Source organism: Macaca thibetana, chromosome 10, assembly GCF_024542745.1.
Source record: "Macaca thibetana thibetana isolate TM-01 chromosome 10, ASM2454274v1, whole genome shotgun sequence".
Lineage (NCBI taxonomy): Eukaryota > Metazoa > Chordata > Mammalia > Primates > Cercopithecidae > Macaca > Macaca thibetana.
The window spans coordinates 50188131-50332309 of NC_065587.1; the positions used below are offsets into that span (position 1 = coordinate 50188131).

Below are 144179 nucleotides of genomic sequence, written 5' to 3' on the forward strand. Positions count from 1 at the left end.
AAGATGAAACACACAGCGTTAGCAAGCATGGCTCGTTCAGCGACTCAAAGGAAACCAGTGTGGTGGTGTTCCTAAGAAAGAAACTGAGTGGCCGGGCGCGGTGGCTCAAGCCTGTAATCCCAGCACTTTGGGAGGCCGAGACGGGCGGATCACGAGGTCAGGAGATCAAGACCATCCTGGCTAACACGGTGAAACCCCGTCTCTACTAAAAATACAAAAAAAACTAGCCGGGCGTGGTGGCGGGCGCCTGTAGTCCCAGCTACTCGGAGGCTGAGGCGGGAGAATGGCGTGAACCCGGGAGGCGGAGCTTGCAGTGAGCCGAGATCGCGCCACTGCACTCCAGCCTGGGAGACACAGCGAGACTCCGTCTCAAAAAAAAAGAAAGAAACTGAGTGGAAAATGGCAGAGGAGGAGTGGGAGAGGTGGGAAGACCCGCTTTATGCAGGGGCTGGGAGGCATGTCAGGCCGTTTGGATTTTTTCCTGAGGGCAATGGGGCGCTATGGAAGAGATTATTTGCTTTTCATGTTTTTTAATTTTAATTTTTTAAATTTTTTGTACAGACAGGGTCTTGCTACGTTGCCTATGATAGTCTTGAATTTCTAGCCTCAAGCGATCCTCCGGCCTCGGCCTCTCAAAGTGCTGGGATTATAGGTGGGAGCCACCACATCTGGCTGGAAGGATTTTGAACAAAGAAAGAACATGTTTGGGGCTGGGCGTGGTGGCTCATGCCTGTAATCCCAGCACCTTGGGAGGCCAAGGCAGGCAGATCACTTGAGCCCAGGAGTTTAGGACCAGCCTGGGCAACATAGTGAAACTGTGTTACTACAAAAAATACAAAAATTAGCCAGGCGTGTTGGTGTGCACCCATAGTCCCAGCTACTCAGGAGGCTGAGGTGAGAGGATCATTTGAGTGTGGGAGGCTGAGGTTGCAGTGAGCTGAGATCATGCCACTGCACTCCAGCCTGGGCCATAGAGTGAAACTCTGAAGAGAGAGAGAGAGACAGAGAGAGAGACAGGGAGACAGGGAGAGAGGGAGGGAAGGAAAGAACAAAGGGAGGGAGGGAGGGAGAAAAGAGCTGTAGTGAGAACCCCGATCTTCTCAAAGAAGACCTAAGTGGTCATAAATAGAATGTTGGTGGAAATATGGATAAGAAAGGTCATTTTGATGAGGTCTCAGAGAGAATATGTTACTGGAAATGGGAGGAAAGGCAATTCTTGTTATAAAGTGGCAAAGAACTTGCCTGAATTGTGCTTATGATCCAAAAAAAAAAAAAAGACTCTGTGTCTATAATTTTTAAAAATAAATAAATAATAAATTTTAAAAAGATCTAATACAGGGATATAGGTGCTTACAAAATCATCAGGAGTTCTGGAAGAGTAGAAGTCAGGGGCCATTTCAGGCTTTTGATTTCAAGGTTCCTCCAGCAAGTCCTTGCTCCCAAGGTTACCAAACTGCTGCTGTCCCTGCCACCAGCATGGCCTCCATCCTACTGCCTCACACCCTCCTAAGTGGGGACTGCACAGTGGACTCCACTGTACACGCTCCTCCCACCTGCCAGAACTGCTCCCTTAGCTGACACAGCTCCAGGAAGATGACCCCTCCCTCTCTCCCACCCTCCAGATCTCAGGCAAATGAATCTAACTGACAGAACTTAACTTCCCACTGTCCTAGCTGCAAGAGAGCCTGCAGAATGCTGTTTTAAGCTTTTGAGCCTCTTCCAACAGAAGGAGAGTAAATGGAGATTAAGGACATCCATCCAGGCTGGGCGTGGTGGCTAAGGCCTTTCTAATCCCAGCACTTTGGGAGGCCAAGGTGGGAGGATCCCCTGAGGTCAGAAGTTCGAGACCAGCCTAGCCAACATGGCAAAATCCTGTATCTAGTAAAAATGCAAAAAATTAGCTGGACGTGGTGGTGGGTGCCTGTAATCCCAGCTACTCGGGAGGCTGAGGCAGGAGAATCGCTTGACCCCGGGAGGCGGAGCTTGCAGTGAGCTGGTGCCACTGCACTTTAGCCTGGGCAACAGAGCAAGACTCCGTCTTAAAAAAAAAAAAAGAACACCCATCCAGAATCAAGTCCAAAACTTCTGGGAGGTTTCAGGATGGGAAAGGTATTTAAGCTGGGTCTTAGAGGATGAGGAGAAAGAAAACAAGTATTTCCTCATAGCAGAAACAGAGCACCTAAAGGCATGAAGGCATTGAAAAAAACTTGGTGTGGTCCATAAATATCTGTTGTTTTTGCCTGCCCAGCAACAATTCCACTTGAATAATTGCACTTTGATTTCCCCTCCGGGAACCACCCCTCCCCACATCAGCCATGTGGTTCACAGGAAGCTGATCTTGCTTCCTGGCTCCAGGGTTCAGACGGGTTGGGGAGTGGACATGTGACCACTTCTGTCCAATCAGCACGCTCCATCCCTTTAGTCACAGGGATCGGTTCAGGGAGGAACATGTGAATGAAGCCAGACCAATGAGACTTTATTATAAAATTTCTTTTTTTGGCTAAGTGACTTGGTTGGGGAATGGACGCCTGGAGCAGCTGGGAATGAGCTGGTCAGGAGGAACACGTGAATCTGATGAAAGCAACTCAGAGGGAAGCAGAACTAAGACATTGAGAGAAACTAAGGCTGCTGATATCATGTGAGCCCCCAGCTATGTCTGACTAATACACTACATCAAGAGAGTATTTCACAAGCCTGAGAGCCACTGTCCCAGGGAACTTATAGCACTTTATTCCTAGTATCCTCTAACTAGAAACTATCCAAATGCCAGATGACAGCAGTTAACTGGAAAGTAAGCTATGGTGTATCACACAGCGGGATACTATTCAGCAATTAAAATGAACGGTTTTACAATCTCACTCATCGGTATTCATGAATCTCACAAACACGGTGAGCAAAAGAAACCAGACATAACAGCACAGATGCTCCTCAACATACAGAGGGGCGACCTCCTGCTAAACCCACTGTGAGCTGAAAATACCGTAAATTGAGAAGGCATTTAATCCATCTAACCTACCAAACATCTTAGTTTAGACTGGTCCACCTTAAATGTGCTCGGAACACTTATATTAGCCTAAAGTTGGGTAAAATTAACAGAATGCCTATTTTATAATGAAGTGTTGAATATCTCATGTCATTTATTGAATACTGTACTGAAACTGAAAAACAGAATGGTTGTATAGGTACTTGAAGTCCAGTTTCTTTTTTCTCCCTTCCTTCCTTCCTTCCTTCCTTCCTTCCTTCCTTCCTTCCTTCCTTCCTTCCTTCCTTCCTTCCTCCCTCCCTCCCTTCCTCCCTCCCTCCCTCCCTCCCTCCCTCTCTCTCTTTCCTTCTTTCTCCTTCCTTCCTTCCTTCCTTCCTTCCTTCCTTCCTTCCTTCCTTCCTTCCTTCCTTCCTTCCTTCCTTCCTTCCTTCCTTTCTTTCTTTCTTTCTTTCTTTCTTTCTTTCTTTCTTTCTTTCTTTCTTTCTTTCTTTCTTTCTTTCTTTCTTTCTTTCTTTTCTTGGAGTCTTGTTCTGTCACCCAGGCTGGGGTACAGTGCTGCAATCTTGGCTCACAGCTACCTCCGCCTCCTGGGTTCAAGCTATTCTCCTGCCTCAGCCTCCCAAGTAGCTAGGATTACAGGTGCACACCACCATGCCTAGCACATTTTTTGTATTTTCAGTAGAGATGGGGCTTCACCATGTTGACCAGGCTGGTCTTGAACTCCTGACCTCAAGTGATCCACCTGCCTCGGCCTGCAAAAATACTGAGATTACAGGCATGAGCCACTGTGCCCAGCCTTCTTGAAGTCCAGTTTCTACTGAACATGTATCACTTTCTCACCACCATGAAATAAAAAAATCGGTATGTCAAACTATCATAAATTGGAGACCGTGTACATCATACACATACACATATCATATACATATACACACATATACATATATGATGTACATGTATACATCATATAATGTCCTTATTTCTTGATGTGAGTGTTGGTTAAATGGTATATTCCATTTGTAAAAATTTAGCAAACTATACTTTTGTTACAATGTGTATTTTTCTGTATGTGTGCTATGATTCAATTAAAATCAAAACAAAACACACTTCTTTTTTTTTTTTTTTTTTTTTTTTTGAGGTGGAGTCTCACTCTGTCACCCAGGCTGGAGTGCAGTGGCCAGATCTCTGCTCACTGCAAGCTCCGCCTCCCAGATTTACGCCATTCTCCTGCCTCAGCCTCCCGAGTAGCTGGGACTACAGGCGCCCGCCACCTCGCCCGGCTAGTTTTTTGTATTTTTTTTTGGTAGAGACGGGGTTTCACTGTGTTAGCCAGGATGGTCTCGATCTCCTGACCTCGTGATCCGCCCGTCTCGGCCTCCCAAAGTGCTGGGATTACAGGCTTGAGCCACCGCGCCCGGCCAACAAAACACACTTCTAAAAACCTCAGAAGATACAAAGCTGGGGAAGGAAAGAAAGGCAGGTCAAGGCTAGGTGAATTCAAGACTCAAACTATATAATTAGTACTCAATTTCTCTTTGCTGTTTGTATCAGAGTCTGTTCATATGCTCATTTCATTCTCAGGTTCCACATGTTGATAAAACAGTTGCCATTGCTGTGGCCTCACAACCTGTCATGTCTATGTCTAGCACAAAAGAGAAAGTTGGCTTCTCCAAAGGCACAAAGAAAGCTGGACATTTAGTATCATTGGCTCTGGCTGGTCTGTTCAGCCCTGAACCAATCATTGTTGCAAAAGGAATATAATATTCTGATCGGCCAGGCTGGTTCATATCATGTCTGGAGATGGAAATGGAGTTAACAACCTCAGAGAACCACAGAGACTGAAAACAAGGAGAGAAAGAAATCTGGCTGTTTCAGAAGTCAGGTGAATGGATGTTGGGTGACTAAAAAGTTCAATAAATACCTGGTCCCTAGATGGCGGTGATATCATCATCATCATCACAATTTTCTCTTAGCATCTAGAAAAATGTCTGGTATCTAGCTCGGTACTTGATAAACATTATTATTATTTTCTTTTTTTGAGACAGAGTTTCACTCTATCGCTCAGGCTGGAGTGCAATGGGGCGATCTCGGCTCAGTGCAACCTCTACCTCCTAGGTTCAAGCGATTTCCGTGCCTCAGCCTCCCGAGTACCTGGAATTACAGGCACCCGCCACTACACCTGGCTAATTTTTTTTTTTTTTTCAGTAGAGATGAGATTTCACCACGTAGGCCAGGCTGGTCTCAAACTCCTGACCTCAAGTGATCCACCTGCCTTGGCCTCCCGAAGTGCTGGGATTACAGGTGTGAGCCACCATGCCTGGCCTATTTTATTTTAATTTTTAAATTATTTTAGAGGCAGGGCCAGTACTTGATAAATACTAATATCTGTTGAATGAGAGAATGAGTTATATCAGGCAATACTAGGAGTAATCTTGTCATGCCTTAGGCCTTCCTCTCCAGGATGGGAAAGACTGAGGAGAATTTAGAAAAGGGATATGACAGTTTTATTATTATTATTATTATTATTATTATTATTAGAGATAGAGTTTCACTCTTGTCGCCCAGGCTAGAGTACAATGGTGTGATCTCGGCTCATTGCAACCTCTGCCTCAGCCTCCCAAGTAGCTGGAATTACAGGCGCCGGCCACCATGCCCGGCTAATTTTTGAATTTTTAATGGAGACAGGGTTTCACCATGTTGGCCAAGCTGGTGTTGAACTCCTGGCCTCAGGTGATCTGCCCACCTTGGCCTCCCAAAGTGCTGGGATTACAAGTGTGAGCCACCATGCCTGGCCTATTTTATTTTAATGTTTTAATTATTTTAGAGGCAGGGTCTCATATGTTGCCCAGGCTGGAGTGCAGTGGCTATTCACAGGCGCGATCCTACTACTAATCAACACCGGAGTTTTGACCTGCTCCATTTCCAGCCTGGCCTGGTTCATCCCTCCTTAGACAACCTGGTGGTCCCCCAGTCCTGGGAGGTCGCTGTATTGATGCTGAACTTAGTGCAGACACCCAATTGACATAGTGCACTACAACACAGAACTCTTGGACTCAAGCCATCCTCCTGTCTCAGCCTCCCAAGTAGGTGGGACTAGAGGCTCATGCCACCACACCTGGCTATGAGTCAGTTTTTTTTTGACAGCAAAGACATAGTCCTGTACAGAATCAAAGCTCTTGGAGGCCTTTGCTAACTCTTATCTTACTCTGTCTCTTCAGAGGGGATTGGTGGCAGAAGGACCAAACCCTGGAAAATTCTGATCACAGTAACGGTGGGTGAAGCAGGAAATAAAGGAAGCCCTCCTTCACTGCTGCTGGGAGTATAAATTGCTACAACCATTTTGGAGAACAATTTGGAAAATAGTAAAGCAGAAGATCTGCATACCTCACCTGTTCACCAAATCCTCTCTTGAAAACCATGTACCCTGGAGACATTTTTGCCCCATGCACAAATTACATATAGATGCATGTTGCAGCCGATTGTGGTGGCTCACACCTGTAATTCCAGCACTTTGGGAGGCTGAGGCAGAGGGGTGGGGGAATCAGTTGAGGTCAGGAGTTCGAGACCAGCCTGGATGACATGATGAAACCCTGTCTCTACTAAAAATACAAAAATTAGCTGGGCATTGTGGTGTGCACTTGTAATCCCAGCTACTTGGGAGGCTGAGGCAGGAGAATCGCTTGAACTCAAGAGGCAGAGGTTGCAGTGAGCCAAGGTCGCGCCACTGCACTTCAGCCTGGGTAACAAAGAGAGACTCCTTCTCAAAAAAAAAAAAGAGTGTATTGCTCCAGTTACTACTGCTGCTGCATAACAAATCATCCCAAATTTAGTGGTGTAAAACAATAACCATTTTATCATGCTCATCGTTTTGGAAAGGGCACAGTGGGACAGCTTGTCTGGGGCTTTAGACAGGAAGATTTAAAGGGTGAGGATGACTTTACAGCTGGGAGTTGGGACAGCTAAAGCCTTGTTCTCTGACATGCTTGGTGGCTGATGCTGGCTGTCATCTGGAAACTCTGCCGTGACCATAGCATCTGTATGTGGCCTCTCCACTTGGCCTGGGCTTCTTCACAGCATGGGGGTTCCAGGCTCCAAAGGTGAGTGTCCCAGTGATCAAGAAAGAAGCTGCATTACCTCATAAATTGTGCAGCATCATTTCCGTCTTTTTTTTTTTTTTTTTTTTGAGACAGAGTCTCACTCGCTCTGTCGCCCAGGCTGGAGTGCAGTGGGGCAATCTCAGAATCTCGGCTCACTGCAACCTCCACCTGCCAGCTTCAAGTTATTATCTCACCTCAGCCTTCCAAGTAGCTGGGATTACAGGCATGCACCACCACGCTTGGGCTAATTTTTGTATTTTTAGTAGAGATGGGGTTTCGCCATGCCAGCCAGGCTGGTCTTGAACTCCTGACTTCAAATGATCCGCCTGCCTCAGCCTCCCAAAGTGCTGGGATTACAGACATGAGCCATCATGTCTGGCCATTTTCATCTTTTTACTGGTTATGGATGATTCACAGTCCCACCTAGATTCACAGGAAGGGGAATTACAGCAAGTTCTAGAAAAGCATGAGGACAGGAAATATTGTTGAGGACATCTTTGGAAAATACATTCTGCCACACACATACATTGCAGTCATGTTTGTGCCAGTCCACCATCCCTTATCCAATGCCCTTGGAGCTAAACGTGTTTTGAATTTTAGAAATTCTCAGAATTTTGAAAGATAGTACGATGCATTCATGAAATCTCCTATCATACCCCTTGAGAGGACTGGTTCATCCTGTAAGCAAAAATCTAAACTTGGTGTGGTGGCCCATGCCTGTAGTCCCAGCTACTCAGGAGGCTGAGGCAGGAGGATCGATTGAGCCCAGGAGGTTGATGCTGCAGTGAGCTGTGATCGCACCACTGCACCCCAGCCTGGGCGACAGAGGGAGACCCTGACTCAAAAAAAAAAAAAAAATCTAAATATTTCCTCAGTGGAACATATGAATATTCACATTAAGTGGCATAATGATTATAAATAGCTTTCTGTCTATTCAGGTCAGGTTTTGCCACTAAAGAAGTTCAAATCAGGTCAGATCTTGCAGCTAAATAAATTATAAAAAGCCTTCCATTTTTAGGTTTCCTACAATTTGAATTGTGGCTAAGGATTTATGGACCAGTATGAGGAAAAAATTGGAACAAACTTAAATAGACATCATTAGGAAAAAGGATTTTAAAAGGTGAGGCCAAGTTATATGATGAAATATTACACAGCAGTGAAAATGAATAAACTTGAGCTACATGTATCATTATGGAAATATAAAAATAATGTCAGGAGAAAGCAAGTTGCAGAAGAGTATATTTATGATAAGTAAGGATAGGCCAGGTTTTCTGTATTAAAAATAGCCCCTGGCCTGGTGCGGTGGCTTATGCCTGTAATCCCAGCACTTTGGGTGGCCGAGGCAGGCGGATCACTCGAGGTCAGGAGTTGGAGACCAGCATGGTCAAGATGGTGAAACCCTGTCTCTACTAAAAATACAATAATTAGCTGAGCATGGTGGTACACGCCTGTAGTCCCAGCTACTTGGGAGTCTGAGGCAGGAAAATCACTTGAACCCAGGAGGCAGAGGTTGCGATGAGCCGAGATCATGCCACTGTACTCCAGCCTGGGCAACAGAGCAAGATTTGTCTAAAAAAAAAAAAAAAAAAAACCCTATATCTCAGAGGCTTTATTTATTGCTCATGCTACATGTCATTATTGGCCAAATGGAGTTGGGAGCATCTCCTCCTCATTCTAGAACTCAGTTGGTGGGCAGCTGCTCTGAAGAACATTGATGGTTATTTGATAGAAGGAAAAGTAGGGGGAAGGATACCCTGGCTCTTTTTTATTTTTATTTTTTTTCTCAGGATGGAGTTTTGCTCTTTGTTGTCCATGCTGGAGTGCGGTGGCACGATCTCGGCTCACTGCAACCTCTGCCTCCCAGATTCAAGCAATTCTCTGTCTCAGCCTCCTGAGTAGCTGGAATTACAGGTGCCCGCCACCATGCCTGGCTAATTTTTGTATTTTTAGTAGACATGGGGTTTCACCATGTTGGCCAGGCTGGTCTCGAACTCTTGACTTCAGGTGATCTGCCCATCTTGGCCTTCCAAAGTGCTGGGGTTACAGGCTTGAGCCACTACGCCCTGCCGTATTGTTTTCTTTATGTGTTTGATTTCAGCCAGCCTGCAATTGGGTGCTGACAGGCACAAGAGGCCCCACTTATGCTCTCCTGAGATTTCACCAAGGACCTCCCTTTCTTTAGGCCACTCCCCTGTGCTAAAACATTCAAGGGCTCTGTATGGCTCACAGGAAAAAGTTAAGAACAGTTAAGTGCTCCCATGGATTGAGCACTTCCTACATATCAGGCACTTTATAGAGATACTATTTGTAATCTGTGCACAATCCTAGGGGAAGGAACTGTCTGATCTCCATTTTACAGATGCTGAAATGGAGTCTCCGAGAGGCGAAGTGACTTGCCAAGATGACAGAGTGAGGGCAGGGAGGAAGGAAGACTGGTGGCTAGATCTGTCTGATTTCAGGGCCCATGTTGAGCCACAGGATCAGGCCTCACTCCTCCAGCCTCACCCCTCACCTCTTTCTTTTCCTTGGCAGGACTAACTGCTCCAACCAGGCAGGCCTCTTCTCACTGCCCCTTGAGCAAACCTGTCTCAATGTCCCTTCAAAGACCATCTAGAATCTCACAGGACACCTTTCCCTACTGCCAGCCATGCTGAGTCCTGCCCTTATGACAGTGTCCCCCAGTTAGTCACTTTCCTGTCGGTCATATGTCACTAGGCTGCAAGAATGTCTTAGTCATCTTTGCATCTGCCATGCCCAGCACACACTCACTGCACACCTGTCATCCTTCAACGATTATTCAGCGCCCACTGGCTGCTGAGCCCTGCGCTAGGTGCAAGGATACAGCAGAGAGTGAAACCAAATCTCTGCTCTTGTGAAGTTTATGTTCTGATCTGGGAGATGAAAATGAACAAGTAAATCCGTACATGTATAGTAGAATGTCAGGGGGATAAAAAGTGCTATGGAGAAAAATCAGGCTGAGGAAGGATATGGATAGAGAGTGCTGGGATGGGGAGAGGAAAGCTACTTTAGAGGAAAGGTCTTTTTGAGAAGGTAACATTTGGCCGGGCGCGGTGGCTCAAGCCTGTAATCCCAGCACTTTGGGAGGCCGAGACGGGAGGATCACGAGTTCAGGAGATCGAGACCATCCTAGCTAACACGGTGAAACCCCGTCTCTACTAAAATACAAAAAAAAAAATGCGTAAACCCGGGAGGCGGAGCTTGCAGTGAGCTGAGATCTGGCCACTGCACTCCAGCCTGGGCAACAGAGCTAGACTCCGTCTCAAAAAAAAAAAAAAAAAAAAAAGAGAAGGTAACATTTGAGCAGAGATTAGAATACAGTGAGTTTGTCTGAGGAACTGAATAGTTAAATGAATACATAATGAATGCATGCTTTAGTGAGTTGGAAACCTAACTTGGAGATGAAAAAGGGGTGTGGAGGAAGGAGTTTGAGGTAGGGATGCCTAGATCACCTAACATCTTTCTTTTTCTTCCATCTAAAAACATAAACGGCTGGACTTGGTGGCTCACGCCTGTAATCCCAGCACTTTGGGAGGTCAAGACAGGCGGATCACCTGAGGTTGGGAGTTCGAGACCAGCCTGACCAACATGGTGAAACCCTGTCTCTACTAAAAATGCAAAATTAGCTGGGCGTGGTGGTGCTCGCCTGTAATCCCAGCTACTTGGGAGGCTGAGGCAGGAGAATCGCTTGAACCTGGGAGGTGAAGGTTGCTGTGAGTGAAGATTGTGCCATTACACTCCAGCCTGGGCAACAAGAGCGAAACTCTATCTGAAAAACAAAAACAACAAACAAAAAAACCCATAACCAGTTTGTTTATTTATTTATTTTTGAGATGGAGTCTTGCTCTGTTGCCCAGGCTGGAGTGCAGTGGTGTGATCTCAGCTCATTGCAACCTCCACCTCCAGGGTTCAAGCAATTCTTGTGCCTAATTTTTGTGCAAAAGTTTTGTATTTTGCTTTTTTTTTTTTTGAGATGGAGTCTCACTCTGTTGTCCAGGCTGGACAACAGGCTGGTGTGCAATGGCACAATCTCGGCTCACTGCAACCTCTGCCTCTCCCTCCCAGGTTCAAGCAATCCTCCTGCCGCAGCCTCCCGAGTAGCTGGGAATACAGGCACATACCACCACGCCCAGCTAATTTTTGTATTTTTTAGTAGAGATGGGGTTTCATGATGTTGGCCAGGCTGGTCTCAAACTCCTGACCTCAAGTGATCTGCCTGCCTCAGCCTCTCAAAGTGGTGGGATTACAGGTGTGAGCCACTCACTGTACCTGGCCTAAAACATAACCAATTTATTTTGATGCCTTATTATTTTAGATAGGTCAGAAGTAGAGATTGATCATTGGTACACAGTTTAGATGTAGGAAGGTTTCTCTTTCTCTGTCCAGAATAGACTGGGTATTACAGAATGTTATGGTATAATTGTTAATTCTCTTAATATTACTGTGGTTCTGAAGGATAATGTAATTTTCCTTAGGATTTGCTACTGAAGTATTAAGGCATGAAATATCAGTAAGGCAGCAACTTACTTTGTTTATTGTTTTTTGAGTCAGGGTGTCGCTCTGTCTCCCAGGCTGGAGTGTAGTGGCACTATCTTGGCTCACTGCAACCTCCACCTCCTGGATTTAAGAGATCCTCCCACCTCAGCCTCTCAAGTAGCTGGGACTATAGGCACACGCCATCACGCCCAGCTAATTATTTTGTATTTTTTGTGGAAATGGGGTTTTGCCATGTTGGCCAGACTGGTCTCAAACTCCTGAGCTCAAGCAATCTGTCCGCCTTTGCCTCCCAAAGTGCTGGGATTACAGGCATAATTGCCCGGTCTACCTTTAATATTTAGCAAAAAATAAAAATTTTCGACATATGAATATAGATACATACATGTGGAAAAATGATAAGAATGATCAAATCCAGGTGGGGAGTGTGTGGATGATGCTTCCACTATTCTTTCAACTTTTCTATATGTTTGAAAATGTTTCATAGATATGAGGGTTGGGAGGGGCCATTGTGTGGGCCAACAAAGTATTTGTAAGTTAGATGATTCTGGCTAGTCTGGGATTTCTGGTCCAGGGCCTTACCTGCACTATTTCATCTAATCCACATCACATCCCTGTGGGGTGGGCAGCACTGGGTCTGGTTCACAGGTGATGAATAGAGAAGCTCAGAGACGTAAGTGACTTTCCAGAGTCACACAGCCAGGAGAGGCCAAGCCGAGATTTGAACTCACATCTGTCTGAGTCAAAATTCTCTGCTTTCCTTTTTTGTTGTTTAAGCCTCTTCTCTTCCACCATACCATTCCCCAGGGGTATTGAATTAGGTGACAGCTAAGCGCATTTACTATGTGCACTTTGCGTGTATCACTTAAATTCTCACAACAACCTGATGAGGTTGCTAATAACCTCCTCCATTTTACCGAGGCACAGAGAGTTTAACTTGTGTTAACTCTAACACAAGTCACACAGCTAACAATGGAAAAGCCGGGAGTCAGAGAACCTGGGCAGTGTGGCTCTAGACGCCCCACTCAAAGGATCAAAGAAACACTGTAAAAAGTAGAAATCACTTTAGGAATATAAATCAGGATTATTTTTGATTCTCACAGAATCTCTGCAAAGTCCTCTCCCCTCCCTACTGCTTCCAGCATTCCAAGATAGTACTCTAGTTTCAGATATGTCTACACCGGGGACACCAGCCTCTCCAGTCCAGCTCCTTGAAGCTACTGCTTCTTGCCATAAATTTCTAGGACTGTTCATTGCCTTCTGAGGTCCTTTGAGCTGATGCTGATCTGAAAGCATTTTTTTGGATATGGTCCCACACCCAGGTGATGGGGATAGGATACCGATTTGTCTGCAGGATAAGAATTAGAGGCCACACAGACTGCTGAGACAGTTACAACCTAGAGGTCAAGGGCCTGACATGGGAGACAGGCTAGTTTTGATTTGAGCCCTTGATGCAAGGCTTGGGTGAATTGCCTTTCCATCCAGAAACCTCAGTTTCCTCACTTGTACAATAGCAATAATAACAACACACATCTCAAGACTAGTGGGGGAATTTCATTGCATTAGTAAAGTCCATGTTTCTCAGCAGAAGTCTAGAGACATCGACAATTGTTATCACTATGCTATTTCTGATACAGTAGGATGTGGACCCCAACTAGAGCTCCAAGTTCATCCCTACTTCCCCCACTACTTCACTGAATTTTATTCATGTTGGCCTTGGATTCAACTCGGGGGCAGATCAGCCCTTTTCCTACCTCAGGGCCTTTGCACCTGCTGTTCCCCCTGGTATGACTGCTTTTTTTAAAAAGCTGGCGCTTTCTCACCCTTTTATGTCTCAGCTCATGTCACTGCTCAGTGAGGCCTTTCTTGACCACTCCAGCCTGCCTGCAATACATCCTCCTGTTTTATCGTATTCATATGTGTTACCAGTACCTGATATTACTAGTTGATTTGTTTCTTTTACCTCTCACATAATTTAAGTTTCAAGAAGACAGATTTTTATCGTTTTTTCCTCTGTAGCATGCCCAGCGCCAACAACTGTATCTGGCATTCAATAAGTAAATGGTGAATTGAATAAATGAATGAATGAATGAGGGTGTATACCAGGCCGAATCCCCAAGCCTTTCAATCCCCACTCATCTGCTGCAGTGGGCAACGAAACGAGTCAGACTTTGTAGATGGTCCCTTGGCCCCCGAGATGGGGGCGAGCGAGCGCGGAGCACTTGGGAGACGTTCCCCGTAAGCCTGGGCGGTGGCCGCACTGGGAGAGGGGCTGTCGCCATTTGGCGATATTCCATGCAGGCTGCCGTGGGGGCCGGGCGAGGGTCGGCAGCGAGCGCAAGCGCGCGGGTCTTTTGCGACGGTGCCCGGCGGCGCTGGCCCCGCCTCCCGCGCGTGCGCCCCGCCCCGCCCCCGCCGCTGCGCCCGCTCAGGGCCGCTCTGGCCCCCACCCGCTTCATGTGGCCCGGCCCGCGGCGGCCGGCGGCTGGGAGCGGCGAGGCGGCGGCGGCGAGTGGCGGCCCGCGAGGCCCGGGAGGCGGTGGCCGAGGCCCAGGCGGTGGCGGCGGCGGCCCAGGAGGCGGCGGACGGGGAGCGGCGGGAGCAGGCCTAGCCCGGCTCTCGAGCGGCCGCCCGGCTGCAGCATGCGCGCCCGCCGGGGGCTGCTGCGGCTGCCGCGCCGCTCGCTGCTCGCCGCGCTCTTCTTCTTTTCTCTCTCGTCCTCGCTGCTCTACTTCGTCTATGTGGCGCCCGGCATAGGTAGGAAGGGGGTTTGGGACCCCGTCGGCTGCCGCTCTGGCCTTGAGGGACCCGGGGAATCCCCGCCCCTCCTGGGGGCCCCGGCCAGGAGGCGGCCTCCAGCCTGGTCCTCCGGACTCCGGAGTCCTGGCCTGGCTCTCGGGGACCCCAGGACATTCCTGCCCTCCGCACCCCAGCAGGCTCCCGGGACTCCTCTCCCGCGCCAGCCTCCGGCCCACCCCGCCCCTCATAACGCCGCCCTCGCGAACCGGACGGTGCCTTCACGCCCGCCCCTTGCTCCGGGACCCCCTTCCCGCTCTTGCCTCGCTGGAACTCCCACGTCCTGCTCCGCTGCTCGAGAACTCCCGCTTCCCTTTCCCGTCCCCGGGGTCTCCTGGAACCCCCATTCCCGGCATTCCCCGCACCCCAAGCCCCCGCGGCGCGCCCGCTCCTTGCCAAGCCCATGTGCCCGGGTCTCAGGCCGCCCCACCTTCTGGCTCCCATCCGTCCTCCCCCACTCCCCGTGACTCCATCGTTTCCTGCTCCCGTGAGCCCCCTCCCTCCCCTTTTTTCCACCACTTCCCCCATTACATCCACCTCCAGGTCCTCCGTAACTCACGTTCACTTCTTCAGTGGCCTGATCTCTCTGCCTGTCCGGTGGCACCCCCCTTCTCCTTACAGAGGTCCACCCCCATTCAGTCTCCTGCTAACCCCCTGAGCGTCCCATGCCTCTTCCCCATCTCCTCCTGCGCCCACCTCGCGTATCCACAAGGGCACATCCTTGTAACCTTTGCCCCCAGCCCCTCAGCCTTTCAGCCACAGCTGCTTTCTCAACTGAAGACCTGGGGAAGGGGTGCTGTCTGTGTTCTCCTTTCTTCCACTTCTGCCCTCTCCTAGCCTTGCGGGTAGATAGTGGTTCTTCAGTATTGCATAGTGCCTGCTCTGGGGACAAAGGGAAAGTTTAAATTGGCCCTAGAGAAGGGGATATGGCTGGGGCCTTTGGGAAATGGTACCAGGTGAGAAGGGGGAGCATGGAGGAAAGATGTAATGGGTACTCCTTCTTTTCAAAGTCTTATCTTTTAAAGGAAAGGCAGTCTCTGGAGAAACTGACCCTGCCACCCCTCCCCCGCCCGCCCCAAGCATAGTCTTTTATAAGACCACAGGGCACCATTTAGGACAGGAAGAGATCAGAAGGAAAGACGGCATGATGGTTAAGAGTGGAGGACACAGAGGTCAGACTTGCATTCCAATCTCTGCCCTGTATGACCTTGGGCAGGTTACTAAGCCTTAGCTTTTCTCCTCTGTAAAATGGGAATATGCAGCCCAGTCTCATACGGTGTTAAGGATGGAAGTAGATACATGTTCTTTAAAAGCACTCACCACTGTACCTGATGCTTGAAGAGTTTTAAAAATAAGTAAATGCAGCTATTACATGTAACTTCCAGGAAGAAGGGAGTTAGGTGGAAGGCTTAAGGAATGTGTTTGCCTGACTTGGCATCACTATGAGGAAACCTCAGTTTATGGTGAAAAATGATCAGAAGATGCTGTTGGGGCAGGGGCAGGAAGAGTAAATTCTGCTAGAAACATGTTGGATTATATGGATTTTAGGAAAGGGTTGATGGTTTAGTTTAGGGAAATGCCTTTTAGGATTGTAGCAATAACTAGTGCTATTCTCTGTTGACCTGTCAACACAGAACTAGCTGAATAGAGAAATTTCCAGATAGAGCAGGAGATCGTCTCCTGATTATTTTTTAAAGCATATTTTACTTGTGGTTAATGTTGATGTTTTGAACTATCAACTAGATCTGGAAAGATAGAACAGGCAGCATCAGATTGCCCTGTTTACAAAGTGTCATAGGGAAAAGTGTCCCTCTAGGAAGGTATAATATGTGGCCTGATGGATTTGATGAGTAGATTGTAAAAGGGTTGCGATTCTGGCAGAACAGGAGCAGATAACTAATTAGTGGAATTAACTGAGAAAAGAGTTCATTAGCATGTTGGCTATTAGACTTTAATAAAAATGGGTGTGAAAAGATGGGATTTGGACCTAGAGGCAGTCTTAGAGCCGTAAGCCTTTTTTTCTCCTTTTGTGAAAGTGACAGGTACTTCTGGTCTGAGTCCATAAATCAACTATATCTAAATGGAATACTGTATCTACTGGGATGGTAATCAATCACCCTTTTGATAGAAAGGTTAGAAGCCAGATTCTCCAACAGAAATGGAACTTATCAATTTAATTAAGATTCCTCAACAGTAGATTTTTAGGTCAGTGGAACCCCTGTGTAAAGCGATGAGCTACTGCCGTGCCTAGAATCCTGTATCACTGATAGCTGAAAAAGAGGCAGAACAGTTACATTTTCACTAGTGCTGTATCTCTTTGAATGTAAGCCTTCTGAAGGGGAATTCTACTTAGGATGGAAATTTTGTTCGTGGGAAAGGGGAACAATAAAAAAAGGATGTGGAGTAGTTACATTTAGCTGTTTGCCCTTCCTACTAATGATTTTTTTTTTTTTTTGATACAGTGTCTCTCTCTGTTGCCCAGGCTGGAGTGCAGTGATGCTCATAGCTAGCTGCAGCCTTGATCTCCTGGGCACAAGTGATCCTCCTGCCTCAGCCTCCTGAGTAGGTGGGACTACAGGTACATGCCACCCTGCCTGGCTAACTTTTAAAACAGTTTTTTTTGTAGAGACAGGATCTCACTATGATGTACAAGCTCTGTTGAAATTAAATTTTTCGAATGTCTAGCTTTGGACAGTGGGGTGGCACATTTTTTCAAGGTTAAGGCAATCTGGGGAAATAAAAGGTTGGTTTGTGTTCCTTGGGATATGAAGACCTTATTTAAACAGTTATTAAAATGCGCTTAGAAAATAATATTAGGTTGGCTGGGCGCAGTGGCTCACGCCTGTAATCCCAGCACTTTGGGAGGCTGAGGTGGGTGGATCATGAGGTCAGGAGTTCAAGACCAGCCTGTCCAAGATGGTGAAACCCCGTCACTACTAAAAATACAAGAATTAGCTGGGTGTGGTGGCAGGTGCCTGTAATCCCAGCTACTCAGGAGGCTGAGGCAGGAGAATCGCTTGAACCCAGGTGGCAGAGGTTGCTATAAGCCGAGATTGCACCACTGCATTCCTGTCTGGGCAATAGAGTGAGACTCTGTCTCAAAAAATAAAAATAAAAATAACATTAGGTTGAGTCATATGAAATTTCTGTTTTTTGCAGGACAAAAAGAGTTGCCTATCAGCAGTTTCATGTAGTTCACTTTACCCAATGACAATTCTGCTTTCTGGCACAGTGGAAAGTGTTGGACTTGTATTTCCTTCTAAGTTTAACTTTTTCCAGTGCTTGCTTTTGATTTGCTTTGTATACCCTGTGGCTACGTTGTGCTCAAGGGCTAGAGATATCTTCACTCCAAGAATATATTACAATTATATTCAGAAATAGTAGACTTGAATTTGAAATAAGAAAAATCATGTAGCTATAAATGTTTTGAATTGTCCATATATACTGCAACCCAGCCAAAATTTTAGCCTAACCATTAACTTAGTATTTTTGAGATCTCATGCCACTTAATATGGGTGACCCGTATTCTAAGAGCAAAGGAAACTTTTCTTGGACTTGAGAGTCATCTGTGAAATGGGGTACCATCTCACCTAGAAAATTGGATATGAGGAAAATTACTAAACAAGACTATTAATAGTGTGTTTGCAAAAAATATAAAGTGCCCTCAGCCATAATAATCCCATTTGATCCATTTAATGTTTTAAAAGTATGGCTTCGTTGGGATTTTTTTTTTTTCTTTTAAGACGGAGTTTCGCTCTTTTGCCCAGGCTGGAGTGAAGTGGCGTGATTTCGGCTCACTGCAACCTCTGCCCTCCAGGTTCAGGCGATTCTCCTGCTTCAGCCTCCCGAGTAGCTGGGATTATAGGCGCTTGCCACCACCGGCCAATATTTGTATTTTTAGTAGAGATGGGGTTTTACCATGTTGGCCAGGCTTGTCTCAAACTCCTGACCTCAGGTGATTCACCCACCTCAGTCTCCTAAAGTGCAAGGATTACAGGCGTGAGCCACCGTGCCTGGCCGGGAGTTGTGTTTGTATTGTTAATTTTGGAAGTAGTGTTTTGTCGGCAATTTAAAAGAAGGTTGGGACGGAAAGTGAGAGAGTGAAAGAGAGAAAGTGGTAGATTTGATAAAGAGCAAGGTAATAATGTTGCAGAAAAATGTGACGTCCCTTCTCTTCAGCCTTCTACCCCGTAGCCTTTATGATTCTCATTTATTTAATCACTTGTTTTATTTGCAATGTTGAAATATCCCTGTTGCCTTCAGAGTTCTGCAGAAAACTTTTGAACTTATTTATGACTCGCTAACTTAAAAAAAATCTGAGAGCTCAGAGTACTTCCATACTCCAGTTCGATCAGGTCTTTCAAAAGATAACAGAAGCGAGCTATTTATAAATATACATATGAAGTGCTGATTTAAAATCTTAGTAAGTTTATGGTACCATCATATGGCAAGGTTGTGTAGAGATTACTGACCTTAGCAAATTGTTAAAACAGTTACCAGTTTCAAGAGAGGTGCCTCTGCATGGTTAGGGGTAATTGTTTATGCATTGATGACTTTCTTTTTTTTTAGATGGAGTCTCGCTCTGTTGTCCAGGCTAGAGTGCAGTGGCGCAATCTCAGCTCACTGCAACCTCTACCTCCTGGGTTCAAGCAATTCTCCTGCCTCAGCCTCCTGAGTTGCTGGGATTATAGGTGCCCGCCACCACACCTAGCCAATTTTTGTATTTTTAGTAGAGACGGGGTTTCACCATGTTGGTCAGGCTGGACTCGAACTCCTGACCTCGTGATCCGCCCGCCTCGGCCTCCCATAGTGCTCCAATTACAGACGTGAGCCACCGTGCCTGGCCGATGACATTTTATTAATTGAAATTCTGTTCTACATTTAAACTAATTTTTCTCTTTCCTTGATTACTGAAGAAAGAAGATGGGGAATGATTTTGACATTTTTGGCCTACTTAGTTCCAAGAGAAGTTTGATTTATGGCTGGCTTTTGGAAGGCAGGAGCCAGTAATTCTAATCTTACCTCTTTTGACCAAATGACCGTGAGCAAGTCACTTGATTTCAATGACCTGATACTTTCAAAAAAACCCAAAGCCATTTGAAAAGCTAGAACTGCATCTTAGTCAATCTTTTAGTGAATTTTTAAGAAATCATACCTCAATAAAGCTAGTAAGATGCTTTTATATATAAAAAGTTGATAATTCATTTACATTCTATATAAACATTGGTCCTAAGATTTTAATTTATTTTTATTTTTATTTTTTTATTTTTTGAGACAAAGTCTCGCTCTGTCACCCAGACTGGAGTGCAGTGGCGTGATCTTGGCTAACTGCAACCTCCGCCTCCTGCTTCAAGCGATCCTCCTGCCTCAGCCTCCCAAGTAGATGGGATTATAGGCACCCACCACCATGCCCAGCTAATTTTTTTTGTATTTTTAGTAGAGACGGGGTTTTGCCATGTTGACCAGGCAGACTGGTCTCGAACTCCTGACCTCAGATGATATGCCCACCTCGGCCTCCCAAAGTGCTGGGATTACAATTGTGAGCCACCACGCCCAGCCATTCCTAAGATTTTAGACCAAAAAAAAAAAAAAAAAAAAAAAAAAAAGGCTGGACAAGGTGGCTCATGCTTATAATCCCAGCACTCTGGGAAGCCAACATGGGTGGATTCCTTGTGTCCCGGACTTCAAGATGATCCTAGGCAACATAGTGAAATCCCATCTCTACTAAAAATACAAAAAATTAGTTGGATGTGGTACATGCCTGTAATCCCAGCTACTCGGGAGGCTGAGGTGGGAAGATCACCTGAACCTGGGAGGCCGAGGCTGCGATGAGCCATGATTGCACCACTGCATTCAGAGTGAGAACCTGTCTCCAAACAAACAAAAAGGATTTTAGAGAAGATACATGTTTTATATAATCAAATACAACTTTTCCTAATAACCACAGGAAAATTTCAGATTTCCCCCAGTCAAGTATAGTCTGAAAATAACCTTTATTTTTCCTGACATGAAAAAGCCCTCTGAATCCTTCAGCACACTCAGTTTCTGAGATTTTTAGAACAAAATACATATGGGGAAATGTGGGTTACTTCATTTTAGAAAATTGAAGAGCCTTATCCTGTTAAGGACACCTTTTTTCCCCTCCTAAGCCACATGCACTCTTGTGCACATATTAGAGTATAGTGTTGTCCATTCTTCTTAGGAGAAAGCCATATTTGGAGAACAGCTTGATGTTATAGAATTAAACAGCAGCACCACTTTTGACCGGGACTTTGGTGATGTTTTATGTTCTCTTTGTGGAGTTTTTGCTATATTGGAAGCCAGGTCTTGGGTTTTGAGTTGAAATTTTCTTTTTTTTTTTTTTTTTTTTTTTTTTTTTTTTGAGGCGGAGTCTGTGTCGCCCTCTTTGTGGAGCCTCCCGGGTTTTGCTAATTTTTTTGTATTGGAAGTTTCCAGGATGGTCTCGATCTCCTGACCTCGTGATGGGCCTTTGGAGTTGCCACCGCGCCCGGCCGAAATTTTCTTTAGTAGTAGAAATATGTTGGTTTTGGATAGTCTCAGCCATTCAAACAGTATTAATTACTGTTCCAGGATACCTAGAGCCGGCAGATAATTCTGTTCCAGCATCGACTCCCCCCACCCCAGCTGAATAGGCCAGTGGGAACCCTGCATAATCACCAGGAGAGAGGGGCTCTGTGTTGCCATGCCTCTTTAGAGCTCTCTGAGAGAGGAGAAATTCCAAAGCAGCAGAAGGCCGGAATACAGCTGACTTCTTGCTTCCCTAAATTTTGCTGCTTTTTAGATCTTGGAAGTATGTTGGGCACATCTAATCACATAAGGCAAAGAAAGACCTTAGCACATAAGTGAGCAATGTAATGCTGCTAAGGCCTGTCAAAAAAAGAGAGAAAAAGGGAGGTTACCATTGGCCAAGATAACAGATAATCGTAAGCAAGCAGGTTGGGTGTGGGCTGAAGAGAAGAGGCAGGCCTGTGTGCACTGTCGGGAAAAGGGCAGCTGTTCTTCACTTTCTGGTAGTAGTCAATAAAGGTATGCTTGCCTTTACACATGAGCTATGTTTTGTAGAAAATCGTGAGGAAAAATTAATGGGATTTTAGGATCCACTTAAAATCCTGGAGCTACCCAGGTACCCAGCATTTGAGTGTCATGTTATCGGTTATGGGAGATCTTTGAATTCTAAACTTTTGACTACATCTCTCATTTTATTTTATTTATTTATTTATTTATTTTTGAGATGGAGTTTCGCTCTTGTTGCCCAGACTGGAGTGCAATGGCGCGATCTCGGCTCACCGCAACCTCCACCTCCCAGGTTCAAGCGATTCTCCTGCCTCAGCCCCCCTAGTAGCTGGGATTACAGGCATGCACCACCACGCCCGGCTAATTTTATATTTTTAGTAGAGACGGGGTTTCTCCATGTTGGTCAGGCTGGTCTTGAACTCCTGATCTTAGGTGATCTGCCCGCCTCAGCCTCCCAAAGTGCTAGGATTACTGGCATGAGCCACCGCAGCTGGCTACATCTCTCATTTTATAGATGATCATATAAGTCAAGTTGAGTCATTAACTTGCCCAAAATTGAGAATTATTAAGATATTCTTGAAGCACATACAATACGGTTGAAAAGAGGTCTAGGTTCAGATCAGCTCGGAGTGGCAGATTCATTTTGTTTTGAAATAGAGGATACTACCTTTCTCAGGGTACTTGTGAGAATTAAGTAGAACATGCACGTGAAGGGGCTTAGCACAGAGCTTGACACAAAGGTCCTTATGTTTATGATTTTTTTTTTCTTTTGAGATGGAGTTTCACTCGCTCTTGTTGCCAAGGCTAGAGAGTGCAGTGGTGCTCTCTTGGCTCACTGCAACCTCCGCCTCCTGGTTTCAAGCGACTCTCCTGCTTCAGCCTCCCAAGTAGCTGGGATTACAGGCGCCTGCCACCATGCCCAGCTAATTTTTTTTTTTTTTTTTTTGTATTTTTAGTAGAGATGGGGTTTCACCATGTTGGCCAGGTTGGTCTCTTAACTCCTGACCTCAGGTGATCCATCTGCCTTGGCCTTCCAAAGTGCTGGGATCACAGGCGTGAGCCAGTGTGCCCGGCCATATGATTCTTATTTATAACTGTAGGAGGTACTGTCTTGGTCTCATGCTCATATTAAACTGAGAGTTAGGTTTGGGCTCCTGTCTGACTTTACCAATAACTAGGTATGAATTTTTATTCCTGTTTTCTGTGAACTGAGGAGACTGGACTATTGTGCAGATTCTAGGGTCCCTTTCAGATCTAAAGTTTCATGATTCTGAGCATGTGTGAATTGAACCTTTGAAGTAAAGAAGGAATAATTTTGTCAAGTAAAGACTCTGTCTTTTAAAGTTCTGATTTCCCGTTGACTTCATCTCCTCCCCAGAGTGCTGTGGTGAGAATGGTGACATGCTTGTGTGTAATCTTCAGACTTTATAGTTTCAGTCTTTGGGGTGAATGGCAAGGTCCCCGATGTGCAGTGCCATTACTTTTGGACATAAACCTGGGAACTCCAGACTTGGTGTCTCTACACGGAAATCTATCTTTGAAATCATTGTCACTAAGGAAGAGGGGGGAAATTTGTGCTGTCTTGGTCAGAGGAAAGAAAATCAAAAAGAATTTTTGGAAATACCTTTGGGATGTTAAGACCATTTTTTCCTTTTTTTGTACCATTTTTTGTCCTGTGGGCTAATCCTTTTACATTTTGATCTGCTAAGCCAGTCCTTTCCTCTGGCTTCACACTTCAGCTTTTAAGTGTGACATAGAGCCCCAGACTCATTACCTCAATCCTCTAGGTAGTTAGGTGTTAAATGAAAATGAATATTGCGTTTGGATCCCCTAATTCTTTTCTTATGGTGCCTTTTATACTGAGGAGCATTCAGGCCCCTGCTGGTTGCATGAATTCAGTGTCTTCCCAAGCATGGGAATCACGTTAAATAATTTAGAGTGCTGCCCCGTCTCCAATTCCTCCTTTTTTTTCCTCTCCTTTTGTTAGTTTGAGTAAGCAATTATTAGACCCTGGGTATCGTTCCTGTGCCTTTGCAGGTGACGGAGCTATCCAGGTACTTTGCAGCAGCCAGAAGCGAACCTGGTCATTGTTTCTGAGGCACCTTCGTTACTGTCATCAATTATGAACAGTTCTCTTAGGCGGTTAGTGGCCTAATTATGAAGATGAAAAATATTGTGGAGTATTGGATAACGGAAAGAGTAGGTTGTAAGATAGCAGTGTCATGTTTTTACATGTCAGTGGATCCCAGGGTATGCTGGTGAGCACAACTGTTTATTATTTTTCTTAAAAAGTTATAGGATATTTAAATATCAGTAGAGAGGTAACTTTTTCCACCCCTTCCCAAGTAGTCCTAAAAAAAGTAAATGGAGTCTTGCTGTGTCCCCCAGGCTGGAATCGACCTCGGCTCACTGCAAACTCCGCCTCCCGGGTTCACGCCATTCTTTCAAACCGAGTAGCTGGGACTTCTTAACGGGGTTTCACCTCGATCTCCTTTGTGATCCGCCCGCCTCGGCCTCCCAAAGTGCTGGGATTACAGGCGTGAGCCACCGCGCCCGGCCTAAACCTTCTTCTTAATTCTCCTTGTTGAACAATCATAAGCTTGGAAAGATGGAGAGACAGGGTTATTTTTTCCTCACAGAGCTGCTCATTATCCCATTTTAAGTTCTACTTTCAGGAACCAAGCCTAAATTGTATTCATGATCAGGATGTATGTATTTGCTGATTGGTAGACTTGGCTGGTGAAGGTCATAAGATAGTGTTTTCCTAAATACTGTGTTGTGTCTCGCTTATATAATTGAAAAAGGAAAAAAATGTTTTATTCCTGTTCAGAAAAATGACAGAATTGCCAACCTAAGGAAGTCAAACCAGATAGACCAAAAATGATAGTAGACTGGCTTTAGGATTCATGATACAGTTATTTTGAATCTGTATTTTTTTTTTTTTTTCTGAGATGGAGTCTCACTCAGTCACCCAGGCTGGAGTGCAGTGGTGCAATCAGGGCTCACTGCAACCCCTGCTTCCTGAGTTCATGTGATACTCCTGCCTCAGCCTCCTGAGTAGCTGGGATTACAGGCGAGTACCACGACACCTGGCAATTTTTTTTTTTTTTGGTATTTATTTATTTATTTTAGTAGAGATGGGGCTTTGCCATGTTCCCCAGACTGGTCTCGAACTCCTGACCTCAGGTGATGCACCCACCTCGGCCTCCCAAAGTGCTGAGATTATAGGCATGAGCCACTGCGCCTGGCCAGTAATCACTATTTTTTAGGTTTTTTTTGTTTGTTTGTTTGTTTTGTTTTTCGTTTTCTTGAGATGGACTCTCGCTCTGTTGCCCATGCTGGAGTGCCGTGGCACGATCACAGCTCACTGCAACCTCCACCTCCTGGGTTCAAACGATTCTTGTGCCTCAGCCGCCCAAGTAGGTGGGACTACAGGCACACACCACCACGCCCGGCTAATTTTTGTAGTTTTAGTAGAGACGGGGTTTCACCGTGTTGGCCAGAACTGGTCTCAAACTCCGGACCTCAGGTGATCTGCCTGCCTTGGCCTCCCAAAATGCCAGGATTACAGGTGTGAGCCACCGTGCCTGGCTGGGTGTTTAATTTTTAGTTGTTTTTCTTTTTAAAAATGTTATAATGCTTTTTTTTTTCTTCATACTAGAGACAGGGTCTCCCTGTGTTGCCTAGGCTGGTCTCGAACTCCTGAACTCAAGCAATCCTCTTGCCTTGCCCTCCCTCCTTGGCTGGAGTGTAATGGTGTGATCCGGACATCCCAGACTCAAGTGATCCTCCTGCCTCAGCTTCCCAACTAGCTAGGATTATAGGCATGAGACATCATGTCTGGCCTCAGCCTTATTTTTCAACATTTCTTATTTCCAAAATATTTTAGCACCCTAAACAGAAACTGTTCTTGTTAAGCAATAACTCTCACAACATTTGTCATTTTTATGTTTTTTGTTTGTTTGTTTGTTTGTTTTCATAGACACTCCGGCAGTTGTGAAATGGTGTTTCATGAATGTGTGTGTGTGGTTTTTTTTCCTTAAATGAGTCATAATGGTTTTGATGTGCATTTCTTTAATGAGGAATGACCATTTGCATATTTCATTTGGAGAAATGGTGATTCAGGTCCTTTGTTCATTCTTAAATTGGGCGTCTTTTTGTTGTTGAGTTGTTAGGAGTTTTGTTTTTGTTTTTGAGACAGGATCTCTCTGTGGCTCGCACTGGAGTGCAGTGGCTCGACCATGGCTCACTGCAGCCTCAACCTCCCGGGCTGAGCCTCCCAAGCAGCTGAGACCACCAGTGCGTGCCAACAAGCCCAGCTGATTTTTAAATTATTTGTAGAGATGGGATCGCCCTATGTTGCCCAGGCCGGTCTCAAACTCCTGGGCTGAAGCCATCCTCCCACCTCAGCCTCACAGAGTGCTGGGATTACAGGCATGAGCTGCCATGCCTGGCCTGTTAGGAGCTCTTTACGGATTCTGAGTAATATTAAACCTTTATCAGATACATGATTTATAAACATTTTCTATTCTGTGCATTGTCTTTTCACTTTTGATAGTGTCCTTTGATGCACACAAATTTTTAATGAGGCCCAATTTACCTATTTTTTCTTTTGTTTATGCTTTTAAAATGCACTACTTTGTAAATATTACCACTTACCTTTTGCTCCCTACAGTGTGCCCATTCTTTTTTCTGCCCATGAAGGTCTTAATAAGCTACTGATGTGATTTTTGAGAAAGCAGGAGTCATGGTTTTTTTTTTGTTTCTTTTGCCCTAACATGTTTAAGTTTGAGGCTGTTTTCTTTATTTATTATTATTTTTATTTGTATATTTAGATTCAGATTCAGCAGGTGACACAAGATTTATTTTTTGTCATATAGGAATGAAAAGACATGATAATTTCGAAGATAGGGAAAAGTAAATTTTGTTTGGTATTTTCTTTCTCTCGCTCTTTTTTTTTTTTTTTTTTAAGGCAGAATCTTACTGTCACCCAGGCTGTAGTGCAGTGGCGTGATCTCAGCTCACTGTAGCCTCTGCCTCCCAGGTTCAAGTGATTCTCCTGTCTCAGCCTCCTGAATAGCTGGGGTTACAGGTGCATGCAACCACGCCCAGCTAATGTTTTTATTTTTGGTAGAGATAGGGTTTCACCATTTTGGTCAGGCCAGTCTTGAACACCAGATTTCTGGTGATCCACCTGCCTCGGCTTCCCAAAGTGCAGGGATTACAGGCATGAGCCACCACGCCCAGCGTGTTTGGTATTTTCTTAGCCCCAAATTTCCATTAACCAGCATCATTTATGTTTTGGTGTTTAGTATTAAGTAGTTACCATAAAGACCCTGAGGCATGACTTTGAGTTTGGTATTGTGGGTGGTTTTTTTGTTTGTTTGTTTGTGTTTGCCTTCTGATTCTTTGAAAATTAGTAATGCTTTATTCACCAGAACATTCTGTTTCCCCGTGCCTTCCTCGTCCACAACACAGGCACAGGGTAGCAGGTGGTGAAGAGAAACAGGCTGCCAAGATGGTCCCTGGGTGACTAGGAGGGGTGTGATGTGCGCACAGGATTTTTTTTTCTATTATCCTTTATAACATCAGAAAATGATGTCAGATGCTGACAAATGAGGAAATAGAAAAATCTAACATGTAAAAGTTGCTGGACTCCCTCCCACAGCTCTGACTTAGTAAAATTAGGCAATTTGATACATATTTTTTTCTGATATCAGCTGAACTGCAAATGTATTTATCTAAACGTGAGTGATAAAAATGGTGATTAAAGGTGGGGTGGGTACTTAGAAAACTTTTATGTTCTGGTGCCTGTGATAAAAGAGAAAATTTGCCTGATTTTGCTATTGTCTTATAGCTAAATTCATTATTCTCTTTGTAACACCCCTACAGTGTGCTAGACTTGAAGGGTACAGTGATGAACAAAGCAGACAGTGTATCGCTGTTATTTTTTAAGTCTTCTAAGGAGCATGGCTTCACTTTAGTAAATTTTCAGTTTTGGGTAATTTTATATTTCTGGACACATGTGTTTAATTGAGGGCCAATTCATCTGGTGTTCTCAGTTGGAATTAACATTCCTTAATTGCCAGGAATAATAGTGAATACAGTAGTCACCTCCTTATCCAGAGTTTTGCTTTCTGCGGTTTCACTGAGGTCTGAAAATATTAAATGGAAAATTCCAGAAAGAATTCACAAATTTTAAATTGCGCACCATTCTGAGTGGCGTGATGAAATCTTTCACCATCCTGCTCTGTCCCCCTTTGTCTTGCCTGGGATGTGAGTTATTCCTTTGTCCTGCATATCCATGCTGTATACACATTTAGTAGTTGTCTGGATTATCACATCATCATCATGGTGTCACAGTGCTTGTGTTCAAGTGACCCTTATTTTACTTTTATTACTTGTAATAATTTTAAATTTTAATATTATGGCCAGGTGTAGTGGCTTATGCCTGTAATCCCAGCATTTTTGGAGGCCGAGGCTGGAGGATCACTTAAGTCCAGGAGTTTGAGACCAGCGTAGGCAACCTGGGGGGAAACTTGCTTCTACAAAAATACAAATAACAATTAGCCAGGTGTGGTGGTACATGCCTGTAGCCCCAGCTACTTGGGATCGCATGAGCCTGGGAGTTTGAGGCAGCAGTGAGCTGTGATCACTCCAGCCTGGGCAACAGAGTGAGACTCTCTCAGAAAAATTAATTTTACTTAATTACTTTTATTATTGTTATAATTGTTCCATTTTGTTATTGTTGTTGTAAACCAAATTGTAAAACCATTTTATTATTATATTTGTTGCAAACCAAAAAGTATCTGAGACAGGTCTCAATCTATTTAGAAGTTGATTTTACCAAGGTTAAGGGCACGCACCCAGGCCCAAGGTCTGTGCCTTTCTCCAAAGATGATTTTGAGGGCTTCAGTATTTAAAGGGGAAGAAATTTCTAGAAGGTGTGGGTCGATAAGAGGCAAATGGTTGCATTCTTTTGAGTCTTTGTTAGCTGTTCACATGTGGTGGGTGAGGGTGGGGGGTGGCGGAGGAATAGTCCCTTATGCATTCATCTATAGCTCAGAGAATCTGCATTTTTACGTAAGATAAAATATACTTAACAGAGCAGAGGAAGCAATCAGATTATGCATTTGTCTCAGGTGAGCAGAGGAATGACTTTGAGTTCTGTGCTTTGTCCCATATCTGTGAAGATAAGCTGTCAATTTACATTGTCAGGGCGAAATTCAGCAAATCGCTGTAGGGTAAGGATCTTGAGGTCCACAAGGAATTACCTGTTGGGCAGATTGTGAGGGAGGTAGGTTTGCGTGATGCCGTTCCTACCTTGACTTTTCTCTTTGACTTAGTGAGTTTGGGGTCCCCAAGTTTATTTTCCTTTTACATTGTTGTTCATCTTTTACTGTGCCTAATTTATAAGTTAAACTTTACCATAGGTGTGTATGTATAGGAAAACAATGTATTTAGGTTTGGTACTACCTGCAATTTCAAGCACCCACTGGGGAATTCCAGAAAGTATCCCTTGAAGATAAGGGAGGACTACTGTATGATTCATAGCACAGTTTCAGATTAATCATGTCCGATGCAGTCAGATGCTTGATGGTTACATGGGGCCTGGTTTGTGGGCAGATGACTAGTGGGAGGTTTTTTTTGCCCATTTAGGATTCAAAATGGGTTTTAATCTTTTAAGTTACAATTAAGCACTTTGTGTCTTATACAGTATGTATACAATAATGCTCTGAAATGGCTAATCATGAATGTATTAATGGTTTGTCTTGTACTGAAACCTGAAATCTAGATGAAAAAGTTGATAAACATAAGAAGGCAATCAGTACTGATTGTCATTGTCATCTACCCCAGTACATTCTAACTGGGGTAGATATAGTAATTCTTATATGTTGCTATTAGCATCATTTCTGATTTTTGATTAGAAAAATATTTAGGTTAATGGCTTTCTTGTTGGTTTCAAATTTATGAGAAAAGCTATACCTTTATGTCTTGAATCTGCTCACCAGTCTTTGCTTTGAGAGGTGGTTTTTGCTTAGGCTACGATAAATTGTTTCATCTTTTCTAAAGAGGGATGAGGAAGTATTTACTTTGTGAAATTGGAAAACCATGTGGTTAGTGTGGAGAGTAAGCGTGTTATTAATAAACAGCTAGTCTTGCGCTCCATACTGTTGGATGGAAGGTGGAAATAACCTTGCCTCTATTGCTGAGATTTAAAAAATAAAAAGCTAGGCTACTACCCCACATCAATTGGTGTCTGGTTGGGGCAACTAGAATCCTTCATTGTGTGGTTCATGCTTGTGTGTGTCTGAATGTGAGAGTGGGAGGAAGTTCAATGTTTTGGCTTTGGTGTGGGATTAATTTTCTCTTCCGTTGTTAATTTGGCATACCTGACCTTTTCATTCTGGTTTAAAGTATTAGAAATCCTAAGATTTGTGTGAATTAGAAGATTGGGGTTTATTTGCATTTCATTTGGCACTAGGGAAAATTCACTTTAGGTAAGAGCTACTTTTTGGGTTGGCTTGATGTTCAAAACAATTTTTTCCTTAAGAATTGCATTTTATTATGGAAATTTTCTTTTTTTTTCTTTTTTTTTTTGAGATGGAGTTTTGCTTTGTCCCCTAGGCTAGAGTGCAGTGCCATCATCTCAGCTCACTGCAACCTCTACTTCCTGGGTTCAAGCGATTCCCCGCCTCAGCCTCCCGAGTAGCTGGAATTACAGATGTATGCCACCACGCCTGGCTAATTTTTGTAGTTTTTACTAGAGACAGGGTTTCACCATGTTGGCCAGGCTGGTCTCGAACTCCTGACTTCAGGTGATCTGCCCACCTCAGCCTCCTGAGTAGCTGGTATTATAGGCATGAGCCACCGAGCCCGGCTGGAAAATTTCAAACATATAAAAGTAAACTTAATAGTAAAGTATAATGGGACCCCATGAACAAAAGTGATTTTTTAACCTCAAAAGCAGGGTCAGTTTATTTAATCAGGAAAAAACCGAGCCTTAAAAGTCAGACTTTGCTAAAAGAAAACAGTATTTTTTTCACTGTCCTGAATATAACATTAAGGAAATAGGATTTGGTCAGGTCTAGATAACATTTAATAATTTCAACTGTGTTAAAGACAAAAGTAATTTTTGATATGACCGTGGACTTGTCATGAAAAATATAAAGGTGAAAGGGATTCCATTCCCCTTCCTCTAAACAGAATGGAACATAAGCACAGATTTAGGTTAATTCATAACCTGGATTTTTAAAGCTTTTACATAGTTGGGTTTCATATTTGTTCAGATGTCTTACTAAACCAGTTATCTAAATGAGTGTTTTTCTGTTTAAAAACAAAACAAAACAAAACACATGTCCCCTTCCTCTTTGCCATCCCTTAATCACGGGGCTCCACTGGAATCCCTCCCTTAATCACGGGGCTCCACTGGAATAGAGATGGGCGGATAAAGAAGGAAACTTAGTGGTAGCGACTCCAGTGAACTGGTACGTGGTAGAGGAGGGTTGAAGCTGTTGATCGCAGTGATGTTCCTAGAGGATTTAAGCTTTCCCATTGTCCCATCCTTCATTTGAACCCTCAGAATGTAGAGCCAGAAGTCCAAGAACAAGCAGCTCTGTGAAGGGTAAACCTTCCAGGCTGTGCTCCCTCGAAGGCCCCACTGTGCTTGAGGAGCAGGTGCTGTGGCTGCTGAAGTCAGGTGCTCTGGGAGCAGACAACGACTGCCTGGGTGTGTAGCACCTGTGTTCTTTTGGCTCCTCTGGCCTTGTCTTCTGAGACTGTGTGTTGCTAATTTCTTTTTTCTTTTTTTTTTTTTTTTTTTGAGACTGAGTCTGGCTCTGTCGCCCAGGCTGGAGTGCAGTGGCCGGATCTCAGCTCACTGCAAAGCTCCGCCTCCCGGGTTTACGCCATTCTCCTGCCTCAGCCTTTGGAGTAGCTGGGACCGGAGGCGCCCGCCACCTCGCCCGGCTAGTTTTTTGTATTTTTTAGTAGAGATGGGGTTTCACCGTGTTAGCCAGGGTGGTCTCAATCTCCTGACCTCGTGATCCGCCCGTCTCGGCCTCCCAAAGTGCTGGGATTACAGGCTTGAGCCACCGAATTTAGCTATTTATGTCAGCTTTGACCAAAGCCCATTGCAGAGCTTACAAGGGAAAGGAGGCAACAATATCCCTTTGAAGACTTATTTTGGCACAGATTTTGTGATTTGTGAATAGTAACATTCCTCAGTAGCCACAAATTAACATCGATCTAATTTTGGTATTATTAATTAGTTGGATAATTAAAATAGTAAAACCATCTGCTTAGATTGAAGCTATAGTTTCAGGTTAAATTGTATACGTGAAAAACCAACTCTTCATTGTGAATTTTGAGTAGACGTCTCAGTAGATTATTTATGTAAGCTGTGTCATCAGAAACATTCCAGAATGAATCATGTTTAATTAGGATCTAACAAATGTTACCACCTTTGTTCTGTTGAACAATGTTTTTAAACCATTAAATCAACTTGATAAAAGGAAATTACAGTAATTTATTCATAACCCTTTCATCACAAATGTTTTCACTTGCTTCCTCTGATACACGCAGATATTTGAAAATTTTGCACCTCAGGAATTGCTGGGCTGTGACAAAAAGGTTGGCAGCAATTTAATTCTGTGTTTGTGCTAGAATAATCTTTTACAATCTTTTTGCTATAAGATCTTTTCCTGGCTAGTTCTTTTCCCCCCACTATAATGAAACATAGTGTCTTAATATAAGATTATTTCTGGCAAGGGATTCTTGAAAGCTGTAAAGAAAACATACCTGCTGTCTTTACCCAATAATGTGGAAAACTTCATGGGAAATTCTAGCCCATTTGATGTCAAGTCTATTTTATCTCATTCCTTTACTATTAATAAATTTAAATAGACGAATTTCAAATTTCATTAAATGTTACAACAGTGTATCTAATTGGTTTTTCGCTTTCTTTGATTGGATTACACAAAGTAGAAGTAAAGCTCTTCTCAGCAGAAACCCCTTTGGACTTAGTGATTATTTTTCTCCAGATTGTTATTTTGTCTCTAGTTTGTCAAGAGTGAGTAAACTTTCAATGATTGAGAGTCTGTTATGATATAGGTCAAATCAGTTGAGCAGGACCAAAGAGTTGGACTGCCCTGGTCACATTAACCATATACATTTACTGTGATTATTTCCCTTCTTTCTTCATACACAGCTGTGCGACACAGCTTGCCTTTTACATCTGTAAAGGAGTTAAATCTGTAGTTAATTTGTGTGGCATTTTCTAGGCTGAGTCAGGCTTTCCTAGCCCTTTGGAAGCTCCCACAAGCAAGCATTAGACATAATGAAAACTCAGGGTATTTCTTTGCTTCTGAGTTGTTGGAAATGATTAGATTGAAACTCAATGTGTTGTTTTCTTTTCCCACCCCCACCCTTTAGAAAGGTATCTGTATGTACGGAATGGGAATGTCATTGATGTCATACAGTTTATTCTTTTCTACAAAGGTGATTATATTAAATGGTTCTGCTATAACATGGCATAAGCATTTCTAACAATTACCACACTGGCCGGGCCCAGTGGCTCACGCCTGTAATCCTAGCACTTTGGGAGGCCAAGGTGGGCGGATCATCTGAGGTCAGAAGTTCAAGACCAGCCTGGCCAACATGGTGAAACCCCATCTCTGCTAAAAATACAAAATTAGCCAGGCATGGTGGCGCACACCTGTAATCCCAGCTACTCAGGAGGCTGAGGCAGGAGAACTGCTTGAACCCGGGAGGCATAGGTTGTGGTGAGCCGTGATTGCGCCATTGCACTCCAGCCTGGGCAACATGAGCAAAAGTCTGTCTCCAAAAAACAAGAAAAAAAAATTACCACACTATACCAGATTGTTCAATAAAAGCCATAGAGGTTATGAAAAAATTGGAGTTAGGTGTGCAACATTCAAATACTGTATTAGTTACTCATCACCAAAAATAAAAGAACCTAATGCAAACAGCACAGGTGTTCACATATTAAACAGTTAAGGAATACTGTAAATATGGCACTTTGAAAAAGTAAACCTGTGGTTTGCTCACGGCAGTGAGCATCAGCAGGGTTGCAGCTTGAGTTATTGTGAAGAGGTGGAAGGAGGGTTATCTGAAATGGCACTGAGAGTTGTAACATCAGATGTATGTGGCACCCACTTGGTGAACTGAGTGCTGGTAGATGCTTCAGGGGTGTGTGTGTGTGTGTGTCGGTCTGTCCAGCTGGGTGTAGTTTTCCAGGTTTTCCTTGTAGATGAAATTGTGCATATGCAAAGGCAGAGTTCAGGTTATGCTCATATTGTTCGCAGGTATATCAGCTGTGTTAGAGCAAACTTGCCTGCCTTTCCCTTTTCCCTTCTCGGCAGGGCCTCGCTGTGTCACGTGTCACTGAGGCTGGAGTGCAGTGGCATGATCACACCTCTTCTCTGCAGGGCCTCATTGTGTCACCCAGGCTGGAGTGCAGTGGTGTGATCACACCTCATTGCAATGTTTACCTCCTGGACCCAAGTGATCCTCCCACCTCACCCTCCCAAGTAGCTAGGACCAGTAGCTACTTTTTAAAATTTTTTTGTAGGCACAAAGTCTCCCTTTGTTGCTTAGTCTGGTCTCAAATTCCTGGGCTCAAGTGACCTTCCCACCTTGCCCTCCTAAAGTGCTGGGGTTACATGTGTGAGCCCCTGTGCCCAGACTTTGATTTGCTTTTGATTTAGGAAGAGGAAGTTACACTTTTCCCAACTATAACTTTTGAAAGTTAGATGCGCAGAGAGATGGTAGGTAAGTGTGAAACCTAGGTAAACCCATTCTTTTCCCATCTAGACGCATTGTCTCTCTATACAGAAAGGGCACTTTGAAGTATGAGGAACATACTTTTTCTAACTTCTTTCTGGAAATGAATGTGAAAATTAGGGTGTTAATAAGAAGTACATATACAGCTGTCTGCTTTTCAAGGAAGAGTGGCTTAGACTTCTGCTAGCTTAGTTGATCAGGTCATCTCGCTTCTGTTATTTTTTGTAAATCTAATGAGGTGGCTAATTATCAAAAGTGAGGTGTCCATGCTGTCACTTTGAGTTCTTTTCCAGGTGCAGAGATTTTGTTGTGCCTTTGTTCCTCTCATTAACTGTTTGTGGGTAGTCATTTGTGAGGTCGCTTTCTGGGATTGGGGAACCTCCCCTGAGGCTACCCCTCATGCAAAGAGTTGTTCTTTATGCAAAGCTGCCTACCTGCCCTGGAGTCAAACCGGCACCTTAACCTCATTTGCACTGCTCTCTAAACTTCTGGGGCCCAGCTAATCACCTGAGCATAAGCATGCACTGCTGCCAGCAGGCTTTTGGAAAATGTATTAAATATGTACCCTAGAACTTAAGGTGTAATAATAATAACAAAAAAAAAAAAAAAAAAAAGAAAAAAAGTAGTGGTGAAAGTAAGCTTGTTTCTTGAAGATATGTAACCATGAATAGTGAAGGTGTTTATACTCAGAATTCCTAGACTCCTAGAAATCAGATGTAGAGAACTTCTTTAGTCAATTAGCTTAGGGCCTTTAGAAACACTCAGCAAGGTAGAGATACTGTGTTATGTTGTTTAGGACAGAGAATTAGCCTGCACCTTGGAGACAGAAACTGCAGTGAGCTGTGGAGCCTCATAATTCTTAGCTCTTGTCCCCGTGCTGCAACTTACTGGTTTGGTAACTTTGGGCCAGTTACCAGACCATTCTGTTCCAACTTCAGTTTCTTCATGGGAATTGATGCTAGTTTCTACCTGATAATGAAGAACTTAGCAAAGTCCCTGCGGTGGCAAGCATATCCAGTCAATGTTACTGCTACTGTGATTGCTATTCTGCCTATGGGGAGATTATAATCTCAGACGTATTTTCAAGATGAATTCACAAACACGGTCATACGTTGCCTAAGGATGGGTACGTCCTGAGAAATGCGTTGTTAAGCAATTTTGTCATTGTGGGAACATCATGGAGTGAACATACACCAACCTAGATGGTATAGCGTATTACACAACCTGGCGGTCTGGTATAGCCTATTATTTGTAGGCAACAAATCTGTGCAGCATGTTACTGTACTGAGACTGTAGGCAAGTAAGTATTTGTGTAGCTAAATATATCTAAACAAAAGCTATAGTAAAAATACAGTATTATAATCTTAGAGGATCGCTATTGGATATGCAGCTAGTCATTGACTGAAACGTCATTATGCAGCACATGACTGTAAGATATAACAAGATCTGAAGAATCGCAACATTTTGGATAAGTTTTTTTGGTATTGTGTAATTTTTCAAAAACATAATTGAACTAACATATGTACAGTTTTATATACTAACTAAAAATGTTAAATGTAGTCTAAAGGCAAAGTGACAGGTTTCAGTGGAAAGGATATTCAAAATTATTGGGCCTACCTCTGTGTTTTACAGACGGGAGAATAGAATCATGGAAAGATTTAAAGCATATCCTCAGCCTCTTCAGCAATGCCAGCACTAGAATTGAGTCCCAGTCTAGGTGTCACTCCAAGGATTTTCACCAGTTTACATCAGGAATTCTCATAAAGTTGGCATTGGATAATGATATGGTGATACCAAGATATTTTCTATTGTTTTTGTTTTGTTTTGTTTTCTGAGACAGGGTCTCGCTCTGTCACCCAGGCTGGAATGCAGTGATGCGATATCGCATAGCTCGCTGCAGCCTCGACTTCCTGGGCTCAAGAGATCCTCCCACCCCAGCCTCCCAAGTAGTTGAGACTACAGACGCACGCCACCATGCCTGGCTACTTTTTTTTTTTTTTTTTTGTAGAGACAGGCTCTCACTTTGTTGCCCGGGCTGGGATATTTTCTTTTGGATGGGAGTGAAAGGCTTGTGTATAAATAGAAACAGCACACTCAACATACCTATTCTTTTTTATAAGGCACACTATAGTGAATACATTAAAAAAAAAAAAAAAAAGTAGGTGAGAATACTCTGAAGAGAGTAAGAAAGCATAATTGTAAGGGACGTAGTTTTTAAATGGTTGAATTACTGTCTGAGGCCTCTTTACAGACAAGGGGTAAGTGGGATGCCAAGGTGTGTTGTTGCCAGGAGAATCAGGTTATATGTACCTTTGGGTGGCAGCGAGGATAAATCAGGTACAAAGGGCATTCATTTATCGTAGCTTCGTAATCACAGTGTGATAAAATCAGTCATTTGGGGATCATTACAGGTCAGTCACTGCCTAGGGTTTTGTTTTTTCCCCAGTATCTTTAATTTATTTGGGATTATAAAAATAATACATTCGGTGTATAAAATTTGGGAAATACAGCAAAGCATAAGGAAAATAAAGACAATCTAAAATCTCATAACCCAAAGATAACACACTGTTAACATTTTGGTGCTTTTTCTTCTGGCTCTTATTTTGTGGGAGTATGTGTAATTTTTCAAAAACATAATTGAGCTTACATTATATGTACAGATTTATATACTAACTAAAAATGTTAAAGTGTAGTCTAGAGGCGAAGTGACTGTCAGATTTTCAGTCCTGTAAGAAAATGTGGACTCTACCGTATACTGCAGAAGAGCATGCTTTGGTGTGTGGGGTTTTTTTGTTTATTTGTTTTGTGAGACTCTGTCACTCAGGCTGGAGTGCAGTGTGGCAATCGCGGCTCACTGCAGCCTTGATCTCCCAGGTTCAAGCGATCCTCCCACCTTAACCTCCTGAGTAGCTGAGACTACAGTTACGTAGTGCCACCATGCCTGGCTAATTTAAAAATTTTTTTATAGAGATGGGGCCTCACTATGTTGCCCAGGCTGCTCTCAAATTCCTGGACTCAAGCAGTCCTTCCATCTCTGCCTCCCAAAGTGTTGGGATTACAGGCGTGATCCCCTGCTCCTGGCCTGGCATGTACTTGATATCGGAGCAGTGTCTAAAGCTGACTGATTGTCCTGCACTGTCATTTTTATCAGAATGACTCATTTTTCCCATATATAGCTAGTCTCAAAAATTAATAATAGATTAACCCTCCAGGAAGTTTCAACAAACACCCAGTTGATCATTTACCACTCTTATCTGCTATCTTTTAAGTAATATTCTAGGACCAGAGCACAGACATAATCTGCTAATTTACGTTAAATTATCTGGCTGCCAGTTAGAGCCAGGTAACGACAGTTCGCAGCAGAGGCAGCAATCCATTCTTGCCAAGAAAGGATTCCCTTTGGTTATATGCAGAAGGGAAAGCCAGGCATTCAAAGAATATAAATTATAGATAAATTGCAATTCGAGGGTCAGGAGTCTTCCCTAGAATATTTTGTGTCTCCATGAATTCATAAAAATAGAATTTTAGGAAACAAGAATACCTATGCTGAACATATCAATCGGTGTGCCTTCTTTGGGACTAAATATTTCATTGAAAATCGGCTATTAGATTGATCATTTAAATGGCTTATATGCATTTAAGGATGTAACATGAAACTTTTTTCGCAACTTTTTATATATAAGTATTAAATTTAGCTTCAGGAATATGGTTTCATTTACTATTTTATAATTATCCGCCCACCTTTTTTTTTTTTTTTTTTTTTGAGACAGAGTCTCGCTCTGTCACCCAGGCTGGAGTGCAGTGGCCGGATCTCAGCTCACTGCAAGCTCCACCTCCCGGGTTTACGCCATTCTCCTGCCTCAGCCTCCCGAGTAGCTGGGACTACAGGCGCCCGCCACCTCGCCTGGCTAGTTTTTTTGTATTTTTTAGTAGAGACGGGGTTTCACCGTGTTAGCCAGGATGGTCTCGATCTCCTGACCTCGTGATCTGCCCGTCTCAGCTTCCCAAAGTGCTGGGATTACAGGCTTGAGCCACCGTGCCCGGCCCCCCCTTTTTTTTTGAGTTGGAGTTTCACTCTTGTCGCCGAGGCTGGAGTGCAATGGTTCTATCTCAGCTTATAGCAACCTCTGCCTCCCAGGTTCAAGTGATTCTCCTGCCTCAGCCTCCCAAGTAGCTGGGATTACAGGCATGTGCCGCCATGCCCGGCTAATTTTGTATTTATTTAGTAGAGATGGGGTTTCACTATGTTGGTCAGGCTGGTCTCGAACTCCTGACCTCAGGTGATCTGCCCGCCTCGGCCTCCCAAAGTGCTGGGACTACAGCCATGAGCCACCGTGCCTGGCCATTTGTCCCTTTTAAACATTACTTTTCTAAGACTGACTCTTCACACCGGAGACTTGAAGATTAAAGTGCTGTGGGTTAAAAATAACACTTGTGGCCAGGTGTGGTGTCTCATGCCTGTAATCCCAGCACTTTGGGAGGCGGAGGTGGGTGGATCACTTGAGGTCAGGAGTTCAAGACTAGCCTGACCAACATGGCGAAACGCTGTCTCTACTAAAAATACAAAGCAATTAGCCAGATTTAGTGGTGTGTGCTTGTAATCCCAGCTATTTGGGAGGTTGAGGCAGGAGAATTGCCTGAGCCCAGGAGGCAGAGGTTGCAGAAAGCTGAGATCATGCCACTGCACTCCAGCCTGGGTGACAGAGCGAGAGTCTGTCCCAAAAACAAACAAACAACAACAAAAACACTTGTGCTGTGTATGCCTAGAGACCTAGCTCCTCAGAGCCTGAGGCCAGGAGTTCCAGGACAGCCTGGGCAACAAAATGAGACCCTGTCTCTAAACAAACAAACAAACACTTATTCTGAGAGACGGAAATAAGGGTAGGGATTGACTGGAAAGAGGCTTGGGAAACCTTTCAGGAGTGATTGTAATGTTTCATATCTTGATAGGGATTTAGATTACACAGGTGTGTGCATTTGTCAAACTCTGCAAATGCACACCTATTCATTGCATGAAATTTTACACCAAGAAGGGAAAAAAAATCTAATTAATGAGCATGCATGCTGAAGTGTTCAGCGGAAGTATACTGATCTCTGCAGTTTACTTGGAAATGCATCACAAAGTAAGATGGATTAATGAATATATTTGTGATGAGCAAGTTAATAGTGGAATCAAGATTGTGAGTACATGGGAGTTCACCGTGAAGTTCTTTCAACTTTGCTGTATATTTGAAATTTTTCATAATAAAACATTCGTTTAATAATGTTAAAAATTTTCACATTGGTGGCCGGGCGCGGTGGCTCAAGCCTGTAATCCCAGCACTTTGGGAGGCCGAGACGGGCGGATCACGAGGTCAGGAGATCGAGACCATCCTGGCTGACACAGTGAAACCCCGTCTCTACTAAAAAATACAAAAAAACTAGCCGGGCGAGGTGGCGGGCGCCTGTAGTCCCAGCTACTCGGGAGGCTGAGGCAGGAGAATGGCGTGAACCCGGGAGGCGGAGCTTGCAGTGAGCCAAGATCACGCCACTGCACTCCAGCCTGGGCGGCAGAGCGAGACTCTGTCTCTCAAAAAAAAAAAAAAAAAAAAAAAAAAAAAAATTTTTTTCACATTGGTATCAGAAAACATGTTATAAGGCCGGGCGTGGTGGCTCATGCCTGTAATCTCAGCACTTTAGGAGGCCGAGGCAGGCAGATCATGAGGTCAGGAGATCGAGACCATCCTGGCTAACACGGTGAAACCCTGTCCCTACTAATAATACAAAAAAAGCAGCTGGGCGTGGTGGCGGGTGCCTGTAGTCCCGGCTACTCTGGACGTTGAGTCAGGAGAATGGTGTGAACCCGGGAGGTGGAGCTTGCAGTGAGCCAAGATCATGCCACTGCACTCCAGCCTGGGCAACAGAGTGAGACTCCATATCAAAAAAAAAAAAAAAAAAAAAAAAAAAGGTTATAAATTTGTGTCTGTGAAGTTGTAGTTACCATAGGGCAGAAATGGATCCGTTGAATCAGATCACTCCCTTGATCATTTTAACTTTGAGATCCATAGAGAATGAGCTAAGAATTACCAGGTTCTTCATCCTCAGTAGTTAAGAATCTCTCTTGTCTTTCCCATTGAGTCTAAATATTTTTCTGATTATTTTGCTGTCTTTGTTACTTGGAAATCAGGTAACATAAATCCTGTATAATTGTCAAATAGGTGGCATCTGTGTTTATTTCTGCATATATCATCCAATGGATACTTAAACACTGTTTTGCCAAGACACTTTCTCAGGCTAGCACTCAATACAAATCTGTATTTTTCTGTTCTCCTTTCTCCTCCAGCCTTCAGTCTAGATGTTTTCTGATGGCATAGCTTTTGGATCAGTCATTCTCTTTTTTTGCTCTGTCTTGCCCAATGTTAAAATATTACACCCTTTTTTTTTTTTTTTTTTTTTGAGATGGAGTCTTGCACTTGCCGCCCAGGCTGGAGTGCAGTGTTGCTATCTTGACTCACTGTAACTTCCGCCTCCCAGGTACAAGCGATTCTTCTGCTTCAGCCTCTGGAGTAGCTGGGATTACAGGCATGTGCCATTTATACCCAGCTAAGTTTTGTATTTTTAGTAGAGATGGGATTTCACCATGTTGCCTAGGCTGGTCTTGAACTCCTGACCTCAGGTGATCCACCCGCCCCAGCCTCCCAAAGTGCTGGGATTACAGGTGTGAGCCACTGCGCCTGGCCAAGTTCTTAATTCCAGTTACCATATTTCTCAGTGTTCGAACTTTTGATACTTTTTTAATAGATTGCAATCTTCTGGTGAAATTCTCTATTTTTCTAATTTTTTCTCCTTTATTTTCTCCCTCTACTTTTTTGAACAGTTATTAAAACCCATGAATTAATGGTTCTCAATATCTGTATTGTCTATGGATCTCTTCCTGATACCTGATTTTTCTTTTGACACTCTTTTTTTTTTTTTTTTTGAGATGGAGTTTCATTCTTGTTGCCCAGGCTGGAGTGGAATGGCGCAATCTTGGCTCACTGCAACCTCTGCCTCCCGGGTTTAAGCGATTCTCCTGTCTCAGCCTCCGAATAGCTGGGATTGCAGGCATGCGCCACCATGCCCGGCGATTTTGTAGTTTTAGTAGAGACAGGGTTTCTCCTTGTTGGTCAGGCTGGTCTCGAACTCCTGACCTCAGGTGATCTACCTGGCTTGGCCTCCCAAAGTGTTGGGATTACAGGCGTGAGTCGCCGCGCCCAGCCTTGGTGCTCCTTTTGTCCTATCTTTTGGCATGACTGTTAATTTTTATTGAAAAGTGGGCATTGTATATAAAAAAAATTGTAGCGACCCTAGATGATTTTATAATATCTAGAGCGCTCACACCATTTGCTAGGCAAATAGAATGGGGACTGATTCCATTTATCCTGTCTGAGCTTACCATAGCAAGGGTGTGGTTTTGGTCAGGCTCCATCTCTTTTTGGTTTGCTTGTACTCTTTGGAAGTACCCTGCAGGAGTTCTGGCTAAGCACTGGGGCCCTTCCCCCACAGTGTGTCCTGAACTTTAATCTTTTTCTTCCCAGTACATGAGATTGGTGAAAAAACCTGCTGTGCTAGTCAGAGGCTTTCTGCTTGGTTTCAGCCTTCTGACCTGTGCATTTTTGGGATTTTGTAAAATATCTTCAGGGGAAAACACTCAGTTCTTTTCACAGGAATCCTGTGAAAAGATTGTCTCTATTTTTCTTTCTTCAGTCCTGAGATATTACCACGAGCTCTGCTGGTTTCTCTACCTGTGGATAGTGGCTCTGGTCCTGTTCCAAGGCTGCTTGTCTGTTTCCTCAGCCTCCTTCCTGGCACCTAGAATTGGCAAATGTCCTGAGGGGCAAAGCAGTTGTGGTATATTGGCTTGCCCCTACAGGGTTTACCCTTCCGGATTGTGTCTCTTCAAGTCATAGTAGCTTCAACAGCTCTCCAAAGTCTTCAGACTTAAAAAAAATTTTTTTTTAAATTTTTATTTTCTCTGACTGTTGGAGCTGTTTCTCTGAGAGATCTCTGGTCTGCCACAAGTTGCTCAGTCATAGCCAGAAGCAGAGGCTACTTTTTTATGCAGATCTTGCACATGTGCATTGTTCCTTGTGTTGCAGAAAAGGTGATGCTAGTCTGTGCTCTGTTTACTAAGGAAGAAATATTCAGTTTATAGGGAGTCGAGAATAAATGATCTGTTTATTTTATTTTTTATTTTTTCCCGAGACAGAGTCTTGCTCTGTCACCCAGGCTGGAGTGCAGTAACTCAGTCTCAGCTCACTGCAACCTGTGCCTCCCGAGTTCAAGCAATTCTCCTGCCTTAGCTTCCTGAATTGCTGGGATTACAGGCACCTGCCACCACACCCAGCTAATTTTTGTATTTTTAGTAGAGACTGGGTTTCACCATGTTGGCCAGACTGGTCTGGAACTCCTGACCTTGTGATCCGCCCACCTCAACCTCCCAAAGTGCTAGGATTACAGGTGTGAGCCACCACGCCCTGCATGATCTGTTTATTAATCCAATAAATGGGAACCAGCAAATATAAACTTAACATTTATGCATTGCTACTGTACTTTCTGTCTAACAATGTCAGTGGTTAAAAGTCAGTAGAAGGTAAGTGATTTGTCTAAGGCAGAGTTTCTCAACCGTGGCGCTGTTGACGTGCTGCTTTTTTGTTGAGGCTGTCCTGTGCCTTGTAGGATGTTTTGCAGCCTCTCTGGCCTTTACCCAGGAGATGCCAGTAGCACCTTTCTCCCCCAGTGGTGACAATGAAAAATGCCCCCAGATACTGCCAAATGTCCCCTGGGAAGCAAAAGCACCCGTAGTTGAGAACTACTGACCTAAAGGAAGGGATTAGTTTTCCTAATTTGATATAATACCAGAAAAGCAGAAATGGATTTTGAGTTACTCAAGTCATTGTCTCTGACCATTAGACTATATGCCAGCTTCATTCTTTTTTTTTTTTTTTTTTTTTTTTTTGGTAGAGATGAGATCTTGCTGTGTCACCCAGGCTGGAGTATAGTGGCATAATCATAGCTGGTTGCAGCCTTGAACTTGTGGGCTGAAGGGATCCTTCCACCTCAGCCTTGTGGGTCTTTGGGACTACAGGCGTGCGCCACCGCACTTGGCTTTTTTTTTTTTTTTTTTTTTTTTGGCAGAGACAGGGTCTTGCTATGTTGCCCAACTTCATTCTTTACTGACAATTTGATGGTAAATTGTAGGGCCCTAAAATGGTTATAAGAGTAAATTTTTTTTTTTTTTTTTAAACCATTGGCTTGCCATCTGTGAATTGGGAACTTAAGTCACTTGGTCGCTTATTCTATGGTTGAGAAGACAGACTCTTGATTTCTAGGCAGTAGTAAATGTTAACATCCTGTGTGTGGTATCTTTTGGGCTTCTGCAGAACGTTTCTGTTGCAGTCTGTCTTCATTGGATCTAATGCATGTACAGCAGTTCTTTAAAACTGACAGGAGCAAACAGACACAGAGAAATCCACTCAGAATGTAAGTAGTAACCATTTGAAATGTAAGGTAGGAAGAAGGACATAAAGAGATCAGAATTAGGGCTAAAACTAAGGGAGAAAAAGACAGCTTAGAAGAAAAATGACTTAGGGTAGACAATTTTGAATGGCATGACACTGCCAAAAATAATTTAAGCTGTTAGCTCCCCTTTCTTTTATTCTGCGGACATTTTCTGGTTTTCCAAATCATTCGCTTTGATGCCAAATGCCTTGTTAATAATGCATGGCTTTTTTATAGTGCTCCCCTCCCATCATGCCTCTTAGGTGCTGAGTCAGAGGAGACTGTTACAGCAGCAGCTCAGGAGAAAGGAGAAATCCCTCTGCAATGCTCAAATACTACCTTCTTTGCACATTTATCTTGTAGCAAGCTTTTCACTTTACTCTAAAGCTTCAATTCAGAGGATGCATTTTTCTTACTGTTAAATAACAAGACTTTAAAAACTATCCAAAAATGTCTAATAACATGAAGTTTTTGAAAGCTCTTAAAAGCAAATCTAAATGTTAGTGTGAATTGTATTTGATTTCCAGGACAATAGCTGTTATTTTTCTACTTTTTAACCTGTTGTCTGGATATGCCTCTTCTGAGTCCCTAATTTCTATTCTGTAAAATTTAAAATAATATTTTCACATTGCCTTTATGATAGACAGCTATAGGAGACAAACAGATAATTGAGGAAATGCAACAAATGATTGTCCAGTGAGCACAGGGATCCAGGCTTGGATCCAGTGTATTTCTCCACTACTGTTTGCCAGCCCATTGCATTCTGGATGGCTACTCAGAGGCTGACCTCTGAGGCTCAGCAGTTGCTACCCCTGCTGCTTTCAAAGGCTGGGCTGTCTGGGTCACAGAGTTTTTCATTTTCTGTTGGTTAGGAAATACTGTGTTGTGAAAGGCCCTGGTAGAGGGAAAGTAATTTTTGAAGCCCCTGGGTTTGTAATATGAGTTGAGAGGAGGCACCCACTGCACCTGCTGAAGTCCCTGTTAGAGACGGTAACATGGAGAAAGTGTTCCTAGGTCTGTGATATACATGTTAGCCTCTTAGTCATGTCTGCCTTTAAACTGTGTAACACATCTTAACAAGCTTGGGAAATCAGTTCACCTGATGCGGACTGTTTAAGTGCATAAATCAGGAGTTTCCTAGAGTGACAGTATTCTTTGTTGTGGATTTTTAAGGTGTAATTTAGAAATTGTTTACGTCTCTTCACAGTCAGAATAACAATATTGGTGAAAATAAAATAACGGCATGGATACTCTGTACTATATTCACAACTTTTCTATAATTCTAAAATTAAACTGAAAGGCTTTACAAATAATAACTGTGACTTACTGAAGGCCGACTCTATTTCAGTCACTCTGGAATCTACATTTGTTATTTCTAACTCTACTAAGACTGTAAGAAGTTCGGTCACGAGCTCAAGATCACACAGCTAAGCCGAGTCGGGACTCAAACCTCTGTCTCAGCTGAGTGAAACTCTAATCCTACCCCATGCCACCTCTGTTCACTGGGGAATTGGAATGAATTATTTGAACAAGGACGCGGCTCTTCAGTGTGTAATTTAAGTCTGCAAGTATGCCTTGATTTAGTTCTGTTGTGGATCAGTAGTACTGTATGGCACTTGCTGATTTTGCATGCTTGTGTCCTTGGTATGTGGCCTCTTTCAGTTCAGGGACCAACTTTATTTTTTACATTAAAGTAAATTCTGAACTAACACATGAGTGCTCACTGTATACGAGACTCTGTTAGAGCTCTGCATGTGTTGCTTCTCTTTCTGACCCAGTGAGATAGGTACTATTACTTTGCTCTTTTTTCTTTTTTTTTCTTCTTTGAGATGGAATCTTGCTCTGTTGCCCGGGCTGGAAAGCAGTGATGTGATCTCAGCTCACTGCAGCCTCCACCTCCTGGGTTCAAGTGATCCTCCCTCCTCAGCCTTCCAAGTAGCTGAGATTACAAGCATGCACCACCACACCTGGTTTTGTATTTTTAGTAGAGACAGGGTTTTGCTATGTTGGCCAGGCTGGTCTCAAACTCCTGACCTCAAGTGATCCACCCACCTCGGCCTCCCAAAGTGCTGGAATTACAGGCATGAGCTACCGCGCCTGGCCACAGTCTTTATTCTTAAGCGCCTGGCCACAGTCTTTATTCTTAAATGTTTTACCAATATTAACTCATTCAGTACAAATGAGATAGGGATATTATTATCCCCGTTTTATGGATGAGGAAACACAGAATGAATCATTTGCCAAAGGTCATTCAGCTGACTAGAATTTAAACCTGCCTAGGCCGGGTGCAGTGGCTCATGCCTGTAATCCCAGCATTTGGGAGGCTGAGGTGGGCAAATCGTCTGAGGTCGGCAGATCATCTGAGGTCAAGAGTTCAAGACCAGGCTGGCCAACATGGTGAAACTGCATTTCTACAAAAATACAAAAATTAGCTGGGCATGATGGTGGGTGCCTGTAATCCCAGCTACTCAGGAGGCTGAGACATGAGAATCGCTTGAACCCGGGAGGCAGAGGTTGCAGTGAGCCAAGATTGCACCATTGCACTCCAGCTTGGGAAACAGAGTCAGACTCCATCTCAAAAAAAAAAAAAAAAAGAATTTAAACCTGCCTAGCCCTCCTCTAGAATTAATACTTTCAACCATTAAACCATTTACCTGACAATTTATTGAGCTTAAAGATAAAAGGAAAACCAGAAAATACCTGTTAGACTAAACAAAACACATTTATGTGCAGATAGTTTGCGACTTCTAAGGAGAACATTATTTGTGAAATCGAAACAATTTATTTCTAGGATAACTTCTATTATTTAACTTTCAGTTGAGAATTTGTATTTGTTGTGTATAAGCATATGTCGTCCTTCTATGTCACTTTTTTTTTCCCTCCCCAGAAACAGGGTCTCTCACTCCGTCAACCAGGCTGGAGTGCAGTGGTGCAATCACAGTTCACTGCAGCCTTGAACTCCTGGGCTGAAGCAGTCTTCCCACCTCAGCCTCCCAGCTGGCTGGGACTACTGGCACACCACCATGCCTGGCTAATAATATTTTTTTATGTCAGTAGAGAAGGGGCCTTCCTCTGTTGCGCAGGCTGATCTTAAACTCCTGGACTCAAGTGATCCTCCTGCCTTAACCACCCAAAGTGTTAGGATTGCAGACGTGAGCCACTGCGCCTGGCCTAGAATTGGAATCTTGAATTTTTGCCTTAGGCTCACTTCTTTCAACTACATTTAACAAATATTTATTGGGCTGCTGCTATATGGTAGGCACTGGTATACCCGAACAACACAGATGAAAATCCTACTGGCATGGAGCTTATATTCAACTTTTCAACTGCATTTAACATATATTTATTGGGTTACTGCTAATATGCTAGGCACTGGGATACATGAACAAAACAGATGAAAATTCCTGCTTGCATGTGGTGCTTATATTCTAGTGTGCAGGCATGGTCAGACTAAAAACAAACTTGTGTGTCCTTTTAGGTAATTAGTGCTCTGGAGAAGCAGAGAAAGGGGAAAGTGGATTCTTTGGGGGAATGGAGAGAGGAAATTTTGCAGTTTTAAATATATTGTGATTAGGGAAGGTCTCACTGAAGTCAGGTATTCAGGAGGTGTGCGAGCAAGCCATGTGGTTGTCTGGGCAGCCCTGCAAAGAGAACGGCTGGGTCAGTGGCCCGTGGTGAGAGCTTGCATGGGTATCTTCAGGACAGGACAGCGAGAAGGCCTGTGTGGCTGGAACAGAGTGAGTGAGGTGCAGAGCTAGAGAGATGAGGTCAGAGGGATAAGGGAAATCATTTAAGAGCTAGTGTAGACAGACTTGCTCTTCGAAGGGCCAGATGTAAACATTTTTGACTCTGCAGTCCATAGCAACAACTCAACTCTGCCTGCAGTGCCGAAGCAGTAGTAGGCAGTGCACTGAGAGGCACAGGGTGCAGCAGTGCTTTATTCACACTGGCAGGCACTGGGCAGGATTCATCCACCACAGGTTCTGACTCCTGGTTTAGAGCCTCGTAAGCCATTGTCCAGATTTGATGTGTACTCTGAATGAGATGAGAATTCATTGGAGGGCATTTATTTATTTATGTATTTATTTTTAAATTTATTTTTGAGACAGGTTCTGGCTCCTTTGTCCAGGCTGGAGTGCAGTGATGCAATCGCAGCTCACTACAACCTCAACCTCAAAGGCTCAGATGCTCCTCCCACTTTAGCCTCCCAAGTAGCTGGGACTACAGGTGCAAGCCAGCATGCCTGACTAATTTTTGTATTTTTTGTAGAGACAGGGTCTTGCCAGGTTGCCCAAACTGGTCTTAAACTCTTAGCTCAAGCCATCCATCGACCTCAGCCTCCCAAAGTGCTGGGATTACAGGTGTGAGCCACTGCGCCTGGCCTTCCTTGGAGGTTTTCAAATAGAGGAATTAGAAAATTTGACTGCCATCATAAGGGATGCCACCAGTTGTCTAGTTGAGAATGAACTGACAAGGAATGAGGGTAAAAGGGAAGAGTTACCAATAACCAGGATGGGAAGACTGCAGTAGAACAGGTTTGTGGGTGGGAAGGACAGTGATCTGGTTTTGGACAAATCTGAGGTAACTGTTAGGCTTCTGAGTGAAGATGGCAGGGAAGCTGTTGGTCTACAAACCTGGTGCTCAGTGCAGAAGTCAGGGCTCAATGTAAGAATTTGGGAGTGGCCAGCAAACAGGTGGTATTTGAAATCATGTGACTGGATGAGATGGTCAAGGGAGTGAGTGTAGATCGAGAAGTCCAGGGTCTGAACCTGTAGCATTAAAATGAAAGAAACTAGTTTGGGGCTGTTTTGTCACTTTGGGAGTGTGGATTCTTTGATTCTGATTACGGATGCCTGTAGCACTCTGAACTCTTACATGAATTTTAAATATAGAACCTCAGTGTCCTTCTGGCTGGGTTTATTATTTACCACCTATGTTCTTCTTACTTTTTTTTTTTTTTTTTTTTTTTAGAGATGGGGTCTTGCTCTGTTGCCCAGGCTGGAGTCCAGCAGTGTGATCATAGCTCACTGTAACCTAAAACACATGGGCTCAGACAAACCTCCAGCCTCAGCCTCCTGAGTAGCTGGGACAACAGGTGCATGTCACCACACCTGGCTAATTGTTTTTGGTAGAAATAAGGTCTAGCTATGTTGCCCAGGCTGGTCTCAAACTCCTGGCCTCAGGCAATTCTCCCACGTCTGACTCCCAAAGTGCTGGAACTTACTAAATTACAATTCTAGTTTTTACATACAGTTTTTTAAAATTATGGTAAAATATACATAACATAAAATAGGCCATTTTAGGCTGTCCTACCTATGGAGTAGCCATTCTTTTATTTCTTTACTTTCTTAATAGATTTGCTTTCACTTTCTGGAAAAAAAAATGTGTGATTTAAATAATTTGAAGTATACAATTCAGTGGCATTAAGTACATTCTCAGTATTGTGCAACCATTACCACTGTTCTTTTCCAGAACTTGGTTTCTTCATTCCAAACAGAAACTCTGCATCTATTAAAAATTAGTCCCCTTCTCCCCAACCTCTATTATCAGTCCACCTATTATTAGTCCCCTTCTCCCCAACTTCTAATAATCACCACTTTACTTTCCGTCTCTGTGAATTTACCTATTCTAGGTACATCAGATAAATGTAATCATATAATATTTGTACTTTTGTGTTCTGGTGTATTTCACTTAGCATGTTTTCTTTCTTTTTTTTTTTTTTTTTTATTTTTTTTTTTTTTTTTGAGACAGAGTCTCGCTCTGTCACCCAGGCTGGAGTGCAGTGGCCGGATCTCAGCTCACTACAAGCTCTGCCTCCCAGGTTTACGCCATTCTCCTGCCTCAGCCTCCCAAATAGCTGGGACTACAGGCGCCCGCCACCTCGCCCGGCTAGTTTTTTGTATTTTTAGTAGAGACGGGGTTTCACCGTGTTAGCCAGGCTGGTCTCGATCTCCTGACCTCGTGATCCGCCCGTCTCGGCCTCCCAAAGTGCTGGGATTACAGGCTTGAGCCACCGTGCCCGGCCACTTAGCATGTTTTCAAGGTTCATCTATGTTACAGCATGTTTCAGTGCTTTTTAAATTTTTTAAGTTTTAATTTTGCTAAACATCCTAGGATGCACATCAGTGCTTCTATTATTATTATTTTTTAAAACAACCTCTAATATGGAGTCTTATTTCTGACAGGAATTCTTTGCTCCATAGCTCAGCCTTATGTTCCAAAACACTCATGGTCTCTGTGTCCAGAACACTCCAAGAGCTTGTTGAAGTGGCTCTTCAGCCCATGCAGCCCTCTTACTTGTGCTGCTAGTGAAATAATGATAATGCTATTGAATAGCTGGATTGTTGACTCTCTGGCTAATATGATTTGATTGGTTTTATTATATGGCATTTTAATCAGAGGATAACTTGTCTCATTTGAAGTAGATAGAAAACCTGAAAAAGTGACATTTTAAAGGTAGCAGTCAAGTCAAGTAGTTTTCTTCTTCTGGAAATGCGATAAATGTATTTAGTGAGAGGTATCTTGGAGAGCGTGATTTTACCACTTGCTCATTTGACAAATTTACTGAGCTTAGGGGCGAAGTCCTGTAATGTTTCTCTGTTGCTTCAAGGCAGGTATACTGAAAAAAATCAGTTATTAAATATTTTCCATATTTACTAAATAACCTATTAATTCTTTGCCTGATAACAGCAGTTTTTATGGCAGCAATATGTGTTAAAGGAAAACTTGGCTCTCCTTTGGGGTTCAGGAGTCAGGTCTACTGAAAGTTCAGCTGACATGTGAAACAAGGTATATATTTTTTTGAGATGGAGTCTCACTTTGTCGCCCAGGCTGGAGTGCAGTGGTGGGATCTCGGCTCACTGCAACCTCTGCCTCCCGGGTTCAAGTGATTCTCCTGCCTCCTGAGTAGCTGGGACTACAGGCACGTGCCACTATGCCTGGCTAATTTTTTGTATTTTTTTTTGTAGAGACAGGGTTTTACCATGTTAGCCAGGCTGGTCTCTAACTCCTGACCTCATGATCCGCCTGTCTCGGCCTCCCAAAGTGCTGGGAAATAAGGTATTTGTTTAACCAACTTTTGGTATTGTATGAAAGGCTCATTAATGTTCTTGATTTTGGTGCTAGAAAATGACCAAGGATAAAATGAAAATAAATTTTTAGCTTCATTTTAGGACTGGTGATTGCAAAACAACAATAAAACAGCAAAAAACCCTTTTTAGTAAAAAAATTGGGGGAGAAGAAAATTAGAGGCAAGAGGTTATTTTTAAGATGCGGCCACAGTTCAGTCTAGTTTCCAGTAGACCTTTTAGGCCATTTCCCATCATCTATTGAGTCATCCCAGCAGTTCTGCAAACAGTCAGCTATAATGAAAGTTGAAAAGGAAGATCATAGTATCCATTCTTCTCTCCTTTTGTATTGTGGTTAACTTTGGGTCTTGGCTTTAGGATACCCTTCCCACTCCCAGCCACTTTTAATGTAATCATGCGATGGGCAAGGGATTACATTAATGTATTTAGGAGATTGGAGGGAACTTTGCTTTGTGCTCCAGGAACCCTGGGGATTCCCCCAGCCCCCATTACCAGTAACAGCACTAACAATGTTTATGTTGAAGTGGATATGGAAGCCAAGGATCTTCAAGGTCTTAGTAGCAAGCCTAGCGGTGAGCTATTAAGCCAAATCAAAGCAGTGATTGAGTCTCAGCTTATTTTTCTATAAAATGATAGTACTAATACCTACTTCATCCACGTTAAATGAAACCTTTTAACTCTTAATCTTCTTGATTAAGGCTTGTGTTAGGAGGAAGTTTGAGAGAATGTGTCCTTGATACATGTCTGTCCAACTCCCAGAGGCCCAAGAGTACCTGGATGGCTTCCAGGGCTCAGTGATTATGTATCGTATGCATTAGTAGACTTCTTTCAAGATATCTTGGCCAGATAATTATGAGGCGTGTCCTTCAGAGGCAGCATGCACACCACCACGTAGGGACTCATGGCTGGTGCCTGTCTTGCAGCTACAATAGCAAGACATCTTCATTCTTGGAACAGTGAGAGTGAACTCAGGAAAGGGCCTACATTCTTGTCCAGCCAAATTATTGTTCACCTGTCCTGGACTATAAATAATTCCATGACTTGTGTCCAATCCTATGTGAGTTACAGGGTTGGTTTTGCTTTTCTATTTTGATTCCCTTGGACTGTCTCTGCGAAATTAGTAACCAAGTTGACCTTCATCTTTTAATTTAGCCCAGGACTCTAGGCCCTGTGTGCTTGCCATATCAGGAGGGGTGATATCAAAGCCCACTTCCAGTGTCATTTGATTCTCTACCCTGCCATTCTCTCTGTTCTGAAGAAATAGTTTGCTGTTTGTCCTAAGGTGGAACATGTTTTTTAGAGCACATGCTAACATGATTTAAAGGATATTTCAGGCTGGGCGCGATGACTCACTCCTATAATTCCAGCACTTGGGGAGACTGAGGCAGGTGGATCACCTGAGATCAGGGGTTCAAGACCAGCCTGACCAACATGGTGAAACCCCCGTCTCTACTAAAAATACAAAAATTAGCTAGGCATGATGGCGCACACCTGTAATCCCAGCTACTCAGGAGGCTGAGGCAGGAGAATAACTTGAACTTCGGAGGCAGAGATTGCAGTGAGCCGAGATTGCGCCATTGCACTCCAGCCTGGGCGACAGAGTGAGACTCTGTCCCAAAAATAAATAGATAGATAGATAGATAGATAGATAGATAGATAGATAGATAGATAGATAATTTCACCTCTCACAGCCAAATACAGATGTAATTTTGGGGGGTATGATCCTTATTTTATATTGTGTTCTGATTATATGTAATTTTTGTTTTATCCTTTCAGCTGCATAGGAAAAATGCAATTTCCACTCTTTATGCAGACAGTTCTTCAGAAATAGATTGCAGAGTTTTCATGTATTCATTTTACCATTTGTTCTTAAGAAGCCTTTCTTTAACATAATTACCAAGAAATGTTTGCACCTAGCATTTGGGCTCAGAGAATGGTGTGAAAGGGGATAAAAATAGTAAGCCTTAGCCACTGCCGAAGTTATCAGTGGATTAAAGAATAGGGCTATCCTGGAAATGCCGCTTTGGGAGAGCCGGAGGCAGGGGGTCATGCTGGGGGTAGTGTGCAGAGGGTGGTTGGTGCAGGTAGAAAGAGGTTCCAAGCACCTTGTTAGGCTTAGTTTCTGTGCTATTATCTTAGGGCTAGACTTTTGGGAGGGGTTGTACTTGTACTTCAGTTTGTATGTGGGTCATGTTTGCACCATAGGAGGTGTGGTTATTGACAACTGTGGTTCCCTGTGGTTCCCTTTCCAGCCCATGCTCACCAGATGCCATTAGCAAGTTGTACCTTTTCTAATACCCTAAGGTTTTTCTGAAAAGGTTGCAGAAATACCCCAGAGAACAAAGAAGTCATCAAAAACAAAACAAAAACACCACTTAAAGATAAGCACTCAGACATGTACGAATATAAGCACATACATCATAGGTATTGTAATGTCCCAATCCCATAATTTTGGAATGATTACATAGGTGGAATACAGAAGTATCCCTGCTTTTCAGCATGACTGCCCTTCATGACTCACCAAAAAACAGCAGTACCAGTCATCTTAGACACAGAGGATGCGTGCCATTTAGACTTGTTCTTTTAAATAGTGAAAACTATTGCTTTATGGTTTTGTTCTGTGCCCCCCGCCCTCATGCCCCCATGGACCAGAGAGGCAACTCACCAACTTCTCTCCAGTTGTGCCTCCCCTTCCTTACTGTGACTTCAGGGAGTTTGTATGCATCTACACTAGTCCTAGAACCGTGGGGCCTTCATAGCCCCTGCACAGTAGCCAGGAGCAATGGGCCTTCTTAAGGAAGGAGGAGCTCAGTTGGCAAGTATATCCTGAGCTGAGTTGTGAAGGCACACATTCATCCCTCTCTCTATTTTTGATGGGGTTAGCACAGTCTTCAATCAATAGCTTAACTTTATCTCTGCTTTTATTACTGCTCCTAGCATAAATTATTTAGCACAAATGCAGACATAATCTCAGAAAATTACTTAGTATTAGTGTCCTGCTGTGAACATCATTTTCTTGAGTGTGTTGTGTTCTCACCGCAAATTAGCAAAAGACCCTTCAAGAAAGTCTTTCCGTGGATTCATTTAGGGGGAATTTAGAAGGTTGTAGTCAGTGCTGCCTGATCACTTTTCTTTTCAGTGAAGTTTTCTTTTATTCATAGTATAGTTAATAGCTTTCCTATAACTCTCTCTCTCTCTCTCTATATATATATATACACACACACACACACGTATGTTATGTACATTTTAAAAAGTCACTTTTTACCTGATAATATCTTCATCCCTTAAGGATTTGTCAGTTGCCCCATCAGTGGACTGAGTCACTTTATGTGTAGGGATTCCGAAAATGCCAAGCTTTGGCTGGAGGGATTAGGTTGGGGGAGGATGCAGTAATAAAAACTCTAACCTTGAAGATGCCGGGAGGGCCTACCAGACATGTTGGAATTCAACAATTAGGTATATTTTAGTGTAGCCTCATAGTGCAGCGACCCAACTGTAAAGATGAAGTCACTCATTCCTGTAACCATTTGCTAGCTTGTTGAACTAAAGTCTAGAGTTGAAAATTCTGCTCCTTTTGAACAGTGATCTAATTGTGAAACACACAGTTGGCTACTGACAATTTTCAAATATTAGCCAGTTGCTGATTTTAAAAATAACTGTGAGAAAGGAAGACCAAGGTGAGAAGAGACTAAAAATCAAATAGTCACATGAGGTTTTGAATCTTCAGACAGCCAAAGAAACCCGACAATCTACAAAGATACCATATTTGCTTGGGTAGTTGTAGTTCAGGTGTTGTTTCCCTGTGCACTGAGCCCCTAGTGCATTGCTCGTAATAGGTTCTGGGGCAGAGGTACCTGCTGATAGCTCCACAGGGTCATAAGCAACTTTGAACACCCCCAGGAGCCTTGTTGTTGGGTGTGGTGGGAAATGTTAATTGGCCTCTGAGTGAACTAGGAGGTACTGTTAGGATTCTTATCCCTTGATAAACTTACTCCCTCTGGCAGTCTTGTTAATATTTAAAAATAAAGTGTAAATCTATTACAGGACACCATAATTTAATTTTTGTTGCATTTCTGAGCTATGTGGTTGCCAGCATAGGGTCAGTATCCTAAGGCCTTTGAGTTTTCTGAGTTTTAACCCTCAGCTTGACTGTGGGGTGTGCGGGCGTGGGAATTGACTTGTTTGAGAGTTAATAGCAATCTTAGGAATTAGTGATTTTTTTTGGTCCCTGCAAATGTTACTGAACACACGGAACAAGCCAGCCACCGGGCTGCTCATGGAAGGGGAAGTGAGGCACAGCTGGGTTTGGTCCCCATCCCTCCTCTTATCCCATCCCCTCCCTTTTCTTCCTGAGCTCGTGCTTTTGTTGTGATAGATTATTTTTCCCGGGAATTTTTGCTTTTGAAATCTTAGATTTTGTGTCTTTGCACCTAGCCAGTAGGAGCAGCATTGTCTGAGATCTTAGCCGGTTCCAGAGAACGGTCCATTGTGGGTAGAGTTGGGAGTGGCAAGAACTGAAATTCCAGAGGCAGGAGCCAGGTTTTATGGACTTTTCTGAGTCATGCCAAGCATGAGGAATTTGGACCTTGAAAGTGGTGGAAATCCATTGAGAGACAACAGGAGGATATGTTTATCACTTCTTTTAGCTCACCTATGACATTATAGGTAAAGACTAAATGCAATTCTTCTCTCTCTTTTTCTTTTTTTTTTAAATAGGTATGGAGTCTCCCTATGTTGTCCAGGCTGGTCTGTCTAAACTACTGGGCTCAAGTGATCCTCCCACCTTGGTCCCTTGTGCCTCCCTTCCCCTTCCATGAGCAGTCCCGTGGCTGCCTTGTTCAGTAACATTTGCAGACTCACCAAAAAAGTTGCTAATTCCTAGGATTTTGTAATTCCAGAGTGTTGGGATTACAGGCATGAGCCACAACACCCGGCCCTAAGTGCAGTTCTTGATTCCAAAGACTAATAAATAATACTTTATGGGCATAGAAAAACCCTGGAATGCTTTAACTTCTTATGTGAACATTGCCAGGGTCTTTATTCCCTTTGTAGCAATTCGTGGCCCATTTACAGGATTTTTAATATTAGTATACTTTGATTTAGGTTTTGTTGGCAATCTAGATACATCCCAAACCAAACTTTTCCCACATTTTTTTTTGAGATGGAGTCTTGCTCTGTCGCCCAGGCTGGAGTGTAGTGGCGCAGTCTTGGCTCACTGCAAGCTCTGCCTCCCGGGTTCATGCCCTTCCCCTGCCTCAGCCTCCCAAGTAACTAGGACTACAGGCGCCTGAGACCGCGCCTGGAAATTTTGTGTGTGTGTGTGTTTTTAGTAAAGACGGGGTTTCACTGTGTTAGCCAGGATAGTCTTGATCTCCTGACATCATGATCTGCCTTCCTCGGCCTCCCAAAGTGCTGGGATTACAGGCATGAACCACCTCACCCGGCCCCCACAACTTTTTATTATGAAAAAATTCAAACTTACGAAAAAGTTACAAGGATAACACAGTAAAAACATTATCCTCCATCTGGAGTCAACAGTTACTATTTTGCTTTTTTTGTTTGAACTGTGGCTCTGCTTTCTACGCTGAGCCATGTTAAATTGTTTTTTTTTTTTTTTGAGACGGAGTCTCGCTGTGTCACCCAGGCTGGATTGCAGTGGCGCGATCTTGGCTCACTGCAAGCTCCGCCTCCCGGGTTCACGCCATTCTCCTGCCTCAGCCTCCGAGTAGCTGGGACTACAGGCGCCCGCCACCATGCCCGGCTAGTTTTTTTTTTGTATTTTTAGTAGAGACGGGGTTTCACCATGTTAGCCAGGATGATCTCGATCTCCTGACCTCGTGATCTACCCGCCTCGGCCTCCCAAAGTGCTGGGATTACAGGCTTGAGCCACCGCGCCCGGCCTTAAATTGTTGATAATTATCCAGGCAGTTAACCTTTAAATACTTCAGCACACATCTCTTTAAAAAATGATATTCTCCTGTTTAATCAGAGTACTATTATTGCATCTAAGAAAATTAACAGTACTTTCATAATCTTTTCAATACTTGATCTTAGCCAAAAGCCCGATAAGTGATCATAATACTTTCTAATATCCACTCCACATCCAGTGGTCCTCAGAATGTTATTCATAGCTGTCCCCATCCCCAAATTAACATATTACATTTGGTTGTGTCTCTTAGTCTTTAGTAGCTTTCTCACCCCATCCATTGCTCATTGTAGTAACTCTTTGAAAAAGAGTTCAGGCCAGTTTTATTGCATGTCCCACATTCTGGAATTGCCTAGTGTCACTTTGATGTGTTTCCTAGTTTTCTGATTTTTGTATTTTTTGTTTTTTTTTTTTTTTTTTTTTTTTTTTTGAGACGGAGTCTCGCTCTGTCGCCCAGGCTGGAGTGTAGTGGCCGGATCTCAGCTCACTGCAAGCTCCGCCTCCCGGGTTCGGGCCATTCTCCTGTCTCAGCCTCCTGAGTAGCTGGGACTACAGGCGCCCGCCACCTCGCCCGGCTAGTTTTTTGTATTTTTTAGTAGAGACGGGGTTTCACCGTGTTAGCCAGGATGGTCTCGATCTCCTGACCTAGTGATCCACCCGTCTCGGCCTCCCAAAGTGCTGGGATTACAGGCTTGAGCCACCGCGCCCGGCCGCTTTTTTTTTTCTTTGGAGTTGGAGTCTCGCTCTGTCGCCCACACTGGGGTACAGTGGCACAATCTCGGCCCGCTGCAACCTGCGCCTCCCGGGTTCAAGCAATTCTCCTGTCTCAGCCTCCTGAGTAGCTGGGATTACAGGCACCCATTACCACGGCCAGCTAATTTTTGTATTTTTAGTAGAGATGGGGTTTCACCATGTTGGCCAGGCTGGTCTTGAACTCCTGACCTCATGATCTGCCTGCCTCGGCCTCCCAAAGTACTGGGGTTACAGGTGTGAGCCACTGCGCCTGGCCAATCCTCTGTATTTTTACAAACCAGAAGATAAGTCTAAGAGCTTGACTCGATTTAAATTAAAAGTGTTTGGCAAGAATACTCAGAAGCTAATCTTAGTTTGTTCTGGTGTTGGTGATACCCAGTTTGGGCACTTGATTAAGTGGTACCTGTCTGATCTGTCCATTGTGAATGGATGTTTCCCCCTTTGCAGTTATGCGATCTGTGGGAAGAATTTGTTTTTAATTTTCTTTTGAGAGTATAGCCTTGCAAGATTTTGTTGTTTTTTGTTTGTTTTTTTTCTGGTTTGTTTTCTTTTTTAAATCCAAGCCCTTGGGGAGGCCGAGGCCAAGCCACCCACCTTGGCTTCTCAGAGGGCTTGGATTATAGATGTGAGCCACCTTGCCTGACTCCTTAGAGGTTTCCATCAATCATGCTCTTCCAATGTTCCTTTGTAGAGTAGGTTGGCCCTTCTGTTTCTGTGGACTTGGGTCTTGAATTGCTTTAAAATGTGAACATTACTTAGCTAAAGAAAGAAAAGTTTATGTCTGATCAAGTGACAGAGTCTGTCTGTCATAAGAGATGACAGAAAAATAATCCAGCATTCTGCATGGCCCAGAGAACCCGTTTCTAGGACTACAAGTTGATATTTGCAAAAGACAAGCCATCTGGAGGAGAGGAAGAGTTTCATTACCCACAAAGTGTTAAGGAAAGACTTTGTTTTGCTAAGTGTGTGTGCCTTAGAGGCTAGAAATTTTCAAGTGCTTTCTCTGGCATCTTTTGCCTTTTTATGGAAAGCATGGCCCTGATTTCCTGTGTTTGACAGTTTGGGTGTTAATATCAGTTGGAATGGTGCCTTCTTGGAAGCACTTAAATTCCCAATGAGTAGATAACCCCATTAGTCTGTTACAAACTTCCAGGCTAACAATAATGTGATTAAAATACATTATCCCCATAGGACATGAAGAATAATCTTTCCAAAAGAGGATCAGGAGGGAGACCAAAGAACAGTATGTGGAGGAATACATTTGGATGGTAGGCTAGATAGAGGAAACTTGCTTGATGAAGTTAAAGCTAGAAGCACCAAGAGCTTTAGGATCATTATGAATCATTTGGGGTAGGATAATTTGGGGGTAGAATCACAGTTTGAGATTAGGGGAATTATTAGGGCCTGGAGCAATGAGGAGGGGAGGAAACTCTTACTAAGGCAGAAGGTTGTGTTTTTGTGCTCCCCCGCCATACAAAAATGTATTGATTATTGTTTTTAAAAAAATGAAAAAGACCCTGCCCAAAGGCAGCATTCCTAAAGTGTGTTCATAAAGCAGATGCTGTGTGAAAAGGGGGTCTCAGTAACTTTAGAAACTTTGAAATTTTGGGTCAGTTGATTTAAACAGATTTGGTTACTGCGGTTTTTCACTAGAACAGAGAACCTCATTATCTTTTTTTTTTTTTTTTTGAGACGGAGTCTCGCTCTGTCACCCAGGCTGGAGTGCAGTGGCCGGATCTCAGCTCACTGCAAGCTCCGCCTCCCGGGTTCACGCCATTCTCCTGCCTCAGCCTCCTGAGTAGCTGGGACTACAGGCGCCTGCCACCTCGCCCGGCTAAGTTTTTGTATTTTTAGTAGAGACGGGGTTTCACTGTGTTAGCCAGGATGTTCTCGATCTCCTGACCTCGTGATCCGCCCGTCTCGGCCTCCCAAAGTGCTGGGATTACAGGCCTGAGCCACCGCGCCCGGCCAGAACCTCATTATCTTACAGGGTTCTGATGTTCATGGAAATGTTGCATTGTAACAAAGAAAAGACAACGCAGATGGCCTGTAATTCTGCCACACAGAGATAAAACACTGAACATCTTGATAAGTAATTTCTAAAACTGTTCTAGGCATATATTTTCCTTTGTGTCTTTAACACAAATGTGATATACTCTATGTAGTATATATAAATGTATATACAGTCTTCAATCAATAGCTTCATCTCTGCTTTTATTACTGCTCCTAGCGTAAATTATTTATAAGCACAAATGCAGACATAATCTCAGAAAATTTTTTTTTTTTTTTTATACTTTAAGTTCTAGGGTACATGTGGATAACGTGCAGGTTTGTTATATGTATACCTGTGCCACGTTGGCGTGCTGCACCCATCAACTTGTCAGCACCCATCAACTCGTCATTTACATCAGGTATAACTCCCAAAACAATCCCTCCCCCCTCCCCTCTCCCCGTGATAGGCCCCTATGTGTGATGTTCCCCTTCCCGAGTCTAAGTGATCTCATTGTTCAGTTCCCACCTATGAGTGAGAACATGCGGTGTTTGGTTTTCTGTTCTTGCGATAGTTTGCTGAGAATGATGGTTTCCAGCTGCATCCATGTCCTCAGAAAATTATTATTATTTTTTGAGACAGAGTCTGTGTCATCTAGGCTGGAGTGCAGTGGCATGATTTCAACTCACCACAACCTCTGCCTCCGAAGTTCAAGTGATCCTCCTGCCTTAGCCTCCCGAGTAGCTGGGGTTACAGGCATACACCACCACACCCGGTTGATTTTTGTGTTTTTTGTAGATTTGTGTTTTTTGTAGAGATGGGGTTTCGCCATGTTGACCAGGCTGGTCTTGAGCTCCTGACCTCAGGTGATCCGCCCACCTTGGCCTCTCAAAGGGCTGGCCTGCACGGTATGATTTTTAAGTAGTGAGTACTTCTAAAACAATAATCATTATTTCAGTGATTGCTTAGTTTGTCCTGGTCTGATTTTGCCATAATTTTTTTTCTAGACCCTTTTGGTGCGTAGATAGGTTGGAGTTTTGCTTTTATAAATAGCACTGAGATAAATAGCCTTGAACACACTTGTTATTTATCCAATTATTTCTTTATACCTGAAAGTAGGAGCTATTGGGTTAGAGTATGAACATTTCACTTTGATCTGTATTGCCAACCTCTCTAGAGGTTGTATCAATTTGTTTCCATCAACAAGGTATGGGATACCTGTTTCGCCAAAGCCTCTAAATGTTAATGAGGCTTTGGCAGAACAGGTATCAGTCTTTTGACTCATTTAGATGAGCAGTTTGTAGTGTCAACTTAACATTTTATGTTACATGTTTGCAAGGGGTTAGAAGAAACTTAGTTGTAGGCAGATAGCATTTCAGTGTTGAAGAAATTCAACTTTTGCTATAGAATTGAATTCTTTTAAACCCTCATTCAACCAGACACTATGATACATGCTTGTAGTCCCAGCTGCTTGGGAGCTAAGGCATGAAGATCTCTTGAGCTCAGGAATTCGAGACCAGCCTGGGCAACATAGTATAAGACCCTGTCTCAAAAAAAAAAAAAAAAAAAAATACTGTTGTAAAGAACATTGGTAAAACAGAAGGAAAAAAAGTCATCTCACGTCACTGTTAACTCCCTAACAGCGAAGCAGGTTGGTAAATTTGCCTCAAGTCTTTTTTAGCCTGATGCATGTTCTTATTCCTTAGCAAGAGTTGTCATGATATAGCAGAACTTTTTTCATGTTGTTAAAAATGTGATAGTCTATGCTAAATATTATACATAAGGTATATGGTGATAAGGTTGCATAGCTTTCACTTTAAAGATGTGTAAGATTCCATCAAGTTTTGTGTCACAGTTTATGTGCTGTTATTTTAGTAAGTGAAAGCAAGTTTATTAGAGAAGAAAATCAACAATGGCTACTCCATAGGCCGAGCAGCACTGAGGGCTGCTGGTTGGCTTTTATTGTTGATTTTGAGTTGTTTCCCAAGATTTTGCTTTTAGAAATAATGTAATTAAAAACTTTGTGCATAGAATAGCCTCATATTTAGGATACTTTTCCTTGAAATTGCTAGCTCAGAAGGTATGAGCATTTTTATGACTACTGTTGAATTTGCAGATAGTTTTCCCAAAGGGTTGTACCAGTCTGCATGAACACCAGCACAGTTGGTGAAGTATCAATTTCACTGTGACCTTTTCTGGCTTATAGACTTTTTCTTTTGTGGTTGCAGAAAAACCAGTATACTTCTACCTTAAAAAAGCAAGGCAACTCCTCCGGCCATCACAGCATCTGTGTGCCAAGCTATAATTCTTTTTTTTTTTTTTTTGAGCTGGAGTTTCGCTCTTGTTGCCCAGGCTGGAGTGCAATGGTGCGATCTCAGCTCACCGCAACCTCCGCTTCCCGAGTTCAAGTGATTCTTCTGCCTCAGCCTCCTGAGTAACTGGGATTACAGGCATGCACCACCATGCTCGACTAATTTTGTATTTTCAGTAGAGACAGGGTTTCTCCATGTTGGTCAGGTTGATTGCGACTCCTGACCTCAGATGATCCGCCTGCCTCGGCCTCCCGAAGTGCTGGGATTACAGGCGTGAGCTACCATGCCCGGCCTATGTAATTCTTTAATAAATAGCTAAATGCCTACTATTCATCAGATGTTGATGAAAAAATGAATAAGACTGTCTGAATTCTTAAGGAGCTTACAACCTGTTGGAAGAGAGAGACATGCTCAAATTTGTAGAGGTCATGAATAGAAGTTGGTATATCAGTTGAGAAAGAACCCAAAGATAGGCGTAGGCAGTTCTAATCTTGGAGGCGGGATGATACCAGGAAAAGCTAGGAAAGGGACGTTAAAGCTTAGTATTGGCTGGGCACGATGGCTCTCACACGTAATCCCGGCAGTTTGGGAGGCTGAGGCAGGAGCATTACTTGAGCCCAGGAGTTTGAGACCAGCTTGGGCAACAAAGTGAGATTCTGCCTCTACAAAAATAAAAAAATTCACCAGGTGTGGTGGTGTGCGCCTGTGGTCCCAGCTACACGGGAGGCTGAGGCAGGAGGATTGCTTGAGCCAAGGAAGTCGAGGCTGCAGTGAGCCGTGTTTGTGCCACTGCAATCCAGCCTGGGTGACAGGACGAGACACTACCTCAAAAAAAAAAAAAAAAAGCTTAGTATGAGCAGGCGTCACAAAAGTGCGTTCATACAGAGGAGGTGTCAGTGGGTGCGGGAGGCTGGAACCACAAGGCAAATCAGGGACAGGGATTGGTTGGGGGAGTGGAGGGTGAAGGGCAGAGATTAGGACGAGGGGGTGCGGAGGGAGGGGAGCAGAGCCTTTGTTCTGGTTTCAGTTCCAGAGAGGAGTGCGGCAGTGCTGGTCTTGTGCCTCTAGCACATTCCAATCAGCAACATCCTTCATACCCTGATGCCCCCCCACCCCCACCCATTCTCCTCAGGGATGTTTTAATAAATGTAGGTGTTCAGTGCGAATAGTACCATTTACAGTTTTCTCCCACCCAAGCTTATACTGAGGTTATGTGGCTGTGCGTGTACATATGGGTACTTCTGAGGGTTGGTAGCTGGCCATGCTGTTAAGAATTTTGGGGGAAGCAAAGCTGAAGCTTAGATCAGTAAAGTGCTTACCATAGGCTACCCAGCCAGCTAATATCTGTTTAGACAGCATTTTCGTGTCTAATCTTATGTACAGTTTAATAATTTAACAGATGGTAGACGAATAGGTCAGTGGAAATGTTTATAGGGTACTTCATAGCTGTTAATTTTTACCACTTGGATTTTTTTAATAGCTGGGAATAGTAATTAGGGTGCAAAATGAAACCTATGAATGACTTCGTGATTTTTCCACCTCAAATGAGAAGGATTAGGAAAGCAAAAGATTCCTCAAATCAATTTTTTCTCCCAAAATAATTTTTGGATTATTTACCTTGTTAATGTGTGTATATGTGTCCCCCCTCACCCCAGTTTTCTTTAAACACTTTTTGTATGAAAATTGTCACACAGTTGCTCCAAAATATTTAAATAGATAAGACAATGGGTATAAATTTTGCTGCCAAAAATTCCTTGTATCTTAAAAAAGCTGTGTTTTCTCTCTTAAATGTATGTTAATGTCTTCCAATGCATAGTATGAGTATCCAGCATTTTAAGCAGATTTAAAATGCAAAAATTCTTGATTCACATTAGAGCTTCAAACTTATAAAATTTGGGGGATGCATTATAGTATGAATATTGGCACCCACTCCTGAGTGGAATATTGGAAGCCTGAAATATAGGACATGTTGACAGTAAAGATCCAGGCAATACTGGCCATGTGGGGTGGCTCACGCCTGTAATCCCAGCACTTTGGGAGGCCAAAGTGTGAGGATTGTTTGAGCCAGGGAGGTTAAGGCTGCAGTGAGCCATGATTGTGCCACTGCACTCCAGCCTGGGTGACAGAGCAAGACCCTGTCAACAACAACAACAACAAAACAAGCAAAAAAAAAAAAAAAAAACAAAAAACACTTCAAAAAGATCGAAGTAAAAGGAATCAAAGAAAGTGTGGGCAGCATAGCAGCTGTGGATTCAGGGGATTGAGCATCTGAGAGGCAATAGAGCACGTTTGTTAAAAACCTGGACTCTGGAGACAAAGCCTGCTGTGAAATCTTGGCTCCACATAATCAGATTGCGTATTCAGACCTGAGTTTTTTCATCTCTAAAATGATGGTAACAACCTGCCTCTCAGTTATTGTGAGGATGAAATGAGATAAAACACAGGCATTTGGAAAGGTACCGGCACATAAGGACTCAATAAATGCATTATTATTTGTATAGGAATCCATCTCTTTATAAGCAGAATAAGCAGATTCTTTCTTTACCTGTTGTGCAGAGCAGTGAACACTGATCATCTGCTTGTCTGGGGGTAGCATTCAATTATTTTTCAGGTTGTGCTTTTTCCACAAAATATTGGTCTAAAAAGATAATGCAGGTTTTGCAGATACTCTAGCATGGCAGAAATTGAACTTCAGCATTCCTTTGACACATTTTGTTTGTTTTTCCTTAATTTTTATTGTGCCTTATCTGTGTATTTTGTATATGGGGGAAGGAGAGAGCACTAGCAAGCATAAGCATGAGAGGGAGCCTTCTGTTCTATTTATTCATTTTCTGCTTCTCTTCTCTTTAGATTCTCTTCCCTTTTCTCTTCTTTATGTCAAAAGCATGGACATGTTAAAGAGGTAGAACCTCTGATCCATAGATTGGCTCCAGTGTTTTTCTGGGATTTATTTGACTGTGTTATAAATCCCACCTTTGTTAGTCTGTAGGGGGGGATATTGAGAACAAAGATAGGTGATGTGAGTAAATTTAGGGAAAGAAAACCCAGTCTAACAAGACCCCCCTGAGCACCAAGCAGCACCTTTGCTGAGTGTCATTCTTTCTGACTCCGGTCAGTTGTCCCTGGCTTTATGTCTCGACATTTTCCCTCCACTCTACATGCCATGGAGATGTGGTGTTCCTCTGCATTGCTTCGTGTAGAAAGTACAATGTTTGCTAAGATTCGGGCTTCCAACTTTTATTAACCAACGGGGGGATTCTATACACACAGTCTTATGTAGTTCATCCAAGAATTCAGATGTGGATACTAAAAAGTTCAGTCCTTAATCAGGAGCCAGGAATTTTGAGTAGGTTAGATTTACTTGTTCCGATTGATACCTACTCATTGGTCCACTGGAAATCCAGTCCTGGACCATTTCTGCAGTGTCATGGCTTTGAGAATCAAGTTCAGACCCCAAGTATAGTGCATGAAGCCCTTTCGCTCTTGCTCCCCCCATTTTTCTAGCCTCCTCTCTCATGTTCTTGCCATATGTAACCTTCGCTCCAGCCATACGAAACTTCTTTAACTCCTCAGATGTGTTTCCCCCTGGATGGCTGTTTGTTTTCATTTATGCTGCTCCCTCTCCTGCTTCAGTGCCCTTCTTTCAGGACCATATTCTAAAATTACCTCTTCTGAGAGTATTTTCCTGGCCCCTGCTCCCAATATGATCTAGTAGCCACTCTCCTGTACCCCTGAACAAAGGTGACTGTTCCTCCATTGCAAGGTGATGGCAAGGACCGTGTCTTACTTTATCTCTTTATCCTTAAAGTAGAGGGCGGTCCTGGAACATCATATATATATAATGAGTGTTGAATGAATGCATATCTGAATTACAGTTTGTAACATTTATAAAAGAATTCATCATCTCTTTGTGGCTGGTGTTTGATAGAAGTGTAAAAAGTCCTTGGGACATGATGTATCTTCATTATTATTATTACTACTCCCGCCCCCCTGCTTTTTGAGAGACAAGGTCTTGCTCTGTTGCCCAGGCTGGAGTGCAGTGGCATGGTCATAACTCATGGCAGCTCAAACTCCTGAGCTCGAAGGATTCTTCTACCTTAGCCTCCCAAGTAGCTTGGGAATACACCATCATGCCCAGCTGATTTTTAAATTTTTTTGTAGAGATGGAGCCTCACTAGGAACAGCTCAGGTTGTTCTCAAACTCCTAGCCTCAAGTGATCCTCCTGCTTAGGCCTACCAAAGTGCTGGGATTACAGGCATGAGCCACTGTGCCCTGCTCTGTTTCTTCATTAAATAAAGTTGGGAACTTGGCCACTCCTGGAGAGTAAGTGGCCACTTTACTTTTCTCCTTTTGGAGAAAGCTTGAAGTCCAGCAGAACAGTAACTCACTTAACCTGACAGTCGCAACACATTAATTAACAACTTTGTTTTTCTTTTGGAAAAAAACTGCAAATCTGTAGACATTGGGAAAATAGTACAATAAATATATGCTCTACACCTGAGTTCACCAGTTTTTAGCATTTTGTCACATTTGCTTTAACTTTTTGTATGCATACCTAAGCTCATACATGCATATGTGCAGATGCACACTTTTTTTTAAGAAATATTTGAAAGTTGTAGACATCATGATGCTAAACCTCTAAATACTTTAATATACATCTCCTAAGAATAAGTGCATTCCACATAACCACAACACTATGATTAAACTTAAGCTTAACATTTAGTAATATCTGATATACATTCCATGTTTAATTTTTCTCACTTGTCTCAAAAATATCTATTTTAGCACTCTGATTTTTCTACTCAGAATTTGGTCAAAGTTCACGTATCGCGTTTAGTTATGTCTCTAATCTAGAATAGCCCCTGCCTTTTTTTGGTCCAAATCAGTTATTTTGTAGAATATCCTATATTCTTTCAGCCTGAAGAATCTAGAGAGAGAGAGAGAGAGAGAGAGAGAGAGTGTGTGTGTGTGTGTGTGTGTGTATTTGTATTTGGATACCTCATCTTTAAAAAAATATAAATGTTAGCTGTTTGTAGGGGGGGCACTCGACTGTGGTCCCAGCTTCTCCTGAGGCTGAGTTGGGAGGATCACTTGAGCCCAGGAGTTGGAGGCTTCACTGAGCCATGATCATGCCACTGCACTCCAACCTGGATGACAGAGTGAGATCCCAACTCTTAAGAAAGAAAAAAAGAATATCCCATATTCTAGATTTATCTTCTTGTTTCCTCTTCAGTAGATTAGCAAGAATATTATATAGGAAGTAAATATCTTACATTGCATTAGGAGCCTGGAACTGTAGGCTGTTCTAATATTGGGGTTGCTGAGTTGAGACATTTGGTAAAGGGATGACCTGCTAGATCTTCCTCTTGTGCAGCAAAATTACAAATGTCAGTTGTGATCAATATGTAATTTGTGGGGTGGTGCATTGAGGATGTGTTTTGACTATCCTCTTCAACAACCCTTTCACCTGAGAGTTGTAGCATCCGTTGATTTCCATGTCATGGTTATGACTCAAATATGACTGTAATCAACAGACCTGCTAAACAGAGATCCAGATTCTTTATGGTTCTTTTTGTCCTTACAGTATATCTCTCAAAGAATGTATCGAAACACTTCTCTGTGGGTTTTGTTTTCAGTATGATATATTATTAGAATTATTTGTTTGTGTTTGTATTTAGTTTAGGGCTTGCCCATTTAAACACACACACACACACACACACACACACACACACATATATATATATATATTTTTTTTTAGATGAATTCTCACTATGTTGCCCTGGCTGGACTTAAACTCCTGGGCTCAAGTCATCCTTCTGCCTCAACCTCCCAAGTAGCTGGGACCATAAGTGTATGCCACCATGCCCAGCTAGATAATTTTTTTAATATGTAAATGTCCAAAATATAAAAGGTATACTCAGGCCTCAGTCCTACCCCTGTGTTTTTATTAGTTTCTGGTTTACTCTTCCTATGTTTTTTTTGGTAAAAATATGTGAGTGCAAATCAATTTCCCTTTATTAAGTAGCATAATATGTCTTGGAAGTCAGTTCATGGGTTTTGCTCACCTTATTTTTGGGGGAGGTAAATTTTGTTGACATATAACATTAAAATGTGTACACGTAAGCAAAAAGCTTGGTGAATGTTTAGAAAATGAATATATCTGAATAACCAGCATCCAGGTTAAGAAATAAGATGACCAGAAGCCACCTTCGACTCTCCTGCACCCAAGGGTAGCAATTCTCCTGACTTTTATATTGTAGATTATTAGCTGGGCGTGTTTTTGTATTTTATCTACATGGAATCATACCACATGTGTTCTTTTGTGTCTGGCTGCTTCGCGTCACATAAAGTGTGGGATTTATTTATGTGAATGCATGCAGTTCTAGTTTATTTATTCCTGTTGCTGTATAGTATTCCAAAATTGGAATAGGCTACAAATAATTTAATTAACTTCTGAGTTCTTTCTAGTTTTGGACTATAACAAATGTTTTCTCATTCTTTTTTATGGTCTCATGATGGGAGTGAGTATAAAAATTTATTCAACCAGTCTCCTTTGGATGGTCATTTAGGCTTTTTTCCCCAGTGTTTTTCTACTACAAATATTATTGCACAAGGTTTTGAATAAATTTGTGCATTATAGTGTGGAACATGTTTTTAAAAGCTTTATGAGGAATGAGAGTAACACCATTTTGGGGGAAAGCTAATCTTTTTGGTAGTGCTGCTCAATTGGTGGAAAGGAATTACTCAGCTTTTCTTAGAAACAGGTTAGTGCAGTGAAACTGGTTAACTTACAGTATTTTGGGTTCCTCTCAGAAAGGAGGAGGGGGCTAATGCAAAATAAAGAGAAGGGCTTGAAATCCATCTCCATGCCTCCTGGAGTTCAGAAAACTCAATTGTATATTGTCTCAACTTACTTTTTAAAAAACATTCAGATATTTATTGTGCATCCTCTGTGTTCCCGACGCATTGTTCTAGCCACCGGGGGTACAGCATTAAAGGAAGTAAGCAACAGCCTTGCCCTAATGGAGCTCACGTTTTCATGGGGGACGAGATAAATTTTAAAATATGTAGTACGTTAAGTAGAAAACCAAAGCAGAGGAGGGTGATTGGTGTTTGGCTGTGAGTATGTGTGTGTTGTATGTTTGCATGTGTTGGGGAGGAGACACAGATTGTAAAAAGTGTTCCGGAAGAGAATGGTGTCTTTTCTGGTTCTGAACCCTGTTTCAGCTTACCAAGCCAACCACAGCAAACGTTAAGGATACACATTAAGGATCAGTGAGAAAGGAGTAGGTTTTCCTGTTCGAATCAGAAGCAGAGAGGAAGAAAGGCACCATTGTGTGGCCAAGAGATGGCCGAAGGGCAGGAAACCCAGTCCTTAGCCCTGGAAACTCTCCAGTTAAGCCATGGCCCAAGGCTGCTAACACTGGCATCTGGATGGAAATTTCTAATTGTGTAGACCTGAGTGGGGCTTATTTTTCTCAACTGAATTATGGTTATAGGTGAGAGATCCCTCCTCCTAGATACTGAGGCTGGATAATAATCACATTGTCTCATGAAAGTGTAAAACAAATTATTAGTAAGTGTGAATTTGTGTTAAATGTTGTCTTCACATTTACCACACTGCATTGTAATTTGTTGAGTTTTGTCTATACATTACTTATCTATTCAGTGTTGCCTTATGCATGCTTGGCCTCCAGTGCCCTCGTACTGTGCCTAAAAAGCACACCGTAAAGGAGGGGCTCAGTAGAGACTGGTTGAAACTGGAGGATTTAACCACTGCACACCAACTTAAATTTTTGTTTGTTTTTGAGACGGAGTCTCTCTGTAGCCCAGGCAGGAGGAGTGCAGTGGCGCGATCTAGGCTCACTGCAAGCTCCGCTTCCTGGGTTCACGCCGTTCTCCTGCCTCAGCCTCCCGAGTTGCTGGGACTACAGGTGCCTGCCACCACGCCCGGCTAATTTTTTGTATTTTTTGTATTTTTAGTAGAGACGGGGTTTCACTGTGTTAGCCAGGATGATCTCGGCCTAAAATTGTTTTTTTAAACTGTGATTCAGCCACTGCTGCTCAGGACTGTGTTATTGGAAAGTACTGCTTTCAGAATTTTCAAAGTTAGCTGGGTGCGGTGGCTCACATCTGTAATCCCAACACTTTGGGGGAGGCCAAGGCAGGCGGATCACCTGAGTTCAGGAGTTCAAGACCAGTCTGGCCAACATGGTGAAACCCTGTCTCTACCAAAATACAAAAATTAGCTGGGCATGATGGCGGGTGCCTGTAATCCCAGCTACTCAGGAGGCTGAGGCAGGAGAATCGCTTCAACCTGGGAAGCGGAGGTTGCAGTGAGCCGAGATGCGCCCCTGCACTCCAGCCTGGGCGACAGAAGGAGACTGCACCTCAAAAAAAAAAAAAAAAAAAAAAAAATTAAAAAAAAACAAAGCTCATCAAAATGTATGCAGCACCTCAGTTCACCTCTCTGGTTTTGACTTCACTAACCATATGACCGTGGGCAAATTACCCCTGGAGGACTCGACTTCCTATTCTAAAATTATTAAACACTCCAGATGATATGTACTTCACAGAGATGTGAATTTTGAATGAGATAATTTAGATTGAAAACAATATCTGTATGCATATGTACTTCCTAGTTTAGGCCAGAGCCATGGCCTAAGTTTATTAACAAGACTGCTTTTTTGTTGTTGTTAACCAGACAGCATCTCACTGTCACCCAGGCTGGAGTGCAGTGGCACAATCATGGTTCACTGCAGCCTTGATCTCCTGGGTGAGACGCTGGGACTACAGGTGTACGCTACCACACTTGGCTAGTATTTTTAAAATTTATTTTTGTAGAGACAGGGTTTTGCTGTATTGCCCAGGCTGGTCTTGAACTCCTGGCCTCAAGCGATCCTCCTGCCTCTGCCTCCCAAAGTGCTGGGATTACAGGTGTGAGCCACTGCACCCAGCCAGTAACCAGACTTTTAATAGAGACACCTGAAAGGTCCTACAGTTTGATCTGTATAACCAACTGCATGAGCACTGTACAGGAGAAGGGCAATTTAGCATCTCTAATAAGATTAAGGGGATTTTGCCTCTAGCAAGCTTGATATGAATTAGTAATAGGATGTGACTGCTGTTTACCAACCACATTCAGCAAAGATTGATTGATTGATTACCTAACCATGTAATGGAAGTTTAAAAAGTCTATTCATAGAAATATCCGAAGCTGAATTTTCCAGAGTAAGTTCAGCAGAGACTCACTTGATGTGCTGGTTTGGGAAATGGCAGGCTAGATAACTAAACGTCTCTCTTCTGGGAATTTCTGGGCCTTGAGTTATTGTGCATTGTGAATCTCCAAAAAGGGGCTTGCTTTGACAGATCTGTGATAACAGATGGAACAGGGCTGCTGGTGGTTTGTGTGTTTCTAGGCTCATCCTACTGCATCTGGACCACTCTGTTCGTGTAGTCACCACCCTTTGTGTGTGTAGACAACTGGGCCAGTATTCAGAGAGCTCAACCTAGATGGGGAGTGAAGTTGTGATGATAAGGTTATGATGATGAAGTTGTGAAGTTGTGATATGGGAGGGGCACACACAGAAGGGGCCTGAGCAGGAGAAGGTGGCTGGGGAAGGTTGAGAGAGAACCAATGGGCAAAAGTGACTGGGCCAGCCTGGCCAACAGGCTGAAACCCCGTCTCTATGAAAAATACAAAAATTAGCTGGGCACGGTAGCATGCACCTGTAGTCCCAGCTACTTGGGAGGCTGAGGCACGAGAATCGCTTGAACCCAGGAGGTGGAGGTTGCAGTGAGCCAAGATTCTGCCACTGTACTCCAGCCTGAACAACAGAGTGAGACTCTGTCTCAAAAAAAAAAAAAAAAAAAAAAAAAAAAAAGTGACTGGGAAACATTTTGGACCCAACCAAAGTAGGTTTTCTTTGCTGATGTCTGTATTTTCCCTGTTGACTCCGGGTTCTTGGAGGTCATAGTTCCCCAGTAGTGTGAAGCATTAGATGATATTGACGAGTGTTCCTTAAAATCCCATCCAATCCCAAGTTGTGGATTTGTGATCATTTCCTTTTGTTTGGCAATCTTTACTCCCTCAGTTTTTATTTTTTTAGCATTGTGCTAGTTCCTTTGGATAATTAGAAAAAATAATAATATGTGGTTTATGTGAATTTATTAGTTGAATGACGAGACTAACACAAGACAGTTGTTAGCTAACTAAGTCAACATAGAAACAAATCCAAGTTTTGATAGTCTGTAATAGACCAGCACAGAAACTGGAGAACGGGGAAGACTGGCACAGTACTGAAAGCTTCCTCAGGAAGTCTGTGCACTGGTGTTTGAAGGATTAATAGGATTTGCACAGCAGGAAGAATAGACCCATTGCTGTAGCAGCAGCTCAAGGATAAAGGCAAGAGACGTAGAAGACTTTTGAACAGGAACTGTGTGGATAACTCTGTAATTAAGAGAGATCAAGAAAGATCCATCTGGCAGCTTCATGCAGGAGATGACGATGTGAGAGCTATCTCTTTAAGAGTAATCATTTAAGCCATGCGGGTGCTTGAAATCTTTCAGAGAGAGGTTGTGGCTAGAACATGGATGAGCGAGGTATAAAAGCTTAGTGGTTAAGAGCACAGACACACTGGGTTCAAATCCTAGTGTTCTCAGTTGACCTTTGTGAAGATACTTGGAGAAACTGAAGCCTAGAAGTTGTTTGTAAATTGGATAGTATTACTTGCCTCTTAGGATAATTATGAGGATTAAATGCGATAAGGAATTATGTAATTAAGTGCTCAATAGATGTTGCTTACATTTATTATGTGGCCGGAGTTCCCTCGAGCAGTGGTTATAGAAGTGTGGTCCTTAGTCCAGCACCATTTTGTCACCTGCGAGCTTGTTACAAGTGCAAATTCATGGGCCCCACTCAGACCAGCTGCATCAGTCTGGGTAGTGGGACCTAGGAAACAGGCTTCTTAAAAGCACTCTGGCAGATGGGTGGGAAACATTAGAGAATGACGGCCCTAGAGAAATCCTCTAGTTGGGATTCAAAGCTAAGAAAGGGAGAGTGTTTAAAGGAGGGACTAAGCCACTGTGTCCTTTGCAGTACAGAGGAAAGGAGGTAGTGAATTATTGGTGGCACCTAACTAAAAGCTTTACACAAGATTCTCAATAAATACAATAAATAATAAATGCAATAAAAGCTTTATACAAAAATTTCAATAAGACAGCTGGTTTAGTAATATGTTGGGGATGAAAAGAAGATTTCAGGGCAGTGGGAACCTACTGTACAGCCCAAATGATTAAAAAAATAAAAACCACAGGACTGAATTAGAAATGTGACATTAGATGAAGTTTAAATCTTAGGTTTAACAGGTATTTGCGGCCTGCCCCCCTACTGTGACCGGCAGTGTGCTCTCTGCTGGAAATGTAGAATGAGGTGTTATTCCTGCTTTCAGAGATTTCACACAGTTAACACTTTTTTAATAATTGGAAGCTGTCTTTTTTCCTTAAAATCTTTCCTAGCTACTAGAGAATTAAACACAATATCTGATCTATTCTCCGATTGTGTCAGAAGTTAAGCGTAGGGCTGTCTCCCAACCAGTGCAAGGCTGCATTTGAAAGTGATACCTCATTTCTGAAAGCATTCTAAACACTGGTCCTTTTTGCTTATTATTTTATGGCTTGGAATATACCTTAGAGAAGATTTGAAATCTTTTGAAAGATTTCATGTCCCTACTTAATGTTGGCCACGTGGGGTTTTTGACATTATGCTAACCCACCCCACCTCTGTCATTTCCAGTATAAAGCACCAAAAGCACTAGCTTGAAATACAGTGACTTCTAAACTTCGTCCATTAATTCATTCAGGCATTGTTTGTTGCACATTATATACAGGATACCGCTTTAATAGGGATGAAACATAATGTCAGCCACGTGTCTTGTCAAAGAGCCAGAATCCACATCCCAAGGCCAGATATATTGAGTGTGGAGGAGGCACCGGGACGTGGTCCCAAGGTTAGCCAAGTGGTTAGATGAATCCACCTCCAGACACCCACAGTTTAGGTTTGTAAATGTTCCACCCTTGTAACACATCCCCCTTTCACAATGACAAAGGCAATTTGAGGGAATTAGAGTGACTGGTTAAGAAACTATGTTTTAAAATCTCACTGTTTCTTGAAAATAGATGGCATAGCAGTGGAGTTTGCAAGTAGAATATAGGAATTACATTTTGGTGTGTTTGTGACTTTCTAGTTTTGTATCATAGAGTGACTTCGGGAAAATGCAAGTGGAGATCACTTTCCAAAGAAGACTAGACTGGCTGGTTAATCTGAACACTCATTTGTTAAGAGCATGTTTTAATTGACCTTGGACTGTGCTCTTTCCCTATTGCTTTGGACTTTTGGGCTGGCTGGGTGGATAGTGAGGACTGCAAATACTCTTTCGTTACTCCTTTTTCTTTCCAAATCCCCCAAGGGTAAGTGGTTGGAGCCTCAGTCTACCCCTTTGAAAAGGTTGCTAAGACCAGACCATGGCTTGGGTGCTTCTAGCAGGCACAGTCAGTGGTTTCTTCCTCTGTGAAGAACCATGAACTAATTCTGAGAAGGTGAACTTAAAGAGAGCAGAAACCTTTAAAAAAAAAAAAAAGTTGCTGGGCGCGGTGGCTCAAGCCTGTAATCCCAGTACTTTGGGAGGCTGAGACGGGCGGATCACGAGGTCAGGAGATCGAGACCATCCTGGCTAACACAGTGAAACCCCGTCTCTACTAAAAAATACAAAAAACTAGCTGGGCGAGGTGGTGGGCGCCTGTAGTCCCAGCTACTCGGGAGGCTGAGGCAGGAGAATGGCGTGAACCTGGGAGGCGGAGCTTGCAGTGAGCTGAGATCCGGCCACTGCACTCCAGCCTGGGCGACAGAGTAAGACTCCGTCTCAAAAAAAAAAAAAAAGTTTTAACTAATTCATAAAGGTCTTTCTGATGATCAGAATGCTAGAATACAGGTTGGGTATTTGGAGACCAGATGGAATTTTTTTTTTTTTTTTAAGTTTATGGTTTTTCTAGAACTGCTGGATATTGACAGAAATTCCTCTAAGCCCTACTAGCTACCCAAAGGATGTTGGTGTCCTGAAAGGTATGGAAAATAGAGCTATGGTCGTGTAGGGTTTTAAAAGAACTAAAAGAGGCTTTAAAGGCCCAAAAAGAAAAAAAATCCATAGCTATGTGGTACGTTTTTTTTTAAATGATTGCTTCTGAATCCACCTCTTTTTCCCCTTTCTTTTTGCTTTATGCAGTGAACACCTACCTCTTCATGATGCAAGCTCAAGGCATTCTGATCCGGGACAACGTGAGAACAATCGGTGCTCAGGTTTATGAGCAGGTGCTTCGGAGTGCTTATGCCAAGAGGAACAGCAGTGTAAATGACTCAGGTATATTTTTAGTAAAGAGGTCGTCTGATTAGAATATCTCCTCCCAAGAGAGGTAAATTCGGTTGCAATAATTATTTTCAATGGGAAAAGTGCATAGTAAAAGAGGGATTTGGCTTTTACTTCACTGCTAAAAAAGCTCTTGCTAAATGAATCCTCGTTCATTTTTATTAACAATATGACTCAGTCTGTTTGTGTTGCTATAAAAGAGTACTTGAGACTGGGTAATTTACAAAGAAAAAGGATTTATTTGGCTCACGGTTCTGTAGACTATACAGAAAGTGTAACACCAGCACCTGCTTCTGGTGAGGACCTCAGGCTGCCTCCACTCTTGGTGGACGGGAAGGGGAAGCCCGTGTGTGTGGTAAGAGAAAGCAATGTGGCAGTGAGAGGAGGACAATGCCAGGCTGTTCTTAACAACCAGCTCTTGTGGGAGCTAATAGAGGAGAACTCACTCATTACCACAACAGCAGCAAGCCATTTATGAGGGATCTGCCCCTGTGACCCAGATACCTCCTATAGGCCCCACCTCCATCACTGGGGTCATCGTTTCAGCATGAGGTTTGCAGGGGACAGACGTTTAAACTATAGCATAATACGTTAAGAGTGACTGAATGACTACTACTTTTCTTTTTTCTTTTTCTTTTTTTTTTTTGAGACGGAGTTTTGTTCCTGTCATCCAGGCTGGAGTGCATCAGGTGATTTCGGCTCACTGCAACCTCCACTTCCCCAGTTCGAGCAATTCTTGTACCTCAGCCTCCTGAGTAGCTGGGATTACAGGAGCACGCCACCATGCCTGGCTAATTTTTGTATTTTTAGTAGAGATGGGGTTTCACCATGTTGGCCAGGTTGGTCTTGAACTTCTAACCTCAAGTGATCTGCCTGCCTCGGCCTCCCAAAGCGCTGGGATTACAGGCATAAGCCACTGTACCAGGCCTTTCTTTTTAACTCTTTCAAAAACTGAATACAGGAAGGAAGTAATACTTCCACATGATTAAATGGGACTCTCTTGAGGCCTCTGTAGTTCAGCCAGGGATGGTTTTTATTTAAAAAATAGATTCTGGAATTTCATTTTGCTAAGGATTCAGGATTTGCCTCTTATTTCTTTAACTGAGGACTGATGTGCTTTCTGGGTTTGTGTGGGTTTTTTTGAGATGGAGTTTTGCTCTTGTCACCCAGGCTGGAGTGCAGTGGTGTTATCTCGGCTCATTGTAACCTCTGCCTCCCGGGTTCAACCAATTCTCCTGCCTCAGCCTCCTGAGTAGCTGGGGTTACAGGTGTGTGCCACCACGCCTGGCTAACTTTTGTATTTTTAGTAGAAATGGGCTTTTGCCATGTTGCCCAGGCTGGTCTCAAACTCCTGACCTCAGGCGATCTGCCTGCCTTAGCCTCCCAAAGTGTTGGGATTAACAGACGTGAACCACTGTGCCGGGCTTTTTTTTTTTTTTTTTTTCTCTTGAGACAGCATCTCACTTTGTCTCCTAGGCTGGAGTGCAGTGGCATGATCTTGGCTCACTGCAGCCTTGACCTCCCAGGTCCGAATGATTTTCCTGCTTTGACCTCCCAAAGTGCTAGGATTAAGGTGTGAGCCACCGTGGCTCATTTTTTGTATTGTTTGTAGACATGGCTAATTTTTGTATTTTTTGTAGACACGGCTTTCACCATGTTGCCCAGGCTGGTCTTGTACTCCTGAGCTCAAGCAATCCACCTGCCTTGGCCTCCCAAAGTGCTATAAGATTACAGGCATGAGCCACCGTACCCAGCCTCCTGTGGCTTCTTAATGATTTCGTCTAAGCCCAATATTTTAAAATATTTAAATTAAAAAAAAATTCTCCCACTAAATCAGTCCTCTCTCCTTCTCTAATAGGTTATAAGATTTTTCGAAGTTCACTGTCGAATGTGAAATTGCTTTGCAAATGTTGCAAATGCGAATTATTCTGTGGTGCATAGGAAATCAAGGGAAAGCATTGCCTCTCTTAAAAGAATTGCCTCTCCTTAAAAGAATTGACCACATCCTAATTTATCAGTTTCCTCTGCTGACCACTTTAGCAACAGAGGACTGTAGTTAGCAAACTGGTAAACTTTTGATACTTCCTTTCTTGTTTGCAAAGAGCAAGTGAATGACATTTCAGAGCCTTTTAGACAAATTGTGGTTGCGCTGGGTCAAGTTGCCTGAGCTCTGAGCCATACCTGGGAGAGGAAACCCCCTGCAGTTTCTGTCTTGCATGTGGTGGTAGGTTTTGCACACAATCCGCACACAGAGTCTCACTTGACTCATGTGTGGCTCTGTCAGTAAAGGCAGGATTTTATGCTGTTTCCATTTTTCATACATGGTACATATAATCTTGGGGAAGATGGTGCAGCTTGATCATGTGACTCTTTACCTAAACCCTGCCAAAATCCTGCTTCTAGTTAGGTGAAGAAACCAGGGAGTACTGACTGCCCTTCCAGAGCACTCTCCCCTGTATAGTACTGAGTAAGGGAACGTTTGTGTCCTCATGACATTTATCCAGTCCAGATATCATACTTCTGCAGTGTTAGATGAGGCTAGAATGTCTGTCTCTCTGGACATTTGGCAGTACTGGCAATTCTCTCAGAAGTTAGAGGGGCATGCAACAGGACCCCATTTCCACACCACCACTGGTCTGGCAACACAGGATTGCGCTACTTCCGGAGTTGTTGTCTTTGAAAACTGAGTACAGAAGTGAGTTTCACCGTTGGAGGGTGTGTCCAGTGACCCATTATTATTGAACTTGGTGTGCTTTTATTCTCAAATTATCATACGCCCAAATAATTTTTCCTTGCATCTCTCTGGTTAGAACAATCTATTTTTTGTTAAATGTGTTTATTTCTCTAATAGAGTGGAAATCTTTGCCATCAGGGACTCTCTTACTGTTTATTAGATACTTGACTCACATGATTTCATGTAGTCCCTCACAGGAAGCCAGAAGGTAGCTACTTTGTCCCCATTGTAGGGATAAAAGGAACAAGGCACACGGAAGTCATAGAACTTGATGCAGCAGCAGGGTTAGGTAGGGTTTGCTGATTCTCTGACTCCAGGGCCTGTCCCCTGAATCCCAGTAATGGCTTCATTCCTTTTGTCATCTTTGTATTTTTAGTACCTTATACACTGCCTAGCCCATAGGAAGCACTTGGTAAATTATTTTTGTATGCATGCAGGAATAAATTTAACAAGAAAGTGCATTTTAAGTGTTGTAGCATGTTTCTAAGGAAGTCACCATCTTGATGAGCTACTGTGTCACTGGCACATCTTTGGCGAGTAAGTACAGGTTGAGCATCCCCCGTCAGAAAATACCAACTCCAGACTGCTCCAGAATCCACACGTGATAAAACCTTGAGTGCCAACACGACACTTAAAGAAAATATGCAATGGAGCATTCCAGATTTCGGATTTTTAGATTTGGGTTGATCAACTGGTAAGTGTAATGCAAATATTTCAGAATCTGAAAAAATCAGAAATCTGAAACACTTCTGGTCCTAAGCATTTCAGATAAAGGGATACTCAACCTATACTGAAAAGAAAATAGCATTTCACTGAAAGTGTATTGAATGAAAACCCATCATTCTTCTTCCTTTCAAAACAGTGTCTACTTAGCACAGTCAGAGAGGGTATTCTGGGCCCAAGACTGCTGAGACAGTCAGATGACTGACACCTCTGGCTGGATAACTTCTGCCTGGAGCACTGTTGGCTTAATGGTGGTAACCTGGACTATGCACCATCCCCTTCTGAAATAATGCTGAGGCACATACCCACATTCAGCCATCTGCATTAGGCCAAGCATAGCTCAAAAGCCCAGGGTGACATTTAAATAATGCTGATTTTCTTTAAGTTTAAAAGCAACGTGGTGATTATTGAATGAAAACAGACTTTTGGGGATGGGGGCTGTGAATCTGGAAAAAAGCCTGAAGTAGTGACCAGGAGAAGCTTCCTGTTGTCACTGAAAGCCATTGGTTTGTGAGATTGTGAATCTGCAGAGTGAGTAAAGTCATGCTGGTGTCCTTTGTAATCTGTTAGTGGAGTGGGTCATCTTCACCTCTTTCTCCATGGTTTTAGATGTCCAGTCTGTAGTCTTTGATGTGGCTACCCTCCCAGTAGGTAGGTCGTCATTCTTAAATGGACTAACTCTTGAAGAATTAATTCTTTATATTTCACAGATTATTTGTCCCAGTGGCATCTTTCTAGTATCTATAAATTGCCATATTTTTCTCAAGCAGAGAGGCAAGTGTTTGGTCTTTTCTCAGATGGGAGGGGAAAGTGGTGATTCTTGCTGGGGTCCATTGATCAGCACTTCCGGTTCCTTCTCAACTGGATTTGGTAACACAAGGGAGAAGGCAGGTTTTTTACCTCCTCCAGGTATTAGGGTAGCCAATACCAAGCTTAGCTATACATTGGAATTCCCAGGGAGCGTTCCAAAGTACTGATGTATGTCTGTGCCTGACTGCTAGAGATTCTTATTTAATTGGTCTGAGGTGTAGCCTGAGTGTTAGAATTTTGTTTGTATGTTTGTTTTTGTTTTGAGACAGTCTTGCTCTGTCACCCAGGCTGGAGTGCAGTGGCACCATCTCAGCTCACTGCAACTTCCGCCTCCTAGGTTCAAGTGATTCTCCTGCCTCAGCCTCCTGAGTAGCTGGGACACCAGGCGGGTGCCACCATGCCCGGCTAATTTTTGTATTTTTAGTAGAGATGAGGTTTCACCATGTTGCCCAGGCTGGTCTCAGACTCCTGGCTTCAAGTGATCTGCTCACCTTGGCCTTCCAAAGTGCTGGGATTACAGGCATGAGCCACCACATCCAGCCTGGTGTTAGAATTTTTGAAAGCTTCCTAGATGATTCTAATGTGCAGCCAAGGCTGCTGAACCACTGGTGTGAAGCAATGCTGAATAAGCAGCTGCTGCTGGACAGAAATGTTGGTCTGCAAGCCCATGATATCAGCAGCCGTTTGAACCTGTAGGTAGGAGTTTGTTGTTTTTTCCCCATTTTCTATCTATTTTTTTTGAGATCTTTTGACTCACACTTTTTTTTTTTTTGAGATGGAGTCTCGCTCTGTTGCCCAGGCTGGAGTACAGTGGGGTGATCTTGTCTTGCTGCAACCTCCGCCTCCCAGGTTCAAGCAATTCTCCTACCTCAGCCTTCTGAGTAGCTGGGATTACCGGCACCCACCACCATGCCCAGCTAATTTTTCTATGTTTAGTAGAGATAGGGTTTCACCATGTTGGCCAGGCTGGTCTTGAACTCCTGACCTCAGGTGATCCACCTATCTTGGCCTCTCAAAGTGCTGGGATTACAGGTGTGAGCCACTGTGCCTGGCCTGTTTTCCCATTTTCTTTTTTGAGATGAAGTCTCACTCTATTGCCCAGGCTGGAGTGCAGTGGCGGGATCTCGGCTCACTGCAACCTCCACCTTTTGGATTCAAGCAGTTCTCCTGCCTCGGTCTCCTTTGTAGCTGGGACTACAGGCATGTGCCACCATGCCTGGCTAATTTTTTGTATTTTTAGTAAGAGACAGGGTTTCACCATGTTGGTCAGGCTGGTCTCTCAAACTCCTGACCTCAGGTGACCCACCTTGGCCTTCCAAAATGCTGAGGTTACAGGTGTGAGCCACCATGCCTGGCTTGTTTTCCCATTTTCTAAATGTAAAAGTGGCTGCCTTCGTTGCCCTTCAAGAAGAACACGTCTGGATTTGAAATAGATTAGATTTAAATTAAAAAGCAAAACCGTGGCCGTAGAAATTCAACAGGCTTGTTTTTCTCTCAGCATTTTCCTCATTCAGTAGGTACATGTTTTAGAAGAGTAAGAAGTTGTATTTGGAACTCCAAGGGGTTGAGGTATAACCCCACCCATTGCTGGACAGCTAGCAGGGGAGAAAAACCGGGGCTCCTCACGATAACTGCACATAGTTTTACCAGGTCATGAGCAATTAATTTCCTCTGTCTCTTTCATTTTAAAAGGCCTCTATTGCTGCTGAAAAGCAGACTTTGTTTATTTATTTATGATGGAGTTTTGCTCTTGTTACCCAGGCTGGAGTGCAACAGTGCGATCTTGGCTCACTGCAACCTCTGCCTCCTGGGTTCAAGCGATTCTCCTTCCTCAGCCTCCTGAGTAGCTGGGGTTACAGGCACCTGTCACCACGCCCAGCTAATTTTTGTGTTTTTTGGCACAGATGGGGTTTCACCGTGTTGGCCAGGCTGATCTTGAACTCCTGACCTCAAGTGATCACCCCACCTTGGCCTCCCAAGTAGACTTTATTTTATTTAAATTTTCATTTAAAAATTTTTAAACAAGAAATCAGGAAATTAAGCCACCCCCTCCCAAGATGTAGAGTAAGGTTCTGGAAGATTTTTACAATAGAGTTATGCATTTGAGGATTCTTAAAACAGTGACATATTAATTTAGTAATCAGAAGAAAAAATAAATGCTTTTTTTTTTGTTTCATGGCAGTTGCTACCAGGTTTATTGTATGATTGTTTGAAGGAAGTAGAAAGGAATTTATCTGTCTTCAAAGAAACTCCAAATAGTGGAATCATTAGAGTTAGAGATATCTTGTCTCTTGCTTCATGTTTTTTAAATTCTAGTTTCCTGATTAGGTTCTAGCTCTAGGGCTTGGGTCAGTCATTGACCAGAATGATTATTATCTTTGTTTTTGTTGATTTATGAAAATATACTTAGTATAATACTTTTGGGAATTTCTAGTGAATGTATTGACTGTGCCACTGTTTCCAGCCGGCGTCTCTTGCCACACGTAATCATATCACAAACACAGGCACGTTTTCTAGTACTTGTGAGGTCTTTTAATTTTTTTCTATAGGAGAATAATTTCATCTATTAGATTCATCCAGAATCTTTCATCTTTAAGGTTCTGTCTTGATTCATGTTTTGTTTGTTTGTTTTTAAGATAGGATCTTGCCCTGTCACCCAGGCTAGAGTACAGTGGTGTGATCATTGCCATTGAATCCTCAACCTCCCAGGCTCAGGTGATTCTCCTGCCTCAGCCTCCCGAGTAGCTGGGACCACAGGCACGCACCACCACACCTGGCTAATTTTTAAGATTATTTGTAGAGACAGGTTCTCAGCATGTTTCCCAGGCTGGTCTTGGCCTCCTGGGATTATAGGCATAAGCCACCATACCCAGCCTGGTTTATGTCTTTATATAAATTAGTCTCTACTATTCTCTATAAATGCAGGCTTCATGTTTTTCAGGAAAGCTGCTACTAAAAAGGACAGAAAGCATTCTGTTCCTTCACTTGTTAAGACACTGTTAAAATTTTCAAGTTGCCTCTCATTGAATTTTGTCCCCAGAGTCCTTGCAGAGTAGGCAGCGCAGAGTAGGCAGCCGTGTGCATATGTAAAAGGATTCAATGTGTTAGCCATTTGATTCTTGGAAACCTGCTCATAGTGCTTTTTCAAAAATATCTTAGTTGAAGATTCTAGAATTCTAGGGTACAAAGTGAATTTGAACAGGATGTTTTAATTTTCATAGAATCAGCATGAATCCAAAAGGATTTAATATTCTGTGAAAAAAAACAATACAGTATACTGGAAAGATCTCTAATTCAGAGTTTAGTTGGAGCTCTGTCATGCATTAGCCAGGGCCCCCAGTCTGAGTTCTGTGTATGTTGTTCCAGTTATTCATCTGTAGAAAATGAGGTTAGAGGGCCCTCCTCCTACTCTACAACTATAGTACCCTAGGGAAAAGACATGTACCTTCACACTCTTCATATCCACTAACATGACTCTAAAGGGGCATACATATGTGAGGGTTTTTAATGATAAACCCCTGAGAATGAGAACAAGAAAGGAGACCACAGCAAAAAATCTTGCTAGGTAGAAGCAGAAGAGCCACTGATAAAAGACTTAACAAACCCAAGAAAACTTGACTGCTCAAAGCAGCAACAGGAAAACCAGCAACCACCTCAGGATCCCCCAGAAACTCAGGAACTAGCAATATTGGAAGTAGGAGCAAAGGTGGCAACTAAAATAAAGGGAGATTGAAAGCTGCTAAAAAGCAGTCAGATACCCAGACGCATTTCCTCATCCTGGCAAGAGCTGGAGACTTAATAACCCCAGAGATGGCAAAACAGAGGCTCCTCAACCTGGGGATACCTGACATGACCATAGTATTCGAAAAGATGGGGATTACATATGCCCCAGCCTCTTTCTCTTCTTTCTTAGTTTCAGGATGTTTATAGTCAGGACTCTACCATTCTGGCAGGACATTGGAGTGGATTTCTCTGGAGAATCTGGTCAGACCAGGAGAAAAGACCCAAAGATATGGACCCCAGAGATATCAATAAGAGAAGAGAAAAATGACTGCAAACATGAAACAAGAATATTGTAAGAAATGAACATTCAGGAAACAAGAGCTCTTCAGAGTTAAAAATATCATAGCAGAGATGACGATTAAAGGAAGGTTAGTAAAGTTGAGGAAATCTCTTGGAAAGTAGGGCAGATAAATGGCAAGATGGAAAACTGGATAGAAAAGATGAGACAGTTAGAGGACCAGGAGGTCCCACATCCAACTCCTGTTCTGTATTCTCCAGAAAGGCAGCACAGAGTACAGAAGGGAGGAATCATCACCGAGAGAATACCTCCCTGCGGAAGCACATTTGGCATGGAATACAGCCAGAAGCTGCCACACCTCTTCTGGGAGGATGCAGTTGAGAGAATACCTAATACGTGTCTTAGGAGGAAATGTCTTGTGAAAGGCGTGGTGTTGAATTAGAATCATTGCATATAAAACTGAGCAAACAAAAAATAAGATGCATAACTTCCCACATTTCTCAGCGATGACTGGTACTTAACAGCAGCATCATAATACAAAGACTGAAGATTGTCCTAACCACAGCTATGATATGTGACCGATGGGAGACGGGGGAGAGGAAGGGGATTGTGTGACAGGGGCGGCAGAAGGAAGGGGATAATGTCTTCACCTCCCATAGTGGGAGGTCAGTAGGTAAGACTGAAAACAGAAACATCATGACTAGCCATACAGACTGACAGAGGTGAATACTGAATATAAATGCTGAAATACTTGGCCAAAAGAAGGGCAAGTGGTTCCTTTAGAAAATAGAAATGAGAGGAGGGAGACTGCTATTTTAAAAATTACATTGAATTAGTTTACTATAAACTGATTGCTGCGTATAAGCCTATAAAATAATAGGAATAGGAACACTGGTTAAAATATGTCACTTGGGTAACATTTTTATTGATGGGTTCACATTTTTAGCCACATCAAAACGATAGTCTAGAGTCCTGTCTCCTTCCACCAAGTTGATAGCTAAGAAAAAGACTTACTTGGTAGGCGTCTAATAATGGCACGGTTGATTACACATACCAGTCTGATCGGCTGTTTTCCTTTACCTCCCTAGATTACCCTCTTGACTTGAACCACAGTGAAACCTTCCTGCAAACTACAACGTTTCTTCCTGAAGACTTCACCTACTTTGCAAACCATACCTGCCCTGAAAGGCTCCCTTCCATGAGTGAGTAGAGCTCCGGCCTATCTTCCTCTGCTTTTAAAATGGGTAAAGGGGAGGGCACTCTTCATCTTTCTGTCTGCCTAGAGAGAGAATATAAATACCTCCCTGCCATTGGAAACAGGGTTTGTGAAAGTCATTTGTGCTCCTGGCTCCTCTTCAAAGCCTGCTGCAGGGTTGCCTGTGTTCTTGGGTGCCATTTTCTCCCTTTTCTACTTTTTCACTCTTTCCTTTGCACTTGCTTGTCCTTTGTAACTTGGGTTCTGTTTGAACTTCCTAGAGAAAGTATGAATACAGTCATTCATAGCTTAACAATGAGGGTGCTTTCTGAGAAGTACATCATGAGGTGATTTTATTGTTGGGGGAACCTCCTAGAGTAGACTTCCACAAATCTCGATGACGTAGCCTGCTGCACCCCTAGGCTGTGTGGTAATGGCCTGTTGCTCCTAGGCTGCAAACCTGTTCAGCATGGTGCTATACAGTAACTGTAGCTCAGTGGTAAGTATTTGTGTATCTAAACATAGAAAAGGTACAGTAAAAAATGACGTATAAAAGATAAAAAATGGTACAGCTGTGTAGGGCGCTTACCATGAATGGAGCCTGCAGGAATGGAAGTTGCTCTGGCGAGTCAGTGAGTGAGTGAATGTGAATGTGAAGGCCTGAGACATGACCGTGCACTACTGCAGGCTTTATGAACACCGAACACTTAGGCTGCACTACATTTATTCAGAAAATAGTCTGCTTTCTTTAATGATAGATTAACCTTACTGTTATACCTTTTTACTTTATAAACTTGTGAACTTTTAAAAAGTTTATAAAAAGTTTTTTAAAAAACTGCAGCCTCAAACTCCTAGGCTCAAGCCATCCTCCCGCCTCAGCCTCCTGAGGAGCTGGGACTACAAGTGCCTGTTGTCACACCTGGCTAATTTTAAAATTATTATTATTATTTTTTTAAGAGATGGGGTGTTACTGTGTTGCCCACGCTGGTCTTGAACTCCTGGCCTCAAATAACCCTCCCACTTAGGCCTGGGCCACAGGCTGCAGTGTGCCATGATTGCGCCACTACACTCCAGCCCGGGCAACAAAGCAAGACCCTGTCTCAAAAAAAAGGGTAAAATAACGATTTAAAAATATAGTATAATAAATATATAAACCAGTAGCATAGTTTATTATCATTATCTGGTATAATGTACTCTACATAATTGTATGTGCTATACTTTTTTTTTTTTTTTTTGAGATGGAGTTTTGCTCTTGTTGCCCAGGTTGGAGTGCAGTGGTGCAGTCTCCGCTCACTGCAACCTCTGCCTCCCAGGTTCAGGTGATTCTCCTGCCTCAGCCTCCCGAGTAACTGGGATTATAGGCACCTGCCACCACGCCTGCCTAATTCTTGTATTTTTAGTAGAGATGGGGGTTTCACCATGTTGGCCAGGCTGGTCTCGAACTCCTGACCTCAGGTGATCCGCCCACCTCAGCCTCTCAAAGTGCTCGGATTACAGGTGTGAGCCACTGCTCCCAGCCTTGTGATATACTTTTATATGACTGGCAGTGCAGTAGATTTGTTTATACCAGCATCACCAGAAACACTTGAGTAACACAACAATGTTATGGCAGCTATGTCATCACTAGGCAGTAGGAATTTTTCAACTCCATTGTGATCTTATGCAGCCACCGTATATGCCATCCATCACTGGTGAAAATGTGAAAACACGTGACTGTCTAGGCAGTCAGCTTTGTCTTTTTTGTATAAATCTCCCACTGATTGTAGTGCTTGGTCTTAGAGGTGGGGGTCTCACTTTGTTGCCCAGGCTGGTCTCGAACTTCAGTGCTCAAGCAATCTTCATGCCTCAGCCTCCTGAGTAGCTGGGACTACAGGCATTAGCCACCATGCCTTGCAAGTTATTGTTTTAACAAAGTGCTAGTTAGAACAATTCTTAGATCTTTTTGTTCTTTTTTTTGAATCTCATGTAAGCTAAAACAAGGATAGTAAACTCTTACACCTTTCCTATACTTTTAGGCTTCTTATATGGTTCCCCACTTCTTTAAAAAAAATTTTTTTAAAGAAGTGAGATCAAGAAAAGGAAAACCTTACATTTGCAAAGTTGAGTTTTATGCTCAAACATAGTGAAAATAGAAGAAAATGTTAGAAATAGCCATGCATGGTATTTGAACATATTCTCATCCATATATGAATAATTAATTGTAAGTATGTAAGTTGTGTTGGAAGCCTTACTGTTTCATTTGCATGTCTCACCACTCATATATAGGTTTTCCCTTTAAAATCTGCGTTTGTCTGCATCTAGATGTAAGCTTAGTTTGGGAAGGCTAAGATTTGTGTATCAGAAATAGGCATTGACAGGCCTAAAACTAATGTTATCAGTTCATTGTTTCAATAGCATTTATTGATTGTTACTGTACCACTTCCTGACTTTCAGATGCATTCTGAGTTAGGACATAATCACTCAGGGTCCTGACCCACTGGTGAATGGATTGAGAGAGGTAGTGTGTCTGCACTTGCATCAGGAGCAAACCAACATGACTCTAAGCTCAGCTACTTTTCTCCTTCTACTCAGAAAAGCTCAGCTGCAGCCAGGTGCAGGGGCTCACAGCTATAATCCCAGCACTTTGGGAGGCCAAGGTGGTAGAATCACTGCGGCCCAGTTGAAGACCAACCTGGGCAACACAGTGAGACCCCGTCTCTATTTATTAAAACATACTAATAAACAAAACAAAAGAAAAGAAGGCTGGGCGCAGTGGCTCATGCCTGTAATCCCAACACATTGGGTGGCCCAGGTGGGTGGATCCCTTAAGGTCAGGAGTTCGAGACCAGTCTGGCCAACAAGGCAAAACCCCTCTCTATTAAAAATACAAAATTAGCTGGGTGTGGTGGCGTATTCCTGTAGTCCCAGCTGCTCAGGAGGCTGAGGCAGGAGAATTGCTTGAACCCAGAGGCAGAGGTTGCAGTGAGCTGAGATCACACCACTGCACTCCAGCCTGGGCGACAGAGCAAGACTGTCTCAAAAGAAAGAAAAGAAAAGCTCAGCTGCTGTTTTACTTTAAAGTCTTCATTTCTTACTGGCCCCTGACAGAAGCAGAACTCTAAAGTCTTAATTCCTTGATTTGCCTCTTTACCTTGATAATAGTGAGGAACTGAAATGCAGTGAGATGGAAAGCAGAGGAAGGGACTTCCATCCTTGCTAAAAACAAATCAGCTGAAAAAGCATTGTACTTCTCCAGAGACTAAAACCTCGGGCATAGGGAAACCTATCATTTTCTGATCTCTTAATCCTTTTCCCCCTCTCTATTCAGAGGGCCCAATAGACATAAACATGAGTGAAATCGGAATGGATTACATTCATGAACTCTTCTCCAAAGACCCAACCATCAAGCTCGGCGGTCACTGGAAGCCTTCTGATTGCATGCCTCGGTGGAAGGTAGGGTGTGAAGTCAGAGTCAAAATGCTGAGAAACCCACCTGGGGTTTGCCTTTGGTCCGAATCACCATGGGATTAGCTAACCAATGACATTTTGTCATTTTCATCCTACCACCCCATGCAAATGTAGAAATATTTTGGAGGAATGGGTTTCCACAAGGACTCTTTTGTAGACACAGAAATTTGCATTATTCTGATGACCGAGCAAGACCCTTTGGTCTTCCTGCCAGGAATATTAACAAAGCAAGGGGATGAGGCGTTGGTGGTCTCTACTGACCCATTTGCAGAAGTCATCTGCAGAGTCAGTGCTTCATGCCTGTCCTCCATTGGTTACTACAAGATTAGTGGATTAAAAAGCAAAGTTATCTGACTTGACACTGAGATTTCGTGTTTTTCTGCCTGACCATAGTCAGAAGACATCAGTAGTTTTCGTTAAGCTGTGACGCTGGCTTAAGTCCATTCTTTCAACAAGAATCTATTAAAATGCAAGGGGAAATACTGTTTTGTGAAGCTTGTTTTAATTGTAAGTTTATAAATGTATTTTTGTCACAGTGTAGAATGTGTGTTTTCCTATGAGTTATGGCCTAGAATAAATTGTAGGCCTACTATGTACCATAAGGTATGGTATATGTAAGAATAACATTCATCTAGGTCCAAGGACCAGCTTGCCAACATAGATCTTTGTTTAGAGAAAGCTGAGGACAATGTAGCCAGCCTCCCAGAACTCCCATGGGTTGGTCAGCAATTCTGCAGGGGTGTCCTGCTAAGGAGTGAAAGCTGAGAGTCCTAACTGTGCTGCTTTTGCGGTGATCCTCTCCAGGTGGCGATCCTTATCCCCTTCCGGAATCGCCACGAGCACCTCCCTGTCCTGTTCAGACACCTGATTCCCATGCTCCAGCGCCAGCGCCTGCAGTTTGCATTTTATGTGGTTGAACAAGTAAGTGGTCCTTTCTTTTCCTTTCTTCTTTCTCTTCTGAGACGGCAGTTTAGGATGCTGCAAGCTGATCCACTGTTGGTGTGAAGAGCCAATAAAACTGAAATCTTAGGATTGAGTTGCCTGACATTTGAAGGGGAGCAGAGAGCAATTCTGTGCTCCTGGTTCTAGATGTTTGTTGCCCAGTACTGGTCACACTTGAATCCAGGAGAGAGCTTTGCTCATGAACAAAGGCCTCTTGTGTGGTGGTTTTGTTGGTGCCTGCAGGCTCCAGACCCAGGAAGTTTCCCTTAAGGTAAAGAGCTGCAGCAAGGTACAGCAGAGGATGTGGCCTTGGAGTCAAGAGACCTCAGTGCTTGTCATGTCTGCTTTTAATCAGCCAAGTGGCCTGGGACATTTGCAGACTTCTCTAAGCCTGAGGGTTTGGTTTTGTTTTAATCTTAAAAATATTGGTAGTGAACCAGATATAGAGGTCACAAACTGAAGAAGACCACGTGGCAAATTCAGTCTGTAAATCTTTTTTTGTGTGTGTGTCCTGCATATTTTTTATTTGCCTTTAGATGGAACATGACGGTCCTACTGTGGTTTTCTCTTGCCTGGCCTAGTTTATATGTTTATATTACTGACTTGGCCTCTGTAGGCGTTTTGAAGTATGTCATCCTTGAACTAGAAGTGCTATATCCATAGATAAACAAAAGGTTGACAGATTTCCCTGAATATACTGATCGTCAGCCTGAGGGTCTGTTGCATGCTTACCTCTCCCTATGGGCACAATTTTGGGTCTCATAGTCTGAGTTGCTCTTAAGTGTCACCCTGGAGCTTGCCTTATATTGGAGTGAGAAAGAAGGGCTGAGCACCACTGTTCAGCAAGGCCGGGCATCTGGGAAATGTTAACGGTCTATCTGCCGGTCCTAAGTTGGTTATTTTGATAGTGGCAAGGGGGAGTCAATGTAGCTGTAATACTAATTAGGCTGTCAACTGATTTGAACTGATTTCTTCATGAGCCTCTGAATTCTTTGTCCATAGACTTGAGTTCCTGGCATGTTCAGTGGCTATTGTCTTAGTTAGATCTTAAAAATAAAACAAGACAAAACCAAAAACCACTCTTTGTATTAGATTTGGTTTATGAACAGTTAGAGATTGGTTAATATACTGAAGAGAATGATTGGCAAGTGGTAAAGAGTAGATATGGTAATGTTGTCTCTTACCTTTGTGGAGCAAGGTATTCTTCTAAATGCTGTTATATGGTTGAATTTCTGCCTTCAGTAGCCTTGGGAAAGAGAAGCTTGGGTTTGCTACCACTTACATTTTTAAAGAAACTGGGGCCAGAGGTCCAGTGACTTTTTCTTTTTCTTTTTTTCCTTTTTCTTTTTTTTTTGAAGATGGAGTCTTGCCCTGTCGCCCAGGCTGGAGTACAATGGTGTGATCTTGGCTCACTGCAGCCTCCGCCTCCCGGGTTCAAGCGATTCTCCTGCCTCACCCTCCTAAGTAGCTGGGATTGCAGGCATGCGCCACCACGCCTAGCTAATGTTTTTGTATTTTCAGTAGAGACGGGATTTCACGATGTTGGCCTGGCTGGTCTCGAACTCCTGATCTGCCTGCCTTGGCCTCCCAAAGTGCTGGGATTACAGGTGTGAGCCACTGTGCCTGTGCCAGAGGTCCAGTGACTTCTGGGCCACACTGTGCGTTGATGTGTGGTGCTGGACCTGGTTACACTAGCCCAGTGATCATTTCCAGTTGGTTCTAATAAACTCTTCTTTAGGCACAGCAAAGATAGCAAAGATTTTGCTTCAAGATTCTTTTGAAAATAAAGTTCTGTTTCTTTTAGGTTGGTACCCAACCCTTTAATCGAGCCATGCTTTTCAACGTTGGCTTTCAAGAAGCAATGAAGGACTTGGATTGGGACTGTTTGATTTTTCATGATGTAGATCACATACCAGAAAGTGATCGCAACTATTATGGATGTGGACAGATGCCGAGGCATTTTGCAACCAAATTGGATAAGTATATGTATCTGTGAGTATCATTTCCTCTTAACTAAAGAGGCTAAATCTGAAAGAATGGTGAGCGATGTGAAGAGGAAATCTAATTAGCTGCAACCTAGATGCCCATCAGCTGATGGATGGATAAACAAAATGTGTATATCCATACAGTTGGAGTACTGTTGGGCAATGGAAAGGAATGAAGTACTGATACGTGCCAAAACACGGATGAACTTCGAAAACATTAAGTTAAAGAAGCCAGACACAAATGGTGTATTATATGTATCATATGATTCCAGGTATCTGAAATGTCCAGAATAAGCAAATCTATAGCGACAGAAAGTAGGTAAATGGTTATAAGGGGCTAAGGAGGATAGGGGGAGTAGGGGCGATTGCTTATGGGTGCAAAGCTTTGCAGGGGACAGTGATGAAACATGCTAATATAGATTGTGGTCATGGTTGCACAATTCAGTGTATAAACTAAAACCATTGAATGATATACTCTAAATGGGCGAATTGTGTGTGGGTGTATCAGTTATATCTCACTAAAGCTATTAGAAATCGGTTTGCAAAAATTAATTTTGCTCATTTGATTGATACACGTCAGCATGAGGAAGCAAGTACATATGGATCGGGTCAGGAGCACAGAGAGCACTGTTTTTAGTTCTCAGATGAGAACCTTTTAGGGAAAACAATTACCCAATAACACACAGATGATTGATGTCCCACATCTCCTCCTAGGCTTCCTTATACCGAGTTCTTTGGCGGAGTGAGTGGCTTAACAGTGGAACAATTTCGGAAAATCAATGGCTTTCCTAATGCTTTCTGGGGTTGGGGTGGAGAAGATGACGACCTCTGGAACAGGTACCTCTACCCTTCTTTTGTTGTCTTCTAGAAATGCTACCTTAGACTGCAGACCAGTGTTATCCAATAGGAATGTAATGCAAGCCAAGTGTGTAATTTAAAATGTTCTAGTAGCTACAGTTTAAAAGGTTAAGAAAAAAAAAAATGAAATTGACCAGGTGTGATGGCTCACACCTGTAATCCCAGCACTTTGGGAGGCCAAGGTGGGAGGATCACTTGAGCCCGGGAGTTCGAGGCCACAGAGAGCTGCCACTGCACTCTAGCTTGAGTGACAGAGTGAGACCTGTCTTAAAAAATACACACACATAGGCCGGGCGCAGTGGCTCACGCCTGTAATCCCAGCACTTTGGGAGGCCGAGGCGGGCGGATCACGAGGTCAGGAGATCGAGACCATCCTGGCTAACACAGTTAAACCCTGTCTCTACTAAAAATACAAAAAATTAGCCGGGCCTGGTGGCGGGCGCCTGTAGTCCCAGCTACTCGGGAGACTGAAGCAGGAGAATGGCGTGAACCCAGGAGGCGGAGCTTGCAGTGAGCCAAGATCGCGCCACTGCACTCCAGCCTGGGCGACAGAGCAATACTCCGTCTCAAAACACACACACACACACACTCTTACAAGTTTTTAGAAAATATCTTAAATCTTAATTTAAAAATATCTTAATATCTTGGCCGGGCGCGGTGGCTCAAGCCTGTAATCCCAGCACTTTGGGAGGCCGAGACGGGCGGATCACGAGGTCAGGAGATCAAGACTATCCTGGCTAACACGGTGAAACCCCCTCTCTACTAAAAAAATAGAAAAAACTAGCCGGGCGAGGTGGCAGGCGCCTGTAGTCCCAGCTACTCGGGAGGCTGAGGCAGGAGAATGGCGTGAACCCGGGAGACGGAGCTTGCAGTGAGCGGAGATCCGGCCACTGCACTCCAGCCTGGGCGACACAGCGAGACTCCGTCTCAAAAAATAAATAAATTAATTTAAAAAATTAAAAAAAATCTTAATATCTTAAAAAATAAACTGTATATCCCAACAAAGCAGCTATTTTCATTTCTCTCCTTTGACATGCAAAAATAAACATAAATTATAATTTAGCAGTTTTTTCTTATAATAAAGAATATGTTCATTGTAAAATACAGATGAGTATAAAAATAAAATAAATTACCCACAAAAAGAAGTAACATGTTACCATTTCATTGAGTTTATTTTGTGTTTAAAAAGTGGCAAGTGAATAGTAATTTAAAATCTCTGTGTATCGGTTTTTAAAATCACAAGTCTCAGGATTGTGAGGATTAAATGATGTAATGTGTATGGAGCTCTGGCGTATCTGATATGTGATAAGCTCTCAATAGATGTTACTGCTTTTATTATATCAACATTAAATACTCTGTAAACAGGATCTTAAGTGGCTCCATTTAATTCCATTATATAGATGTACTATAATTTATGTAACTGTTTCCTGTTGTATATTTAGAATCTTTTCCATTTTCTACTATTTAGAGTGTGATATAGTAGATAACTCTTTTGCCTGTTACTCGTATTTAGGAAAAATTCCTATAAGTGAATGTAGTCATTTTAAGGCTCTTTTTTTAAAGCTCTGTCCTTTAATGGGTGCAAATAGGGTTCTTAAGGCAAATTATAACTAAGTGCCCCTCCTGCTATAAGTTTCTAACAAAACTTCACTTCACCAGTGTTCTGTGTACTAAATGTCCATTTCATTGGAACCACTCCAAACTGAAGGGTGGAATATTAGTGATACGTCTACACAGATTTAGCTGCGCCATCACATAAGGCTCGTATTGTACAAACTTGGATGAACAATCCTGTGTGTGAGTGGAATAAAGTAATATTTTTATGGAGTAAGTAAATAGTAACCTAATAAGGAACAAATGCAAACTACTACCTAGTATCTGTTTACTTTGTAGCTTGGCTTTTAAAAAGTATGTGTTAGTTGTTAATTACAAGTACTATTTTGCTGATAAAATTTCAAATGATAGGCTGAGCACTGTGGCTCACACCTGTAATCCCAGTTCTTTGCAAGGCCGAGGCTTGAGGGTCACTTGAGCCCAGGAGTTCAAGACCAGCCTGGGCAACAGTGAGACCTCGTCTCTACAAAAAATTAAAAAAAATTAGCCAATTGTGGTGGCACACACCTGTAGTCCCAGCTACTCAGGAGGCTGAGATGGGAGGACTACTTGAGCTTGGGAGATTGAGGCTGCACTGAACCATGATTGTCTCACTGTACTCCAGCCAGGGAAACACAGTGGACCCTGTCTCTTTAAAAAAATAAATAAATAAAAATTAGGTTATACAAGCATCTAAGTGTTAATCCCCATTTTGATTCTGTTTTATTCCCTGGAAGTAGCCATTTCTTTCCATACTTTTCTTTTTTTTTTTGAGACAGATTTTCTTTTTGTCACCCAGGCTGGTGCGATCCTGGCTCACTGCAACCTTCGCCTCTCAGGTTCAAGTGATTCTCCTGTCTCAGCCTCCTGAGTAGCTGGGATTACAGACCTGTGCCACCACGCCTGGCTAATTTTTTTTTTTTTTAAGTAGAGACGGGATTTCACCATGTTGGCCAGGTTGGTCTCGTCCAACCTCAAGTGATCTGCCCCCCTCAGCCTCCCAAAGTGCTGGGATTACAGGCATGAGCCACTGAGCCCAGCCTGTTTTTTCTATTCACATAAAAACTTTAATTCAGTTAAAATTGAGTTTTAACTCAGTGTTTAAAAAATGACACAGTGAGTCAGTTGAGTGGGAAAGCCTTTGCTGTGTGTGATTTCCAGGGTAAGCTTGTAACACGTCTTGTAGGCTTTGGTCGCTCCTGGGCTGTTACCATTGTATCTAAAAGCCCGTTCTCTTGGTCTTGGACAGAGTGCAGAATGCAGGCTATTCTGTGAGCCGGCCAGAGGGTGACACAGGAAAGTACAAGTCCATTCCTCATCACCATCGAGGAGAAGTCCAGTTTCTTGGAAGGTTGGTGCAATTTATTTCTGTCTCTTAGAAGTATCCCTTATACTGGCCGGGCATGGTGGCTCAGGCCTGTAATCCCAGCACTTTGGGAGGCTGAGGCAAGAGGATCACGAGGTCAGGAGATCGAGACCATCCTGGCTAACACGGTGAAACCCCGTCTCTACTAAAAATACAAAATATTAGCCAGGCGTGGTGGCGGGCACCTGTAGTCCCAGCTACTTGGGAGGCTGAGGCAGGAGAATGGCGTGAACCTGGGAGGTGGCTTGCAGTGAGCCGAGATTGCACCACTGCACTCCAGCCTGGGCGACAGAGTGAGACTCAGTCTCAAAAAAAAGAAGGATCCCCTATACTTTCATGTCCGGATGTCTTAGACCATATTACAACCCCTCCTACTCCCCACCCCAAGGCCCTGTTCTAATGGCTGTTTGATAGCTGCTGCGTGTATTCTAACTCTGAGGCAGACCAGTGTGGGGATCAGACCATTGGTGAACATTTCAATAGTAAGATTCTTCTAAGGAAATCACTCATCCTATGTCTTTAGCATTGTGGTCTCCCCAGTAGCCTTTGGAGAGTTTGGGGAAAAAACGGCTTGGATGAAGGTCCCTGAGGTGACAGAGCAGTGGCGCCCTTTCTGCAGGCTCCCATTCCGAACGGTGTCCTGAGCTTCTGTCTGGGTGGCTGCAGTTGCTGTGTTACCTTTTCTTTTTGTGTGTGTGTGTGTGTCTTTTCTAAATTGTGTGGAAGACTGTGCTCTAGACAACCAATTCTAATTGCTGAAATTCTGTTTTCATGGGAGTAAAATGGCACTGCACACAGAGTATGAACTTTCTCATCTGTTGTATTTTTAACACTTTACCTCCCACTTCCCCACTCTCTGACCTTGGCTAGTTACCTCACATTACTAAGCCTCGGTTTCCTCATTTGCTAGCAGGGGCTGGGGTGAGCATTAAATGAAATAATTAAGTAAAGCATCTGGCATGAAACACAGGAGGTGTTTCTGACAACAGCACTCAGCCTGGCATAGCAGAGTGGCCGTGCATCCGCCTTGTGCTGTGGAAGTGCTGCCATGGGTTGCGTCCTTTGCTGTGGGATGCCCTGCTCCATCCTCTGACCGCAGAGGCATGGGGCCTCACCCAGAGCCACCTCTTCTCTGTTCGCTCCCTAAACAGGTATGCTCTGCTGAGGAAGTCAAAAGAACGGCAAGGGCTGGATGGCCTCAACAACCTGAACTACTTTGCAAACATCACATACGACGCCTTGTATAAAAACATAACTGTCAACCTGACACCCGAGCTGGCTCAGGTGAACGAGTACTGAGAGGAGAGAATTGTACGTTTGCTTTACCCACCGCCACCAAGAAAGCAGTCTGATGAGATTTTTTTGGATGGGGGGAGGGTCTACACAGCAAGAGAACAGAAATACCGTGTCTCATGAAGGATCACAGGGTTCGGGGGGAAAATGTGACAGCACACGCACAAACGCCTTCACTGGATCAGCCGCTGGGACTGAGGGAGTGAGCTTGGGGACTTCCTTCGTCAGCACTGGCTTTCTGTTTTCACAAGACAGACGTCTGTCCCGCTGCTCTCTCCCTGTCTCCTACCCGACATCCTGTCTTAGCCACAGTCTCCAGAACCTGTGATAAACTGTGATCTGCCGTGGTCCTGCCGTGGTCCTGCCGTGGAGCCTGTCCCTACACATGACCTTGGAGCCTCTTGGCCTTGAGAGCAGAGGCAAACCCACCATAGGGCAGCTGCGTTTTAGGAAGAGCAAATGAAACTCCACACCATTCTTCTATATCGTGTTCTCTTTGGTTTCATTTTTTTTAAAAATTACCTTCTTTGGGTGGGGATTGAGGGTGGAGGGGAGGGCGTTTGGGAAAGATAAATAGACATAAATATATAACAATCACTTCTTGAAGAAGTATAATTGTAAATAAGCCATGTAAAATGCCTTTTTAAAATTTAATTTTCTAGCTGGCTCCAATTCAAATCGAGGATTTATATATTAGGCCAGTTATTTGGTTGGCAAGTGCAGGAATTCAGTTAAAATGCGGTTGCAGAATATCATCTCCCGAATTGCTATCACTTTGGGAAGGGAGTGGATATAGGGCATGTCACAAAAGAACAAAATAACCTGACCTTTATTGCTGGGAGCTGGCTTCTGCCCCTTTCTTCCTCCCCCACGAGTCTTGCCCTTGACTTCTGCTCTGGATTCACCCTTCCGTGTTGGCCACGCACGTGCTCATCCCACTCTCCGCTAAGCAGGAGGCTGCTGTTGGAGCAGGCTGCTTCCTGCCCAAAGCAGGCCCTCCGGGGCTCGCTGCACACACACCCCTGGCTCTCCAGGCTTCGTGTTCTGTCCTTTCATCAGCATGGTGGGGCAGGGGGCGGGGGATGGGGGTGTGTATGGGAATCCCTCCCCCCCTTTTTTTTCTCTTGTGGAACTTGGCCACAGTTTCTGAACAATGTGCCTACATTACCAGCTGGCTTCAGTGATTCCTCTGTTTCCCTTTTTGGTTTCTGTAAAGATTCTTTGTCAACATTAGTAACTGATACATAGAACCAAGGAGCACTCGAATAGGGAGCCAGGAGCCAGGGAGCTGGTGACACTTGTGTGCTGTGGGGTAGCTGGATCCAGGTAAGACCGGATTGAAGCTTTGAAATTAGACTAACAAAGCTCCAGACAGCAAGAGCCCAGGTGCACTGCTTACACTCCCACCTGCATTTTGAAGTCATACTCTGTTTTGTTTTGTTTTTTAAGACTGGCTCTGGCTCTGTCGCCTAGGCTGGAGTGCAGTGGCACGATCACCTCTGCAGCCTCCATCTCTCAGGCTCAAGCCATTTTCCCACCTCAGCCTCCCGAGTAGCTGAGACTACAGGTGCACACCACCACACCTGGCTAATTTTTTGTATTTTTAGTAGAGATGGGGTTTTGCCATGTTGCCCAGGCTGGTCTTGAACTCCTGGACTCAAGCAGTTCACCCACCTTGACTTCCCAAAGTGCTGGGATTATGGGCAGGTGTGAGCCATTGCACCCAGCCTTGAAGTCATACTCTAAATTGTATTTGAATTTGTGCCTCTTTGTTTTTCCCCAAACCAAAGCCCTCAAATTGCAGTCTCTGTCGGCTTCTGCAGAATTCTGGAAAATGCCAGTTTTCCTCCCCCCTCTTCTTTTCCATAAAACATATTTATATATTGTGATGAGGAGTACTTTCTAAAGAGTACTTCGTATTTTTTTTTAATTGCCTTGTTTGCCTTCAACTTCCTTGATTTTCATGGTTTACATGGGTGTGTGTAGGGGTGTGTGTGTGTATGTGTGTGGGTTAGGACTTTTTTCGTTGCATGTGATGGTTCTGTGGACATATGATCCCCACAAACTGTGGGAGTGATTGGCCAGGCCTTGTTTTTTTTGTTTGTGTTTTTGTTCTTTTGAAGAATAGAGTGGTATTTAGAAAATAAATTGCATTGCAAAGCTCTTATCGGCTCATATGAGAGAGCAGGCTCCTGCCCTTGAAAATGCTGGTAAGCTATAGCATATGTTTTTAAGACTTAAGCATTTCATGCTTTAAAATACCTTCACAAGGGAACATTACACACAGAAGTTCATTTGGTTTTCCTTTGTTTTATGGTGCATATAGCAATAAAGAGCCCCCCCTCCACCCTGCAACTCCCACCCCACACCGGGCCTTTGTCCCTGCCTCGGCTTTTCTCCCCTTCTCATTCTTCTCTCCCCTTTCCTCACTGAAGGCTGTGAGTTGCTTTCAATGTGACAACACTATGATGTCATTTGGACGGATTTGCCAGAACAGACTGATTCTGAGTCATGGGTGCCATGTGTGTATGCGGCAGTGTTGTAAGGCGATCTTGTTTGAAGCTCTGTGTTACCATAATTACCATCAAGTACACACTGTTGGCAAAAGGCTAACACCTGACTTAAGAACATACTGATCTGAGAACAAAAGGAGAGCTCTCTTTTCACTGCTTAAAGTGGGGTCACTTTGATACCCTTGCGGTCATGTCTGTGTCTGATGAGTGTGGAATCTCTGGATGTGCACTGTCAGTCGTGTCCACCAGGCCTCGAATATCATATGGGAAATGTCATAGTTAAAAGTGTACAGCCAGGCCCGTGTTCTGTTAATAGCGTGAAATTGTCATGTTAAAAAAAAAAAAAAAAAAAAAACAGGAACCAAATGTGACCTTGTGTATATGTTGGTAGCTGACAGTCTTCAAGGCTACTGATGGGTGGCCCCTTAAATTAATCTTGTCTTTGATTGCTGTGTGCAGGGAAAGGTGTCCCCGTTCGTTCATGCTGTTTTGGGCGGATGGGGGGTATTTGCAAGAATACTCATTTTGACGTAATAGGTCCTCTTGTCAGAGATGCTCTACCACAGACATTAATAGCTGAGCAGCAGCCACATGGATTGATTGTATCCACTCACCATTGACGATGGCATTGAGCGTAGCTAGCTTATTTCCATCACTACGTGTTTTTGAGCTTGCTCTTACGTTTTAAGAGGTGCCAGGGGTACATTTTTGCACTGAAATCTAAAGATGTTTTAAAAAACACTTTTCACAAAACTAGTCCTTTGTCATTGCATTATTTACTCATGTGTTTGTACATTTTTGTATGTTAATTTATGAATGATTTTTTCAGTAAAAAATACATATTCAAGAACCAAACCTTGGTGGTCGTTTCTCTTTGTCTAGGACAGTTTGGGTCCTTGGGGGTCTTTCCTTTTTCCTTTCCTTTCCTATAGGAGTTCAGCTACAGGCAGCTCAGCCCAGCTCTGGGTCTTGCTGGGGTGAACACTGCCTGACCTGCACTGCGAGTGAATGGGCTGAGTGAAAACTACATAGTGTAACAGCAGCAGTGTGCCCACTGTGCTGCCCAGGCATGCCTACGCTTGGGTTTTCTTTCAAGAATCACCCAGGTGGTACCTGGAAAGTTGCATAAGACACTTGGGTGAGGAGACTTGAGGTCAAGGGGGTGGTAAGGGTTGATGGAGTTTGATTCCAGAAGGTTCTCTGGGATCAGTCTAGGGTTTATATGCCCAATTCTGCTCAGAGATTGTCATCATGGCTTCTATGTGTTGAATGTTTGCCACTCACAGTATTAATAGTGTCAGATGCTGGGGACATAATAGAGAAAATGAGACAGGATCAGGGGCCTCATTAAGCTTACGGTCCACTGGGGGGTATGATTAAAATTGTATCCTTAATACCTGGTCCAAAAGAGCAAGCTGCAGGTGGTGAGTGCATGGTAGGGTGGGCATCCCAAGTGGGAATGTAGGGAAGGTGGAAGCAGGTGAGCTAGGGGGAGACAAGGAGCGGGGGGCACACAGCTGCAGGGTAGGGAGGAACCCAGCGTGGCAGGGGTAGAGGGCAGGGGGAGCACAGGGTGAGGAGTTTGCATTTCACCCTTAGAGCAATGGATTCAAGAGTTTTCAGCAGGTAGGGCTGTGTGATGCGATTCAGATTCTATAGCAACTTTGAGCGAGGGCTCTGGCTGCAGGGAGAATGGGCGATGGTACAGAAGCAGAAGAGAAGCAGGGGGGAGTGAGATAGGTACAGGGACGATGGAGGAGGGGAGACTGGGAGATGCTGAGGTTGTGCTCTCAGGACCTGCCGGGGGTGATTGGGATGGAGAACTCTACCTAAGCTGCTGGCTTCCCACTTGCACAGGTGACAGGGCCATTCCCTGAGATGGGGGCACTAGAGTCAGACCAGAGTGGTGGGGCAGATACGAGATCAGTTGTGACTGCTGAGTTTAGGGCGTTTTGAGACAACCTGGCAGAGACAGCAGGGTGGGGGCTACAGGTGGACTGGGGAGCCTTTGGGTGGAGGAGGTTAGTGAGGACCCAGCAGTGGGGGAGATTGCTGGGGGACTGAGAACAGGAAGCATAGAGTGAGAGAAGGCAGCGGGCTTGGCCCAGACTCTGAGAACCTGGTTGAGAAAAGGAGGATGAGTGAGCAGGAGGAGGGGTGGGAGGCCGAGCAGGCCAAGAGGAAGAGCGATCAGCAGCACTGAAGGCAGCAGAGAAGCAATACAAGAGGAACAGGGAGAAGCAGTGACTTGGCAGTGGCCAGGTGTTGGAAATGTGGCAGGAGCCGTTTTGCTTACCTGATGAGGTGGAAGGAGATAGCAGCAGAGTGGGCGTCTCTTGGATTTCCTGGGAAGGGGTGGAAAGAGGAGGTCAGGGCCACAGGAAGTGTGGGAAGCTGGGGGTGGGGGATGAGTTGGGGTTGGGTTTTGTTTTTCCTACAAGAGAAGCTTGAGTGTGTTTCTTCTGAACCACACGGAATGTCTGAGAGAGGACAGCTGAATCTGTACAAGAGACCAGGTGATCTGGTGGGAATGTCCCTGAACTGTTGGCAGGAGATGAGATTCAAATCAGAAAAACCAAACAGGAGGAATGAGGATCTCTGTATAGGCCATCCCATTGGCAGACACACACACCCCGTGAAGACTGTTGTTGCCGTGGAGGTCAGAGATCCCTTCCAGCCAGCTGCTGGAATTGGGATTCAGCAGAATTGATTCCTGGCACTACTACGTCCTCCACACTCTCAACATTTGTTTTTTTTTTTGTTTGTTTTTTTTTTTTTTAGTTTTCGGGGAAGTCCAGTAATAAAAATAGTTCCTATTTATTAAGTACTTGCTATGTGCCAGGGCCCATGGTAAGTGCATTGCACACCGTGAGTCCTCAACTCTGAGAGGCGGACACTGCCCCTTGTTCTAGAGCAGGGCTTCTCCACATTGCTGTTGACAAATGGGGGAGCTGTCCTGCTCATTGTCGGGTGTTCAGCAGCACCCTTGGCCTCCTCCCTCTAGGTACAAACCCAAATGGAACAGCTACTCTAGACAAGCTGAAGCCACAGCTTGCCTGAGTTCATAAAAGTAGCAACGGAGCCGGCTGGGGACATTTTTGCCCCAGGGCAGATGCTCTTAACCCCTAAGCTGCTTCTGCTGACCCAACTCCTTTGCATATGTGCTCTAAATAGCTTTTGTTCACAAAGAGTTGCAAAGTCTATTCTAAAAGGAACACGTGAATATGTGCTTGCTGGAAAATAAGTGTTAAATCTCTCCTTTAGTGTTAGCAGTATGACTACATTTTTTAGTTTTTTGAGACTCTGTCTCTGTCGCCCAGGCTGGAGTGCAGTGGCACAATTGTAGCTCACCACAGCCTCGACCTCCTGGGCTCAAGTGATCCTCCCGCCTCAGCCTCCTAAGTAGCTGGGACTAGAAACCCACACCACCACGCTCAGCTAATTTTTATAATTTTTGTAATTCTTGTAGAGATGGGGTTTCACCATGTTGCCCAGACTGGTCTCAAACTTCTGGGCTCCAGCTGTCCTCTTGCCTTGGCCTCACAAAGTGCTGGGATTCCAGGTGTAAGCCACCATGTCCAGTCATTGGCTGATGTCCAGATCTATACTTGTATACCTATATGCGTGCTTAGGAAAACAAAGGCATAGTTTAAAAACCATAAGTTGTCCTATAATTACTTTTTTTTTTTTCCTTAATGTTTCTGGAGACCTCTTTTCTGTGAATGAAGAGCTTCCTCAAATAAAGCCCAGATGTTACCTCCTTGGAGAAGATTTGATGAGCACCCAGTCTAAAATGCCACCTCCCTCTCCCTGTACCCCCTTACCCTGCTTTATTTTGATCACAATATTCTCACTCTGAATCACACTGCATTGTTATTGTTCTTCGTTATTTGGCTGTCAACCCCACTAAAATATAATCCCCATGAAGGCAGAGACTGTTTTGTTCTCTGCTCTATCCCCAGTGCTAAGAACTGGTCTTAGCACATAGTAGTTGCTCTATAAATATTTGTTGCATGAATGACTGAACCTATCTTATCATTTGAATTGTGGCACATGGTAATCTCTTATGTGGATGTATGTAATTTAGCCATTCCCCTCCTAATGGACATGGAGGTAGTTTCCAGTTTTCCACTATCACATTATATGCACCACAGTGAACACAGATGGACATCAATCCATGGCACATATATGTGTAGGCCAACTTGAAAGAGTCCAAGAAATGAAATTGTTGGAGCAAGGGATCTGCACACACACACACACACACAAATACATACATATATTTATGATACAAGGTCTCACTCCATCACCCCAGGCTGAAGTGCAGTGGTGTGATCATGGGTCACTGCAGCCTCGACCTCCCAGACTCAAGCTATCTTCCCACCTCAGCTTCCTGAGTAGCTGAGACTACAGGCTAATTAGTGTATTTTTTGTAGCGACGGGGTCTTACTATGTTACCCAGGCTGGTCTCAGTAGCTGAGACCACACCTGGCTAATTAGTGTATTTTTTGTAGCGACGGGGTCTTACTATGTTACCCAGGCTGGTCTCAAATTCCTGGGCTCAAGTGATCCACTTGCCTGGTCCTCCCAAAGTGTTGGGATTACAGGTGTCAGCCATCGCACCCACCTGCACATTTTAAATGTTGAAGGAGCCTACCAAATTGTCCTACAGAAAGGCAGTATGAATTAATCTTTCTACCATCAATGAATGACCATGCTGTTTATATCTTTAATCCCCTGGAATTAAAGGGGATTTTGTGTATGATATGGTCAGGAGGGGAGGTCTATAATTTATTTTTTCCAGATGGATTGCTAATTGTCTCAACAGTATTTATTGAACGATCTATAATTTCCCCATGTCTTTGTATTTTTTTTTTTAGTAGAGACAGGGTTTCACCGTGTTAGCCAGGATGGTCTCGATCTCCTGACCTCATGATCCGCCTGTCTCGGCCTCCCAAAGTGCTGGGATTACAGGCTTGAGCCACCACGCCCAGCAATTTCCCCATGTCTTACACATTAAATTCTGTAGCAAGATTCTTCCATTTCATTGAGCTATTTGTCTTATTATGCCTTACAGTTTTAATTATGATAGCCCTGTAGTATGTTTTTAAAAGACAAATTTATCTCTACTTTCTATATCCTCCCCCAAATTTTGTAAACTTTTATAGAAGTGTAATATACATATAGAAAAGTCCATAAATCCCAAGCAAACAGCACTTTTAATTGTCAGGATGAACATACTTACACAACCCCATGCTCATCAAAATTTTCAGCCAGGCATAGTGGCTTACGGCTGTAATCCCAGTACTTCAGGAGGCTGAGGCAGAAGGGTCACTTGAGGCCAGGAGTTCAAGACCAGCCTGGGCAACATAGTGAAACTTTGTCTCTACAAAAATTTAAGAAAAAATTAGCCAGGTGCAGTGGTGTATGCCTGTAGTCCCAGCTGCTGGGGAGGCTGAGGCTAGAGGATCACTTGAGCCCAGGAGAGTGAGTCTACAGTGAGCCATGATCACACCATTGCACTCCAACCTGGGTGATACAGAATGAGATTCTGACTCAAAAAAAATTGTTTTTCTTGGCTATGTTTATGTATCTTCTCAATCCAGTGAGATTTATTTTGTCAAGTTATATTTAAAAATCTATTTAAGGGTCAGGCATAGTGGCTTATGCCTGTAATCCCAGTACTTTGGAGGCCAAGGTAGGAGGATCACTTGAAGCCAGGAGTTTGAAACCAGCCTGGACAACAAAGTGAGACCCTGTCTCTATATTTTAAAAAATTGTTTTTAAAATCTATTTAGGATCATGACTGACGTTGCACTAAATTAATGATATGGGAAGACAGCATCTTTAGCATCTTTATAGTATTAAACTTTACCTCTAGACCTACCAAATTCTTTTGCTGAGGTCAGGCGCGGTGGCTCACACCTGTAATCCCAGTACTTTGGGCAGATCACCTGAGGTCACGAGTTTGAGATCAGCCTGGCCAACATGGAGAAATCCCATCTCTACTAAAAATACACACACAAAAAAAATAACTGGGCATGGTGGCAGGTACCTGTAATCCCAGCTACTTGGGAGGCTGAGGCAGGAGAATCACTTGAACCCGGGAGGTGGAGGTTGCAGTGAGCTGAGATAGCGCCATTGCACTCCAGCCTGGGCAACAAGAGCGAGACTCCATCTAAAAAAAAAAAAAAAAAATGCTAGTTCCCTCCTAACCTGGTACCCTCGATGCCACAGTACCTTGCAGGTGGGCTGTTCTTAATAAACACAGTCACTGAGTAACAATTCAGATTTACCATCACATGCAAACTAGCTGCAAGGACAAACGGTTAAGGAGGATTTATGCCACTTGTGAAATGCATCCTGCTAGATGCTGGTAGAAAACTTCCCAGGCAGACTACATGCCGTGAGACTCCTTGAGGAAGCACAGGCCTGAGTCCTTTTCTCACTGCTCCAAGACATAAATTTTCTCTGCCCCCATGCCCGCCCCACTCAGCACCCTGCTACGACTAGATGTGGGACTGACAGATGCCACTGTTTGACTTATTTCCACGACAGTGGTGGGTGGGAGTCATGTAGGAGAGAGGTCTCTGCTGTGTAGGGAGGCTCAGAGGTAAGTAATAGGTGGGAGGAGGGTATATATCTTCCACTCTGAATTCTAGGAAGAGCAGGGCCTGGGAGAGATGCTCTACTGGTTGCAGTTCTACAGCCAACAACCCCATGGCCTGGGGAAGTCACTTCACTTCCCTGCAACTTCATTTCCTTGCAGTCAGATGGAGAGAAATTAGAGAGAACCATGGGTGTTTCCATATTTTTCTAAGAAAGACAAATTGAAAAGCAAAGAAATCTGGGCAGGCGGCTGGGCACGATGGCTCACACCTGTAATCCCAGCACTTCGGAAGGCTGAGGTGGGTGGATTGCTTGAGCTCAGAAATTTGAGACCAGCCTGGGCAACATGGTGAAACCCTGTCTCTACAAAAAAATACAAAAATTAGGCTAGGCCCGGTGGCTCATGCCTGTAATCCCAGCACTTTGGGGAGGCTGAGGTGGGTGGATCATTTGAGGCCAGGAGTTTGAGACCAGCCTGGCCAACATAGTGAAACCCTATCTCTACTAAAAATACAAAAATTTGCTGGGCGTGGTGGCAGGCGCCTGTAGTCCCAGCTACTCGGGAGGCTGAGGTAGGAGAATCGCTTTAACCCAGGAGGTGGAGGTTGTAGTGAGCTGAGATTAAGCCACTGCACTCCAGCCTGGGCAACAGAGCGAGACTCCATCTCAAAAACAAAACCAAACAAACAAAAAATAAAAATTAGCCAGGCATGTTAGCACACTCTGTAGTCCTAGCTACTTGCGACGCTAAGGTAGAAGGATCACTTGAGCCCGGGAGGTCGAGGCTGCAGTGAGCCATGATGGCACCATTGCACTCATGGCTGGGTGACAAAGCAAGACCCTGTCTCCAAAAAAGAAAAAATCTTGGTAGGCTCATTTCATCCATCCATCCATCCATCCATCCATCCATCCATCCATCCATCCATCCAACAAATCTTTTAGCACCAACTATTGTGAACCACTGCTCTGGATGGTAGAGAGAACCAAGATTCCTGCTCTTGAGTTTACAGTTGGTGCGTGCATGTGTGTGTGTGTGTGTGAGAGAGAGAGAGAGAGACAGAGAGAGAGACAGAGAGAGAGACAGAGAGAGAGATAGAGAGTCTCAATCTGTCACCCAGGCTGTAGTACAGCGGTGCCATGATGGCTCCCTGAAGCCTCAACCTCCTGGGCTCAGGCAATCCTCCCACCTCAGCCTCCTGAGTAGTGGGGACTGCAGGCACTCACCACCATGCCTGGCAAACTTTACATTTTTTTTCTTTTTTTTTGTAGAGACAGATTCTAGCTGTGTTACTCATGCTGTTCTCAAACTCCTGCACTAAAATGATCCTCCTGCCTTGGCCTCCAAAAGTGCTGAAATTACAGGCATGAGCCACTGCGCTTAGCCGAGTTTACAGTTTTGAGGGAGAAGACAGATACCAAACTAGTGAAAAAATAACTAAATGAGTAGATTCACCTCATGGTAAGTGGTGTGAAGAAAAATCACACAGAAGGCCAAGCGGGGTGGCTCACGCCTATAATCCCAGCACTTTGGGAGGCCGAGGCAGGTGGGTCATAAGGTCAGAAGATTAAGACCATCATAGCCAACATGGCAAAACCCCGTCTCTACTAAAATACAAAAAATTAGCCGGGCGTGGTGGTGTGTGCCTGTAGTCCCAGCTACTTGGGAGGCTGAGACAGGGGAATTACTTGAACCTGGGAGGCAGAGATTGCAGTGAGCTGAGATCACACCACTGCACTCCGGCATGGGTGACAGAGCGAGGCTCTGTCTCAAACAAACAAACAAACAAAAAAAACCATAAAACAAAAAACCTCTGAGCGTGGTGGCTCAAGCTTGTAATCCCAGCACTTTGGGAGGCCAAGGCGGGAAGATCGCTTGAGCCCAGAAGTTCCAGACTAGCCTGGGCAACATAGCAAGACTCTGTCTCTACAAAAAAAAAAAAGAAGAAGGAAAAGAAAGAAAAATCACACAGAAGAACGACTGGGATGGTGGAGTGTTCAGACTGGGTGTTCAGGGAAGACGTATCTGGAGGAGGTGGCATCTGAGATCAAAGACATGCTCCCAGCAGAGGGAAGAGTGAGGAAAACCCCTGCCCTAGAGCGAATGTCTCCAGCGTCAGCTTTAAACACACTCCAGTTACTGACTCACTACCCTACGTAAGACGTGCCAGGCTCAAATACAAAATCTAACCTCTTGTGAACTGAATTCATTAGGCAAGGGACCCGCGAACTTTTTCTATTTTTCCAGCAAATCTTTTCCTAATTCATTAGGCAAGGGCCAGATGGGAAATATCGTAGACGTTGGCGGCAGGGGGCTACACGTGTCTGTTCTCATCCGTGGTTCCTGGATCACGACTTGGATAGCCCTTGTCAGTTTTCTGTGATAATATGGGGGTGCGTTAGGCCTTGGAACACAGAATCTCTCTCTCTGATCTTCTCCTTTTACCTGCCCAAGGAAGGACTCTCCTCTTCCCCTGCCTTTCTAATTGTGGGTCTTAAGGACCCTCATTTCAGAAAGGTCCTGCCCAATGCCCTGAAGGAAGGAACACAGCGGAGAGAGGTGGAGAAGACGCTGAACAGACAGCCTCGCAGGGGTTCCCTGCTCAGCTTATTAGTGTTAGACCATCCCCTTTCCATTTGATCACATTTCTACGCCGTCAGTCATGCCCACCCAGTGAAGTCCCCATAAAAGGCTCAAGAGGGCCGGGCGCGGTGGTTCGCACCCGTAATCCCAGCACTTTGGGAGGCCGAAGTGGGTGGATCATTTGAGGTCAGGAGTTCGAGACCAGCCTGACTAACATGGGGAAAGCCCTTCTCTACTAAAAATACAAACATTAGCTGTACATGGTGGCACACGCCTGTAATCTCAGCTCACTCAGGAGGCTGAGGCAGGAGAATCACTTGAACCCTTGAGGCAGAGGTTGCAGTGAGCCGAGATCGCACCACTGCACTCCAGCCTGGGTGACAGAGCAAGATCCTGTCTCAAAAAAAAAAAAAAAAAAAAAAAAAAAAAAAAAAAGCCTCAAGAGGACAGAGTCAGAGAGCTTCCAGATAGCTGAACACACGGAGGTTTATAGGAAGGTGAACAATAACTCATCCACGTGCTGGGAGGGTGGTGTGCCCCAAACCTATCGGGATAGGCTCAGGACCCTTCCAGACCTCACTGCGTGTGTCTCATCTAGCTGTTTATCTGCATCCTTTAAAAGAAGCTTTGTCATAAACCGGTAAGACATAAAAGTAAGTTTGCCTGAGTTCTGTGAGCCGCTTTAGCAAATACATTAAACCCAAAGAGCGGGTGCTGGGAACCCCCATTTGGAGATGATCAGTCAGAAGTTCTGGAAGCCTGGACTTGTGACTGGTGGGAAGGAGGCGACGGGCTTGGGGACTGAGCCCTCAACCTGTGTGACCTGAGGCTATCTTCAGGTAGACAGCATTAGAGTAGAATTGGGGGATGGCCCGCTGGTGTCTACTGCTTGGTACTTGGGGAAAAACAGACACACATTTGGTCATAGAGATATTCTGTGGCCAGGTGCATTGGCTGACACCTATAATCCCAGCACTTTGGGAGGCTGAGGTGGGCAGATCACCTGAGATCAGAAGTTCGAGACCAGCCTGGCCAACATGGTGAAAACCTATATTGACTGAAAATATAAAAATTAGCTGGGCCTGGTGGTGGGTGCCTGTAATCCCAACTACTCTGGCGGCTGAGGCGGGAGAATCACTTGGACCCGGGAGGCAGAGGTTGCAGTGAGCTGAGATTGTGCCACTGCACTCCAGCCTGGGTGACAGAGTGAGACTCTATCTCAAAAACAAACAAAAAAACAAAACAAAACAAAACAAAAACCCACGTCTTTTGTGTTGATCGCTGTAGTGTGAGAGCAGAGGAAAAACAGTTGTTTTTTCCACCCTCACAGGGACCGTATGCAGTCTCTGTCACTCAACTATTCAACTTCTCAATTCTGCCCTCGTAGCTCAAGCAGCCCCAGACAATATATAAACAAACAGGCTTGGCTGCATTCCAATAAAACTTTATTTACAAAAACAGGCGGGTGGCCGTAGTTTGCCAACCCTGAGTTTGGCTAAAAATCAATAGAAATGTGAACGGTGATGGAGGATTATAGAACAGGGAGGCAAACCAGGGGAAAAATAACAATGTGTTCTGGCTGGTCCATCGCTATGTAAGACATAAGAGCAGTAACATGGAAGGAAATCAAACCGCCTGAGGACACAAGAGTGGCTAAACAAGCCAGGCTCTGTCAACACAGAGGAAAAGGAAGTGCCACAGAGTGACAGATTACACAGGAACAAGAAATGGCAGGACTGTGAGTGAAGAAAGGAAACACCACAAGAAGGATGTGCTCATTACAACAGAACCCTGGGCCGGGCATGGTGGCTCACGCCTGTAATCCCAGCACTTTGAGAGGCCGAGGTGGGAGGATCGCTTGAAGCCAGGAGTTCAGGACCAACCTGGGCAACATGGCGAGGCCCTGTCTCTACAAAATATATTTATATAAAAATTAGCTGGGCATGATGGTGTTACGTTTGTAGTTCCAACTACTCGGGAGGCTGAGGTGGGAGGATCCCTTGAGCCTGGGAGGTTGAGGTTGCTGTGAGCGATGCCGTGAGCTATGATTGTACCACTGCACTCTAGCCTGTGCAACAGAGTGAGACCCTGTCTCAAAAACAAACAAACAAAAAAATACATTTTACATTATTTGGTCCTGGGACAAGGCTAAAGAGTAGTCACTGGAGATTTAGGGCAATAGAGACACTACATTTTTGTGTCTGTCAATCTGTCTGAACAGATGATCAGAAATGGAATAGAGGCTAGGCACAGAGGGTCATGCACGTAATCCCAGCACTTTGGGAGACTGAGGCAGGCGGATCACCTGAGGTTGGGAGTTCGAAATCAGCCTGGCCAACATGGTGAAACCCCGTCTTTACTAAAAATACAAAAATTAGCCGGGTGTGGTGGCGTGTGCCTCTAATCCCAGCTACTCAGGAGGCTGAGGCAGGAGAATCGCTTGAACCCGGGAGGTGGAGGTTGCAGTGAGCTGAGATGGCAACACTACACTCCAGCCTGAGCAACACAGCGAGACTCTGTCTCAAAAAAAAAGAAAAGAAAGGAAAAGGAAAGAAAAGAAACAGAATAGAAGTAAAACAGTTTAGTACTGAAATGAACTGTTGAGAGTCTTAGCTGTCACTGTCCCTCTCTAACATCATATATACTGTGAAGTGCTGTTTTCATCTGTTTTGTTTGTCTTTTCTTTGGTCTTTCTTCCCACCTGGGACAGGGGGCAAAGGACACTGTTTTGCTCCCTGTTCCATCTCCATCACCTAGTCCAGAGTTGGGCATACTGCAGGACGGAAGGCAAGGGGCAGGTGCTCAAATATTTGCTGAGTAAATGAAAATGAACCTTCTCAATCTGAAGACTCCAGATGTAGGACAAGCCAGACACCCCCAGGCTGAACCCACTCAGGAGCTGGGTGCTCTTGGTAAAGTCACATTTCTCTGATCCTGTTTTCTCATTTGGAGAAGGGAGGTGGTAAGATTTTCCGCGCGAGGTTAATGTGAAGAGGAAATGCAGCAGCATATGTGAGTTACCAAGTGCAATGCTTCACAACAGTAAATAGGTGGTCGGTCAATGGAAGCTTTCATCCCAGCAGCTTCACAGCAAAATACCGTCTATAAATCTAAAGTATTCTTGCTATTAAAGCCTTGTTATCTGTTTTTTTGTTTGTTTTATTTTGTTTTTAATGAGACAAAGTCTTGCTCTGTTGCCCAGGCCGGAGTACAGTGTCACAATCTCAGCTCACTGCAGGCTCGACTTCCTGGTCTCAAGTGATCCTCCTACTTCAGCCTCCTGAGTAGCTGAGACTACAGGCATGCGCCATCACACCTGGCTACTTTTTAAGTTATTTGTAGAGACGAGGTCTTCCTGTGTTGCCCAGGCTGGTCTTGAACTCCTGGCCTCAAGCAATCCCCTTGCCTCAGTCTCCCAAAGTGCTGAGATTACAGGCGTGAGCCACCACATCCAATCCTAAAGCCTTAAAACCTTCTTAATGTTTTTTTTTTTTTTGAGACAGAGTCTTGCTCTGTCACCAGGACTGGAGTGCAATGGTGCCATCTCGGCTCACAGCAACCTCCACCTTCCAGGTTCAAGCGATTCTCCTGCCTCAGCCTCCTGAGTAGCTGGGATTACAAGCATGCACCACCGTGCCTGGCTAATTTTTGTATTTTTGTATTTTTGTATTTTTTTTTTATTTTTAGAGACAGGATTTCACCATGTTGGCCAGACTGGTCTCAAACTTCTGACCTTATGATTCACCCGCCTCAGCCTCTCAAAGTGCTGGGATTACAGGCGTGAGCTACTGAGCCCGGCCAAAGCCTTGTTCTTAAGACTGACCTACAAGAGAAGTAACTGGGAGCCAAGATTGCTAACCTTGCTGGTGGCAAGGCCACTAACATTCCTGTTGAAAGAATAATCAGTGGAACCAAATACAAAATCATACCACCAAATATTAAGATTTGTTTGCCTATCATTGAGAGATTTTTCTTTTTTCACACTTTTTGGTTGTAGATCCATTGACTAATAAAAATAAAAATGTAGCTGCAGTGTCATAAGTTCATCACAGCTGGAATGTATGGTCCAAATTTCTGTCAGCAAAAGAATTTTTTTTTTTTGAGACGAAGTCTCGCCCTGTCACTCAGACTGGAGTTCAGTGGCGCGATCTTGGCTCACTGCAACCTCTGCCTTCCAGGTTCAAGCGATTCTCCTGCCTCAGCCTCCCAAATAGCTGGGATTAAAGGTTCACACCACCACACCTGGCTAATTTTTGTACTTTGAGTAGAGATGGGGTTTTGCCATGTTGGCCAGGCGGGTCTTGAACTCCTGACCTCAGGTGATCTGCCTGCCTCGGCCTCCCACCGTGCTGGGGTTACAGGCATGAGCCACGCACCTGCGAAACTAGCATTTGAGTTGGTGTGAGGAGCTCTGTCAGGCCTGGGGTGTTCTAGTGGTCAGTGACAGAGTCAAGGCCACTCCAGATATAAATACAACATAAGTTAGGACAATGGGTTTATTAGGGTAAGGTGGCTTCAAGACAAGCCTCCTAGCCCAGGTGGCCATAGAAACTTTTTTTTTTTTTTTCTTTTTGAGGTGGAGTCTCACTCTTTCACCCACGCTGGAGTGCAATGATGCTATCTCGCTTCACTGCAACCTCTGCCTCCCAGGTTCAAGTGATTCTCCTGCTTTAGCCTCCGGAGTAGCTGGGATTACAGGTGTGCGCCACCACGCCTGGCTAATTTTTGTATTTTTAGTAGAGATGGGGTTTCACCGTGTTGGCCAGGCTGGTCTCAAAATCCTGCTCTCAATTGATCCACCCGCCTTGGCCTCCCAAAGTGTTGGGAATACAGGCGTGAGCCAATGCGCCTGGCATAAGTCTTCAGCCACTATGTATTGTGCTCGCTTTACAGATGAGGAAACACGCTTAGCAAGTAAACTCTGGTCTACTAAGAGTTTGTAAATGGCAAAGCGAAGTTTCAGGGTAGAGATGTTTCCAAGCCACATTCTCATTTCATAATCCAATACAATTCAGAATAAATTATCAAAAGAAACCTCAAATTTTTAACTTCTTGAAAAATAGCTATTATTTCTAAATGGCCCCTGAATCAGAGGAAAATCAGAACCAAAATGGAAACTTATCTAGTCTTAAAAAGCAGACACTTTTCATACCAAAGAGTATGAGACGTAGCTAATGCTACCCACAGAAGAAAATGTATAGCCTTAAAGAAGTTTATTATTTTTAAAAATCGAAAACAAAATGGATTAAGTATTTAACTTAAGAAAATAGAAAATAGGCCAGACACGGTGGCTCACGCCTGTAATCCCAGCACTTTGGGAGGCTGAGGCAGGTGGATCACAAGGTCAGAAGTTCAAGACCTGCCTCACCAAGATGGTGAAACTCCATCTCTACCAGAAGTACAAAAATTACAGTGTGCCTGTAATCCCAGCTACTCGAGAGGCTGAGCCAGGAGAATCGCTTGAATCTGGGGTGCAGAGGTTGCAGTGAGCCAAGATCGTGCTGCTGCACTCCAGCCTGGGCGACACTTCATCTCAGAAAAAAAAAAAAGAAAGAAAAAGAAAATAGAAAATAGAAGAAGCCAAAAGGGTAGGAATAAGAAATTAAAGGTAAATTATACAATTAATGAAATAGAAAAAAGAAAATAGAAGTGATAAATAAAATGAAAAAGTATTCTTTAAAAAGAAAGCACCAGAAGATAGATAAATCCTGCCAAATCTGATTAAGGCAAACAGTAAAAAGAACAAGATTAGCAATAACTAAGGAGACAGATTCATGAAATCATTATTAAGCCATTCAGCAAATAGATAACACCTACAATGCACTGGTTTCTGGTTTAGATGCTGCATGTAACAGAGGCGAACAGGCAGACGCGATTCCTACCCCCATGGAGTTTATTCTGATGGAAGGAGACAGGAAGTCAACCAGTAAAGTCGTAATATAGTTTCAGACAGTGAGAAGTGGTTTAAAAGACAGGTAACATGCGAGAAATGTGGAACCACTTTAGATCGGACAACCAGGGAATATCCCTCTGAGAAGGTGACGTGTCACATGAGACTTGAAGGACATAGAGTCAGCCATGGGAGGATCTGAGGGAAGAGAGAACGTCAGGCAGCGGGAACAGCAAGAGCAAAGGCCCTGCGGTGGAACAGAGCTGTTGCCTCAAGAAAGAGAGAACACCGAACATCATGATGGATTGTTATAAAAGAGAGAGAGAGAGGGCTGAAGCACAGTGAAGGGAGAGGTCAAAGGCAGAGGCAGGGATCACTCAGGATTTTATTCTGAGTGTGTTTTGTCCTGGGAGGCCATTTGAGGGTTCCAAGCAGTGAAGTGAAGTGATCTGATTTCTGTGCTGGGAGAGCCCCTGTGGCTTTAGGTTCCTGGTGCAGATTGGACTCTGTGTTGGTGAAGGGCCAAGCATGGATGCTGAGCTCCGGGCAGGAGCTTAAGGCTGCATCCAGGTGAGAGGTGATGGGTTGGCTCCAGGCAGTGGAAGTGAAGAGGAGTGGACCTCAGTGGAGACTATAGTCTGCCACCTGGAGTCCCCTTCAGGACAGAGCCTCCAGGATTCACCTTCAGCCAAGAAGAACCGCCTTGCCTAAGACTGCCTCCTCCACAGGGGCAGCCCACCTCCAATGTCGGGTTGACATGGGGGTCTAAGGACCCCATTTCATGGCCCTGATGTAGGCAACTCGGAAGGGCTGTTCCAGCCTCTGAGCACTGCTGAGGCCTCTGGTGTGCCTGCATTCCAGCCCCATATAATCGCCCCCCACACCGCTCTACCCCCTTCACAGGTGCTGTGCGTGAGAGCGCTCCCCGATAAACCGCCTGCGTGCCAGCTCTCTGAGTCTGTTTCCCAAGGAACCCAACCAAAGACGCTGATTGATCAGAAGAGCGGTACAAATAGAACGCGCCACTCAGTGGCAAGCCCTTTCTCCACAGATGATGACTCAGGGAAGGTCGCAGAGCCTCTGGCAGGTCACAGAACCTCTGGCAGAGCTGAGGTGACCCCCAGCTCTCCTCTTCACAGCTCTGCCCCTCTTCCACCTGCAAACCAAGAGAGTCACAATGGAAGGGCCCAAGGTCTGCAAAAACCAGAAGTGTGTCAGCAGGACAGGACACTCAAGAAGTGCCACTCTTAGTGGTGCGAGTCTTTGTGGCTTTGATTGCAATTACATGGGAGTGTGCTTTTTAGTCTGACACTGTGCGGCTCTTATAATTGGAAGATCAGGTCATTGGTATTCAAATCAGTCCCTCCCAAGAGACACTGCCAGTCTAGTTTCTGGTAAGTTTCAATTTCCCTGTCGCTGCAGAGCCCCGGCTTTACATACTTTTGAAACCTTGGCCAGGAGCAGTGACCTGAAACAGTGAAACTACTTTCCTATTCTAAATTTGAACTGCTCAGCCCTCTGGGTCTGAACCTTCCTACTTTTCACTTGCTGGCTTCTTGGGGCAGAGTGGGGCTGCTTTCACTTGCTCACTTGCTCACTCAGTCATGTATTTATTCATCAGGCACCTCTGATCTTGCCCACCCGGGGCTCAATGTCTAGACAGAAAGATGAAGATGACCCGGCCCTCAAATGGCTCATACCCAGATCGAGGAGACAGATGCTTAACTGATCTACTTCCTAATGCTTCAGTATGAATGACTTATCTTCTCACTTATCACTCACTGTACCCCCACTTTGGAACCAGTTCAGAACACTCTGAATGTCCCAGAGGAGAGTTTGCTCTCTATTCCATAGGCAGTGGGCAGTCAAGTTAGGTTCTTGAGGAGAGTGGCATGATTAAAGGTGTACTTTAGGTTTGTTTATCTGGTTGCATATCCATCCATCCATCCATCCATCCATCCATCCATCCATCCATCCCATCCATCCCATCCTCTCATCCATCCATCCATCCCATCTATTCATTACCCACTCATCCGTCCATCCATCCATCCATCCCATCCACTCATCCATCCATCCATCCTTCCCATCCATCTATCCATCCATCCATTTATCCATCCATCCATCCCATCTATCCATTACCCACCCATCCATCCATCCATTCATCCATCCCATCCATCCCTTTCATTCATCCGTCCATCCATCCATCCCATCCATCCCATTCATTCATCCATCCATCCATCCATTCACCCATTATGGAACCAACCATCCATCCATCCATTCACCCTATCCATCCATCCCCCACCCACCTGTTCATCCATCCATCTATTCATTCATCCTATCCATCCCATTCACTCATCCCTCCATTCCATCCATCCATTCATCCCATCCATCCATCCATCCATCTCATCCACCCATCCCTCACCCATCCATCTATCCATCCATCCCATCCACTCATACATCATCCATCTATCCATCTACCCATCCCAGCTATTCATTACCCATCCATCCATTCATCCATCCATCTCATCCATCGGTTCATCTCAACCATCCATTTATCACATCCATCCATTCATGCCATCCATCCATCATCCATCCATCCAATATTTATTGAGCATTTTCTATGTGCCAGGCACTGTGCTATGTGTACCTGGTTTCCATCTAAAGCACTGAACAAGAAAGGTATTAAATCCCTGCCTTCATGGGACCAACATTCTGGCGACAAGAGTTGGATAGACAGTAAACAAGTCAACAAGTAAATGAGCTCCCAACAGTGCTGAGTTATGAAAGGAATAAACAGGGTGATGGGGTTGAGAGTGACCAGGGTGGAAGGTGAGGTCCTTCAATTAGATGATCAGGGAAGTGACCTCTGGAGAGGTGATGGCTGAGCTGGGCTATAAAAGAGAGAAAGAGGCAGTTATAGAAAGAGCAGAAGGAAGAGAGTTACAGACAGAAGAAACAGCAAGTGCAAAGGCCCCTAGGCAGGGAAGAACTTGGCTTGCTGGAGAACGTGAAAGGAAGCCAATGTGGCTGAGGAGGAAGGGAGGAGGGAAGACTGGAGAGGAAGATGGGGTCTTGTAGGCCAATGTGAGGACTTGGGAGTTTTTGGAAAAGCAGCCAAAGGCCACTGGAATGTTTTCAGCAGGCAAGTGACATGTTTTGATTTGTTTCTGAAAGTTCCCCTGGCTGCATGGGAAGCAAAAGTAGCAGCAAAAAAACAACAAGGAGGGAGGCCGAGACGGGTGGATCACGAGGTCAGGAGATCGAGACCATCCTGGCAAACACGGTGAAACCCCGTCTCTACTAAAAAATACAAAAAACTAGCCGGGCGAGGTGGTGGGCGCCTGTAGTCCCAGCTACTCGGGAGGCTGAAGCAGGAGAATGGTGTAAACCCAGGAGGCGGAGCTTGCAGTGAGCTGAGATCTGGCCACTGCACTCCAGCCTGGGCGACAAAGCGAGACTCCATCTCAAAAAACAAAACAAAACAAAACAAAAAAACAAGGAGGTCAAGGGTGAGGACAGTAGCAGCCTGGACCAGGGTGGTGGCCATGGAGTTACAGAGAAATGGACAACTCTGGACAAATTTTGGAGGTGGTGGGAGGGAAACAGAGGATTTGAGAGTGATACCTCACTTTGATGCTTGAGCTACAGGGTGGTGTCTCTGAGGAACAAAGACCGGAGAGTGTGGGGATGATGAAGGAGGAATGAAATAAGTCGTCGTGGGAAACCAAGCTGTGTTTTTAGGATATTTCAAGTAGGTAATTAGACATTCAAGTCCAGAGCCCCGGAGAGAGATCAAGGATGCTGTTGGGAGTCTGAGACGTATCAGAACACACGTTTGTTTAGAGCCATGGAGTGGGGCTGCCAGGGAGGAGGAGAAGAGGCAGGGCCCGTGCAGCATCTAGTGTCAGGAATGGAGGCTGTTTCAAGAAGGATGTTTCGGGAAGGAGAGGGTGGTCAGTAGTGTCGAACATTGCTGAGAAGTGGCTATGAGCATGGGATCCCACGCGGGGACTTGGCAGAAAGGATCACACCACCAAGAGCCATTTGGTGACACAGAGGATGGAAGCTTGCTCAAGGGCAACGAGGAGAGGGTGCGGTGAGGAGAGGGTGATGGTGAGGAGAGGGTGAAGGTGAGGAGAGGGTGATGGTGTGGAGAGGGTGATGGTGTGGAGAGGGTGATGGTGAGGAGAGGGTGATGGTGAGGAGAGGGTGATGGTGAGGAGAGGGTGATGGTGTGGAGAGGGTGATGGTGTGGAGAGGGTGATGGTGTGGAGAGGGTGATGGTGAGGAGAGGGTGATGGTGTGGAGAGGGTGATGGTGAGGAGAGGGTGATGGTGTGGAGAGGGGTGAGGTGTGAGGGTAGTGGTGAGGAGAGGGTGAGGGTGAGGAGAGGGTGTGGAGGAGAGGGTGATGGTGAGGAGAGGGTGATGGTGTGGAGAGGGTGATGGTGAGGAGAGAGTAGTGGTGAGGAGAGGGTGATGGTGAGGAGAGGGTGAAGGATGAGAGGGTGATGGTGTGGAGAGGGTGATGGTGTGGAGGAGAGGGTGATGGTGTGGAGAGGGTGATGGTGTGGGAGGAGAGGGTGATGCTGTGGAGAGAGTGATGGTGTGGAGAGGGTGATGGTGAGGAGAGGGTGATGGTGTGGAGAGGGTGATGGTGAGGAGAGGGTGGTGGTGTGGAGAGGGTGGTGGTGAGGAGAGGGTGATGGTGTGGAGAGGGTGGTGGTGAGGTGATGGGTGGAGAGGGTGGTGGTGAGGAGAGGGTGAAGGTGTGGAGAGGGTGATGGTGAGGAGAGGGTGATGGTGAGGAGAGGGTGGTGGTGAGGAGAGGGTGATGCTGTGGAGAGAGTGATGGTGTGGAGAGGGTGATGGTGAGGAGAGGGTGATGGTGAGGAGAGGGTGGTGGTGAGGAGAGGGTGATGGTGTGGAGAGGGTGATGGTGAGGAGAGGGTAAAGGTGAGGAGAGGGTGATGGTGTGGAGAGGAGTGTGAGGGAGAGGGTGATGGTGTGAGAGAGGTGGTGGGTGAGGAGAGGGTGATGGTGGAGAGGGTGGTGGTGTGGAGAGGGTGATGGTGTGGAGAGGGTGGTGGTGAGAGAGGGGTGATGGTGAGGAGAGGGTGGTGGTGAGGAGAGGGTGTGAGGAGGTGATGCTGTGGAGAGGGTGATGGTGTGTGAGGAGGGTGGTGGTGAGGGTGATGGTGTGGAGAGGGTGGTGGGTGTGGTGGAGAGGGTGATGGTGAGGAGAGGGTGAGGAGAGGTCGGTGGTGTGGAGAGGGTGATGGTGAGGAGAGGGTGGTGTGGAGAGGAGTGGGAGAGGGTGATGTGTGGAGAGGGTGTGGTGTGGAGAGGGTGATGGTGAGGAGAGGGTGATGGTGAGGAGGGTGATGGTGAGGTGAGGTGGTGGTGAGGAGAGGGTGATGGTGTGGAGAGGGTGTGGTGAGGAGAGGGTGATGGTGAGGAGAAGTGGTGAGGAGAGGGTGATGGTGAGGAGAGGGTGGTGGTGAGGAGAGGGTGGTGGTGAGGAGAGGGTGAGGTGTGGAGAGGGTGTGGAGAGAGAGGGTGATGGTGTGGAGAGGGTGATGGTGAGAGGGTGATGGGTGGAGAGGGTGATGGTGTGGAGAGAGGGTGATGGTGAGGAGAGGGTGAGGTGAGGAGAGGGTGAGGTGAGGAGAGGTGATGGTGAGGGTGGGAGAGGGGGTGATGGTGAGGGAGAGGGGTGTGGGTGAGGTGTGGAGAGGGTGATGGTGAGGAGAGGGTGATGGTGTGGAGAGGGTGATGGTGAGGAGAGGGTGATGGTGTGGAGAGGGTGATGGTGTGGAGAGGGTGGTGGTGAGGAGAGGGTGATGGTGTGGAGAGGGTGAAGGTGAGGAGAGGGTGGTGGTGAGGAGAGGGTGTTGGTATGGACAGGGTGAAGGTGAGGGTGAAGAGAGGGCTGGGTGTGGAAGTGGATCGGAGAGTATGCACAGCTTCCACCAGAAGTTCAGCCATAAGCAGGACGGAGGACTGGGGTGCTTGTTGGAAGATGATGAGGGTCAAGAGAGTACATTGTGTATTTTTTTGTTTTTGTTTTTTTTTTGTTCGGTTGGGTTTTTTTGTTGTTGTTGTTTTGTTTTGTTTTTTGAGACGGAGTCTCACTATGTTGCCCAGGCTGGAGTGCAGTGGTGCAATCTCAGCTCACTGCAACCTCCGCCTCCCAGGTTCAAGTGATTCTCCTACCTCAGCCTCCCCAGTAGCTGGGACTAGAGGCACCCACCACCACACCCAGCTAATTTTTGTATTTTTAGTAGAGCCAGGGTTTCACTATGTTGGCCAGGCTGGTCTTGAACTCCTGACCTCAGGTGATCTGCCCACCATGGCTTCCCTAAGTGCTGGGATTACAGGCATGAGCCACTGCGCCCGGCCACATTGTATTGTTTTTTTTTTTTAACACAGGAGATCCTGGGAGGAAAAGAAACTGAGGCTGCACGAAAGAGGCAGCCAGGTTCCAGTATCACCAATTGTCTGCTCACTATGTGACCTTGGGCACTTTACAGGGACATTCTGGGCCTCAGGCTTTGTATCCATAAAATGGGCCACCCGGGCCGCAGGTGATTTGTATGTTGAGGTGAGCTCGTCCCGGGTGGGAGAGGTTCCCAGGACAGGGCAGGCTCCAGCACAGAGGCAGCTTCTGTTTGTGATTGTCCCAGGCTGTCCCTAAGGAGGCCATCAGGCTCCACCAGTCTCACTTTACTGCACTGACGATCTTGCCTTGCTCCGAGGTTCACAATCAGGCCTGGCTGGTCCCTTGAGGCTCAGTCCTGAATGCTGCACTTTGCTGGGGGTGCTGGTGAAGGGATTAGAGCTTTAGAATCTGAGGGGCTTCCAGGTCCAGGCGAAGGGGCTCTGGAATGACATGGACTTGGATTTCACTCTGGTTCTGCCACTTCCCGGCTTGGGGACCTCGAGCAAGGACTTTACCTCTTTAGGTCTTGGTTTCCTCATCTGCAAAACAGGAATCACCATGCGTCATGATCATCATCTGCTATTAAGAAGATTAAATAAGAGAACAGCTGTAGAATGCCTAGCACATATTAAGTCCTCAGTAAATGCTAGCTGGCTTGCCCTATCTATCTGTCTTGATTATAGAAGCCGAGTTCTGCTTAGGAGGCTCTCTCTTCTTGTGTCCTGTTATCTGGGTGGAGCCTGGGCCCCTGGGGTTCTGATGGGCAGCCTTGGCCTCTGCCACACCACAGGAGTCTAGTCCTGTGAGGCCCACAAGCTTCCCCACTGCCTGCACTTACCTGTCCCACCTTTCTGCCCTGCTGTCTAAACTCAGTATCAGCAACTGGTCAGGATTCTACCCAACCCAAAGGGAGGGGCACTGCGGCCTGGGGCTTGGGCCAGACAGCAGGTGCACTGCAGGCCAGGGAGGGCAGGGGACTTCCCAGAGGCCACAGAGCAAAGGGAGGAGGGCAGATTTTGGGGTAGTTTGTCACTCTGGCTTCTGTAGAACATCCAGCCCTGGTGGCAGTGGCTGTGCTTGGCAGCTGCTGGGCAGGGCACCAAGGATGGACCTTGGGGTGGCTTCCAGCTGCCGGAGGTTAGCTCTGGGCCAGGTCTGGTGACTCAGCAGACCCACTGATCAGGGCCTGGTCATGTTCCCCACAGTCCCACAATGTAGGTCCTTCATGCCTGCCAACATCCAGTGTCACCTAGAGGTCGCAGGGCAGAGTTTAGCAGATGGGGACCTGTGCTGGATCCAGCTGGCATCGTTCAATCCCCTCCAGCCCTGCAGATCCCACAGCCCAGTGGGCTGAGGCTGAATCCTAGCACCGTCTCTACGTAGCTGTGTGACCTTAGGTCAATCATTCGATCTCTGAGCGTCAGTTTCCTCATCTGTGAAATGGGGATGATAATAATGCCTATGCTCTTTGATAGGAGGATTTAAAATGCAACTGGCTGGGCGCAGTGACTCATGCCTGTAATCCCAGCACTTTGGGAGGCCAAGGCTGGAGGATCGCTTGAATCCAGGATTTTGAGACCAGCCCTGGCAACATGGTGAGAACCTATCTCCACAAAAAATAAAAAAATTAGCCAGGCAAGGTGACGCGTGCCTGTAGTCCCAGCTACTCAGGAGACTGAGGTAAGAGGATCGCTTGAGCCTGTGAGGTTGAGGCTGCAGTAAGCTGAGACTGCACCACTGCTCTCCAGCCTGGGTGACAGAGCAACACCCCATCTGAAAAAAAAAAGGAAAAAACAAATACACACACATAAAAATCCCCACGCAAAACCACCAAAGCCTCTGGAGGCTCCCACTGCACTTGGAAGAAAGCCCTATTCCCTACCCACGAGGCCTTGAGGGGTCCACCCGGCTCACGTCCGCGGGGCATCCCCTCCCCGCTCTCCCTTTGTTTTCTCTACTCCAGCCACTCTGGCCTCCTCACTGTGCGTCTGTCTCCCTGAGCTGGTTCCCACTAAGGACATTTATCTTTGCTAGTCCCTCTGTGTGTAAGTCCCTGGAGGTACCCAGTGCTATGTGGGTGAAGAAGGGCAAAATAAGGCCAGCTTTTAGTAGCTAGTTTCTCATTCATGCATTGATGCATTTCTTCATTTAAAAGCATTTTCCTGAGCACCTACTATGTGGCAGGCCCCGAGGTAGGTGCTGGGGATGAAGTTGTGGAGTATCCTAGTTATATCAATAAGAGGAGCCTGACCCTTGACTACCAAACCTTCAGTGGCTCCCTATTGCCCCAGGCCAAAGTCCATACTTCTGATCTCAGAATGCTTGTTTTTCCTGTGTGCATCCAGGTGGCTGCGTTAGTAGCTCTCAGGGTCCCCGAGGCCATTGCCACTGCTGCCGAGTTGTTTTATATTCTCAGGGTTCCTGCACGGGCTGCCCCCTACCCTGACACCTGGCTGTGCTCACACAAACATGCAGGAGTTGCCTCCTGTTCCTCCTGGCTCTTCCTGGCCCTGCTCACATCCACCTTCCCCGCAGAGCCCGGGTGAGTGCTGATGCTTTCTCAGTCCAACATCATTTATTTATTTTGAGACAGGGTCTGGCTCTGTCACCCAGGCTGGAGTGCAGTGGTGCAATCTCGGCTCACTGTAGCCTCAACCTCACAAGCTCAAGCGATCCTCCTACCTCAGCCTCCTGAGTAGCTGGGACTACAGGCACGCACCACCATGCCTGGCCTGCGTCATCATTTAAGGCCTTCAGCCCATCTGTCATTCTTTATAAAAATATTCTCTCATGAGGACCTCAAATCAACCCCATAGCCCAGTAGGGTTGATCTTATCCCTGTTTCACAGGTGGGGAAACCAAGGCACAGAGAGGTTAAGTAACTTGCCCAAGGACACACAGCTAGTACAGGGGACTTGAGCCCAGCAAGCTGACCCCAGGTCTGTGTTCTTCACATTCCTGCTTTGCTATCTTCACTATTCAGCTGGGCCTTTCCTGAAATGCTTCCTGCTATCAGGCTGGGAACATGCCCGCACGCGTCCCCCCTGCCCGCAGAGGGAGGCCCAGCTCCTGTTCATTTACAGCCACTCCTCACCTACTGGCTCCGCAGACCTCCTTCAGTCGGGAAACCTGTGCTTTCCTTGGCCTGCTCTTCTGAGGCTGTCCTCCAAGGCCCTGGAACATTCTATAGTCCCAGTGCCCTGTGTAGGGCTCTCATTATCCCCATCTTACAGATGGAGAAACAGAGGCTTGGGAAAAGGAGATCATACCTACCCTACACTGGAAAGCAGGAGATCTGTGGAACCCTGGTCTGTCTGACCAAAAACCCCAGCCATGCTCACCTGACGGTCCTCATGCTTAGTGTCATAATAGCCGACTCTGAAAGCTGACTACTATGACCGACCACCACCACTGACCACCACAGATGGCCACTCTAGCCAGCCACTATAGCTGACTGCTGGAGCTGACCACCTGCCGTTGAACACCTGCTGGGTCAGGCCTGGTTCCCACTACTCTACCCAGGCAGTCTCACACCATCGCTGGAAGGTTGCTTCTATTTTTCACCCCATTTTATTTATTTATTTATTTATTTATTTATTTATTTATTTAGACTGAGTGTTGCTCTGTTGCCCAGGCTGGAGTGCAGTGGCGCGATCTTGGCTCACTGCAGCCTCGACCTCGCTAGCTCAAGTGATCGTCCCACCTCAGCCTCCCGAGTATGACTACAGGCATGCGCCACCATGCCCAGCTAATTTTTGTATTTTTTTGTAGAGACCGGGTTTCACCATGTTGCTCAGCTGGTCTCAAACTCCTGGACTCAAGCGATCTACCCACTTTGGCCTCCCAAAGTGCTGAGATTACAGGCGTGAGCCACTGCGCCCGGCTTTCACCCCGTGTTAGAGATGAGGTAACTTAGTCTCTGAGAGGCAGCATGACACGGCCAAGGCCACTCTGCTAGCAGCGGGCAGGGCTAGACTTAGAACCAGGGCTGGGGGACTGCAAAAGCCTCACACAGCTGCCCTGCATGTCCCAATGACCAGGCTACCTCATTTTCTCCCCACCCCTGGGAAACTTGAGTCTCCTGAGAAGTTCCGGGTTTTCTGTTGTCCCCACCCAAAGCTCCTTGGGAGTTGACAAGAGGGAGCTGCCTCGGCTTCCGGCTTGGGTGCCCTGGGCCCTTCCCATGCAGCTGTCAATGGGCCTTTGTATGTCCAGGCTGCCTGGCCCCTGTCCACATGGCTTCCCGATGACTTGGGGTTCTCGGCCAGCAGCTGTGTGTGGCCTGGGGACCCATCACCCATGGGGCAGGATGCTCTAAATACCCTAAGGCAGGGACCTGAGCAGCCCCTAGGCCTTCGCCCTGACTTTTCCCTCTGCCAGGAAAGACATTTCTTCAAATTCCGCCATGATCAGCAGCTTCTGTCCTTCGAGGCACAACTCGAATGCCACCACTTCAAACAGGTGACTATCTGGCTCACTGGAAGGTGCGCTCCATGAGGGCAGGGGTTTGTCTGCTGGGTAGGGGAGACAGACAATAAAGAAGGCTAGGCACGGTGGCGTAATCCCAGCACTTTGGGAGGCGGAGGCGGGAGGAGCACTTGAACCCAGGAGTTTGAGACTAGCCTGGGCAACATAGTGAGACTCTGTCTCTACTGAAAAAAAAAAAAAATTAGCCAGGTGTGGTGGTGCACACCTGTAGTCCCAGCTACTTGGAGGCTGAGGTGGAAAGATCACTTGAACCCAGGAGGTTGAGGCTGCAGTGAGCCAAGATTGTGCCACTGCACTCCAGCCTGGGTGGCAGAGCAAGACCTTGTCTCAAAACAAAAACAGAAACAAAACAACAACCAACCAAAAATGTAATAAGTTAACATTTCAACAAGATCCTTTCAGGTCATTGAGTGGAGCATGTCTAGCACAGGGTCTTTCTGAGGTGGTGACATCTGAACAGAAACCTGGATGAAAAGGAGGAACCCCCGTGAGCCCCTGCGGAGTCCAGGCACAGGCACACAGTAGGCGCTCAGTAAATGAATGTGGCTGAGCAGGCCATGGCTCTGACTGCCGTGGGGGCGATTTTCCCCTCCAGGGGGCTCCTGGCAATGTCTGGAGACAGTTTTGGCTGTCACATGGCGCGCGGGGGGTAGGAGGAATGAAACAGACTCGGAGTGGCGGAAGCCAAGGGTGCGGCTAAGCGTCCTGCCCCGCACAGGTAGCCCGCCGGGAGGATGACCCAGTCCCCGCGCGTCCCCGGTGCGGCTCGGGCGCCCCCTGGCGGCTGCACGGGGCATCGCAGGAGTCCCCGAAGAGCAGGTCTTGGGAAAGGTCCGTCCCTATAGCGCCCGCGTGGTGACGACACCGGAGGCGTGATAACCGCACCGCGAGCGTGTGCCAGTCAACATGAGGGTAAACCCAAACTCCACGTCCCCCCTGCCAGGCAACTCAGGGTGAATGCATCCGCAACCCACTCATCTCCCGCAGAAACCTGCTCTGCCCACAGCCTTCTTGGCCTCAAGGGCAGCCAGCTCCACCCTCCCCAGAGGCTCAAGGAGCCATCCCGGACTCCTCTCTGTCTGCCACCTCCATGTCCCATCCACCAGCTAATCCTGTCGGTTCCACCTTCAGAATACATCCAGACTCTGTTTCCCCATTCCACTGCCCCACCAAGCCCAGCCGTCATCCTGTGTGCGGTCACCTCCTCCCCGGGCTCACAGCCTCCACCCTGGGTCCTAACAGTTTGGCCTCCTCATGGAGTGATCTTGTAAGGACCTAAGTCAGGCCAGGCTCCTCCCCTGCTCAGAACCCTCCATGGCTTCCAGCTCACTCACAATGAGAGCCAAGGTCCCTAAATGACCCTCAAGGCCTCACCCCATGATTTAAAATTGAAACACACTCCAGCCCCACCCTCTCACTCTTCTGTGCTTTTTTTTTTTTTTCTTTTTTTTTTTTTTTTTTTGAGACAGGGTCTCGCTCTGTCACCCAGGCTGGAGTGCAGTGGTGCGATCTTGGCTTACTGCAACCTCCATCTCCCAGGTTCAAGCGATTCTCGTGCCTCAACCTTCCGAGTACCTGAGAGGCGCGCCACCACGCCCAGCTAATTTTTGTATTTTTAGTAAAGACAGGGTTTAACCATGTTGGCCAGGCTGGTCTCAAACTCCTGACCTCAAGTGATTCACCTACCTCAGCCTCCCAAAATGCTGGAATTACAGGCGTGAACCACCGCGCCCAACCTTTTTGAGACAGGGTCTCGCTCAGTCTCCCGGGCTGGAGTTCAGTGACATAATCGCGGCTCACTGCAGCCTTGATCTCCTAGGCTCAAGCAATCCTCCCACCTCAGTCTCCCGAGTAGATGGGACTACAGGCGTGAACCACCATGCCCGGCTAATTGTTTTGCGTTTTTAGTAGAGACAGGGTCTCTACTATGCTATGTTGCCCAGGCTAGTTCCAAGCTCTTGGGATCAGGTGATCCTCCTGCCTCGGCCTCCCAAAGTGCTGGGATTACAGGTGTGAGCTGCCATGCATAGCCTGTTCTCTATTTTTACATACAGCAAGAATCACCAAGTGCTATATCTTTTACGTATTTTTCTTGCTTATTGCCCATCCTCTCCGTGTGAACAGCTGCTGGGGGCAGGGACAGGCTGTGTCTTTCTGGTCACTGGCATCTCTCCAGCACTCAGCACTGTGTCTGGCACAGTGGCACAGTGGCACAGTGGGTGCTCAACAAATATTTGTTGAATGAATGGATAGGTGGATGGATGGACGGATGGGGAGGATGGATAGATGGATGGATAGATGGATGAGTGGATGGCTGCATCTGCCAGTAGCAACATAGTGGTTTAAGAGCACAAATCCCAGCCTCCCATTAGAACTTTGGGGGTTCTGGTTCCACCTCCACCACCTACAAGCTGTGCAACCTTGGATGGGCTAGATGACCTCTCTGGGCCTCAGCTTCTCAACAGAATAAAAGTAACACCCATCTTGTGTTCTGACAGCGTTAAATCCCTTAATCCACAGCCAAGCCTGGGCTCAGGCACACAGTAGGTGCTTAGTAAACATATGCAGATGAACAGGTGCCAGGGCCGTGGTTCTGACTGCTCTGGAGTAAGCAGTAGGTGCTGCATAGGGACAAGTGTCTTACTTTAGTCACTGTTCCCAGCCTTCCTCCTGCCCTCTCCACTCGCTAAACCCCTGAAGGGTAGAGATTATGTCTCAGTCATATTCCTTTGCACATAGTAGGTGCTCATTAAGTGCTGGCATTGAGATGAGGACACTGATGTTTGAGGAATGCCTCCTGTTTGCCCTGCAAACTGAGAGGCAGATTCTCCTACTCCACCTTTCAGATGAAGAAACTGAGGCTCAGGGATCCCTGAGAGCAAAGGGAAGGGACGTCATTCTGCAGAGTGACCAGCAGGGGGAGAGCGGGACTGCTCTGTGACTCCTAGGACCCAGCGACAGGTGCACTGCTCTGAGAGTGAACGCTGCCTTACATTTTGCACTTGTAGGCACCTCACTTCTCTCACCTTAGTACCAGCCCTGGTCGGAAGGGCCCTATCATACTAGGACACGCCTTTCTTCTGCCTTGCATCGTGTGCTTATGCTCTCCCAGGCCCTGTGCTAAGGGCTTCCCACATATATTAGCTCATGTGGTCTTCATGACAGCAGATGTGCGGCAGGTCCTGTTACTGCCCCCTTTCTGCAGACGTGGTAGCTGAGTCCGGGGGAGGTCACTAGCCAGAGGTAATGCTGTTGCACCATTGCATGTTGGATGTATGAAGGCAGATCTCATGCCTTCGGATCACATGCCATAATTGTGTTAAACATGTGTGTGGCCTCGTCTACAGAGGGGTGCATGTATCTGCATGAAAGAAGGGAAGCAGACATTTGTGACTAAGATGGTGGACTGTGGCAGAGCATAAGAATTTGTCTAAGTTATTACATCCATGACCTTTCCATGTCAGAGAAGCAGGGAGCTGGGGGAGCTCAGAAAGGCAGAGCTTGGCTCAGCCTCAGGGGATGCTCCTGGGGCAGACGGGGAAGCTCACCTGATTTTTCAGGGAGGAATCATGGTTACCAGGTGGAAGCAGAAAGACATTTCAGGCTGGAGGAACCAAGTGTACAAAGGCCCTGGGGCTGTTCAGGGAACCCCAGTAGCCGAGTCTGGCTAAAGTGGAGTGAAAGGGAGGAGGGAGGCAGGATGAGGCAGACATATGGCAGGGCTTGAATCACTGAGACTTAGAGGCAAAGGCAGAGCATGGGGTCAGATGCAGGGCATACAGGACACTGTGAAGTCCCAGTATATGGTCTTCTACCTCTTCCGGAAACTTCAAAGGGCTATCAATGTTCCCCTCTTCCAGATGGGCAAGCTGAGGCTCAGAGAGGTGGGACAACGTGCCCAGATGGCCTGCACATGGCAGGTTGGGATTTGAATCTGCTCTGAGAACTTCTGCACTTTGCTGCTTTTTGAAAAAACACCATGAACTCAGAACAATTCCATGAATTCTGACTGACTGAATGAATGTATGGGTGGGTGGGTGGGTGGGTGGATGGATGGATGGATGGATGGATGGATGGACGGATGGATGGACGGACGGGTGGATAGATGGATCTGCCAATAGCAGCATAGCAGTTTAAGAGCACAGATCCCAGCCTCACATGAGAACTTTGGAGGTTCTAGTTCCACCTCCACCACCTACAAGTTGTGCAACCTTGGATGGGCTAGATGACCTCTCTGGGCCTCAGCTTCCTAAGAGGAATAAAAATAGCACCCACCTTGTGTTCCGACAGCATTAAATGCAACCCATGGGCCTGGTACTGGGCTGAGTGTTTTCTCCGCGTTGTTTTATTGAATTCTCAGAGATCATCATAGGAAGGAGGTGTTATTATTTTCCTTTCTTTTACAGATAAAGCACCGTGGCTCAGAGAAAGCAAGTGACTTGCCTAAAATCACAGGGTCCACAGAGTCACAGCCAGAATGCAAGCCTGAGCCCTCAGATCTGGAGTCTGCCCTCTTCACCATGGCTCCTGAGTCTCCCAAACTCCAGGTAGCTTTGGATTTTGTGCCATCTGTGTTTTATTTTCCTTAATGTGTATTTTAAATGGACTTTCTGCCCATGTTTCTCTTTAAACCTGTTTCTGCAGAGGAAACGTTATATCATTAGCAAACATGGAAAACCAATATCATTTATCATGAAAACAATTATGAAAATAAGGCTGGGTGCCCGGCACAGTGGCTCACAACTGTAATCCCAGCGCTTTGGGAGGCTGAGGCGGGTGGATCACGAGGTCAGGAGTTCGAGACCAGCCTGGCCAACATAGTGAAACCCCATCTCTACTAAAAGTACAAAAATTAGCCAGGCATGGTGGCACATGCCTGTAGTCCCAGCTACTTGGGAGGCTGAGGCAGGAGAATCACTTGAACCCAGGAGGCAGAGGTTGTGGTGAGCCGAGATCACACCACTGCACTCCAGCCTAGGCAACAGAGTGAGAATCCATCTCAAAAAAAAAAAAAAAAAAAGGAAAAGAAAATAAGGCTGGGCACGGCAGCTCACACCTGTCCTAGCACTTTGGGAGGTCAAGGCAGGCAGATTACCTGAGGTCAGGAGTTCAAGACTGCCTGGCCAACATGGTGAAACCTTATCTCTACTAAAAATACAAACATTAGCTAGGCATGGTGGTGCACACCTGTAATCCCAGCTACTAAGGAGGCTGAGGCAGGAGAATCACTTGAACCCAGGAGGCGGAGGTTGCAGGTTGAGCTGAGATAGTGCCACTGCACTCAAGCCAGGGTGACAGAGTGAGACTCTGTCTCAAAAAAAAAAAAATTATGAAAATAAGTACAAGAAGTGCTAAAAATATCATGATATTCTTGCCAGATGCTCTTGCTTACACAGTCTGGAGTCAGGGGCCTGTGAGAACTTTGTTAGAAAGAAGAGAGTTCGGCGGCTCACGCCTATAATCCCGGCATTTTGGGAGGCCTAGGTGGGCGGATCACGAGGTCCGGAGATCAAGACCATCCTGGCCAACATGGTGAAACCCTGTCTCTACCAAAAATACAAAAATTAGCTGGATATGGTGGCGCATGCCTGTAATCCTAGCTACACGGGAGGCTGAGGCAGGAGAATTGCTTGAATCAGGGAGTCAGAGGTTGCAGTGAGCTGAGATGGCACCACTGCACTCCAGCCTGGCGACAGAGTGAGACTCCGTCTCAAAAAAAAAAAAAAAAAAAAAGAAAGAAAGAAGATAATTAGTGAGGTAACGGGGAGATGTTAGCGGCAGGGATTTTTTTTTTTCTTGAAATGTTCAGAGCAGCTGCAAGAGAATCCCCATAGGAAGAACTTCTGCTCTGTGATTCCACTCCTTGTGGGGCCTAGAATAACCCACAGACCTCGAGTGCGGCAGCAGCTGGGCAGGCCACTCAACCCTAGGCCGGATCCCTCCTCTCAGCTCGCCTGGGGCTGTCCCAGGCCCTGCATCAGAGTCCTTGTCCATGCACTGGGTGGATAGGGGGACCCTGGCAGCAGAGCCCTGACTATACCCTCTCACCCTCTGCTCCTCACTGGCAGAGGCTCCTCAAGGCAGAGTATACAGCTGGCACTCAACCAGGCCTCCAGAGCCCGGGCTGCGGAGATTCCACATTTGGTGGCTGGTTTTATTTATTTATTTGAGATGGAGTTTTGCTCTGTTGCCCAGGCTGGAGTGCAGTGGTGTGATCTTGGCTCACCACAACCTCCGCCTGCCGGGTTCAAGCGATTCTCCTGCCTCAGTGCCCGGCTCCTTTTTTTTTTTTTTTAAATAGAAAAATGTTCCATGCACCACCAACTCTTTCCTGGGCAGGGTTGGGAAACCATTTCCAGATGGGAAATAATTTTAGGGAAGAGAAACAGCTAAAATTACAGGTCATTCTGCTGCCAGCTCCCACTGGGACAAGCCAGCCGTAGCCCTGGAACTTTCCCAAAGTGGGGTGGGTGGGTCTGGGTGGAGAGAGAAGCCAGGATGGACTGTTGAGACGGGTGTGCGTGTTCAGGCCTTGTGAGCATCTCCGAACAGCCTTGGCGGCTGCATCTGGGGACCACTTGCTGATATCAGACACTCACCCATCCCCCTTCAATTCTCACCACAACCCACGAGGGCAGAAGCTTGGAAACATCCCTGGTATAGCCTCAGGATCCAGCTGCCATTTTACAGAAAATCCCGAGGACAGAACGTGTTAAACCGTGACACAGTGCTGTCATCAGCCTCACCCAGACCCAGGGATCTGTGCAGGTTAGACGGCCCAGGCACCGCGCAGATAAACTGTAAGGAAAAGCAAGGGATGGAGGAGGAATAGAAACTAAAAGAGACATCAAGTTTTTAAAAAGTGGGCAAGATAAAATATAGCGTCTGGGGCTGCTTGCAGTGTTGGTAAAGCAAGAAAGAAACACAAGTGATATCCATAAAACTTAGGGTAGCGGTGACTTTTGGGAGGAGGGCAGGGCTTTGAGAGGACAGGGTTTCTGTAGGGCTGTCTAGAGGTGGCAGGCAACGTTACATTTCTTGACCTGAGGGTGGTCACAAGGGTGTTCAGTTGCCTTATAATTAATCGTTAAGGTGCATGCTTATGCTGTGTGGTTTTTGTATCTGTATCTGTTCTACTTTTCAAAAAAAATGCCAAGTTTAAAAAACAACAATAACAACAAAATATCCCCCATGCAGATGAAGAAAGGGAGGCTTGGAGGATTGAAGTGGTTCTTCCATGAGGAGTGAGTGGGGAGCTGGAACCTGAACCAGCTTATAAGCCACTGCCTTTTTATTCATTCAACAAATATTTGCCAAGCCCCGAGGTTGTGCCAGGGACTGGGCTAGCAGCCAGTGAGAGAGACAGCCTGTCCTCATGGAGCCCAGAGGCTCAGTAGTCAGCCAGGTTAGAGAACCGTGGCACCCTCCTGCCAGGATACTTGCCAGGTATCTTGGAGGAGCTGCATCTTGGGGATAGATAGCTGAGCTCACAGGATTTAAGTGAAATCTCCAGGGGCTAAAAGCAGATATGATTTGGAAATTGCAGCCTGACCCAATGCCTGAGATAGGGTTTGCCTACCACGGGTGGGATCAAAGGGACTTTTACAAAGACTTCTAATTGTGATGGCTGGGCACAGTGGCTCACATCTGTAATCCCAGCACTTTGGGAGGCCGAGGCAGGTGGATCACGTGAGGTCAGGAATTCAAGACCAGCCTGGCCAACATGGTGAAATCCCATCTCTACTAAAAATACAAAACTTAGCCGGGCATGGTGGCAGGTGCCTGTAATCCCAGCTACTCGGGAGGCTGAGGCAGGAGAATCGCTTGAAACCAGGAAGCGGAGGTTGCAGTGAGCAGAGATCACACCACTGCACTCCAGCCTGGGCGACAGAGTAAGACTCTGTCCCCACCCCCAAAAAAAGAAAAGAAAAAAAAAGTAAAGAGAATCCAACTTCTTTTTTTTTTTTTTTTTGAGACGGAGTCTCGCTCTGTCGCCCAGCCCAGCTCCGCCTCCCGGGTTCACGCCATTCTCCTGCCTCAGCCTCCTGAGTAGCTGGGACTACAGGCGCCCACAACCGCGCCCGGCTAATTTTTTGTGTTTTTAGTAGAGACGGGGTTTCACCGTGGTCTCGATCTCCTGACCTTGTGATCCGCCCGCCTCGGCCTCCCAAAGTGCTGGGATTACAGGCGTGAGCCACCGCGCCCGGCCCGAGAATCCAACTTCTATATCTGAACTCAAGCTCAGACATGTAAATTATCCCCTTGTTAGCCACAGGTTTGACCTCACTTTCTTCTTCTTCTTCTTTTTTTTTTTTTAAGACAGGGTCTCGCTGTGTTGCCCAGGCTGTAGTGCAGTGGTGCAATCACAGCTCACTGCAGCTTTGATCTCCCAGGCTCGAGTGATCTTCCCACCTCAGCTTTCCAAGTGGCTGGGACCACAGGTACGTGCCACCACACCTGGTTAATTTTTAAATATTTTTTGTAGAGATGAGGTTTTGCTATGTTGCCTGGGCTGGTCTCGAACTCCTGGGCTGAAGTGATCCTCCCACCTCAGCCTCCCAAAGGGTTGGAATTATAGAAGTGAGCCATTGCATCCAGCCCTCACTTGCTTTAAATTAAAATTTTTATTCAAACAAGGAGAAGTGAACCCAGGTTGGCAGGCTGAGCCCATCGCTAGCTCCAGGGATGAGCACTTGGCCAAGGCCTGGCCAGTTAGAGCTCAGCATCTGGTGGCCACAGCAATTGGTAACAGATGGGAAGTGACCCAAGCCAGGCATATGGGCATCTTCTCAGGAACTCTTCCAGGTGTGCAGGGAAAGAGGCTGTATTTGTTTGCTAGCACTGCCATAGCCAAAGACCACAGACTGGGTGGCTTAATCATCACAGTTATTTTCTCACAGTGCTGGAGGCTGGAAGTCCAAGCTCGAGATGCCGACTGTCAGGATTGGTTTCCGTCCATACCTCTCTCTTTGGCCTGCAGGTGGCAGCCCTCTTGCTGCCTCTGCACGCAACCATCCCTCTGTGCAGGAGCGCTCCTGGGGTCTGTTCTTATAAGGACACCAGGCAGACTGGATTAGGGCCCACCCTAACAACCTCATTTTAACGTAACCACCTCTTTAAAGACCCCATCTCTAAATGCAGTCATATTTTGAGGTCTTGGGGGTTGGGACTTCAACATACGAATTTTGAGGGAACGCACAATTTAGCCCATAACAGAGACCTTCTCTTTCCACTGACGTTGCTATTCAGGACAAAAGCAGGACCTGAAATATTTCCACGACAACAGGATGCCCGGAGGTGGGCTGGCACAGGGTGCTCCCTGGATGATCCCTTACAGGAAGGAGGCTGCCCACCTGGGGCTGGGACATAACCTCGCTACCTTCCTAGGGCCATGAGGAAGGCGCCTCTCACCAGAGTGGCAAAAACAAGAACATGCAGTTCTGGCATGGATGTGGGGAAATGGGCAGTCTCTTTCCCTTCTGGCAGCGCCTAACAGTAATAGAACCGTACATCGTCTTTTGATACAGCAATACCTACCAGTGCATGCTTACAAACACAGGCACCTGTGGGGTTGCTCAGCATGGTGTTTTTGTAATGGAGAAGGGTTGGAAAGAGCTTTAAGGGCCATCAGCAGGGCCCCTGGTTCTTCCATCTGGAGAATCCATTACTTGGGGTCAAATCCGAGCTTTGCTGCTTCCCAGCTGTGCAGCCTTGGGAATGTGTCTGGGCCTTGTGGAAAAATGGGGTAATGGGAGCAGAGTCACCTCTAATGTCCTTGTGACCAGTTCATCAGTTACTTGAGGCAGGACACTTGGGATGTGGCAATAGTTTCATGTGTGTGCACAATGTGCTTTTACTTTTTAATGTTGATTACAATTTTCCTTTAGATGCATATTCTGCATATGTATACAATGTGCTTTTTTTTTTGAGATGGAGGTTTGCTCTTATCACCCAGGCTGGAGTGCAATGCTGCAATCTCGGCTCACTGCAACCTCCGCCTCCCAGGTTCAAGTGATTCTACTGCCTTAGCCTCCAGAGTAGCTGGGATTACAGGAGCCCACAACCATGTTCAGCTAATTTTTGTATTTTTAGTAGAGACAGAGTTTCGCCATGTTAGCCAAGCTGGTTCGAACTCCTGACCTCAGGTGATCCACCTGCCTCGGCCTCCCAAAATGCTGGGATGATAGGTGTGAACCACCATACCTGGCCTACAATGTGCTTTTAACTGAGAGGAATGGCATCATGCAAAGATCTCCCTACTCAAAGAATGGTTCCAGATCAGCAGCACAAGGAGCACCTGGGATCTTGTTAGAAACGCAGCATCTGGGCCGGGTGTGGTGGCTCACACCTGTAATCTCAGCACTTTGGGAGGCCGAGATGGGTGGATCACTTGAGCTCAGGAGTTCAAGACCAGCCTGGGTGACACAGCAAGACCAAGTCTCTACAAAAAATACAGAAATTAACTACAAAAAAATGTATAGTGGCATGCACCTGAAGTCCCAGCTACTTGGGAGGCTGAGGCAGGAGGATTACTTGAGTCCGGGAGTGGAGGTTGCAGTGACCTGTGATCATGCCACTGCACTCCAGCCTGGGCAACAGCGCAAGACTCTATCTTAAAAAAAAAATGCAGCGAATGCAACATCTGAGTCCCCACCCCAGACCTATGAGCCAGAATCTGCATTTTATCATGGTCCTCAGTCCCTAGAGTGAACATGGGCACATTCAAGTGTGAGCAACACTGCCATAGACCTTGTTCTGAAACAACTGGAAATTCATGCTGCCTTTTCCCTGGGGTTGCTGAGCTGGTGAGAAAAAAGCTGGGAGTGGCTAGGGGCAACCTTGGTCTCATCATGACCTGGAGAGTCTGTGTGGAGTAAAAGAGATGAGAGTCAGAGGTAGTGCATCTTGGTAGATATTGACTTAACATCTGGATCCAACCATGCCTGAAGCCTACCTCTACTCCTGCTTTTACCAGATAGAGTTGACATAAATTCTCATGGCATCAGCCAATTTGAGTCAGGGTTCTGCTATATTTTTCATTTGATAGAGCCTTGCCTAAGATACTCACTGTATGGGCTTTGGAACTTCCTTGCCTTGTTTCTTTTCTTTTTCTTTTCTTTTCTTTTCTTTCTTTCTTTCTTTCTTTTTTTTTTTTTTTTTTTTTTGAGACAGAGTTTCACTCTTGTTGCCCAGGCTGGAGTGCAATGGCGCGATCTTGGCTCACTGCAACCTCCCGCTCCAGGGTTCAAGCTATTCTCCTGCCTCAGCTTCCCGAGTAGCTGAGATTACAGGTGTGTGTCACCACACCCGGCTAATTTTGTATTTTTAGTAGAGATGGGGTTTCACCATGTTGGTCAGGCTGGCTGGTCTGGAACTTCTGACCTTGGGTGATCCACCCGCCTCGGCCTCCCAAAGTGCTGGGATTACAGGCATGAGCCACCATGCCCAGCTACCTTCCTTGAGTCCTAATTTTCTCTCTGGAAAATTCAGCTGACAAAGGAAGAACATATGAGACAACATAGGCAAGGCACACGGACCAAGCCTGGCACAGAATAGGTGCTCTAGAGCCTGGCACAGAGTAGGTGCTCTAGAGCCTGGCACGGAGTAGGTGCTCTAGAGCCTGGCACGGAGTAGGTGCTCTAGAAGGAGTGATAGTGTGATTGTTTTATCATCCCTACCACAGCTCTTCAGAGCTCCCTGGGGGCCCCATTCTCCTCTGTGTGGTGGAGGTTTCAGGGCATAGGGCAGGCACACAGTGGGTGCCCATGTGTGATAAGGTGTACAACATGTGTTTGGAGCACTGGGCTAGAGTCAGGCAGATCTAGGTTCAGCGTTCAGCCTCTGGCTCTGCCACTTACTGGCCGGGTGACCTTGGGCTGACGGGCCCTCTCTGGGTATCAGTCTCATTATTCGTGAAGTGACTTGACCTGGCTGTTCCTGGTTTTACCTGCAGTTCACGTGCAGTGAGAGCTTGACAAGCGAACGCCCACAGATCACCCGCCACACCAACGTCCTTAGGGTGAGGGTTTAGTGACCCAGTGACTTTTTTGAGACAGAGTCTTGCTCTGTGGCCCAGGCTGGAGTACAGTGGCTCAATCTCGGCTCACTGAAACCTCTGCCTCCTGGGTTCAAGCGATTCTCCTGCCTCAGCCTCCCAAGTAACTGGGATTACAGGCGCCCGCTACCACGCCCGGCTAAGTTTTGTATTTTTAGTAGAGATGGGCTTTCACCATGTTGGCCAGGCTGGTCTCCAACTCCTGACTTCAAGTGATCCACCCGCCTCAGCCTCCCAAAGTGCTGGGATTACAGGCGTGAGCCACCACGCACAGCCACCCACTGACTTCTTGACCTGCTCATCACCCGGGCTCACCCAGAACACAGGAAGACCCAGGCCCCAGAGAGAATACTGCAGATATCGTGAGCCACAGAGCCCTGAGCCACTGACCTGTCTCCTGGGTCTGGCTTGGGCCTCCTCCAGAAGCAGACACTTAGAGGGTCCAAGGGCAGGGAGCTCAGCGGGGAGCTGATCCCAGGAAGCTCTGAGAGGAGAGGGGAGGGGGCAGCTGGTACTGCTGAGTGTCTTGATAAGCAGGTTATCACTTGGGCAACTGGGGCTCTGTCATGCTGGGGCCTCTGGGAGCGGGTGCAGAGTCCACTTCAGGGTTGCTCCTCCCCAGGCCCCAGGAAGCTGGAGGATTTATCAACACCCCCATCCAGCCAGCATAGGCCAGAGAACCACGGCAGGAAAACAGAAACCTCTCCCCTGGACATGGTCCCACCAGCCCAGAGCTGCCAGATCCCCAGGCCTCCGCCCTCATCTGGATTGAAGAAGCCATCTGCCTGTACAGGCCCTGTCTGCCTGGAAAGAAACTTCAAACGTGGCTTTGGGGGGATTCCAGAGACTGTTCCCGTCTGTGCAAGAAGGACACTGAGTGTTCAAAACATAAGGAGGCCTCGCTATGAATCAGGCCAGAGCAGGGGCTCACCTGAGAGTGGGGTGTCCTGACATTGTGTCCGGGCACCTGCTGGCCTCACCTAATGCCTGGCCCTGCCTGGCCCTGCCTGAAAGCAGACCAAGGGAAGATGAGATTAGAACTTTAGGAAGATGTTTCTGGCCACTGGATAGAGAAGGGACTGTTAGGGGGAAGGGGGGATGCGGGCAGAGTCACAGAGGCCCAGGAGGGCTTGTTGCCATTGTCCATCCATGCAGTGAGGCCCAGAGGGGTAGTGGGAGTGAGGGAGGCTGGGTTTGCAACTCTAGGGTGAAGGGACCTCCATTTTGTTCAGTGATACGCCCTGCCCTTCTCTATCCCATGCAGGCTGTGTGACCGTAGGCAAGTTACTTCACCTCTCTGGGCCTTAGTTTTCTCATCTGTGAAATCAGGCATGCTTCTCTATACCCACCTATATCTAGAGGGTGATTGTGGGATTAAATGAGTTAACATGTGTATAGCACTTGGCCTCTAGTAAGTGCTACAGAGTGTTGGCCTCTGTTCTTATTATAGTTATTGTTACTGTTAGTATTAGTATTCTTACTATCGTCATCTCCCTCCAAATTTCACACCCATGAATCCAGACTCCAGGCAGCCATGTAAATCTGGGGTTTAACTCTTGAAACTGAGTATGTCATCCACTTATCTTGCTATGATCTCGAGGATCCCAGCCCCAAATATCTGAGACCTTCATACCTGCTCCCAGTGCTCCAGGACCCCCCTCACTGAGTTCCTGACCCTGATCCCAGTCTACCCTGTCCGGCTGGGGCATTTGGCCCGTGTCACCTCAGTGTGGGCCTAGACAAGGGAACTCAACGGCATGTCCTCCTTCCTGTTTCTCCCTGCCTGTGTGTCTCACCCTGTCAGTTCAACCTGTGACGTTTGCCTCCTGGCCACTTCTCTGTCTGCAACTGGCCACTTCTCTGTCTCTATGGTCACCACTCTGTCCAGGCCACCTCTGCAGCTATAACAACCTCCTTGATAATCTTTGACTCAAAAGGAAGGTTTTATGTTCAATTTCCTTTATTTATTTATTTATTTATTTATTTATTATTTTTAGAGATGAGGTTTCACCATGTCACCTGGGCTGGTCTCGAACTCCTAGATTCAAGCGATCCGCCTGCCTTAGCTACCCAAAGTGCTGGGATTCCAAGCATGAGCCACTGTGCCTGGCTCTTGTGTTTAATTTCAAATCACACAGCTGTTGCACAAGTTCAAGCAATATAGAAGCATATCTAAACTGAAGACCTTTTGTTAACTCTGGAAAGATGTTAATAGTAGATTTCAGGGAAGGGGTTAGGGACTACTGGTTGCATATTGTTTGCATTTTATTGTTTAAATTTTGTGACAAGTGAGCATTGCTTTTGTATTTTAAAAATTATACTTAAAACATAGGTAAGACATGTAAGTGGGAAAAAATTCAATGGCACAAAAACGTATCCAATGAAAACGAGTGTCTCTCCCCACCCTTAACCCCCAGATTTCACTTTCCTTAAGCAACCCTGCCTCCAGTTTCCCACGGACTCTGCTACTGAAAGTCTGTATGTACGAAAACACACGATTGTATGCACTCTTTATTTACATAGATAGATGTATGTTACACCCAGTGTCTTGCAGCTTGCTTTTTTTAACCTAACATACTTGTCATTCTTTCTAATTCATCACACATACCTGTGTTGCTCTTTTTCACAGCTGCATAGTATTCCACTGCATGGCTGGACCATATTTAATAATAGCTGTTTTCTTACTGATGGCCCTTTAGGTTGTTTCCAGCCTTTTCTGTTATAAAGCAATACTGTGGGCCAGGCACAGGAGCTCACGCCTATAATCCCAGCACTTTGGGAGGCTGAGGCTGGAGGATTGTTTGAGCCCAGGAGTTTGAGACCAGCCACAGCAACATAGAGATAATTAGCTGGTTGTGGTGGTGCATGCCTGTGGTCCCAGCTACTCAGGAGGCTAAGGTGGGAGGGTCACCGAGCCCAGGAGGTTAAGGCTGCTGTGGGCTGTGATTGTACCACTGCACTCCAGCCTGACAGAGTAAGGCCCTGTCTCAAAACAGCAACAACTACAAACAATACTGTGGTGACTGTCTTTGTATGTTTTGTGTGTGTGTGTGTGTGTGTGTGTGTGTGTGTGTGTGTGTGAATGTATCTGTGGGCAAAATCTCTGAAAGTCAGATTTTATAACAGATTCATGCATTTTACGTTTTGATCCAGGTGACCAAACTGCACTTTGGTACCAATTTATTCTCCTACCAACGTGTGAGGGTGCCTGTTTCCCCACAGCTTTGTCAGTACCATGTGTGAACTTTCTGATGTTTTTGTCACTCTAATAGATGGAAGCAGGTGTCTCAGTATGGTTTCAATTTCTATTTTTAAATGAAGAGTGAAGCAGAGTACCTTTTGCTTGTTGAGTGAAGCATAGTATCATTGGCCGGGCGCGGTGGCTCACGTCTGTAATCCCAGCACTTTGGGAGGCTGAGGTGTGCGAATCACCTGAGGTCAGGAGTTTGAGCCCAGTCTGGCCAACATGGCAAAACTCTGTCTCTACTAAAAATACAAAAAATTAGTCAGGCGTGGTGGTGGGCACCTGTTCTCCCAGCTACTTGGGAGTCTGAGGCAGGAGAATCGCTTGAATGTGGGAGGGGGAGGCTGCAGTGAGATGAGATTGTGCCACTGCACTCCAGCCTGGGTGATGGAGCGAGACTCCAACTCAAAACAAACAAACAAACAAACAAAAAAGAGCAACAAAAAACCATAGCATCATTGTCACATGTCAGGAAGCTCCATTGTAAAATATAAAAATAATTTAAAACAAAACAAACATATAATAATAATTTAGGCCAGGTGCGGTGGCTCATGCCTGTAATCCCAGCACTTTGGGAGGCTGAGGCGGGTGGATCGCCTGAGGTCGGGAGTTCAAGACCAGCCTGGCCAACATGGTGAAACCCCATCTCTACTAAAAATACAAAAATTAGCCGGGCATGGTGGTGAGCACCTGTAATCCCAGCTACTTGGGAAGCTGAGGCAGGAGAATTGCTTGAACCCGGGAGGTGGAGGTTGCAGTGAGCCGAGATCACGCCATTGCACTCCAACCTGGACAACAAGGGAGAGACTCCATCTCAAATAATAATAATTTAAAACAAAATAAATTATTTTGTTTTATTTTCTCCTTGAGCCTCCATACCGGGGCCCATGATATATGTCCCTGGAGGTATATGTGTCCTTGTGAAACAAACAGAGTTATTTTATGATGAGTGTCCTGATTTGCAGAGTTCTCCTGTTCCTCACTTGCTTTCCCCGGCATTCTGTTTCCCAGATCTCTGCCTGTAGCTGTGCGTGGCCAAGCGTCTCTCCCAATGCTGAAAAGCCACTTACTTCATTTCTCTTTCTTTCTCGGCGAGCTGTTGCTCACGTCCTTTGGGGTGGAACATTTTTCAGTTGTGAAGAAACTTGGGCCCTAAGTCGGTTTCCTCTGAAGCCAGGGAGACATGTGGAGCTGGAGGGAGGGCACCCCAGCTGTCCCATGACTAATCTGGGTCCCGCTGGGCCACACAGGCAGTCCCACATGGCAGGACCACGCCTGGGCAGCCCCCCACAGGCACTGCTGGCCCAGCCTTGGGAGGGGAGCTTGTAGGGGTTGTGAAGGGCGCTCAGGGGTTCAGGGCCTGGACTGTCCCCTTTAAAGTTGCCAGACTTCAGGCCTTCTCTTTGGGGCTCCCTGACACAGCCCAGGGCTCACCCCTCTTTGCAGGCACAGGATGGGTGTGGAAGGGTAGGGGCTAAGTCACAGTTCCTCAGCCCTCGGCATGTCAGGTCTCCCTGAGTCTCCTCATCAGTAAGACAGGGAGGACTCCTGGGGTAGCTGAGTCACCTTTCCTGCCTGCCTTTCCTTTGGCAGCCACATTCTACTCCAGCACCCATGCAGTCACCAAGGGTCTACCGAGCACCGGCTATGCACCAGGCACTGGGCGTACATCAAGCAGCAAACCATGTGCCTTCCCGGAGCTGACGTCTGGTGTGTTTGAATGTGTGGTCGGCAGACTCATGCACCCTTCCCCAAGACGTCCTCATCCTGAAACCTGTGAATGTGCGAGGTTACACAGCCAAGGGGAATGGAGGCTGCTGAGCAGCTGACCTTGAGCTGGGGGGGACGACCCTGGACTACCCAGCTGATGACATTGTGATCCAATGTAATCACAAGGGGCCTTATCAGTGCAGGAGGGAAGTAGGGGCGTTGCAGGTGGAGGGATGCAGCATGAGAAAGATGGCCTCGCTGTTGCTGGCTTTGAAGATGGAGGATGGAGCCGTGAGCCCAGGAATGCAGGTGGCCTTGAGAAGCTGGAGAAATAGATTATCCCTGTGAGCCTGTAGAAGGAACGTGGTCCTGTCCACACCTTGATTTTAACCTGCTGAGACCAACTGTGGGCTTCAGTCCTCCAGAACTGTAATCTCACACGTTCGTGTTATTTCCAACTCCCAACTTCGTGGCAATTTGTTACAGCAGCAACAGGAAAGGGAAACATGAATAAACACGTGTAACATATGCGTGTCCCACGTGTAACATACGCGTGTCCCACGTGTAACATACGCGTGTCCCACGGTTCTAAGTGCTGCAGGGTAGAAGAAAGCCAGATGGAGGCTAAGGAGTGTGGGGGATGTTTGCAATTTTAAACAGAGTGAACAGGTAGGGAGGGCCTCACCGAGAAGGTGACACTCAGGTAGAGGTCTACAATGAGCCATCTGCATAATGGGTGAAGTGAACCAGGCAGAGGGAACAGCGTGTGCAAAGGCCCTGAGGTAAGAGCAGGGCTGCTGTGTTCAGAGCAGATCAGGTACCATTGTGCCTGGGTAGAGAGAGCAAGAGGGGACAGAGGGAGGAGTGGCCATGGAAGTTGTGGGAGCATGGGTCAGATGAGGGCCTGGTATATAGAAGCTGCTGGACAAATGCATTTCAAGGTCCTGAGAGCCATGCGGGCACAGAGCTCCCAGCCTCAATGGCAGAGCATGTTTCTCCAGAAGCAGGGCTTGAACCGCCCCAGCTCTGCCCAGGCCTGCTGAAGGGGTTTGCACGTCCCTGAAGTAAGGAAGGGGTGTGCCCAGCCCCTCTCCGCTACCAGCTCTTACCTCCTAGGCCAGCCCATTGCTTGGAACGTTCTCTTCATCCCAGTGCCTGATACAGCCTGGTCCAGGCAGGAAGCGGAGGTTGCAGTGCACCCAAACAGAGATATCGTGACCTTCCTCTCACCCTGGAACTGCCAGGCCTAGAGGAGAAGGCGGCACTGCCTCCCTCGTGATCAGGGCTCAGCCGTTGCCCTGAGCTTGGGCAACAGGGCTGCAGCCGAAGGAGAAAGGTTGCTGTTTCCTCTTCACTTCCTGTGCTCCGTGACCTGGGGCTCGTGGCTCACCCTCTCTGGGCTTTGATCTCATCTGTGCCACGAGCAGTTAGATGAATCATGAGTCGCAAAGAAACGGCCTGCAGCCACATCACGTCCACAGATGTGTTTAAATGTTTTAAATTAGCTGCCAATACTTATACATTGGGAAACTTCTTGTAAATCTCTAGATTTCTGGCTTTTCTTGAGAAAGCAGAAGATCTGGCAGTGCTGGTGACTAGAGCTGAGTAGCAGCTGCCTCGGTCCCCACCCAGCTCCCTCGGTGGTTTCTGGTTCCTGCCTGGCTCTTGGAGTCTTTGAGTTTGCAACCCTGGGTTCCAAAGGCCCTTCCGGCTCGGATTTCACTAATTCACGCAACAGCAATCCTTTGAGTGTTTAACATGTGTAGGACTCAGAGACAAGTCTATTTTACAGATGATGGAAGGGAGGCTCAGAAAGGGGGTGTGACCTGCCAGAGCCACACAGTCAGTGTGGCAGGGGCTGCATCTGAGCCACACTGACAATAGACGATCGATCCAAAAGGGCTTTAGCCAAAATTTATTGAATACTGACTATGTGCCCAGTGCCAGACCACAGCCCCTAACCAGACAGACAAGATCCTGCCTTCCTGGGCTGATATGGCAGTCCCTGGAGCCGAGTGATCAACAGATAAATACGTGATGACACCGGGGCTAGCTGGGAAGGTGTAGATACAATCTGAGGTAGTCGCAGGGAGGGAGGGGGCAACATTAGCGCAGTTTCCTAAGGAATGAGGGTTTGATGCCAGAGTCGGTGTGGACTCCCTTCCTCCTCTCATGTCTAGTGTGGATCCTTTGGCAAGGGCCAGGAGACTGGGAGGGGAATCCCTCCTTGTGGCTGATTTTCCACTAAGATGGTGGTGACGCATGGCTCAGGAGCCAGGCTGCCCACCAGGGTGTCTGCTGCTCATCCACCATGCGACCTCAGACTGCGACTTAATCTTTCTGGACCTCAGTCGCCAAATCTGTAAAATGGAATCAATTTGAGTGTCTAGCTCACAGGGGCACTGGTGGCAGGATGAAGTGAATTACGAATTCTAGTAAGTGAGTCACCT

General features: G+C 45.4%; 1 protein-coding gene across 2 annotated transcripts; it reads left to right on the forward strand.

Moving 5' to 3' along the window:
• The first annotated feature begins 14046 nt into the window (after positions 1-14046).
• On the forward strand, positions 14047-102639 carry B4GALT5 (beta-1,4-galactosyltransferase 5). Of its 2 annotated transcripts, none has more exons than XM_050807475.1 (9): positions 14047-14346; positions 75094-75228; positions 84611-84724; positions 88025-88149; positions 88969-89085; positions 90911-91098; positions 91806-91928; positions 94792-94893; positions 96060-99569. In XM_050807475.1, the coding sequence occupies exons 1-9, from the start codon at positions 14232-14234 to the stop codon at positions 96205-96207; spliced, it is 1167 nt and encodes a 388-aa protein (XP_050663432.1). In that variant the 5' UTR covers positions 14047-14231; the 3' UTR covers positions 96208-99569. The 2 variants fall into 2 exon arrangements, with proteins under 2 accessions (XP_050663432.1, XP_050663433.1); XM_050807476.1 differs by lacking the exon at positions 96060-99569 and adding an exon at positions 102422-102639 and having other exon boundaries at positions 14219-14346.
• The last annotated feature ends 41540 nt before the right edge of the window (positions 102640-144179 follow it).

Coding starts and splice junctions, on each gene's coding strand:
- B4GALT5 (XM_050807475.1), top strand. CDS start 14,232: ATGCGCGCCCGCCGGGGGCTGCTGCGGCTGCCGCGCCGCTCGCTGCTC. Junction 84,725..88,024: donor TGAAAGGCTCCCTTCCATGA/GTGAGTAGAGCT, acceptor CTCTCTATTCAG/AGGGCCCAATAGACATAAAC. Junction 91,099..91,805: donor TTGGATAAGTATATGTATCT/GTGAGTATCATT, acceptor ATCTCCTCCTAG/GCTTCCTTATACCGAGTTCT.